This window comes from Mesocricetus auratus, unplaced genomic scaffold (genome assembly GCF_017639785.1).
Source record: "Mesocricetus auratus isolate SY011 unplaced genomic scaffold, BCM_Maur_2.0 Super-Scaffold_100707, whole genome shotgun sequence".
NCBI classification, from domain to species: Eukaryota; Metazoa; Chordata; class Mammalia; order Rodentia; family Cricetidae; genus Mesocricetus; species Mesocricetus auratus.
This window is the reverse complement of record NW_024429269.1, coordinates 7417785-7561963: the sequence shown is the minus strand read 5'-3', so window position 1 is coordinate 7561963 and position 144179 is coordinate 7417785. Positions and strand designations below refer to the sequence as shown.

General features: G+C 43.2%; 1 protein-coding gene and 1 non-coding gene across 6 annotated transcripts; both read right to left on the bottom strand.

Annotated features, from left to right (window-relative positions):
- Window positions 1-8975: 8975 nt before the first annotated feature.
- Window positions 8976-9079, bottom strand: LOC121137894. The gene has a single exon (XR_005875160.1). It is a non-coding gene; the product is annotated as a U6 spliceosomal RNA (small nuclear RNA).
- A 47597-nt stretch (window positions 9080-56676) lies between these two features.
- Window positions 56677-143012, bottom strand: Tnfrsf19 (TNF receptor superfamily member 19). 5 transcript variants are annotated; one of them, XM_040740580.1, is made up of 10 exons: window positions 142683-143012; window positions 124254-124346; window positions 120819-120929; window positions 99937-100115; window positions 93079-93164; window positions 65215-65379; window positions 64219-64344; window positions 63116-63218; window positions 61891-62275; window positions 56677-59252 (listed from the first exon to the last, which is right to left on the bottom strand). In XM_040740580.1, the coding sequence occupies exons 2-10, from the start codon at window positions 124329-124331 to the stop codon at window positions 59244-59246; spliced, it is 1242 nt and encodes a 413-aa protein (XP_040596514.1). In that variant the 5' UTR covers window positions 124332-124346; window positions 142683-143012; the 3' UTR covers window positions 56677-59243. The 5 variants fall into 5 exon arrangements, with proteins under 5 accessions (XP_040596514.1, XP_040596516.1, XP_040596512.1 ...); XM_040740582.1 differs by having other exon boundaries at window positions 142691-143012; XM_040740578.1 differs by having other exon boundaries at window positions 142687-143011.
- Window positions 143013-144179: the final 1167 nt, after the last annotated feature.

Below are 144179 nucleotides of genomic sequence, written 5' to 3'. Positions count from 1 at the left end.
CCTCCCCTCGTACCCTGAAAAGGAAGTTAGTGGTTTCTTCTTCGTGGAAGAGACTTTCTGAGACATTGTGGCCATAGTGTAGGGATGACATTCCTGAACCCTGCTTGTCCTGTGTCCTGTGACCTCCAGGACAAGAGACTAAACACTGGCTGCTCACTTGGAGTGTTGAGTTCTGGTGAAGGGCTACATGAGTCTTCTGATGTCAGTGTAGGTGACCAGGGTGTGACTCAGTGGCAGCTAGGCGAGGCTGGGCTCCCTCCCCAGCACCACAGTGATAGAGCATCCTCCCTATTTTCTTTGATGGCTAGTTTTGCCATCTTCCGGTGAAATATTTATGTAGAACTCATTTTTTTTTCTCCTGTCATAGTGCATTTTGTGAGCCTAACAATTAAACTCTGGCATTTGTTTTTTGTTTGTTCTTTGGCCGCAAGTAAACACATGCTTACGCAATAGCTCCCTTCTGCTATCAAGTTATGCAATCTAAACATACCAGAGGGCTTTAATTTTAGTTTTGCAGACTATGTAATTGCAAAATACTTTCGCATACAATGAAGAATGGTAATAGAATGGTAAGTGGGGGAAAAAGAAGTGTTTCTCATTGCACACCCCTCCTTGTGTCCTCAGCTGGCCTCCTGCCACCTGGTCCCACTCAAGTCAGAGGGAACTAACTCCTCCAGGTGCTCTGCACGCAGGACAGAAGTGACAGCCTGGAATCTAAAGAGTACAGTTGGCTCTAGGCCTCAAGGGGGACTGCTACAGCTACCTAGCACACAGGCACTTGAGTTCCTCTCTTAAAATATGGCAAAGTTTGCCTAGAAGCTATGTACAGTCTCCTGTATGCACAGAGAGTACCCAGCATGGTGTAAATGTGGTGCAGACACTCACAGTGTTGCATGTACACCTGCTCAGTGCAGAAATGGTTCTATGTGAATACTCTCTGTCCGCAGCTGGTTGGACCTGGGCAATGTGGGTCGCATGTGCAGACAGTCCGTACCTTTTCATGCTGTGCCAGGATAACGTGCAAAGCTCATAATCACTTGGGGAGGTAGGCACCATTTTGAGGGAGTTGCTTGTTTTTATGTATATGGGTGTTTTTCCTGCATGGATGTGTGAGTATGACACACATGCAGGGCCCACAAAGACCAGAACAGAGCATCGGATCACTTGGAACTGGAGTTGTGAGCCACCATGTGGGCACTGGGGACCAAACCCGGGTCTTCTGGAAGAGCAGCCAGTGTTCTTTACCACCAAGCCATCTATCCGGCTGGAGGTTCAGATTTTTGTTTTGTTTAGTTTTGCTTTTTGAGACAGGGTTTCTCTGTGTAGCTTTGTAGACCAGGCTGGCCTCAAACTCACAGATATCCACCTGCCTCCCTAGTGCAGGGACTAAAGACGTGCACCACCACCACCTGACTTGAGGAACAGATTTTTAATCCCATTTTATGGATTAGGTAACTGGGCCCCAGAGAAGTCAAGTGGCTTTTGAGGAGGAGGGACATACAGTTTCCAACTCAGTGTGGATCCAGGATCCGTGGATTTCACCCCCATGTTGAATTTCATGCCTAGAAATGCTGTGGCCTTCACCTTGCAGGCCCTTCCCCTACCTGCTTTCCTCTGCCTGCTCCTCCCTTCTGTTAACCTAACATTCACATCAGGGTGATGGGGTAAGTCCTTCTGTGTATATTGGTTGATGAGTAAAGCACTATTGGCAAATAGGGAAGCAAGAAAGGTGGGACTAGGAGAGATGGAGGATTCTGGGAAAGGGAGGCACAGTTAGTCACCACGTAGGATGTGAGAGGAATAAGAGGTCCAGACCCTTTCTCTGGTAAGAGAAGACCATGTGGAAATACTTAGATTAGCAGTTATGGGTTAGTAATTAAATCAGAGCTAGCCAACAAGAAACCACAGCAAATGGCCAACAACTTCATAATTAATATAGCATCCTGCGTGTTCATTTGGGACAGATGCAGCTCTGGGACCAGGCTGGAGGGAAGAATGCTTGTAACATCAGGGTTCTTGATTCCTTCTGGGATCAGAGACCTGGAAATTGACTCTCATTCTCATCACCACCCCATGGCCTGCTAAGTCAATGCTCAGGGAAGATGCTTACACAAAGGGACTCCATAGGACCAACCTAATGCCAGGCATATTCTTTTTTTTTTTTTTTTTTTTTTGGAGGCCACCTGTCGCTGCTGCACTGGGACTGATATTAACATGCCCTATGATGGTCACCTGGCCTCAGCCTGACTGCACGGGTGACCTCGGGACTATCTGTTGGGATTGAATGGCTCCTTTCCTCATCCCATCAGCCCACCTGTACCACTCTCCTCTATGAGCCTCCAGCTCGCTATTCTGCCTTCTGCTGCATCCTGCTCTTCTCTCCTGGGCAGGAAGTATGTCTCAGGAAGTCATAGGAAGAGCAGGTGAACCGAATGTTGACAGGAGAAATGGCCCTGATCCCGAAGTGTCTCCCAGAGGTAGGACCTCGGTGAGTGAGACTGGGAAGAGAACTGGGGTCTTTGCATTCCCACATAGTATCACAACAGTGACAGACAGTGAAGACTTGTCCCCTGATGTTGGCTGTTTTATTACTTTTTACTCTTTGGGGGGGTCCCACCACCCAACTCTCAAATAAAAACACATGGAGGTTTATTCTTTCTTATAAATGCTTGGCCTTAGCTTGGCTTGTTTCTAACCAGCTCTTCTTAACTTAAATTATCCTGTCCCTTTTTTGTCTCTGGACTTTTATCTTTCTCCATTTCTGCATATCTCTCTTTACTTCTTACCCAGTGGCTGGCCGTGTAGCTGGGTGGCTGGTGCCCGGAGTCCTCCTCCTTCTCCTCCCAGATTTCTCTTCCCATTTATTCTCTCTGCCTGCCAGTCCAGCTTTTCCTTTCTCCTGCCTCACAATTGACCATTCAGCTCTTTATTAGACCAATGAGGTGTTTTAGACAGGCACAGTAACACGGCTTCACAGAGTTAAAACAAATGCAACTTAAAACAATGTCACACATCTTTGCATCATCAAGACAAATGTTCCACCACATAAACAAATATAACACATCTTAAAATAATATTCTGCAACAGTCCCCTTCCCATGGAGCACACCTTGGGTCCCTGAGGATATTGTCACCTGTTGTGAGGAGCCATCACATGGACCTGAGGCTTCTGTGGTGTCTCCTGTGACTTTGCTGCCTTTTTTGTCCAGATCTGCAGGCCTCATTGTCATGTTCTCCTTTGCCCAAGGACTACCTCCCAGCCACCCACCGCTCACCACACCAGTCAGCTGTGTCTGAAGCCAGGTCCCCACGCCTGTCCCTCTGTGGTCACCCTTAGCAGTTCCCCCCAACTCTTCTGAGGGCCGCGGCTGAGGTCCCTGGGGCTCTTGGGGAGCACTCTAGCTGTCCTAGACTATGACTTGCTCTTTGAACTACATAATTCAGAATGCTTTGTGTTTCATGTGGCTGCTCCAGACAGATCGCATTGCATGCTCCTATGTAATTTCCTGGCCTTTCCTTAGCCCCTGGAGCCTCTCCATGTTTGCATGTCCAGTGCTTTATCTCCCTGGTGTCAATGACTATTTTGGGTTTGTGTCTTCCTTAGGGTAAATAGTTTGCATTCCTCCCCCCCCCCAACCTCCTCTGACTTTAATTCTTGCCTCTTTCTTCTAGTCTTCTCTTCTCTTTGAGTGGGAGACTGACCTAGTTTCTGTTTATGACCTGCTGTTCACCCCAGTCCTCCCAAGAGGGAGATGACTATACCAAAGATAATTAACTGGGATTGATGGCCTCCTGCTGTCTCTCTATATAAAGTGTCCAGCCTGGAGTATTTTGTTGTATCAACAGAAAATGGAGTAAGATAATCACTTCTAATTATATCCTGTAAAGAAGATAGGTTTTTTTCTAGGCTTGGAGATGGTTGCCTATACATAATGAGATAGCTTAGTGATGAGTCCCAAGTCTCCATACAATACCATAATGCTTTGTCAAGAACACAGGGAGGTCACTAGTCTCCGGAAGCACCCCCGAGTCACACGTCTCAGTTCTTCCAGCCTCAGCAGGTGGAACCTGGACCACTCGAACAAGCTCTCACCACCAGGAGACAGCAGGAGGCCAGCAGCAGCAAAGACAAGATTCTGGGGGTCCCTTGGTCAATCTGTGGAGGTTCCCTGTTTTCTATACCCTTCCAGTTTCTTCTCCTGCTGTCGCTCCACCGGCTCCCCTAGCTGGCCCTCAAGGTTTGTTGTTGTTTGTATGACACAGGAAGGACTCAGAGCCAAGGTGATCAAAAATCCATGTGTACCGAGATAGGTTCTGACCTGAGACCTAGCTATAGTGTGTTGTCAAGTTCTTCCAGCCCCAGGGTCTCTTCAGCAGTCCCAAAGCTGCTTCCTGCTGCCTTTGCTAAACTAGGATATCTGAATTCTTTGGACTAGGCAGCATCTATGATGAAAGACATGTTCCCCTTATTTTTGAAGTTATGGTGACCTGAGAAACTTGAAATTCCGTGAAGCCAGAGGGAGTACAGCACATTCCTGTCCCCTGGGCAGGAGCACATGAACTGGGGACAGGCTTTCCTATACATTTCTCCTAGTTACAGGCCAGGAGAATGCAGGAGACCAAGAGATAAGTAAGTGGGGGATAAAGCTCTCGTAATCCATCAGCAAGTGCCCTTTGGGTTGTGCATGTGTACATCAGAGGCTGCAGGGAGACACGGGTTATGTGCGTGTGTACATCAGAGGCTGCAGGGAGACACGGGTTGTGTGTGTGTACATCAGAGGTTGCAGGGAGACACGGGTTGTGTGTGTGTACATCAGAGGCTGCAGGGAGACACGGGTTGTGTGTGTGTACATCAGAGGTTGCTGGGAGACACGGGTTGTGCGTGTGTACATCAGAGGTTGCTGGGAGACACGGGTTGTGTGTGTGTACATCAGAGGCTGCAGGGAGACACGGGTTGTGCGTGTGAACATCAGAGGTTGCAGGGAGACACGGGTTGTGTGTGTGTACATCAGAGGTTGCAGGGAGACACGGGTTGTGCGTGTGTACATCAGAGGTTGCTGGGAGACACGGGTTGTGTGTGTGTACATCAGAGGTTGCTGGGAGACACGGGTTGTGCGTGTGAACATCAGAGGTTGCAGGGAGACACGGGTTGTGCGTGTGAACATCAGAGGTTGCAGGGAGACACGGGTTGTGTGTGTGTACATCAGAGGTTGCAGGGAGACACAGGTTGTGCATGTGTACATCAGAGGTTTCAGGGGACACGGGTTGCACCTTGCCACCCGTGCTTCCCTTCACCTTCCCCTTATCCTGGTGTGCTGGCTAGTTTCATGTCAACGTGGCACAAGCTAGAGTCATTTGGGAAGAGGGGCTGCCAATTAAGGAAATGCCTCCATAAGATCAGCCTGTAGACAAGTCTATAGTGCATTTTCTTGGTTAGTGGTTGATGTAGGAGAGCCCATCCCACTGTGGCCAGTACGCCTGGGCTGACGGTCCTGGATGGCATAAGAAAGCAGGCCGAGTAAGCCACAAGGAGCAGGCCAGTAAGCAGCACACACCCCCTCCATCCGCCCCCATGGTCTCTGCATCAGCTCCTGTCTTCAGGTTCCTGCTCTGTGCTAGATGCTTATCTGATTTCTTTCAGTGATCAACTGTCATCTGGAAGTGTAAACTAAATAAACCCTTTCCTCTCCAAGTTGCTTTTGGTCATGGTGTTTTATCATGGAATGGAAACTCTATCTAAGACACTTGGCATTCACCTAATCTTTAGTTTTTAAAAAGTGTGTGTGCTCAGGGAGTTTACTGTGAGACCGTGTCTCCTAGGGATGTGAGAAGCCACACCCATAACATCTCACCAAACCAACATGACGGCCTCAGCATGTGCTGAACAAGGACAACGGCAACACAACACGCTAGAGCAGAAGGGAAAGTACTGAAGGCCCGAACCCTACTCAAAGAGCAATGAAGGGATGCTGAGAGCAGGAGAAATACTCCTCCCCAGTAAGAGCACACCAACTGGTTAAGCAAACAGTCAAGTGTCATTATACCGTCTGAGCAGGCTGTATGCATCTGTATGTGCGTATGTGTATGTATGTATGAATGTGTGTATGTATATGTATGTGTATGTATGTGTGTAAAAGTATATATGAATGTATGTATGTATGTATGCATGTGTGTATGTGTGTAAATATATATACATGAATGTATGCATGTATGTGTATATGTTTGTATATGTACATATATGTATGTGTGTGTATATATGTGTATGTGTGTTTTAGGAAGTTTATGAGATAGTAGGTCTTTCAAAACATCCTTAATGTTAGTGATCCTTTTCCCCATCCTTCCTCTATTCTTCCCTCCTATCTTCCCACCCCCATCGTTTCTCTTCTCCCCTTCACTCTGGGCTTTTTGACCCCACCCCATAAGCACTACACAGGCAGAGAACACCGAAGCCAGTCCCAGCCCAGGCATCTTATCAGAACAGTCCTGGAAAGGCAGGCTCTCGTTTATCAGCACTTCCCAGGAACACTCGGGCTTTGTTCACTTGCTCCTTTGTGGTGAAGTTGGTCCTGCCTGCACCGAGCACCTTTGTGGGGTTCTCTTCTCCCCGGCAGGGCAGCAACTAGCTATGGCCTGCTCTCAGGGCCCTTTGTTGGGATGGTCACCTGCATGCTCTGTGTCTGGGATGGAATGTGCTGCAGGTAAAATCTAGACCACTGCAGAGGCAGAGAAGGAGGGCAGGCTAGCCCAGCCTGCTGCTTGAAGGTTCTTCACCAGAAGGATAAGAGAGGCACCTCTGCCTCCTCCTGCCCCTGCCCCCTGCCTCCTGCCCCCACCTCTTGCCCCTTGTTCCTGCCTGCCTGCCCCTGTCCCCTGCCTCCGGTCTCATGCTGTAGCAGATCAACCACCCCACTCAGTAGCTGACTAACTGGAAAGAAAGAACAATGCTGCATTTAACAACTTGCACAGGGCTGGGCCACCTGGGTCTTCCTGAACCCAGTTTTTTGGGGGCTCTCTGCAAGAAAAACTCCCAAGGTAGAGACTGTTGCTACTTTGGTCCCTGCTTGGATTGGAGAGCCCCGAAGCCAGTCTAACCTCTTGGCCCAGAGCCTGAGCTCTGCTAATGGCTTTGCTAATGTCAAGGAGGAGTGAAGATCAGCTAGCCTTGGCTGTTCTCCTTCCCAAGGGAAAATGCCAACACTGGCCAGCGCTGCACAGCAAGCATGGTCTCTCCAGCTCTGAGCTTTATAATCAATCTTACCAAGAACCAGACCAGCCAGTGATGCTTATACAGAATTCCAGATGTGCAGCAGCCTGGCAGCAGGGGCCAGACCACCCCCCATCCCTTTAATCCCCTCAGTGCCAGGTTAAGGTCACTCAGCAGCTGCTCTGCAGTAGGATGTCATGTTGCACATTACCTGGTTCCCATTCTGTTACTGAATGTTTCCTTGACCAGCCAGGTCCCACTGTCACTTCCACCCCAAATAAGCACACACAGACACATACTAATTTATAAACTGTTGGCTGATGTCCAGGGCTTCTTCTTGGCTAGCTCTGTCTTAATTATTAACCCATTTCTATTAATCTAAGTATTTCCACGTGGTCTTATATTACCGGAGAAGGGTCCAGACCTGTTACTCCTTCCTCTGTTACATGGTGTCTCTCTCCATGGCCTCTTTGCCTACCTTTCCCAGAATTCTCCTGTTCAACTAGTCCCACCTATCTTCCTGCCTCTATTGGTCAAACAGTGTTTTATTCATCAACCAATAAGAGAAACATATATACAGAAGGACATTCCCCATCACCATTCTCTGGTCATTTTTCCTTCTAAGCATCGGAAATGTTTAATGTATAGTGGAGACATTTAGCTAGCAAAAGGAAAGCAGGGGGTTAAACTCAGTGTTTTTCCAGAGTCACCTCATAGGCCTTCAATAAGTTCTCTTCGATGCTCCCCACCTTAATTCCAAGCTTTAAAGACCACCTGGGTGGGAGTGTAAGCAGTCCAGCTCAGGTCATCAGACTTGGCAGCAAATACCTTTACCAGCTGAGCCTTCTCGCCAGCCCCGAGATTTTATTCCTCAGACATAAGTACATCTACCGTTGTTGACAGATTTTTTTTTCGTTTCCTCATCAATCTTTAGGAAGCAAAGGTAGGAGAATCTCCAGTGTGAGGCTAGCCTGGGCTCCATAGTGAATGCTGTCTACTCAGGAGAAAAGGCAAGGGAACCAAGAGCTCAAAGTCTGAGCTGAGGAGATGGTTCGTGGGTAAAGTACACACATGAGGACCTGAACCCCAGCATCCATGTAAAAATCTGAGCATGTCAGTACATGCCTGTAACCCCAGAGAGGGAGACAGGGCACTTTGGTCAGCCAGTCTAGCCCAAATGGCAAGCAAACTAAGTGGAGATGGAGGAAGATGCCTGACACACCTAATTCACATATGCACACACATTCTCAATACACACACACACACACAGAGAGAGAGAGAGAGAGAGAGAGAGAGAGAGAGAGAGAGAGAGAGAGAGAGAGAGAGAGAGAGAGAAGTTCAAGACCATCTTTGTTACGATAGTTACTTTTCTTGAAACAAAATAATTGAGGAAAGTAACCCAGGGGAAGGTTTCTTTTAGTTTACAGCTGGGGTACAGACGTCATGGTGTGGAAGTGGGCAGCAGGAATCTGAGGCAGCTGGTCACACTGTGGTTAGAGTCAGGAAAGAGCTGAATGCTGGTTTTTGTCCAGTCCAGGGCCCTGTTCTGTGGAAGTGTGCTGACCACGTTCAAGGCTGTCTTCCTCGCTTGCTAACTGTTGTCTTCCTTCCTCTGTGAGGAAAACCCCTCACACACATGTGCAGAGAGGTATTTCATGGCTATCCTAAACACAGCCAGGTTGAAAATGAAGATTAATCATCGCACTTGGCTACATAGCCAGTTTGAGGCCAACGTGTCTACATCACACACACACACTCACACACACACAGCCATCTTTTTTCTCGTTTTTTATGAATTCCCTGTCATCTTTGCACAGGGGTCATGCTAATCTCTGTATCATTTCAGTTTTAGTATGTGTGCTGCTGAAGGGAGCACACAAAACCATCCTTTTTTGATCATATACTTTTCAAATATCTTTTCCTTGCCTGTAGTTTATTATATCAATTTATGATGACTTTTATGACAAATATAATTTAAATTTGACCATAGTCAAATTTGTCCACCTATTTTACATTTGTTTGTTTGTTTGGATGGGTATGTTGTTTTTTTGTTTTGTTTTTTTAGACAGAGTTTCTCTATGTAGCCCTGACTGTCCTGGAGCTTGTTCTATAGACCAGGCTGGCCTCAAACGCAGAGATTCACCTGTCTATGCCTCTTGACTGTTGGTATTAAAGACTACAGTTTGTTTTTAAATATCCATTGATAAAATATTTCTCTATCCATGGCCAAAAACAATAGTCTCTTTTTATTGAAAATGGTTTTTTTCAGCGCTTGGCAGGGAACACAGAACCTCACACTGCTAAGTAGCTTTCCCCCTCTGACCAATACCCCCAGCCCTTCCCTTTATCTTATTCTAACAGTTCCAACTTTGGCCTTGAATACTTAGGACTTTCACTCATGCAGAACTTAAGCTGGGCATGGTTAGGGAGACTTCTGATTTTAAAATGCTCATAAAGACACTGTCCTGGCCCTGATGCCTTCGTGCCCTCTTTCCCCTCATCTATTGGCTGTTCTCTAATGGTCTGGAGGAAGTGCAGTCTGTTGTTTGTGCTTTATGAACTTGCGCTTAAGATGTGGAGTTTAGATCAACTCCACAGCATCTGGCAGAGTCTAACCTTCTGGATGACTGAAAGGACTTGGAGAGGCGACTCTGGTCTAGTTTCCCATCTGTCATGGCATCACTCTGTGAAGCAGCCCTGATGATGTGTGATTGGGAATGACACTGACCTATCTAAAAGGTGACAGTGGATATATTTGCACATGTGCTCACATATGGGCACAGCCAAGATAGTGAGCCCGACTTTGCTTCCAAAGCCCTAGAGGCTAAAATGATCACAGTTACCTCAGCCATTCACACGGGCACACCACGTGTTCCATTTATTTGCTTTCTTTTGTTTTTCCCAGTTTACTCTTTTGTCCAAGTTAGTCTCTCTCTCTTTTTTTCTTGGATAAACAGAGGCTCCTCACAGTATCTCTGTGAATTGTATGTGCTATGCATTTCATCCTTTGACTTCTCATTTGAATAGAGCTCTATCTGGGTACAGAATTCTAGACCGTTTCTCAGCATTCCAAGAACACTGTGGTGTGGAATATTATTTTAACCAGACAAAGATGTGTTACATTTGTTTGTGCTGCAAAGTATTATTTTAACTGTGTAAGGTGTTTCCTTTTGTTAATGCTGCATTCGTTTAATTATGTAAAGATGTGTCACATTTGGTTCACCTTGTCTGCTTAAGCACCTGATTGGTCTAATAAAGAGCTGAACAGCCAATAGCTAGGCAGGAGAGGATAGGCAGGGCTAGCTGGCAGAGAGAATAAATAGGAGGAGAAATCTTGGCTCAAGAAGAATGAGAGGAAGAAGGAGTAGAGAATGAGGGAGGAGGAGAGGGACCTGCCTGGGACCAGAAGTCCAGCAGCCTCCAATCATGGAAACAGCAGAAAAGTCAGACATTCAGAAGGAAGGAGAGAAAGGTAGAAAGCTCTTAGGCAAAACATAGATGAAGAGAAACAGGTTAATTTAAGTTAAAGCAGAAAGAAAGCTAGCCAGAATCAGCATAAGCTAAGGCCGTGTATTCATACCTAATAAGTCTTTGTGTCGTGATTTGAGAGCTGGTTGGTGGCTTCAAAAGAAAAGGCCTTGTATACACTGTTCTGTGCAAGAGAATAAAATGGGAATGTTGTAAAGATATCAGCACTACCCTGGGCATTGCAGCACAATTCATAATACCCACGATGTAGGAATAATCTGTGTCCATCAGTGGATGAATAGGTTAAAAAATGGGACATACATACACAATAGAATACTGTTCAGACACAAAATATGTCACCGTGAAATACAGGTGATCCAGTATGATATTGTGTTACCTGATATGAGCTGCGCATGGAGAGGCACGTAATTTTACCTGTGGGAGGGAGGGCAGGGAGATGTTGGCCAAAGCACACCAAGTTTCAAGGATAAAACAGTAAGAAATCTATTGCATATCATGACAGCCATAATCAGTCATTTAGGCAGGGGTTCTCAACCTGTGGGCCATGCCCCTTTTGTGGGGTTTGAAGGACCCTTTCATAGGGGTCATCTAAGGCCATCCTCCATATCAGATATTTACATTGCAATTCATAACGGTAGCAAAATTGCAATTATGAAGTAGCAACAAAAATAATTTTATGGTTGGGGGTTGTCACAACATGAGGGACTGCAACCTGAGGAAGGTTGAGAACCACAGTGACATAGATGCTAAGGGTGGAAAGGGTAACTGAATGGGGTGATATGTATGGTGATTGGCTGGGCTTTGTAGATGGCAAGCAAACACATTACATCCCCAGAGCTACTCTGGTAGGTCTGTGCTAACTACACCATCCCTAAACAGATCAAGCTGGGTATGTGGCACACATCTGTACTGTACTTGGAAGGCAGAAGCAGGAGGACTGCTACAGGAGGAAGGCTATCCCCCAACCATAATGAGACAGAAGGTCTCAAAACAACAATGACATATTTAAAAAACAAGCCTAATAGCACCGGGAATGAAAGGGGGCAGTGAAGAGTTCTGTCTTCACTGACTGGTCATTGAAACCTGCTTCAGGAGACCACCTAAGGTGCAGAGGAAGAGTTGCTGTTGGAAAGTTTTATAAAGTCAAGTATTTTAGCAAGGCTAGTTTGAAAGCAGCCATCAATCACAAGGAATGCAATGCCAGCAGGGGGTTATGAAACTGCTGCTACCCAGCCGGCTCAAGCCTTGGAAGAGAAGCCCTGGGACCCTCCTGTGGCTAAGATGTCACCTAATGAGGTGAACTATATAAGGCCACGTGCCAGAACTTACTGAAATCTGGCAGGTCCAATAGAAGATTCTGGAAAGTCCTAGAACACTATAGAGTTTCAAGATGATTAATGTTATCAACTTGAACTTTACTTACAACCCTCACTGGGTTACAAATGAATCTAAAAAACATCAGACAGGACCTGCTGAAGCAAAAATGGAACAGGCGAACTGAGCTGTAGATCCCTTCACGGTGCTGGCAATGAAAGCAAGCAGCTGTTATTCTTTTGGAGCATGCCAGCTCTCCAGTGAGAACTTCATCATCTCACAGCTCCTTTTCTCAGGGAGCTGATGGATTTATGTTTTTCCCAGAAGGCAAGCCAGTCTCCTGATGGGAGGGAGTCTTCTGTACATATGTTTCTCTTATTGGTTGATGAATAAAACACTTTGGGTCAATAGGGAAGCAAGCTGGGTGGGACTAGGAGACAAGGAGAATTCTGGAAAGTGTAGTAAGAGAGAGGTTGCCATGTGATTCCAGGAGGAGAGGACTCATGAGTCTGGCATTCTTGGTAAGATAAGACCATGTAGAAATACATATGCTAGTAGTTAAGGGTTAATACTTAAGACAGAGCTAGCCTGTAAGAAATCCTAGTCACGAGAAAGAAATCAGAGAAACATCACCCTTTACAATAGCCAAAAACAGCATCAAATATCTGGGGATAATGTTAACCAAGGAAGTGAAAGACCTGTATATCAAGAACTTTGTGTCTTTAAAGAAAGAAATCAAAGAAGATACCAGAAAATGGAAAGATCTCCCATGCTCTTGGATTGGTAGGATCAACATAATAAAAATGGCAATCTTGCCAAAAGCAGTCTACAGATTCAATGCAATCCCTATCAAAATTCCATCACAATTCTTCAAGGACGTGGAAAGAACATTAATCAACTTTATATGGAAAAACAAAAGGCCCAGGATAGCCAAAACAACCCTATACAATAAAGGAACTTCAGGAGGCATCACCATACCTGACTTCAAGCTCTATTATCGAGCTATAGTCCTGAAAACAGCTTGGTATTGGCACAAAAATAGGCAGGTAGACCAATGGAACCGAATCGAAAGCCCTAATTTTAACCCACACACCTATGAACACTTGATTTTTGACAAAGAAGCTAAAACTGTACAATGGAAAAAAGAAAGCATCTTCAACAAATGGTGCTGGCATAACTGGGTACTGGTATGCAGAAGACTGCAGATAGATCCATGTTTATCGCCTTGTACAAAACTTAAGTCCAAATGGATCAAAGATCTCAACATAAATCCAGCCACACTGAAACTTTTAGAAGAGAAAGTGGGAGATACTCTTCAACGAGTTGGTACAGGAGACCACTTCCTAAATATAACACCAGGGGCATAGGCACTGAGATCGACAATTAACAAATGGGACCTTCTGAAACTAAAAAGCTTCTGTGAGGCAAAGGACACAGTCAGAAAGACAAAAAGGCAGGCCACAGAATGGGAAAAGATATTCACTAACCCTACATCTGACAGAGGGCTAATCTCCAAAATTTACAAAGAACTCAAGAAACAAGTCTCCAAAACACCAAAGGATCCAATTAAAAGGTGGGGTACAGAACTAAATAGAGAATCCTCAATAGAGGAGGCTAAAATGGCCAAGAGACACTTAAGAAAGTGCTCAACATCCTTAGCCATCAGGGAAATGCAAATCAAAACAACTCTGAGATACCATCTTACTCCTGTCAGAATGGCTAAAATCAAAAACACCGAAGACAATTTATGCTGGAGAGGATGTGGAGAGAGAGGAACACTCCTCCACTGCTGGTGGGAGTGCCGACTCATACAGCCTCTTTGGAAATCAGAATGGAGATTCCTCAGGAAAATGGGAATTAATCTACCATTAGACCCAGCAATTCCACTCTTAGGCATATATCCAAATGAGGCAAATTCATACAACAAGGGCATCTGCTCCACTATGTTCATAGCAGCATTATTTGTAATAGCCAGAACCTGGAAGCAACCTAGATGCCCCTCAACTGAAGAGTGGATAGAGAAAATGTGGTACATTTACACAATGGAGTATTACTCAGCAGAAAAAAACAATGGAATCTTGAAATTCGCAGGTAAATGGATAGCACTGGAAGAAACCATCCTGAGTGAGGTAACCCAGTTGCAAAAAGACAAACATGGTATGTACTCACTCATATATGGATTTTAGACATGGATCAGGATAGTGCCAGTCTGCACTTCCACGGATAGAGAGTCTGGGAAACAGGAAAGAGCCTAAAAGATATGCATATATGCATAGTACCCAAGAGAAGAGGATTGAGACAAGATCCTCTGAATGGATGGGGAACACGGCGAGGGGTGGGAGGGAGTGGGACCTGGGAAGAAGAGAGGGGGTGAAGAGGAAGAGAGTTGGTCATGGGGGAACAGGAAGTTGAGTGGGTGGGGGTAGAATAGGGGGAAGAGGGAATCATAGGATAGAAGACAGATCAGGCACCAGAGTGACCTCGAGTGATCTAAAGGGATAACACCAATTGGCAAGCTAAGCAATAGTGGAGAGACCACCTCGAATGCCCATTCCTGATAATGAACTTGATGTCTATAACCATCCAGGAGCCTTCATCCTGTGACTGATGGAAGCAGAGGCAAACACACAATTAATCACTGAACTGAACCCAAGGAACCCAGTGACAGAGAGAGAGGAGTGATGAGCAAATTGGCAAAGAATGGGCTGGCAAAACCAGCAGAGACAGCTGATCTGAACAGGGGAGAGCTCTTGGACCCCAGACCGACAGTGGGGAGGCCAGCATGGGACTGATCTGGACCCCCCAAATGTGAGTGTCAGCGAGAAGGCCTGGGTAATCTATGGGGCCCTGAGCTGTGGATCAGTGTCTATCCCTGGAATACAAACAGTCATCATGTGCCTATAGCACAAAGAGGGATGCTCTCTCAGCCTGGACTCTTAGGGGAGTGCCTGGATCATACCCAGAGTGAAATGACAGACTCTAGATATCCCCTATGTGGAAGGATTTGGCAATAGGGTGGGAGGGTGGGGGGGAAGGGGAGTGCGGGAGGAGGGGAGGGGAGGGAACTGGGATTGACATGTAAAACAAGCTATTTAAAATTAAAATAAAAAATGATAAAAAAAAGAAATCCTAGTCACCAGCCAACAGCTTATAATTAATAGTGTCTCGTGTGTTATTCGGGGGTGGACTGCAGGTTTGGGTGTTTTGAAGAAACCTTATTGTCCTTTCCCTATAGTGCCACTTCCTACTAGAGACACCTGCTAGCAATGCATGCTGCCACTATAAAATAAAGTCAAGGAAATGCAGGATCCTATCTCAAAATCTAGAAATGACCTAAGAGTTTAACTGGGGGGAAAGAAGAGATTAAAAAAGAAGAAAAGTGGGGCATGGGAGGGGAAAGGCACCCATGATTCGGTGCTGCTGTGTGCACGATCTGTCCATCTGGTCTCCAGCAGATCAAACCCACTGACTTCTAGGGGGAAAAAGAGCTATAAGGTTTTTTTTTAAGTTATTTTACTCTTGTATGATAAAATGTACATGTGCTAACGTCTTGATAGCCATGCATTTCAAGTTAATTTGGGCATTCCTCAGAAGTTGATACCCTGAGAAATAGCCAGACCAACACTCAGGATAAATGGTACGGGTAGACAGGGTTCTAACTGAAGGAGCTGGAATTTGGTGGCACTCACTATGACTTTATATGACATTCACAGTAACTTTGTGTGACACTCAGTGATTGTGTGTGTACTCACAATAACTTTGTGTTCTCACAATGATGTTCTGTGCTACAATGACTATGTGCATCTTACAATGACTTTGTGTACCCTCAAGATAACGTTTTGTATTCTTACAATGATTTTGTGTGGCATAATGACTGTGTGTCCTCAGAATGACTTTGTATGCATATATAACTATATCTTCAAATGACGGTGCATTATACCCACAATGATTTTTGTGCCCTTCAAAATGACTGTATGCCCTCACAATGACTTGTTGACCCTCACAATGACTCAGTGTGTCCTTACAATAACTTATGTGCCCTCATAATGACCCTGTGTGCCTTCACAATGACTGTGTGACCATCAAAATGATATTGTGTGCCCTCACAATGACTCTGTGTACCCTTATAATAAACTTTGTACCCTCATAATGATTGTGTATGTCCTCACACTGACTTTGTGTCCTACTGGAATGACAAAGTGTGTCTTCATAATGACTATGTGTGTCCTTCACAATGGCTGAATGCCTTCACAAAGACTCTGTGCCTTCACAATGATTGTGTAATCTCATAATGACTCTGTGTGACATTTACAATGATTTTGTGTGAGCATTACAATAACAATGTATAGTCTTTACAATGACATGTGTGTTATTATAACTGTGTGACCCCAATGACTTTATGTAACATCAAAACAACACTGTGTGACCTTCACAATGACTCTGTACACCCTTAGATTAACTTGTGTGCCCTCATAAGAACCTGGTGTCCCATCACAAAGCCTCAACGTAACTTTCCAAATGTTTGTGTTCCCACTCAATGACTCAGTGTGACCTCATAGTGACTCTGTGACCCTCATGAATCTATGTGCCCTCACGGAGACTTTGCATGCCATCACAATGATGACTCAGTATGCCATCACAATGATGACTCAGTGTGCCTTCACAGTCACTATGTGTGGCAATCACTATGACTGTGTGACCTGTATAATGAATGCAAGTCCTCACAATGACTTTGTGTGCCTTCACGATGACCACGTGCCCTCAAACAACGACTCTGTGACATTCTCAATGAATCTGTGGGCCCTTCACAATGGCTTCTGTGTGATATGACTCTGAGTGACCTTCACAATGACTTTATGAACCCTCACAATGACTCTGACTGGCTTGCACAATAACTTTGTGCAGTGACTTGTGGGCTCTCATAATGAATCTTTGTACCCTCACAAAGCCTCAGTGTAACCTTCATAATGACTTTGCATGTCCTTACAGGGTTCTATATGAACGTCACAACTATCCGTGTGCACTCTCTATGACTCTTTACCTTTATGACTTGGGTGCCCTCATATTGACCCCATGTGATCTTCAAAATGACTCTGTACATTCAGGATGTTTGTATGCTCTCCATGTGATCTTTATAATGACTTTCTGTGATCTTCAGAAAGAATAGTGCTCCCTCACAATGGCATTGTATGGCCTCTTAATGAGTTTGTGTGCCTTCACAATGACTCTTTGTGGCCTATGAAGACTGTGTGACCTCAGAATGATTTTATGTGCTCTTCACCATGACTGCTCACAGTGGTTTGCATGACCTTCACAAGCATGGCATGCGTTCACAATTTTCCGGACCCTCATTATGATGTTGCATACCCACGAAATGGCTCTGTGGACCTCATGGAGATGTTGTGTGACCTTCTCAATGACTTGTTATGTCTTCACAATGCCTATGTTAATTACTATCACATTGATTTTTGGGGACCTCAGAATGACTTTTATGACATCACAATGACTGCTGTGTGCCCTGTCAAATACTTTTAAAGTCATTCTTATTATGTTCACACAAACTTACTGTCATGCACACATTGATATGTTGTGCTTTCATAATGACTATGTGTGACCTCATATGAATATGAATGCACTCATGTTGACTCTGTGATCTTCACATGATTTTGAGTAAGCCTCACAATGAGATTATATGTCATGAAACTGACTATGTAGCTTTCACCATGACTCCTCGTGATCCTCATAATCACTGTGCCCACGAAATGACGTTGTATGACCTCACAATGACTTAGTGGCACTTAATGTGGATTTTTATTGCCCTCACAATAACGTTATGTTCCCTCAGCATCACTTTATGCCTTTCAGAATGATTCTAATGATTCTTTATGACCCTCACAATGAGTTAGTGTGCTCTCACAGTGACTTAGACTCTGATGCTCACAGTGATTTTGTGACCTTCACAATGGCATTTTATGAGCTTACAATAACCTCTGAGCCCTCATAATAAGTCTCTTTACCAACAAAAATGAATGTGTGACACCACAGTAATGCAGTGTGACTCTCACAGTGACTTCATGTCCCCTTACAATGATTGCATTGATGCATGTGCATGCATAGTGAGTTTGTGTTCCTTCACAAGAACTTCGTGGCTACCTACCATTGACTTATATGCCCTCACAATGACTGTCTTCCTTCACATTGATTCTGTATGGCCTTCACAATGATTCACTGTGATGTTTACAGGACTTGTTGCAAGGCTCACATAATTCTAAGTGTTGTTACAATGAGTATGTGTGACCTTTACTCTAACACTGTATAACTCTCACCATGACATTGTGTACCTTCACAGTGACTCAGTGTGACCCATGCGATGAGTCAGTGACTCTCACAATATGATTATATGCCCACAAAATGACTCTATGTGATCTTCATAATGACTCTCTTGACCCTCATAATGACTTGCATACCCTCAACATGATGTTGTATGACCTCAATTTACTTCGGGGCACATAACATTGACTCCTGGGCCTTCACAATGAATTTGTATTCCCCTCACAATGATTCTTCGTTGCCCTCACAGTGAGTCTGTGGTTATAACATTGCTTTATGTGCCATCACAATTACAAATTCTTCCACAGGACTTCATAATGACTCTGTGTGACTCACATAATGATACTGTGTACCCTTACAATACATTTGTATCCCCATACAGTGACTTTTTATGAACTATAGTACTCTGTTAAACATTTACAATGACCGTCTATGACCTTGACAATGACTGTGTGCCCTTTACAGTGACTGGTGTGTTCCAGTAATGTCTCTGAGTGCCCTCACAGTGACTCTGTGTGACATTCATAGTGACATTGTACATGCTCAAAATTAAGTGTAATCTTGACAGTGACTTTTAATATCCTCAGACTGACTTGTATGCCCTCAAGACAATTCTATGTAGCCTGCACAATGACTTCATATGCCCTCAAGATGACTCTTTCTAACCACCATAATGATGTGTGTGCCCTCACAATGATCTTGTGTGCCTTCACAATGCCTTTGTGACCATGTCCTCCTCAAGATATTTATGCCATTCCATTCACAATTTCTTTTTGTGTCCTCACAATCATTTTTGTACCCTTGAAATAATTCTGTGTGCCCTCACCATGATGTGTGACCATCACAATGACTTTTAAAAACCATCACAATATCTTCTATGGTGACTCTGTGTGACTTCACAATGTCTTTATACCCTCACAATTATTCTGTATTGCCTTTGCAATGACTACTTGTGATCTCACAAAGACTGTGTGCCCTGACAGTGATGTGTGTGCCCTCATAATGATGGTGTGTGCCCTGACAGTCATGGTGTGTGACCTCATAATGTGTGAACTCATAATGATGGTGTGTGCCCTGATAGTGATGGTGTGTGCCCTGATAGTGATGGTGTGTGAACTGATAGTGATGGTGTGTGCCCTGATAGTGATGGTGTGTGACCTCATAATGATGATGTGTGCCCTGATAGTGATGGTGTGTGCCCTGATAGTGACGTGTGTGCCCTCATAATGATGATGTGTGCCCTGATAGTGATGGTGTGTGCCCTGATAGTGATGGTGCCTGCCCTCATAATGATGGTTTATGCCCTCATAATAAACATATGTGCCCTCACAATGAGTCTCTGTACCATCACAATTACTCTTTGTGACCTTCAAAATGACTTTATATACTCCCACATTTTTGCCCTTATAATGATTCTGTATGAGCCTTATAATGACTCTGTTTGCCTTCACAATGATTGTGTGTATCTTTCCAATGACTTCATGTGACCCTCACAATGACTTTTTGAATCCTTAAAATGAGTCTCTGTGCCTTTACAAGCACATATGATGTTCACAATGACTTTTTTGAGACCTTTACAATGTCTCTTATATGCCCTCACAGTGACTCTTTGTGACCTTGATTATGACTATGTGACTTTCACAGTTAGTCTGTGTGACTGTCACAATGACTTACTGTGTCCTCAAATTGACTCTTTATGACCTCTCTCCAATGACTCTTTGTGACCATAATAATGACTTGTGTGTCCTCACAATGACTTTCAAATCTTTGTCACTCAGTGACTTTCTATGACCTTCAAAGTGACATCCTGCATACTAACAATAGCTTCTGTATTCTTATAATAACTATGTATGACACAAAATGACTCCATAGGATCTCACAGTGACTCTTTGGGGCCTTCATAATGACACATTTTGATGTTCACAATGACTTATGTGCCCTCATATTGACTCAGAGTGACTTTCACAAAGAGCATGGGTGCTTTCACTATGATATTGTGTGACATTCACAATGATTCTGTGTGACCCTCATGATGACATTGTGTGCACTCACAATGATGTGTACCTTTATGATTACACTGAATACTCTCACACAAGGGCTTGTAATGAATCTGTTTGCTCTCATAATGAATTTTGAGCCCTTGAGATGACTTGTGTGCCTTATAATGAATTTGTGTGACCCCCCTCAATGACTCTTTTGCTTTCATAATGGTTCTGTGTATTCTAGAATGACTTTTTGTCCTTACACCGAGGTTCTTTGCTCTCAAAATGTGTAACCTCACAAAGACTTTTATACTTTCACAATGACCTCATAATGACTGTGTGGTCTTTACAATGACTCTGTGTGACACCCTCAATGCGTTTGTATAACCTTCACAATGACTCTGTGTGAACCTCTGTGACTCTGTGTAACCATCACAATGATTGTGTGACCTTCCCAATGACTCTGTGTGCCATTTACAATGCCCTCACAATGACTCTGGGCACTCACACAATGTGTACCCTCACAGTGACTCACTGTTGTAAGCAGTTTTCCTGTTCCACAGCTGCTCTCAAATAATCACTCAGAGGCTTATATTAATTTCAAATGCTCAGTGAATAGCTCAGGCTTGTTACTAAGTAGCTCTTACAACTTAACCCATTTCTATTCATCTATGTGCTGGCCAGAGGCTTGTGGCTTTTACCTCTATCTCATTTTGTGTGTCAGACTCATTCTTTGTCTGACTGGAGACTCCCCTGACTCCACCCTTCCTCATCCCATCATTCTCAGTTTGGCTTTGCTGCCTAACTTTATCCTGCTCAGCTACTGGCTACTCAGCTTGTTTATTAAACCAATCATAATGATACATATTCACATAGTGTACAGAGGATTATTCCACAGTACTCCACTATCTTTATTGTGACTTTGAATATGCTCACAAATAATTCTGTGCCCCCAGAAATGACTCTATGTCCTTCACAATGACTCCCTGTGACCCTCAGAAGGACTTGTGTGCCCTCACAATGACGTTATATGACAGCATGGTTACTTTGTGGCCACCTAGTATCAACTTTTATTCTTTAATCGTGACTTTGTATGCTTCACAATGATTCCTTGTCCCTTTACAATGACTTGTGTGTCCTCAAAATTATGTGATGTGTTCTTTCCAATGACTCTTTGTGATGCTCACAATGACTTTCTGTGACCTTCACAATTATACCTTGTTCACTCACAATGACTTCTGTGCTCTCATACTGACTTTCTGTGCCCATAGACGTAACCTCACAGACACTCTGTGGTATCTTCACAATGACTTTATATACTTTCGTGATGACTTTCTGCCCTCATAAAGACTTGTGTGACACAGTTTCTCTGTGTGACCATCACAATAATTTTGTGTACTGCAATGATTTATTGTCACTCACATGGTAATTCTTTGTGCCCTCACAATAATTCTGTGAACTTTACAACAAATCTGAGTGGCCCTTAGAATGAGAATGTATGTCCTCAAATTGACTCTATGTGGTTTTCACAGTGATTCTCTGTGATTCCCATAATGACTTGTTTGTCCTTACAATGACATTGGATGATGATCTTGATGACTTTTGTTCCTGTATCATGACTTTGGTTACCTTTCACAATGACTCTTTGTGACCCTCTTAAAGGGTTTGTATGCTCTCCAAATGACTTTGTATGCCCTCAAAATGATTCATTTATTTTCCCAATGACTTAAGTGCATGCACAATGAGTGTGTGCCTTCACAATAACTTTGTGAACACCTTGAGATTACTCGTATACCCTCACAATGCCTTTGTCTTCCTGCACATTGACTGTGTACACCAGCTGCAATGAATCTTTGTGTGCACTCACTATAACTTCGTGTTCTTACCAGAGACTCCTTGTGCTACAATGACTTCATATGACTTACATGGTAACAATCTTTGTATTCACAATGACTTCTGTTCCCTTTAATGATTCTGTGTGCCCACACAATGACTCCGTGTGACTTTACAGTGACTCTTTGTCACACTAACTCTGTATACCTTCATAATAACTTCTCTGTTCTCATAATGACTATTTGTGGTAAATACAATGACTATGTTTGACCTTTACACAGACTCTGTGGGCCCCTAACAATGACTTCTGTGACAGAACAATTCTCTGTGACCTTTACAACGACTGTGTAGCCATCAGAATGATTTTTGATGCCTTACAATAACTTTTGAACCCAGGCCTGAATTGGTGATAGTCACAACACAGCCTGTCAGGGCCAGGGGATCCTAATCCTGGCCCACAGTGAAACTCTATTCAAGCCCCTACTTCAGGCCATGTGGCCAGGGTGGACAGAGCACAGCCAAACACACGAACCAGGAGTCCAGCATCTGTCAGTTGGGCCCTATAATGATCTCCTTGGATGAGGAAGCATGGCCCAGCCCAGCCTCAAGGCAACCTGAGTGAGACAGGGAGACCCACAGTCAAGCCTGGGGCTTCCCACCCTGGTCTCAGAAGAGAAAACGCGGGCCTACTTGGTACTTTGTAGCACCATCCAGAAGGCCACTAGTAGAGTGAGCAGAGGTACAGTATCAAGTCTTGAGAGGAGAGAGAGCGAGAGAAGGGGGTTCAGGTCCTATGGACAGAGGCAAATCTGAAGAGACAAGAGAGGAAGGTGAGTGGTGAGGGAACTGACCCCTTGACCAGTGACAACACAGGGGAAAGTGAGCCCTGTACTTTGTCCAGGCAGCATAGCAGAAATGACCCTGTTGATGAGAGCACAGGTGAGCTAACCCTGGGGACATGGGCATGGGAGAACTAGCCCCACCCCTCATCTTCCACATGAATGGGGAGAGATTCCTCCCTTTAGTGCCTGGGGCAGGTAGGAAAGCTGGCCCCATGGTTATAAGTATGGGAGAGCCATCCCTGACCTCCACCAGCTGCAACATTTGGGAGAGCAGGCCCAGCACATTGCCAGGGCAGCAGAATAGAGCCAACCCTGGTAGCTCAGGTGTAGGTGAGCCAGCTCGGAAATTGTGAGTATGGGAGAGCTGTCCCCATTACCCATCTCTCCTGTGGTGGTATTAATGGGAGAGAGCTTACCCCCACCCTGCACCTAACACATGGGGTAGGTGGGAAAGCTGGCCTAGTGATCATAAGAGCAGAAGAGCTGCCCTGACCCTCACCAGCTGCAACACTCAGGAGAGCAGGCCCTGCACCTTGCCAGAGCAACACAATTGAGCCAACACTGTTAGCACAGGTGTAGGTGAGCCAGCCCAGAAATTGTAACCATGGGAGAGCTGTCCTCATGTCCCATCTGGCAAACCAACCCTATAGCTGCCCAGTCCCAGCTCCATGGTTATGACTTGGCCTGCCCCAATATCTACCCCATCCATGATCTACTGGAGCATGTGAAGGAACCTGACCCACAGACTCAAAGCTGCAGGTTCTCCACAACATGGAGTGTCAGTAGGATGTCCAGGAGGACTCCTAGTGGGGACCCAACATCAAATGTGTAGTGAAGACTAGGGACCTCAAACCAGACCAATGACTTTTTGCTATGAACACTTGCAAGTAGAGATGTATGGACAAAGGGGTAAACGGTATGATTTGTTGGGTCAAACTGCAGCTTCCTTGACAAGATTTTTAATTCCTTCCCTTTTAAAATTTTTCTTATTTTTTTTCTTCATTTTTTTCTCTTGAATTTTGTTTTAGTTGGGAGTGCTTGCAGAGGTGCAGGAGTGGAGGGCAGATGAGAAGGGATGGGGAATGAATAGAATAAAGAAATATGATGTGAAAAACAGAATAAATAAATAAAATTTAAAAACAAAATGATGGCTTTTGACCCCCATATTGCCCCTGTGGGACTCATGATAACTCTTCTGTGTATTCTTCACAATGACATATTCTGACATTCAGAATGTTTCTACTTGCTCTCAGAGTGACTATGTGTCCTCATATAAGCATATCTCCTTCACAATGACTCATTTTGATGTTCACTATGACTTTTTTCCCTACAAATGACTCAGTATGACATTCATAATGAATATGTTAGCCATAACAATAACTCTGTGTGTTCTCACAATGAGGAAGTGTGCCCTTGCATTGACATTGTCTGACCTTCACAATGACTCAGTGTGACCCTCACAATTTCTTTGTGACCCCCTCACAATAATGTTGCATGTACTTGACAATTTCCTTTTCTACCCTGAAAACGACTAGTGTGCCCTCAGAATAAGGTTGAGTGCACACACATTAACAATGTGTGCCTACACAACTGTACCATCACATTGATTCAATGTGAACTTCGCAATGACTTCTTATGCCCTCATTATTATGGTTTGTCCTTACAATGACTCTGTGTGACCTTAAACATGATTCTGTGATACTCACTATGAAGTTCTGTGCCCTCAATACAGTTCTCAGTGACCTTCATAATCATAATGACTTTGTGTGTCCTGCCAATGATTTTGTGTTTCTTCACAATGACTTTTTATGCTCCCCACAGTGATTCTTTGTAACATACATTACAACTCTGTGTAATCTCACAATGATTTTATGTGTTCTTCTTAATGTCTCTTTGTGAGGCTCATAATAATTGTGTGACTTCATAAATTTTGATTGTGTATTCTGAGGTCTTAACATGTCTCTTTTTGCCAACATGATGAATGTGTGACCAACTGTGACCACAGTAACCATCTGTGACCTCACAATAATTTCCCCTGACTGTTGATATATTGTTTATGATTTATTATCATACCTGAGGGTTCAGAAAGGAAAGTCAGTCACAAACCACAGAAGCTAGGCACACACCTTTAATCCCAGCAGCCAGAAAATAGGAGGTGGTGGTATACATCTTGAATCCTTGGACTTAGGATTAAGAGATAGGTGAATCTCTGTGAGTCTAAGACCACTAAGATCTACACAAGAGTGAATCAGTCTAAAAGAGAATTATAGCTCATACCTTTAATCCCAACATTAGGGAAGTATCTAAGTCAGAAGCAAAGTCTCAGAGAGGCATTCATTCTCCATTCACAGTCTGAGGCTTAGTAAGAGTTCTTGGAGACAAGATCAGCCAGTTCAGCATGAGGTAGAGGTAAGAAGCTAGTGGCCAATTGCTTTGCTTTTTCTGATATTCAGCTTGAAGCTTAAACCCAAATATCAGTCTCTGGGTCTTTTATTTATTCGTGTTACAGTACTCTTCAGAATGACTTGACTGTATTCACAATGGGTTTCTGTTCTTTCACAATAAACTTTTTAACACCTAACAATGACTCATATACCCTCACAATGAGTTTTCCCTCACATTGACTATGTATGTCCTTCCAAATAAATCTTTGTGACTCTCACAGTGAGCTTGTATATGCTTTCAAATCACTTTGTGTTTTTCTGATGGTCACTCTTGACTATGATGTTCACAATTACTTTATCTGACCTTCTCAATGACATTGTGTGCAATCACAATTACTTTTGGACGCAATAATTAGTCTATGTGCCCATAGAATGACGATGTGTGACCCTCACATGGGTATTCTGTGCTTTCACAATGATTGTGTAACTGATACAATGGCTCTATGAGTCTAAGGACGCTGAGCTTCACAATGACTTCATATATTCTCACAATAACTTGTATGCCCTCACAATGATTCTGTGACACTTATGATGACTCTGTGTGACCTTTAACATTGATTCTGTATGATGTGCACAATGACATATTGTGAGGCTCAGAATATTTCTATTTGCCCTCAGAATGACTGTGTGTGTCCTCAAATGAGTATGCATCCCTCATAACAACTCTGTGTGACCTTCACAATTACTCATTAGATGTTCACAATGATTACATGTCTAAAAATTATTTAGTGTGACATTCATAATGACTATGTATGCCCTCACAATGACTCTTTGGGTCCTCACAATCAGGCTGCGTGTCCTCACATTGACCTTTTCTGTTATTCACAATGATTCTACATAGCCATCATAGTGACTTTGTGTTCCCTCATGGTGATATTTTCTGTGATTCATAGTAAGTGTGCACACACAAAGATTATTGTGCACCCAATAATGATGGATTACCTGCACAATGACAATGTGTTCCTACACAGTGACTCTGTTCCATCATAATGACTTCATGTGACCTTCATAATGACTCTTTACACCCTCAGCATAATTGTATAACTTTAAAAATGACTCTGTGGGCATTCAAAAGTCTCAGCGTGAACTTCATACTAGCGTAATGTGCTCACAATGACTCTGTGTGATCTTCACAATGATTTGCTGTGATATTTACAATGTCTTATTGTGATGCTCACAATAACTCTATTTGGCCTCATAATGACTCTTTGTGCCCACACAATGACTCTGCATGACCTTTCAGAGACTGTATGTGACTTTCATGACTTATCTATGTTCATAATGACTGTCTGACATTCATAATGACTCTGTGACCTTCACAATGATTCAGTGTGATGTTCACGATGACTTATTGTGATGCATTCAGTGATTCTATGTGTTCTCACAATGACTTGTGTAACCTTATATGAGAATGTGTTTACTCACAATGACTCTGAGTGGCCCTTCCAATAAAATCTAGTGCCCTAAAACTGGCTCTGTGTGGCCTTCACAATGATTCTTTGTGATTCCCATAATGACTTTCATGGCCTCACAATGATATTATATAACCTCACCATGACTTTCGGGTTCCTAACATTGATGTTTGTACCCTCACAATTACTTCATGCTTTCTTCACCATGATATTGTGATCCTCTCAATAACTAAATATGACTTTCATAATGGTATTTTTTGATTCAAGTAACTTCTGAGAACACAAAATGAGTTTTCCAGCCCATTGAATTGTGACCTCACAGTAACTCAGTGTGATGCTCAAAATAATTTTGTATGCCCTCACAGTGATTTCTTTGACTTTCATGTTGCTTGTTTGTGCTTCTGAAAATGACTTATATGCAATTACATAGAGTTTGTGTGCCTTCAAAATAAGTTTGTCATCTAACAATGACTTTATTTTCCTTCCTGTGTAATGAATTTTTGTGACCCTCGTAGTGAGTTTGTGTGTATTCACAATGACTTTATGTGTTCTTCTCAATGACTTTTTATGATGGTCATCAATGACTCTTGTGAATTTCAGAATGACATTGGGTCTACTCAAAGTGACTTCTGTATCCTCATAATGATTCTGTGTTACTTCAATGACTTGTGATTTTTACATTGACTTTGAATACCCTCACAATGACTTGTCCACCTTCATAATGACTATATTTGATGCTACAATGACTCTATGATGATTACACTGACACAATTATATGTCAGTGTGAACTTCATAATTATATGTCCTCCCATTGACTTCTTGGGCATTCATAAGAGTTCTGAGTGATGCTCACAATCAATGAGTAAGCATCACAGTGACTTTTAGTGCCCTCACATTGTTTTTTCAGCTAACACAATGCCTCTGTATGATACCCCAAAGACTCGGTGTGACTTTTACAATGACCTTGAGTATCCTCACCGTAATCCTGTGTACCTTCATAATGACTGTATGATGTTCATGATGACTCCATGTGACCTTCACAACGATTCTGTGTGATGTTCACAGTGACATTCAGAACATTTTTACTTGCCCTCAGAATGACTATATGTGATATCATGAGTATGTATATCCTAACAATGACTGTGCCTTCACATGATTTATGTGTCCTCCCAAAAAGTTTGTGTGTTCTCACATTGACTTTGTGTGACCTTCACAATGATTTTGTATGGCCATGAAAATGACTCTATGTGACCCTTGTATTACATCAAAATGGCTTTGAGGCCCCTCACAATGACTCTTTGTGGGGTTTTTTTGTGCTATGCAATGGCTTTTTGTACTTTCACATTGAATAGTGTGCACTTAGAAAGACACTGTGTGCCCCCACACTAACACAGTATGCCCATACAATGACTCTCTGCACCATCTCAATTACTCCATGTGACATTCACAATGATTTAATATACTTCACTGCGATTGTGCACCCTTATATTGACTCTGTGAGCCCTCAAAAAACCCCAGTGTGACTTTCATTCTGACTTTGTGTCCTCATAGTAATTCTCTGTGACCTGACAATGATTGTATGCTGTTTAATATGATTTATTTTGATGCTGATAATAAATGTATGTGTCCTCATAATGACTATGTGGGATCTTCAATCTAACTCTGTATGGATCTCACCATGACTTTGTGTGCCCTTAATCTCTGTGTGATCTACACAATGACACTCTGTGACCCTTGTATTGATTTGTGTGCTCTCAACAGTGACTTTTAGTTCTTTCACGACTTTGTAGTTCCTTCACAATGATTCTTTGAGACCCACACTATATCTTTGTATGACTTTCAATGACATCTTATGCACTCACAGTGCCTTGTGTCCTCATAGTGATTCTGTGTGACATACTACAACTCTGTGTTACCTAACAGAGACTCTATGTCACCTTCAAAATGACTTTGCTTACTGTCACAATGACTTATTTGCTCTCATATTACATGTGTGTAGCACTCACAATGTCTCTGTGGGACTGTCAGTATGATTGAGGGTGCAGTTCACAATTACTTTGTGCATTGGCACACATGCTATGATTTCATTTGCTGTCACAAAGCAATGTGTGATCTCATATGAGTATGTGTGCCCTCACAATGACTCTTTGTAACCTTCACAATGCCTTTATGTGACTCTAGTAATGACTTTCATCCCTTCACAATGACCTTCTACACCCTTACCAGGGCTTTTCGAATCCTTTACAATGACTCAGGGTTACCCTCACGGTGAGATTGTTGTGTATTGTTCTTTCACAGTGAACTTTTGTGCCCTTCACAATGATTCTCTATGACCCACACTGTAACTTTTCTGCTTTCACAATGCAATGTCATCTGTGCCCTCATCATGTCACTGTGTGCTCACACAATGACTCTGTATGACTGACTACACAGACTCTGCTTTCACACTGTAAGTCTGTGTGACCTCACAAAGATTCTGTGTGACCCTCATAATACCTTTGTATACCATCACAGTGACTTGTCTACCCTCATAACGACTGGGCGAACAATAGCAATGATGTTGTTTCTTCTTCATAATGACTCTCTGTGATGCTCACAATGACTTATTGCCATACACACTATGATTCTGCTTGCTTTCACAAAGACTTGTGTGATGTGCCCTCTCAATGACTCTGTGTGACCTTCACTATGAATCTGACTCTCATTGTTACTTGCAATGACATTGTGTCCTCAATGACATTGTATGATCACATAACCACTCTTTGGGCCCCTACTGTCTTTGTTAGGGTTTCTATTACTGTGATGAGACACCGTGGCCACAGCTACTTTTATAAAGGAAAAACATTAATTGGGGTGGCTTACATTTTCAGAGGTTCAGTCCATTATTATCATTGTAAGAAGACAGGCAGCATGCAGGCAGACATGGTGCAGGAGAGGTAGCTAAGAATTCTTCATCTTAACTCTCGGGCAACAGGAAGTAGTGTGTCACACTGAGTGAAGCTTGAGCAAAGGAGACCTCAAGGCTCACCACCACCTTGACACACTTCCTCCAACAAGGCCACACCTACTCCAACAAAGTCACATCTCCTAGTAGCGCCACTCCCTTGGGGCCATTTTCTTTCAAACCACCACACCTACCATAACTTTGTCTTCCCTTACCATAACTTTGTCTTCCCTTACCATAACTTTGTCTTCCCTCACCATGACTTTGTAAATCTTCCACAATGATACATTGTGACCCTTACGTTGAGTTTGTATGCATGCCCTCACAATGGCTTGGAGTTTGCTTGACCATGACACTGTGGTCATAATGGTTTGTGTGTGTGTGTGTGTGACTTTCACAGTGACATCCTATGTACTCACAATGATTTCTGTCCCCTCAAAATGACATTTTGTCCACACATTGAATTTGTGTCCTCAGGGTAACTCAGTTTAACCCTCAAAATGACTTTGTGTCCCCTCACAATGGTTTTGTTTGACTTTTCTATTGACTGATTGTGTTTCTCTTAGAGACTTGTGTGTACTCATAGTGAGTTTGTGTGCATTCACAATGACTTTGTGGGCACTTAATATTTACTCCTATGCCCTCAAAATGACTTTGTCTTTCTTCATGTTGGTTTTGTATACCATTCACAATAAATCTTTGTGACTCTTCTAGTGAGTTTGCATGTCCTCACAATGACTTTTTTTGACCTTTACCTTGACATTATGTACACTCAAAATTATTTCTGGGCCCTGATAATGACTCTGTTGCCCATACAATGACTCTGTGTGACTTCACAGTGACTATGATTTACACACTGACAAATCTGCCTACATAATGACAATATCTGACATTCACAATGATTCTATGTGACCTTCACAATGACTGTGTACTCACTCACAATGGCTTTTGTTGCCCTCACAATGTTTTTTACACCATCACAATGACTGAATTTCTGCTCAACAACTCTGTGTTACCTACATAATGACTTTACATATTCCTGCAATAACTTGTATGACCTCATAATGGCATTGTGATGCTTATCATAACCTTGTGTGACTTTCACAATTATTTGTATGATGTTCACAATGATCTTAGTGAAGCAGAGAATGTTTCTATTTCTCTCAGAATGACTGTGTGACCTAATAAGACTATGATTACCCTTAGAGCAATTTTTGTACCATAATAATTACTCAATGTGACATTTGCCAAGAATATGTTTGTCCTCAAATAACTCTTAGGACCCTAACAATGATTTGTGCATCTTCCAGTGATGTTGTGGGACCTCAGTCATATGCCCAGACATTGTCTGACCATTGTGTAACTATCACAGTGACTCTTTGTGACCCTCACAATTGTGATTCACAATGACATTTTGTAAACACCTGATATTTTTGCTCTTGGATTGTCTCTGTGAATCCTCAAAAATCCTCAGTTTGACCTTTACAATGACTTGGTGGACTCATAATGATTCTTTTTGAGCTCACAATATTTCTGTATTCACACTGACTTATTGTAATGCTCACAATGCTTTTATGTGTCCTCATAATTAATGCATGTGTCCTTCACTGTGACTCTGTATGACCCTCATGACATTGTGTGTATGCCTTCATAATGACTTTTTTGTGATAACTGCAATGACTCTGGATGACCCTAATTGATTGTGTGCCCTCAAAACAACTTTAAATGACCTCCACAATGAATCTCTGTGATACTCATATGTCATGTTTGCCCTCACAATGAATAGGTGTTTCTAATAAGGAGGTTTTTCTCTTTTGGTTCTTAACATTAACTTGTGTGCAATCTCAGTCTTTTACTTATTCACAATGACTTTGCCTTTCATAATGATTCTTGAGACTCTCTCTATGACTTTGTGTGAACACACAATGACATCTTGTTCAGTCACGATGTCTTTTGTGTTCTCATAATAACTCTCTGTGTCTACACAATAACTCTGTGGGACCTCCCAGAGACTCTGAATGACCTTCACAATGTTGTTTACCATCACATGACTGGTTTGTTCTTGTAATGACAGTATGTAACATTAATTTTGTATTATGTTTTCTGCCTACAAAATGACTCTTAATGACCTCATATCAAATTGTGTGCCCTCACAATGACTTTTTGTGTCCTCACCATGATGTGGTGTTTCTTCACAGTGACTTTGTACACCCTTCAACGATCCTTTTGACCCACAACGTAACTTTGTGTGTCCTCATAATGACTGTGCACTTCCCAATGACTGTGACTCTGTGTGACTGTTATGATCACAAATTGTGTACTCACAATGACTTCTTTGCCCTCATAAGGACGTGTTTGGCACTCACAAAGATCCCTCATAATGGCCACAGGACTCTGCATGGCCTCACAGAGACTCTGGATGACCTTCCCAATGACCTTTTCTACCCCCACAGTGACCTGTCTGTCCCCATAATAAGTATGTGTTACAATCACAGTGACTCTCTGTGACCTTCACAGTGGTTATGTTTGATGTTCAAGTTGACTTTTTGTCAGGCACACAGTGATCTTTGTGCACTTTCGATGACTTTGTGACCACCACTGTGACTCTGACTCAGCTTCACAATGTGATTTCATGCAATCAAATTGACTCTGTGTGGCTTCCACAATGACTACTCTCTGTGATCCTTGTAACTGGTATGCCCCCACAATGACACTGTATGACCTGACAATGATTTTGTGTATTCCCTACAATGACTCTTGTGATACTTACAATGAATTCATGAGATCTTCAAACAGCTGTGTGACACTGACAATGACTTACTCTCATCCTCAGAATGACTTTATGTGCCCACACAATGAATTTCTATGACATTACAATGAGTCTTTATCGAATCAAAATGATTTTTGTAACTTTGACAATAAATATGGGTGTGTATACAATAAATCTGTGTGAATTTCACATCAGCTGGTGACCTTCACAGACTCTTTGGCTCCTTTATCCTGACTTACAGTGGCTCTCACTGTGACATTGTGTGTCCTCACACTTACTCAGTGTGACCTTCACAATTACTCTGTATGAAACTCACTGAAAAGCTGTGTACTCTCAAAATGGCTCAAGACAAACTTCACAATGACTCTCAGTGACTCTTATAAAGAACTGTGTGCTCTCACAATGACTTTATTTTCCTTCACCTTGACTTTGTATGCCCTTCAAAATGACCCTTAATGACCATCGCATTGAGTTTGTATGCAGAATGACTGACTTTCTGTGTCCTATTCAGCAACTTTTTGTGATGCTAACAGTGACTTTCTGTGACTTAACAATGACACTGTGTGTACTCACAATAATGCCTGTCCCTCATAATGATCCTGAGTGCCCAGTTAAAGAGTCTGTTTGACCTCACAGTGATCTTTGTGATTTTCACAATGACTTTGTATGCCCTCATCATGGCTGTTTGTGACATCCACAATGACTCTATGTGACCTTTACACTGACACTGTGGACATTGTGTGACCATCACCATGGTATTGTGTGTCCTCACAATGGCATTTACAATGATTCTCTGTGACCTTTACAATGACTTTGTAACTATCACATGAATTTTGTTCCATCATAATGACTCTGTGTGCCGTACCAAAGACTCTGTGTCCTCCACTATTATTTTTGTATACCCTCATAATAAACTCATAATGACTCTGTGACATGCATGAAGACTCTGTGTGACCTTCACAATGATACTGTGTGATGTTAACAATGACATATTATGATGCTCACAATGATATATTGTGATGCTTACAATGACATATTTCTATTTGCCCTAAGAATGACTGTGTCTCATTTTGACATCCACAATGACTGATGTGCCCTAACATTGACTCAGTGTGACATTCACAATAAATGTCTTCTCTCACAATGATTTGTGGGTTCTCACAATGAGGCTGTGTGCCCTCGTAGTAACTTTTCTTGACTTTCACAATGACTGTTACCATCACAATGACTCCATTTGATCCTCACAATGAATTTGTGGGTCCTTCACAATGACCCTTTCTGCACCTCATAATGATGCTATATGTGTTTCACAACAACTCTTTGTGCAGTCAAATGAATACTGTGCCCTAACAATAACAATGTGTACCCATATTCTGGGTGCTGTCACAATGACTTTGTGTGTCCTTTTTAATGACTTTGTATGTATTCATCATGATTGTGTGTCATTAAAATAACTCTGTGAACCCTCAAAAAGACTTAGTGTGACCTTTACAATTGCTTTGTGTGTCCTTGCAATGATTCAGTGTCATATTCACAATGGATTATCATATTGCTCACAATAATTGTATGTGCTGTCACAATGGCTATGTGTGACCTTCACTGACACTGTATGACCCTCACCATGGCATTGTGTGTCCTCACAGTGACTCGGTGTGATGCTTACAGTGAGATATTTCCTTCAAAATAACTATGTATGTAATTTCCAATACTTATCTGTGTCCCTCATAATGACTTCTTGGTGACTTTACATGCCCTCAGAATTGTTTGGTATATTCTTCACAATGATGCCTATGATATTCACAATGACCTTGTGTGGCCTTAAAATGGCTGTATGATGACGACAATGTGTCCTCAGGAGGAATCTGTGCATTTCATGATGACTATGACCCCACAATAACTCTGTGTGACCTTCATAATGATGATGCTTTTTGCTCTTCTCGACTACATTGTAAACCCTCACAATGACTGTTACCTTACAATGATTGTCTGTGTCCCCACTATGATGCTGTCTGACCATCAAATTGACTTTGCATACCCTCACAATGACTTCATGTGCCCTTGTAATGGTGTGTGCCACTCACAGTGCCTACATTTGCTCCTCACAATGATTTGTGTTCTTTCACAATGACTTCCTGTGTCCCACCCAATGATGTGTGCACTTCACAGTGACTTCTTGTGCCCTCACAAAGCCTCATTGTAACCTTCACAATGACTTCATATACCCTCACGATGACCCTGTCTGACCTTCACAATGATTTCTTGTGAACCTTAAAATGACTTTTGTCTTCTCACCATGACTGTGTGCCTTCACAGTGACTTTCCATGCCCTTTACAATGATGCATTGAGTCCTTCACAATGGCTTTGTGTGCCATTTACAATGTATGTGATCCTCAGAATGACATTGTCCAACCACAATGACTACTTCATATTCTTTAACAAAAACTTTTATTGAAAAAAATTTCATACACTGTATTCTTTTCTTTTTCCTCTTTTTTTTAGACATGGTTTCCCTATATAATTGTGGTTGTTCTAGAACTAGCTCTATAGTCCAGGCTGTCCTTGAACTCAGAGATCTGCTTGCCTCTGCCTCCCTAGTGCACACCCACCATACCCAGCTAAATGATCATGTTTTCCTCCCAATGCTCCCCGAATCTTTCCAAGCTTCTACACACACACTCTACATCCTTTCTTTTTCTCTATTTAGAAAACAAACAAGAGAAAGAGAAACCCAACAAGATATATACAATTAGATACACATTCACAAAACAACAAAGCTCATAAAAACACAAACTCAAAAGCCATAACATATCAGCAAATGAACAGTAAGACAAATGAATGCCCAAACAAAGCATATGAGACAGAAAGGTCTACAAAAATATCATTGAATATGTTTGGTGTTGGCCATCAACTGGGCATGGGACCTCCCTTTGAGCATGGATACATACTCAGTGAGACTCCATTGGAAAAAAACTAATTTTTCCTTTGCAAGGAGATAGTTTCTTGGTTAGTGATGGGAGCCCATGTCCATTTCTCTCTCTCTCAGCTCTGGGACCCCATCTAGCTTGAACATGTGTAGACCTAGGCCCATGGCCTATCCAGACTTAGTTCTTCACCACTCAAGCAACAGTACCCAAGCATCACCATCTTGTGGAGTGGGCCTTACATAAAAGCAGAGAGTGGTTGATTACTCCCACAATGTAGCACATCGGGGCCAGCAGGTAAACATTGTAGATCTCAGTCATTTGCTAGAATCCAGAGTACTTTTTCATGAACACCACTCAGTAAGTGTAAAGGCTCTACTTAGGCACCAGCTCAAATTCTCCATATGAGATATGTAAGTGCAGTCTTCAATAATAGGGTCTTACCATCAGGTTGTGGAGAGTGACCAATAACCTTGGCAATAGCTTGCAGTATTCAGAGCTTTCCATAAGGACCCTTTGGCCAATGACTCAACTAAATGCAACCCATTCCTAGCTCTAAGGTTTTACTTCGGTGGAAAAATGATGTCTAGTAGGGGCATTATTTCCTCTGTTATTTAGTGACTCTATTTGTATTTATTTTATATATATGAAGCCTATACAACAGTAAGTTTCCATGTGACCCCTCAAACAACCCTTAGTGCTAGTTGTCTCTCCCTGTATTTCCTTCCTTAGCCCATCCCCCACCCTTCTGCTTCACTCTTCCCACCACCCATCTCTCCATAATGATCTATTCTATTTCCCGTTGAGAGATTCTTACTTAACCTTTGTAGCTATACCAATTATAGCACACATGTCAAACATCCACATATAAGAGAATATGTGCACATTTTGGTGCCTGGGGTATCTCATGCAGGATGATTTTTTTCAAGCTCCATACATTTACCTGAAATTCTCATTTTTAAGAGTTGAATAATATTCCATTGCATAAATGTACCACTTTTTTATTGTTCATTCATTAATTGACGAAAATCTAGGCTGTTTCCAATTTCTAGCCAATATAAATATAGCAGCAATGAACATGGATAAGCAAGTATTTCTGCAGTAGCATGTAGAGGCCTTTGCCTAAGACTGGTACAGCTAGATCTTGTAGATCTATTTCTAGTTTCCCGAGGAACTTTCACACTAATTTCGATAGTGACTGTACGAATTTTCACTCCTACCAGCCATGGGTAAGTGCTCCTCTTTCCCCATATCCTTGAAACCAAGAGCTGTCATTTGTTTTACTGATCTTGGCCATTCAGCCTGGTGAATGATGAAAACTCAAACTAGTTTTGATTTCTAGTTCCATGATGACTAAGGATGTGGAACATTTCTTTCTGAGTCATTTGGGTTTCATCTTTTAAGAACTTTCTGAGTTTGGTATCCCAATTTTTAATCGGACTATTTGTTTATTTGTTGATATCCTGCTTTTTTTAGTTCTTTTTTCCTTTTTTATCTATTCAGTTTATTAAATTTATTTTCTTGAGATTTTCTTCTTTTAATTTAAATTAGAAACAAGCTTGTTATACATGTTGTTGAACATAAGAAAGGCTCAGATGTGAGGCCCAGTGTAAGCTCCTGAGCCTGACTTGAGTTTAGGGCTCAGACGTGAAGCCCCGTGTAACCTCCTGAGCCTGGCTAGAGTTTAGCGACCTGTCTCTGACCTGTAACCTCCACATGGGGGTGACTCAGCCAGATCTGATGCAAGATTGCCCCTGCCTAGCTACCTGCCTGCTTGGTGGAATACTATTGTCTTCCTCCTCACCTCACCCTATCCTATGTTTCCCATCCCCTACCTTAGCCCTATATAAGTTCCTGTCTGTTGGAGTAAATCGAGATCCTGCTTCGACAGACTCCCAATTCGGTGTGTATTTTTTCTCCCTGTAACTAATGGGGCGAGGGTCTGAATCGTCGACACTCACCATCCTGCTCAGCCCCAGGAAGAGACAGATGGACTGGCCCTTTCCCCACTCTACTTGCCGGGAAGACCCTGCAACATGTCAATCCCAGACCCTTCTCCCTCCCCTCCTTCTCTGCCCTCCACCAACCCCCTATCCCACCCCCTGTCTGTTCCCCAGGGAGGGTGAAACCTTCTATGGGGAATCTTCAAAGTCTGTCATATCATTTGGAGCAGGGCCTAGATCCTCCCCCATGTGTCTTGGCTGAGAGAGTAACCTCTATGTGGAGTGGACTCCCAAAGTCCATTCGTGTACTACGGATAAATACTGATCCACTATCAGAGGCCTCATAGATTGACTAGGCCTCCTCACTGATACCCACATTCAGGAGGTCTGGGTCAGTCCGATGCTGGTTTTCCAGTTATCAGTCTGGGGTCCATGAGCTCCCCCCTGTTCAGGTCAGCTGTTTCTGTGGGTTTCTCCAGCCTGGTCTTGATCCCTTTGTTCATCACTCCTCCCTCTCTGCAACTGGATTCCAGGAGTTCAGCCCAGTATTTAGCTGTGGGTGTCTGCTTCTGCTTCCATCAGCTACTGGATGAAGGCTCTAGGATGGCATATAAGGTAGCCATCAATCTCATTATCTGGGAAAGGCATTTAAGATAGCCTCTCCACTATTGCCTAGATTGTTGGTGTTATCCTTGTAGATCTGTGGACATTTCCCTAGTGCTAGATTTCTCTTTAATCCTATAATGGCTCCCTCTATTATGGTATCTCTTTCCTTGTTCTCCTCTATTCTTCCCTGACTCAATTTTCCTGCTCCTTCATGTCCTCCTCTCCCTTCCTCTTCTCCCCTTCTCTTTCTCCTAACTCCCTATCCACTCCCCCCCCATGCTCTCAATTAGCTCAGGAGATCTTGTCCCTTTCCCCTTTTCCTGGGGAACTTGTATGTCTCTCTTAGGGTCGTCTTTGTTTCCTAGATTCTCTGGCAGTGTGGATTGTAGGCTGGTAATCCTTTGCTCTGTGTCTAAAATCCATATGAGAGAGTACATACCATGTTTGTCTTTTTGTGACTGGGTTACCTGGTTCAGGATGGTTTCTTCTAGTTCCAGCCACTTGCCTGCAAATCCAATATTCCATTTTTTTCCCACTGAGTAAATGTACCACATTTTCTTTATCCATTCTTCAGTTGAGGAGCATCTAGGTTGCTTCCAGTTCTGGATATTACAAATAATGCTGCTATGAACATAGTTGAACAGATGTCCTTATTGTATGAATGTGCATCCTTTGGGTATATGCCTAGGAGTGGCTGAATCTTAGGGTAGACTGATCCCTATTTTTCTGAGGACCTGCCATACTGATTTCCAAAGTGGCTGTACAAGTTTGCACTCCCACCAGCAGTGGAGGAATGTTCCCCTTTCTCCACATTCTCTCCAGCATAAACTGTCATTGGTGTTTTTGATTTTAGCAAGATGGTATCTCAGAGTTGGTTTGATTTGCATTTCTCTGATGGCTAAGGATATTGAGCACTTTCTTATGTGTCTTTCAACCATTTTAGATTCATCTATTTAGATCTGTACCCTAATTTTTAATTGGATTATTTGGTGTTTTGGAGACTAGCTTCTTGAGTTCTTCGTATATTAGGAAATCAACCCTCTGTCAGATGTGGGGTTAGTGAATATCTTTTCCCATTCTGTGGGCTGCTGTTTTGTCTTGCTGACTGTGTTCTTTGTTTTACAGAAGCTTCTCAGATTCAGGAGGTCCCATTTATAAATTGTCAATCTTAGTGTCTGTACTATTGGTGTTATGTTCAGAAGTGGTCTCCTGTACCAATTCGTTCAAGGGTACCTCCTACTTTCTCTTCTAAGAGGTTCAGTGTGGCTGGATTTATTTTGAGGTCTTTGACCCATTTGGACTTAAGTTTTGTGCATGGCAATAGACATGAATCTATCTGCAGTCTTCTACATGCCAATATCCAGTTATTCCAGCACCATTTGTTGAAGATGCTTTCTTTTTTTCCATATAATTTTAGCTTCTTTGTCAAAAATCAGGTATTCATAGGTGTGTGGGTTCATATGGGGGTTTTCAATTTGATTCCATTGGTCTATCTGTCTATTTTTATGCCAATACCAAGCTGTTTTCAGGACGATAGCCCTACAATAGAACTTGAAGTCAGGGTTTGGTGATGCCTCCGGAAGTTCCTTTATTGAATAGGGTTGTTTTGGCTATCCTGGGTTTTTTGTTTTTCCATATAAAGTTGAGTATTGTTTTTTCAAGGTCTGTAAGGAATTGTGCTGGTATTTTAATGGGGATTACATTGAATCTGTAGATTGCTTTAGGCAAGATTGCCATTTTTACTACATTGATCCTACCTATCCAAGAGCATGGGAGATCTTTCCATTTTCTGGTAGCTTCTTTAATTTATTTCTTTAAAGACTCAAAGTTCTTGTTATACAGGTTTTTCACTTGTTTGGCTAGCATTACCCTAAAGTATTTTGTAATGTTTATGGTAATTATAAAGGCTGATATTTCTCTGATTTCTCTCTCAGCTCATTTATCATGTGTATGTAGTAGGGCTATTGATTTTTTTGAGTTAATTTTGTATCCTACCACTTTGATGAAGGTGTTTATCTGCTGTAGGAGTTCCCTGGTAGAGTTTTTCAGGTCACTTGTGTAAACTATCTCATCATCTGTAAATAGTGAAAGTTTGACTTCTTTTCCAATTTGTATCCCCTTGATCTCCTTTTGTTGTCTTATTGCTCTAGCTAGAACTTCAAGTACAATATTGAAGAGGTATGAAGAGAGTGCACAGTCTTGTCTTGTTTCTGATTTTAGAGGACTCAAGCTGAGTTTCTGTCTATTTAGTTTGATGTTGGCTGTTGGTTTGCTGTATGTTGCTTTTATTATGTTAGGTATGTTCCTGTTATCCCTGATCTCTCCAAGAGCTTTATGGTGAAGGAGTGATGGACTTTGTCAAAGGCTTTTTCAGCATCTAGTGAGATCATCATGTGATTTTTCTTTTTCAGTTTATTTATATGGGAGATTACATTGATAGATTTTCATGTATTGAACTATCCCTGCACCCCTCAGATGAAGCCTTTTTGATCATGGTGGATGAGTTTTCTGATGTGTTCTTGAATCTGATTTGCCAGTATTTTATTGAGTATTTTTGCATTAATGTTCATGAGGGATATTGGTCTGAAGTTCTCTTTCTTAGTTGTATCTTTGTGCGCCTTGGTACCAAGGTTATTGAAGCTTCAGAAAAAGAGTTCGGCAATGACCCTTCTGCTTCTATTGTGTGGAATGTTTTGAGGAGAATTGGTATTAGCTGTTCTTTGAAATGCTGATTGAATGTTGCACTGAAACCATCTGACCCTGAAATTTTTTGGTTTGGGAGACTTTTGATGACTGCTTCTATTTCATTAGAGGTTAGAGGTGTTTTTAAATTGCTTGTCTGTTCTTGAATTAATTTTGGCAAGTCATATCTATATAGAAAATTGTCCATTTCTTTAGATTATTTATTTTTGTGGAGTATGACCCTGATGATTCTCTGAATTTCCTCAGTGTCCGTTGTTATACCCCATTTTTCATTTCTGATTTTGTTAATTTGCATGCTCACTCTCTGCTTTTTGGTAAGTTTGGATAAACATTTGTCTATCTTGTTGATTTTCTTGAATAACCAACCATTCGTTACATTGATTCTTTGTATTGTTTTCCTAGTTTCTACTTTATTGATTTCAGCCCTCAATTTGATTATTTCCTGGCATCTTCTCCTTCGGGGTGAGTTTGCTTCTTTTTGTTCTAGAGCTTTCAGTTGTGCTATTAGTTCTCTAGTGTGATTATTCCCCACTTTCTTTATGTGGGCACTTAGTACTATGAACTTTCATTTTAGCACTGCTTTCAAAGTGTCCCATAAAGTTTGTGTATGTTGTGTCTTCATTCTCATTGAATTCTAGGAAGTCTTTAACTTCCTTTTTTATTTCTCCTTTGACCAAAGAATGGTGCAATTGCACATTGTTCGATTTCCATGAATTTGTAGATTTTCTGCAATTTGTGTTGTAAATTCTAACTTTAAGCCATGGTGGTCTGATAAGATACAAGGGGCTATTCCAGGGTTTTTTTGTGCTTATTGAAGTATGCTATGTTGCCAAGTATTTGATCAATTTTAGAGAACATTCCATTTTGTGCTGAGAAGAAGGTACATTTTGTGTTTGGATGTAATGTTCAATAGTTGTCTATTACTCCCAATTGGATCATAACTTCTATAAGTTCCTTTGTTTCTTTTTTAAGTTTCTCTCTGGTGCTCCTATCTAGTGGTGAGAGTTGGGTATTGAAGTCTCCCACTATAAGTGTGTGAGGCTTTATGTGTGATTTGAGTTTTAGTAATGTTTCTTTAAGTAATGTGGGTGCCTATGTATTTGGGGCATAGATGGTCAGAACTAAGTCGTCTTTCTGATGGATTTCTCCTGTGATGAATATGAAATGACCTCATTCATCTCTTTTGATTGCTTTTAGTTTAAAGTCTAATTTGTTAGATACTAGGATTGCTATACCCACTTGTTTCTTGGGTTCACTTGAGTGGAAAAATCTACTGTCTGTCTTTGAAGTTGATGTGTATTTCTTGTATGCAGCAGAAGTATGGATTCTGTGTTCGTATACATTCATTATGTTAGCCTGTGTCTTTTTATAGGTGAGTTAAGACTATTAATATTAAGGGATATTAATTACCATTGATTGTTCATTTTTATTTGTTTTTGATTTGCTGTTGGTGGTGGTATTGTGTATGGATTCCCACCCCTTTTTTCTTTTAGCTGTTGGTAAAGTGGGATTATCTGTTGCCTATGTTTTTGAGGGTGTAGTTACCTTCCTTGGGTTGGAGTTTTCCTTCCTGAACTTTCTGTAGGGCTGGATTAGTGAATATGTATTGTCTATATCTGGTTTTGTCATGGAATATCTTGTTTTCTCCATCTACAGTGATTTAAAGCTTTGCTGGGTATAGTAGTCTGGGCTGGCATCCATGGTCTCTTAGTGTTGGTAGAATATCTATCCAGGACCTTCTGGCTTTCAGAGTTTCCATGGAGAAGTCAGGTGTAATTCTAATAGGTTTTCCTTTATATGTTACTTGGCCTTTTTTCTTAGCTGCTCTTAATATTCTTTCTTTATTCTGTATGTTTGGGGTCTTGATTATTATGTGGTGAGGGGACTTTTTTTGTGGTCCACTCTATTTGGTGTTCTTCATTGGCATGTCTTTCTTTAGGTTGGGAAAGTTTTCTTCTATGATTTTGTTTAGTGTGTTTTCTGCACCTTTGAGATGGGTTTCTTCACCTTCTTCTATACCTATTATTCTTAGGTTTGGTCTTTTCACTGTGTCCCATATTTCCTGGATATTTTGTGGTAGGGATTTGTTGGACTTAAGATTTTCTTTGGTTCATGAATCTATTTCTCCTAGTATATATTCAATGCCTGAGATTCTCTCTCCCATCTCTTGTATTCTGTTTTTTATGCTTGTATCTGTAGTTCCTGATCGTTTACCCAGCTTTTCTATTTCCATCATTCCCTCAGTTTGTGTTTTCTTTATTGTCTCTATTTCAATTTTCAGATCTTGAAGTATTCTCTTCATCTGTTTGATTGTTTTTTTTTGGCTTCCTTTAAGAGATTTGTTGATTTCTTGTATTTTTTGTTTTTTTTTTCTTCAAGTTTTTAAAGGGATTTTCTTATATTCTCTTTGAGGGCCTCTATCATTTTTATGAAGTTGTTTTTAATGTCATTCTATTCTGCTTCATCTGTGTTCGTATGTTCAGGTCTTGTTGGTGTAGAGTCCCTAGACTCTGGTGGTGTCATATTGGTTTTTCTGTTGTTGAATATGTTTTATATTGTCTTCTTCCCATACTTTCTCTCAGTGGGTGCAGGTGGAATTTCTTCCTCTGCTGTTGGGTATGGGGTCCATGGTTCCCTTCCAGTGAGTGCAAGCAGGTCCAATACACTGATGACTCTCCTCTTCCCATGGGTGGAGGCGGATCTAGTATTGGGACATTGGCAAACACTGAATGGGCTGTTCTGCCAGGACAGGTTCCCCTGTGTGCAGGCCCCAAGCCTCAGGAGTCTCTGAGTACCAGAAGGCAGGATGGAAAATTACCCAAGGTTACCTCCTCCTCTAGATGCAGGTGGGACCAGGATGCTGGCAGTTACTGGGTGGGCTGGACTGCCAGGATGGGTTCCCCAGTGTGCAGTCCCCAGGCCTCAGGAGGATCCAAGCAGGACACAGGAAGGCCCTTTTTTAGTTGCTTATATATTTCAGGTATTAAATCTTTAATGGAATTGTAATTTTTAAAGATCTTTTCCTATTCTTTTGTTTGTTTGTTTGTTTGAGACAGGGTTTCTCTGTATTGCTTTGGAGCCTGTTCTGGGAACTAGCTCTTATAGACCAGGCTGGCCTCGAACTCACAGAGATTAACTTGCCTCTGCCTACTGAGTGCTGGGATTAAAGGTGTGTGCCGCCAATGCCCAGCTTTTTTTTCCTATTCTTTAGGCTACTGCTCTGCACTAATGATGGTGACCTCTGCTATACAAAGCGTTTCATTTCAATAAGATGACATTTATATATTTTTAGTCTTGGTGCCTGAGCTGTCGGTGTCCACAGAACTTTTCTCTTATGTTAAATTCTGATTGTCTGGACTTATACTGGGGTCCTTGGTCCATTTGGAGTTGAGTTTTACACAGGGCAACAAATAATGTGTCTATTCGCATTCTTCTACATGCAGACATCCAGTTTGACCAACATCATTTGTTGAAAATCTTGTCTTCATTCCATTTTTGTTTTATTTTGTTTTTTTCGAGACAGGGTTTCTCTGTATCATTTTGGAGGATTCCCTGGAACTCGCTCTGTAGACCAGGCTGGTCTAGAACTCACAGAGATCCACCTGCCTCTGCCCGAGTTCTGGGATTAAAGGCATGTGCCACCAACTCCCGTCTAAATCTTGTCTTCTTTTCTAGAGTATATTTCTACCTTCTCTGTCAAAAATGAAATGTCCACAGCTGTATGGACTTATGTCTGGGTCTTCAACTTGACATAAGAACAGACAAGATCAATTTAATCAAATTGAAGACTCAGACACAAAATAACTCTGTGTGATTTCACAATGACTCTCTGTGACCTGCACAATGACATCATATGCCCTCACAATTACTGGTCTGTGCTCATAATGATTGTATGCTCAGGATGACTTAATGTGATCCTCAAAATGTTTTTATGTTTTTATGTGTGTTTATAATGACTATGTCGGACTTCATATGAGTATGTGTGCCCTCATAATGACTCTGTTTGGTGTAACCTTCACAATGACTTTGCATGACCTTCATAATGACTAGTATGGCAGCACAATGACTCTACGTGACCTTCACAAAATCTCTTTGTGACCCTTCAAATGACTTCTGTGCCTTCACAATTACTATTTGTGACCTTCACAATGATTTTTTTATGCCCTCACAATGACTCCGTGTGCCCTCAAATCCTCAAAGGACCATTTGTGCCTTTTCAAGGATTGTTTTACTCACTGTGATTTTGTCTGCCTTTACAATATGTTGGGAGTTCTCTTTACACACCTTTACACACTCTCATGCTTAGTCTGTGGGTTCTCAAAATCACTATAGATCTTTCACAATTATTTTTGTTTCTTCACAATTATTCTATATGCTCTCACAATGACAATGTGTGCACTCAGAATGTCTGGTGTGCCCTCACAATGATGTTATTTGAATTCACAGTGACTTGTGTCACCTTCAGGTGGTTTTTTGAACTATCAGAATGATTCTGTGACTTTCAGAGCAAATCTGTGTGATCTTCACAGTGACTTTTTATAAGCCTCACAATGACTCATGTGCCATGATAATGACCCTATACGATGTTCACAATGGCTCTGTGTGATAGTCAGAATTCTGATGCTCACAATGATACATGTGCCTTGACAATGACTTTCTTCTGAGGGGGACCCTGCAGATGGTCATAGCAGGCAGAGAATTGAACCATGAAGAGGTGAGGATGAAAACTTGGTTGAGATTGACTTTGTCAGCCTCACAATGACTTGTGTACCCTAACAATTACTGTATGTGACTTTCACTGTGATCATCGTGTATCCTAACAATAAACTTGTCACCTTTACAATTTCTTGTGTGTCCTCTCATTTACTCTTTGTGTCCTTACCACCCTAGTTGTGTCCTTCACAATAGCTTTGTGTGTACTACAATGACACTGTGTGCCCTCATAATGATAATGTATGCACTCAGAATAACTTGTGTGCCCTCATAATTGTCCACTGAACCTTCAAAATGACCATGTGCCTTCCTAAGGACTCCACTTGGCCTCTACAATTACCCTAGCTTTCACAATGACTTGTGTGTGTCCTCATGGTGACTTCATAGTGACTCAGTGTACCTTCACAGTGATATTTTGGGAAACTCATAATGAATCTGTGCCCTCATCATAACTTGTGTGTGCCCATAATGACACTGTGTGCCTCCACAAAGCCTTGTGTAACCTCAACAATGGTTTTGTGTCCCTTCACAATGACTCTTTGTGATCATCAGTGACTTAGTATATGATCTTCACAATGACATCTGTGCCTTCACAATATACCATCATAATGCCTCTGTGTGCTCACATAATGGCTTTGTGTACTCTCACAGAGACACTGTGTGACCTTCACAATGACTCTTTGTGACTCTCACAATGACTAGTCTGCCTTACTACCAAGTCTTTGTAACATTCACATTGGTTCCATGTGACCATAACAATGACTGATGCTCAGAAAGATGTTGTGTGCCTTCACAATGACTTTGTGTAACCTCCAATGAGTATGTGTGGCCTCACAATAACCTTGTGACTTTCATAATTACAGTGTACACTCTCACAATGACTTCTGTACCCTCACAGTAATGCTGTGTGCCCTCATAATAATTATTTGATCTTCACAATAACTATGAATAACTTTCATATTCATTTTGTGTACTCTAACAGTGATTCTCTGTGCTCTCACAATGACCTTCAAAATACTGTGTGATACATTAACAATGGTGACCCTCACAATGACTTTTTGTGCTGTTGCATTAGTGTGATGTGCATTCACAATGACTTTTGGAGGCTCACAATGACTTTAGGTGACCTAAACAACTATGTAGAACCTTCATGGTGGATTTGTGTGCTCACACTATGACTCTCTGTGTTCTCATAAGACTCTGTGACCTTCACAATGATGGTTTGCAATCTTCACAATGATTGACATTCATGATGACTAATAACCTTCACAGTGACCCTCTTGAATCTTTACACCAACTATCTGATCTCCACAATGACTTTCTTTGTATACCCTCACAAATACTTGTTGCCCTCAGACTGACTATGTAATCATCACAGTTTCTCTCTGTGGTCCTCAAAATGCCTTGTGTGCAATCAAAATGGCTCTTTGTGAACCTAACAATGATGTTGTATTCCATTCACAATGACTTTTAAAGTCTTCACAATGACTTGTGTACCCTCAGGCAACTGTGTCTTTTATAGAGATTCTGTGTGACCATTGCATGTTTGTGCATGCTCACAATGTACCCTCAAAATGATTCTGTGTGACATTTACAATGACTTCTTGTGACATCACAATCACATCTGTGCCATTATGCCTCTGTGTGGCTAAGCAATGATTCTGTGTGCCTTAAAACTGACTATGTGACCTTCACAGTGACTTCAATACCCTCATAATGACTCTGTGTGATGTTAACAGCTTACTATAATGCTTGCAATGATTTTATATACCCTCATAATGACTTTACCTTATAATGTTTATGTGTGCCCTCACAATGACTCTAGGATATTCACAAGGACTCAGTTTGATGCTCACAATGACTCTGTATTTCTCACAAAAATTTTGTGTACCTTCACAATGACTATGTGAAATGAACAATGAATCACTTTGATACTTACAATGACTTTGTGTGCCCTCACAACAATAACTGTTTATAGTATTCACGGTGACCTTTCTTCCCTTATAAAGAGCCTCTGTGCTCTCTCATTGAATCTGTGTGCTCTTACAAAGACTTTCTTACCTTAACCATGACTTTGTATTCCCTGACAATGACTCTCTGTGACCTCACAACGGTTGTCCTATCTTCACAATAACTCTGTGTGACTCTCACAACTCTGTATGATCCTAAAAATGACTTTGTTAGACCTTAAAATGTCTCTGTTCATTTCTAATGACTCACCATGACATTTTATTTTTAAATTTAAATTTAAATTAGAAACAAGGTTGCTTCACATGTCAATCCCAGGTCCCTCTCCCTTTCCCTCCCCTCCTCTCACACCCTCCCACCAACCCTCCACCCGGTATCCCCTCATTTTCCAGGGAGGGTGAGGCCCTCCATGGGGTGTCTATAGTCTGTCATTTCACCCAGAGGAAGGCCTAGACCCTGCCTCAAGAGTCCAGGATGAGAGTGCAACTCTCATTGTGGGATGTGGACCCAAAGTCCATTTGTATGCTAGGGATAAATACTGATCCACTGCCCAAGGCCCAATAGATTGCCTAGGACTCCTCACTGATGCCCACATTCAAGGGGTGTTGATCAGTCCCATGCTAGATGCCCAGCCATCAGTCTGAGATTCAAGAGGTAACCCTTGTCAGGCAGCTGTTTCTGGGGGTTAAACTAGCCCAGTCTTAACCCCTTTGCTCATCAGTCCTCCCTCTCTGTCACTGGGTTCCTTGAGTTCAGCTCAGTGTTTAGCTGTAGGAGTCTGCCTCTGCTTCCATCAGTCATTGAATGAAGTTTCTGTTTCCCAGACTCTCTGGCAGTGGGATTGTAGGCTGGCACTCCCCAGATCTATGTCTAAAATCCATAAATGAGAGAGTACATATCATGTTTGTCTTTTTGTGACTGTGTTACCTCACTCAGGATGGTTTCTTCTAGTGCCATCCATTTGCCTGCAAATTTAAGGATTCCATTGTTTTTTCTGCTGAATAGTACTCCACTGTGTAAATGTACTACATTTTTTCTATCCACTCTTTAGTTGAGGGGCATCTAGGTTGCTTCCAGGTTCTGGCTATTACAAATAATGCTGCTATGAACATAGTGGAACAGATGTCCTTGTTGTATGAATGTGCATCTTTTGGGTATATGCCTAAGAGTGGAATTGCTGGGTCTTGTGGTAGGCTGATTCCCATTTTCCTGAGGAATCTCCATACTGATTTCCAAAGTGGCTGTACAAGTTGGCACTCCCATCAGGAATGGAGGAGTATTCCCTTTTCTTCACAACCTCTCTAGCATAAACTGTCATTGATGTTTTTGATTTTAGCTATTCTGACAGGAGTAAGATGGTATCTCAGAGTTGTTTTGATTTGCATTTCCCTGATGGCTAGGGATGTTGAGCGCTTTCTCAGGTGCCTTTTAGCCATTTTAGACTCCTCTATTGACAACTCTCTATTTAGTTCTGTAGCTCACTTTTTAATTGGGTCCTTTGGTGTTTTAGAGACTTGCTTCTTGAGTTCTTTGTAAATTTTGGAGATCAGATGTGGGGTTAGTGAATATCTTTTCCCATTCTCTGGGCTGACTTTTTGTCTTGTTGACTGTGTCCTTTGCCTTACAGAAGCTTCTCAGTTTCAGGAGGTCCCATGTATTAATTGTTGACCTCACTGTCTGTGCTACTGGTGTAATGTTCAGGAAGCAATCTCCTGTACCATTTTGTTCAAGGGTACCACCCACTTTCTCTTCTAAGAGGTTCAGTGTGGCTGGATTTATGTTGAGGTCTTTGATCCATTTGGACTTAAGTTTTGTGCATGGCAATAGACATGGAGCTATTCACATTCTTCTACATGCCAGCATCCAGTTATGCCAGCACCATTTGTTGAAGATGCTTTCTTTTTTCCATTGTATATTTTTAGCTTCTTTGTGGAAGGTCAGAGGCTCATAAATGTGTGGGTTAATATCAGGGTGTTCAGTTCGATTCCATTGAACACCCTGATATTGAACACCCTGTCTATTTTTGTGCCAATACCAAACTGTTTTCAGGACTACAGCACTATAATAGAGCTTGAAGTCAGGGATGGTGATGCCTCCAGATGTTGCTTTGTTGAATAAGGTTGTTTTGGCTATCCTGGGTCTTTTGTTTTTCCATACAAAATTGATTATTGTTCTTTCAAGGTCTGTAAAGAATTTTGCTGGTATTTTAATGGGGATTGCATTGAATGTGTAGATTGCTTTTGGCAGGATTGCCATTTTTACTACATTGATCCTACCTATCCAAGAGCATGGGAGATCTTTCCATTTCTGGGGTCTTCTTTAAAGACTCAAAGTTCTTGCAACACAGGTCTTTCATTTGTTTAGTTAGCGTTACCCCAAGGTATTTTGTGTTGTTTGTGGCAATTGTAAAGGGTGATGTTTCTCTGATTTCTTTATCAGCCCTTTTATCGTCTGTATATAGTAGGGCTACTGATTTTCTTGAGTTGATCTTGTATCCTGCCACTTTGCTGGAAGTATTTATCAGCTGCAGGAGTTCCCTGGTAGAGTTTTTTGGATCACTTATGTAAACTATCATATCATCTGCAAATAGTAAAAGTTTTACCTCTTCCTTTCCAATTTGAATCCCCTTGATCTCCTTTTGTTGTCGTATTGCTCTAGCTAGAACTTCAAGTACAATATTGAAAAGGAACGGAGAGAGTGAACAGCCTTGTCTTGTTCCCGATTTTAGTGGAATCATCTTTAGTTTCTGTCCATTTAGTTTGATGTTGGCTGTTGGATAGCTTTTATTATGTTTAGGTATGTTCCTGTTGTCCCAGATCTCTCCAAGACCTTTATAATGAAGAGGTGTTGGATTTTGTCAAAGGCTTTTTCAGTGTCTAGTGAGATGATCATGTGATTTTTGTTTCTCAGCTTGTTTATATGGTGGATTACGTTGATGGGTTTTCATATGTTGAGCCATCCCTGCATCCCTGGGATGAAGCCTACTTGACAGTGGTGAATGATTGTTTTATGTGTTCTTGTATCCGATTTGCCAATATTTTATTGAGTATTTTTGCGTCAGTGTTCATGAGGGATATTGGTCTGAAGTTCTCTTTCTTAGTTGTGTCCTTGTTTGGCTTGGATATCAGGGTTATTGAGGCCTTGTAGAAAGAGTTTGGCAAAGACCCTTCTGCTTCTATTGCCTAGAATACTTTGAGAAGAATTGGTATAAGCTGTTCTTTGAATTTCTGGTAGAATTATGCACTGAGGCCACCTGGACCTGGTCTTTTTTTGGTTGGGAGACTTTTGATTTCCATAGGGGTTATAGGTCGATTTAAATTGCTTATCTGTACTTGACTTAATTTTGGCAAGTGATAGCTATCCAGAAAATTGTTCATTTCTTTTAAATTTTTAATTTTGTGGAGTACAGGTTTTCATTAAAAAATAAAAAATAACCCATTGTTTTGTCCCCCTTTTTGTTTCTGATTTTGTTAATTTTCATGTTCACACTCTCCCGTTTGGTAAGTGTGGACTATGTTGTTGATTTTTTCAGAGAACCAACTCTTCGTTGCATTGATTCTTTGTATTGTTTTCCTCGTTTCTACTTTGATTTCAGCCCTCAGTTTGATTATTTTCTGGAGTCTACTCCTCCTGGGTGAGTTTGCTTCTTTGTGTTCTAGAACTTTCAGCTGTGCTGTTAATTCTCTAGTGTAACTATTCTCCAGTTTCTTCATGTGGGCAACTAGTGCTATGAACTTCCCTCTTAGCACTGCTTTCAAAGTGTCCCATAGGTTTGGGTATGTTGTGTCTTCAGTCTCATTGCATTCTAGGAAACCTTTAATTTCTTTTTTTTATTTCTTCTTAGACCCAGGAGTAGTACAATTGTGCATTACTCAATTTCCATGAGTTTGCAGGGTTTTTGAGATTTGTGTTATTGTTAAATTCTAACTTTAAGGTTTGGTGGTCTGATAAGATACATGGAGTTATTCCAATTTTCTTTTTACCCCTTGAGGTTTGCTATGTTGCCAAGTATGTGATTTTTGAGAAGGTTCTGTGTGGAGCTGAGAAGAAGGTATATTCTTTTGTGTTTGGATGGAATGTTCTATAGATGTCTGTTAATCCCAATTGGGTCATAACTTCGATTAGGTCCTTCATATCCTTGTTAAGTTTCTGTCTTGTGGTCCTGTCTAGTGGGGACAGTGGGGTGTTGAAGTCTCCCACTATAAGTGTGTGAGGTTTTATATGTGCTTTGAGTTTAAGTAATGCTTCTTTTAAGAACGTGGATGGCTTTGTATTTGGGGCACAGATGTTCAGAATAGAGACTTCATCTTGGTTGATTTCTCCTGTGATGAGTATGAAGTGACCTCCTTCATCTCTTTTGATTAATTTTAGTTTAAAGTCTAATTTGTTAGATATTAGGATTGCTATCCCTGCTCGTTTCTTGGGTCCATTTGATTGGAAAATCTTTTCCCAACCTTTAACTCTGAGGTAATATCTGTCTTTGAGGCTGAGATGTGTTTCTTGTATGCAGCAGAAGGATGGGTTCTGTCTTCGAATCCATTCTGTTAGCCTGTGCCTTTTTATGGGTGAGTTAAATCCATTAATATTGAGGGATATTAATGACCATTGATTGCTCATTCTTCTTTGATTTGGAATGGTTGTTGTTGGTGGAATTATGTGTGGAATCCCGCCCCTTTTTTCTTTTGGCTGTTGGTAAAGTGGGATTATCTGTTGCCTGTGTTTTTCTGGTTGTAGTTAACTTCCTTGGTTTGGAGTTTTCCTTCCAGAATTTTCTGTAGGGCTGGATTAGTGGATATGTATTGCTTTAATCTAGTTTTGTCCATCTATAGTGATTGAGAGCTTTGACAGTTATAGTAGTCTGGGCTGGCATCCATGGTCTCTTAGTGTTGGTAGAATATCTATCCAGGACCTTCTGGCTTTCAGAGTTTCCATGGAGAAGTCAGGTGTAATTCTGATAGGTTTTCCTTTTTTTACTTGGCCTTTTTCCTTAGCTGCTCTTAATATTATTTCTTTATTCTGTATATTTGGGGTCTTAATTATTATGTGGTGAGGGGACTTTTTTTGTGGTCCACTCTATTTGGTATTCTGTTGGCTTCTTGTACCTTCATTGGCATGTCTTTCTTTAGGTTGCAAAAGTTTTCTTCTATGATTTTCTTCTATGAAAACCCCTTTGAGGTGGGTTTCTTCACCTTCTTCTATAACTATTATTCTTAGGTTTGGTCTTTTCACTGTGTCCCATATTTCCTGGATGTTCTGTGTTAGGGATTTGTTGGATTTAAAATTTTCTTTGGTCCATGAATCAATTTTTCCTAGTGTATATTCAACTCCTGAGATTCTCTCTTCCATCTCTTGTATTCTGTTGGTTATGCTTGCATCTGTAGTACCTGACCGTTTGTTTGCCTAGCTTTTCCATTTCCAGCCTTCTTTCAGATTGTGTTTTTTTATTGTCTCTATTTCAGTTTTCAACCGTTGCACTGTTTGAATTGTTTCTTGTAGTTTTTGCTTTGTCTTTTCATCCATTTAATGCATTTTTTGAATTTTTTTGGCTTGTTTTTTCTTCCATTTGTTGCATTTTTTGGTTTGCCTTTTCTTCCATGTCTTTCAGTTTTTGCTTTGCTTTTTCTACAATTTCTTGCATTTTTTGGTTTGTTTTTCTTCCATTTCTTTGAGGGATTTTCCTATATCCTTCTTTAGGGCCTCTATCATTTTCATGGAGTTGTTTTTAAGGTCATTCTCTTCTGCTTCATTTTCACTGGAATCTTGGAGTCTTGCTGCTGTGGAGTCTCTAGAATCTGGCGGTGTCATATTTGTTTTTCTGTTGCTGAGTGTGTTTTTTTTATTGTCTCTTTCCCATCTCTTCTTCTAGTGGGTGCAGAAAGAGCCCCTTACTGGTCTGGTGGTTAGGGGAACAGAGTTCCCTTTTGGTGGGTGCAAGCAAGTCCAATACTCTGGTAGTTCTCTTCCTGGTCCCTAGTCCTGGTCCCGTGGTTGGAGAAAAAGACCCGGAATCTGGGATGGGTAGGCTCCCACTGGCAGTCTGCAGGCACTGGTCCTCTGGTCCTGTTGGAGGAAGAGAAGACCAGGAATCTGGGGTGCATGGCTCCCGCCGGGAGGGGAGGCTCTGTAGCAGTCCCCAGACCGTCCCTAGGCACTGAAAGGCAAGCCTGGATACAGGGCCTAGTTTACCTGGTCCCCTGGTCCCATTGGTGGGGAGAAGGCCAGGTATTTGGGGGGGTGTCTCCCATTAGGAGGGGAGGATCTGTAGCAGTCCCCAGGCACTACAAGGAAGGCACAGTTACAGGGCCTGGTTTTCTTGGTCCCCTGGTTCCGTTGGTAGAAGAGAAGGCCAGGTATCTGGGGTGCATGGCTCCCACCAGGAGGAGAGGCTCAGTCTCCCGTGACTTTTTGTAGTTACTTACTTGTGTACTTTGACCATGACTTTAAGTGACCTCACAATGACTTTGTAGGCTCTTCACAGTGACTCTTTTTGACCTTTACAATGACATTACATACCCTTCCCATTTTTTGTGTGTCATCATATTGACTTCTGTGCCCTGATAATGACTGTGCCATCACAATCTCTATGACTTTCAGAATGACACTGTGCTCTCTCCCCCAAATGGCTTTGTTTACACTAAGAATAATTTGTGTGCATCCATGATATTTCTGTGTGACCTCCACAATAACTTTGTGTGCCCTCACAGTGTGTGAGCCATCACAATAACTCTATGTGATATTCAATGACACTTTGTGATCTTAGGAATGACTTATGTGTCCTCATAATGACTTTATGGGCTCCTGACAATGAACTCTTTGTGATCCTGACAATGATGTTGTGAGTCATTTGCAATGACTTTCTGTGATATCACAATGAATTATGTATCTTGAACATGATTGTATGTGCCCTCACAAAGACTTTGTATGTCCTCACAATGATTATATGTGACATCATAATGACACTTTGTGATCCATACAATGACTTTTGTGCCCCAACTATGATTGTGTGAAACCTTCACAGTAATTTTTGTGTGCATTCACAATGAATTTGTGTCCTTCATGAGTTCTTGAGTGATTTCACAATGAGTTAGTTCATGTCCCCTTACAAAGATTCTATGACTGTGTAACGTTATAATTACTGTGTGTGTCTTCACAATGACTGTGTGCCCTCATACTTACTGTTATGCTCACAATTACTCTATAAGCATTTCATCCACTTGTGTGCCCTCACAGTAACTTTGTGTGTCCTCACAATGACTCATAGTGCCCTCACTGTGAGTTTGTATTGACTTCACAACGAATGTTTTGTGTGCCCTCATGACTCTTTGTGCTTTCACAGAACCTCAGTGTGACCATCACAATGACTCTGTATGCCATCACAATGACTATGCAACTTTCACAATGACTCTTTGTGATACTCAATGACATCATATGAACTTCAAATGACTTGTATGCCCTCCAGAATGACTATATGTGCTACTCACAATGATACTGTATGACCTTTACAATGATATCATGTACCCTCACAATGACTTGTGTCCTCATACTGGTTCTGTGTTCCCGCACAAGGACTTTGTGTGGTCTCACAGTGACTCCGTGTGACCTTACTGACACTGTTATCCCCTTACAATGAGATATATCTTCATAACTCTGTGTAATGCACATGCATTCTGTATGACCTTAACAATGACTTTGTGTGAGATGCATAGTAACTCATGCAATAATTTTATGTACCCTTACAATGACTATGTGTGACTTCACAATTGTGTGTGCCCTTACAATGACTCCATATGATTCACAAAATTACATTGTGTTCTTTCTCAAAGACACTGTTATCTTCACAATGGCTTTGTTCAACATTACAATGACAATGTGTGATATTCACAATGAGTATGTATGACTTCGCAACGATTTAAGTGTCCTCAAATGAATCTCTGATTTTTATCATGACATTATACCCTCACAATAAAATTTGACTGTGACTCTGACAAGGGCTCTGTTTGACTTTAGTGACTTGTATGTCCTCACAATGACTTGTGTGCCCTCACAATGAGTTCATGTGCCCTCACAATGATTATGTCTGACTTTCACAATGAGTGTGTAACTATCACAATGCTTCTTTATATGACCTTGACAATGACTCTGTGTGATCCAAGCAATGACTTTGTGCATCTTCACAATAACTTTGGGTGTCCTCACAATGACTCTCTGTGACATTCACAATGACTCTATGACCTCTACAATGACTCTGTGATCTTAACAACTCTCTGTATGATTCAAGTAATGACTTTGTGTGACCTCACAATGAAGCTGTGTAATCTTCACAAAACTCTTTGTGACCATCACCATGACTTGTGCGCCCTCAGAAATAACAACCTTTCAATGATTCTTTGTTCCCTCACAATGGCTTTGTACTCCTTCATAATGACTGTGTGACCTAAACAATGACTTTGAGAACTTACAATCACTTGAATGTCCTCACAAATGACCTTGTGTACTATCACAATCCATGTGACCATCACAATTATTTTTATGCCCTACAATGTGTGACCTTCACAATGACATTGTATATCCTCTCAATGACTTTTGAGCCCTTATAATAACTATATGTGATGTCACAATGACTTTGTACTCATAATTACTATTTGGTTTTCATTATGAATATTTATGACTCTGTGCCCTCACTTTTACAATAACTGTATGTATCTTTATAATGACTTTGTGGATGACTTTTTTTGGCCTCTCAATGACTTTGTGTGCCCTCACAATCCTTTGTGTTCCCTCCAAATGACTTTGTGTGTCCTCATAGTAACTGTACTTCACAATGACTGTGTGCCTTCCAACATGACTGCTTAATCTTCACAATGACTTTTTGTGATCTTGTAATGACTTTGAGTGCCCTCCCAAATGACACTGTATGCTTTTTACAATGACTCCTTTTAATGCTCACAATGACTTTATGTGACCCTCACAATAACTTTGTGTATACCTACAAAGAGTTCTGTGCCTTTGCAATTATTCTGTGTGAACCCCAGCAACTCTTTTTACCTTGACAATGACTGTGTGCTATCTTCACAATGACTGTGTGACCTTCACAGTGATTTATGTGCTCTCACAATGACTCTGTGTCCTCTGCAATGGCTCTGTGTACCCTCACTGTGACTTGTGTGTCACTTTCCATGATTTATGACATTCAGGTGAATTTTTGAAGCAAGTAAAATATAACCACAATCACAAAATTATTTTTACTTGACAAGTAACTAAGAATAACAAGTATCAATTTTATTCACAATTTTTAAAAAGCATTAAAAAAAAGGTTTGTATTGGAAAGAGATAGCTTACAATTTATAAATTCCAGTATGTAAAACAGTTGTGATGATATCTAAGCTGATACAAACTATCTTAAAAGCAATGAGTGTTTCTTTTTCCTTTTCTGTTCCTTTTCTTCTGACACAGACAGCAGTGCTCATTCTAAGTAACAGCAGCAGTAACTCTTTAAAGTAGAAAACCCTGCAATTCAAAATATATTCCATATATTCAAAATAGAAAACACATGACTTGCCCTGACTGTTCTGAAAAACCTTGTCTCCATCTTGTCCTTGTTTCTGCCATGTGAAAGGTGTTGCTGGTGCCCCCATGCCTAGATGCCTCTCCAGTGTCTGACATCAGCCCTCCAGCTCCCATGTAAACAGCCTTGTAAGATGTTCCAATAACGAGAGTGCAGGCTGCAGTTTTCCCCTTTTGTTTAGAGCATAAAATGTAAAACACTATTGCATGTTTCTAGAGTGGCCAGTAGGAGGAGTCGGCCTTTCTGATGATAATCCAGGATTTTCCAAATGCAGTATCAGATGAAATCAATTTTTAACCCTCAGCATTTCTCTTCTGATTGAAAGTGAGGTTTCGGAATTCGGGGCCAAAGTCTCGCTTTCAATCCTGTGTCTATCTTTGAAGTCCATCAGGGCTCGGCATGTGGAAAATATATTCAGGTTACACAAAGGAACACAACCCTTCTGGCTTTGATCATCCCTCTGTCATAACACAGATGATTGGGTTGCAAACAATGGCATACACATGTGCATTATGAGGAGGCCATTCAGGGGAGCTCAGCTTGCATCCTTGTGGATGCAAGCTAGTTAAATCCTAAATATTTTATGACTTTCCTAAAGACAAATTCTCATAAGGGTTGGGGACACACAAACAAAATGCCAATAGGTTATGACTGGGCACCACGTGGACATGAAAGCAGATATGGACTACCATGGAACACTCTGGCAGTGTTCTTCCTACATCTGGTAAAAGAACAGATGTCATGAGAAGCAATACATACAGACAACTCACACATCAAAAGCTATAATAATGAATAGAGAGGTCACAGGAAGGGGCTCATTAAATTCTACTCATATCTTACAAAGAAAGAAAACCATGGTGGGAAACAGAAGATAAAAGAGTCTAGGAAAATAGCATCTCGATGTTTGGTTTCAGGGTTGGGTAAAAGAGCCCGATTTAAGCAGGGCATCGTCAAAACTAGTGAATTCTATCACCCTGATGCTCATAGACCTAGCTTTTTAAAGGATAAAAGTAACAGAGCAACAGACAAGGGTTGAAAGGCAGAGGCCAAATCAGATGACATAAATTCAAACCAAGCAAATCCTGCTCAAGGAAGCCATAGGGTAAAGATGGAGAGAAAAACTAGTCGTAGTTCTTTCTTAGTTTTAGAGACTGTTCTGGGAGGCAAACACCATCATGGAAGAAGATGGAACACCTTACAGAACACCCCCCACATAAGAACACCATGAGTGTTACAAAGCCTTGGTTAGACACATGGCACCAGGGAGCCTGTTCTCCCAAACTGTCTGCCAACCACACTTTTCCACATCTGGTTCTAATATGCACTGGGTTCTCATGAAGGACCCGTCAGTAGCACACTGGATGTGCTGAAGCCTTTAATATAAGCTCATGTGCAGATCACAGATTACTATGTTTATAAATATCTCCTTTCCATATGAGAAATCCGGGCCTCGTAAACAGACCTAATACATTTCCACAGTCACCAGTCCTAGTACGCACAGCCAGGCTTCAGGATACGCATAGTAGGTGGTTTGGATAGTAGAGTAATGCCCTTTCCTTTTCTTCCCCTTGTGCCATATTTCTAGCCACACCACAGCCACATTCTATAACCCAGGCCTCCTCTCCTGTCAGCTCTGTCACACACTTGGGGCGCGGGGGGAGGCCAAAAGAGCTGCTCATAATGGATAGGCTAGTCAAATTCACCAAACCACAATTTAGGCAGGGCTACAAAGTCCCTTCAACCCACTGATGTGTGCCACTCTGCTGATGAGAAAGTCACTTTCTCTCAATAGAAATCCCCAGAGTTCTACCTAAAATTTAAGAGAGGAATCTGCCACAGCTTTTCCATAGGGTAATGGGTCGTTTCTGAAAGAGAACATCTATGAAAGTTTATACTCTGGGACTTGTGAAACCACATTCACCATGAACGTAAGGAGGAGCCAGGCTGGGTCCTGCCATGCCCACAATTTCGCAGGCAGCACATTCCACCCATCGGTCCTTCAGATTGCCCTCAGCTAAAGTTCTTGATGGCGGAAGAAGTGCGGGTCCTGAGGACGCCTACGGTCTCTCCTTGTTTCTCGCTGGGGTTTCAGCTTACAGCTGGTCTGGCTCAGAAGCAACTGGTTGAAAGGCTGGAAATGCTGCCAGCTTGGTTCAGATTATTATTGCTTCCAGAAGCCGTAGAAGGTCAGGACTGCTCAGTCTGTAAGCCTCAACACAGGCGTGTCCACAGCCATACCTCCACTTCAGGAAGATGGCCTTCAGGCGTCCTAAAACACCAATAGAGAAAAGGCTTGGAAAATGGCATCTTCTAATTAAAGCTGCTGTGTGATCATTCTAAAACTGTGCGTAGTAGCTACTAAGAGTAGTATCACATACTCAAGCATCCATTACTGTGTCTTCTGAGAAAGCAGTAACAGTTTTGTAACAACACGATGACCAGTATGTGCTGAGTACTTGAAAGGTGATACCGTAAGCTATAAGAATCACAACTTAAAAGCCATTTCTTTTGGTCATCAACCTCACCCAAATATTTGAAGGCACCCCTTCAATATGGAGCTTCCTAAAACATTTGTAGCTAAGTCATTCATGGTCTCCAGAAATGAGGGTGGCCTGTGAACACTGCTACCCTATCTGTTACCTCAGTCACAGAACCTCAGGCTTCCATTCCTGTCAGATGTTTGCAAAGACAGAGAGACTAGGATGGCTCTTAATGGTCTCCCTGGAATAGACACAGTCTTCTTACAATGATAACCCTCAACAAAGGGTTGTATCACAGAAAGTGTGGCCTCCCTTCAAAAAGAGACCAGGCATCTGCCAGCTCAATCCTTCTGGAAGGGGCTAGAACCTTGTTTTCATGCACTGTCACTTGGCAATGTGTTCATTACTAATTTGCAATGGTAACATAGGTAAACCTAAGGAAAGCATTTCTAGGTAAAGAGGTTATCTAGAAACCAGTCTGTTTGAATACTGGGAAACACTCATACCAAATATGTTGGCCAACTGATGCTATAGTAACAAACTGCAGGAAGCAAGCCATCCTCATTTTATCATATTCAGAAGGCAGATAGACAGATTGGAAAACTGGGTGGTCCTCTCAGAGCTTCTCTAACTTTCTGTTTCTTCCTGTTGAGTTGCTTGTTTCTTGTTTATTGCTTTGAGTGTGTGTTGGGGGCGAATGCTTGTGCCATTGGTGCCTATGAAGGTCAGAGAACGATTGGCAGGTGTCAGTTCTCTCCTTCCGCCATGTAGATTCCAAGGATCAAGCTCAGGTCATCAGGTTCTGCGGCAAGCACCTTTACTTGCTAAGTAATCTCCCTGATATCAACATCACTGTTGACATTAACAGATAATACCAAGAAGGCCAGCAACATGGCTCATGGGTAAAGCACTTGCCATGCATGGAGTTCAATCCCCAGAATCTATAAGGACTCCTGCAAATTGTCGCCAGATATCCACCCATGCTTCTCTGCTCCAATAACAAAAATAAAATAAAATTGCAAAGCCATCAAGAAAGCTTTTCTTTCAAGGAAACAGGTTAGCTTCCTTCTCTCAAATATTTCAACAACCGCCACCCCACAACCCTTAGCTCTGCTCCCCTCTGCACAAATGTGTTCAAACAGGGAGACACACACATGGAGGCTAAAAGTGGCTCTCACACATATATACTCATTCTGAAGGGGGACCATCATCATCAGACTCTGGGTGGTCTTAAAGCCTCCATAAGAACACTAATATGTAAAGATTCTTCATGCTTAGGAAACCATAGCCTCCCACTGGGTAAAGACCACAGTGCTGTATGGCTGGGGCTGCTTCCCAGAAAGTAAGATCCTCTCTGAATTCCAAATGAGCCCATGCTATGGAATCAAGTCAATGAGTAATGAACTTCAGGAATGAACAGGATCATCCAGATGCTTTTGTTCCTAATGGTAAGGTGCTGAAATCAAATATTTTTGTTTGATTTTATTGACTTAAAAAAAACTTGTACAAATTATAGGATGGCTCAAAATAAGACCAGTAAGTCATCACTCCTGGCTACAAAGAACTCACACTGTCTTTTTTTTTTTTTTTTTTTTTTTTTTTTTTGGTTTTTTGAGACAGGGTTTCTCTGTGACTTTGGAGGCTGTCCTGGAACTCGTTTGGTAGTCCAGGCTGGTCTCGAACTCACAGAGATCCGCCTGCCTCTGCCTCCCGAGTGCTGGGATTAAAAGCGTGCGCCACCAACGCCCAGCCTCACACTGTCATTTAAGGACATGTTGATAAGCATGGAGGCAAAATTAGCCCAGGTTATACCCTCACCCAGAGAATGCAAAGATAGGGCCAGATTTCCTAAGAACTTCCCTGCCTTGTGGCTCAGGAAGGCCCCACATCTACTCTCCTCTGCTCCCAACCACCCCCGACCCTGAACCTGATTTGAGCTGTCTGTGCAGGGAGATCTTTCCATGCACTCTGTCCCAGGTCACCACCACCAGTCTAACCAGACTGGATAACGAGCCAACACCATCAAGAAGGTGACAGTGGCTCTGCGCATAGGAGGGAAAGAGGAGTCAGAGACTTCATTTCTGTCTAAGCTGATGATGCACAAATGCCCGGAAATGCCAAGCCTTGACAACAGCAAAGATGTGGGTTGATGGCATTCCACCATGAGCCTCCTCTTTGAGAGGATGCACTCCATACATAGCAGTCAGACTTCAGAAGACAAGAGAGGGAGTGCCCTCTGGGCTCTTATAACATGGTTCTGTTTGTTAGGGAAAACCAGAAATTTACTTTAAAACAGTCTTCTGTAGCATATGAGAAATAACAAAATACAGCTATCCCTCATCTGCCTCCCCAGATTTCACAGTGGGGGCAGAGTTTGGATCCCTCTGGGGTAGCACGGGCTCTCTCTGACACCCATCACTGTCTTACCTGGAAGGGCGTAGATGAGGCTAGGTTCAAGTTGCCACTGCCTTCCCAACCTCCTTGGCTTGGAGTCCTCTGGGCACCCTGAGCTAGGGTCTGCTCCCAGACTTTGTCACCATATCTAAGTGAGTCAGTAGCTTCTGTGAAATTTCCAGAGTCTGGAGCAGCCAGATCCTGACCACCACTGGAATCCAGAGATGTTGAGCTTTTGTTTTCTGGATTGAGGGAGTTGATATCTTCTCCACTGAGTTCAGGATATGAGTCACAAAGAGAGATGTCGTCGCCCATAGGATTCCGCATCAGAGGCCAGCCATCAGAAAACTCACCGCAGATGGACCGGGAGACAGACCCGAAGAAAGCTGGCATGGTTTCCTCCACTGAAGCAGCATTTCTGAACGTACATCAGAAGGTTTGTAAGTATTGTGCAGTGACAGAAATCACTATTATAGAACAGCATTGCAGTTATAATTTTAACTCTATGGCTGCAATATCAACAATAGTGAGAATTCCAGTGCTATTGTTTTAAATTTGCCTCAGTGTGGCAACTGCAGCTACTCCATTGAACTTAAAAGTGCTTCTTACACATATTTCTAATTAGTATAAGTGCATCCAATGTCTAATGCCTACATTTTCTTAGGTCTCAACTGAGTTTTCTGGATTGTTGTTCTAGAACAGTATGCCATCAGAGTGTGACAAGTGAGACATTACTTTGACATGACAGGAATGTCAGGAATAGAGGCTGGAGAGAGGACTGTGCAGCTGAGCACATGTGCACACTGCTCCTGAGGACCTGAGCTCCGTTCCCAGCACCCACACTGGGAGGCTCTCAGCCACCTGTAACTCCAGCTCCAGGGGGAGGGGATGCTGTTGGCCTCTGAGGGCACCTGTACTCCATGTACATACTTACACACAGAAACATACACACACACACACACACACACACACACACACACACACACACACACATTTTAAAATAAGATCTCGTGAAAATGGAGAGATGTCATGAATGTAAGACACAAATGAAATGGGTGGGGAGAAAAGTACCAGAAGATAGTACTGGTTATCAGCAACCCCAGTCCCTGCAATTCCTGCAGGGGAGTCTCTCCCCTCAGGTTCCCGGAAGTTGCTGATAATCTAGATGCAGATCTCTACAGTTTAACGCAAAGCTGTTCCATCAGGAGAATACACATTTGCAAACAGGAGTGTGGCATTGTTGACTGAGACCAGTTACCTCTCCTGAAGGGTAGCCGTAGAATGCAGCCCACAGCCAAGGGCAGAGTGGGCAGAGCTGCGGGCCTCCTCACAGCACAAGGACGGAATCAGGTGAATGGGTCCTGAGAGAGGTAGAAAAGCGTGAGACCCAGGGCTTTTCTCCTGAACTTTCTTGTTCGTGTCAGCTAAGCCTTGGTCCCTTTGGAAAGGTAGCAGATCCCCTTTGAGTGAGTATTTAGCAGAATAAGGAATGAAAATGTCAGATACAGAGAGACAGTTGAACACCAGTGTCAAGACTGAGGTCAGCCTGGGTTGTACAAGGAGACCTGTCAGGAAGGAGGGAGCGGGGATAAAGGTAAGACAGTCTCTTTTCATTCTGTGTGTGACACACAGGACTGAGATGGTCCATCCTGCAACATTACCAAGAGACACTGGGTGATTCCAAGAGGCCACTCCAACCAGCCTGGAATATGAGTAGCTAGAAGCAGATAATAGTGTCCAAGAGATGACTCGGTACTGTCATAAGCACTACACCCAGACAAACCAGAAACTCAGGACAATAGAGAGGGCTACTGGGTCAGACTGATGCCAGAAGTACTGTTAACCACGAGGGATTTATGTGTAGGAGGTCACCTGCTGAGACCTGGGGTTGGACATGCAGTAGAAACCTCTGGTCAGTGCCGATGAGATGGGGGTAGAGGAAGTCATGTCACCTCTGCCTGGCTGGGTCAGAGACACATTTCCACCTGTGTCAACTCTCCTTAATGACTATTTCCAGCAATGGATCAAGAGGCAGGCATGGCTGGACCCTGGACCTCCTTCTTCTCTCTTCATGACAGAAGTCATCGAAATCAGTCACACTAGTGTTCAGTTTGAATTGGCCAGGTAATCAAGGTGTACTGGTTAGTTTTGTCAACTTGACACAAGCTAGTCATGAGAGGAGAAAATGTCTCCAGAAGATGGGGCTGTAGGCAAGCCTGTAGGGCATTTGCTTAATTAGTGATTGATGGGGGGGGGGCAGCCCATTGTGGGTGGGGCCATCCCTGGGCTGCACAAGCTATGAGGAGAAAGCCAGTCCACTCTACACTCCTGGTTCCTCAGGCCCTTCATGACCCAACTCACCATATGTCTGGGCCGAGTCCCGGTGACACTGACAGCATGCTCTGTGGGCGCAGTGGCGGAGCCGAGGCTGGTCAAAACATGACAGCTCAGAGCCATTGTACTGAATGTCCTGTGACCGCAGGGACCCTAGGGGAAAGGAGAGACCCACGGTCAACACTTCTCCATAAGAAGCCTGGCATTTTGTATTTGTAATGAGTCCACACCATTATTCTATATACCCCCTGCTCACCCCAAGACGGTCACTGTACAATGAAGACACTATATGCCAATCTTCCAAACATTAGTGCTTAGTCTAGAAAAACTTCTGCTAGTCTACAGTGAGCAAAATCAATCAATACAAAGCCTATGTCATCATACAGCCCCACACATGCACACACATACATGTAAAAATATCTCTTATTATTTTATGTGTAAGGGTATTTTGCCTACATGAATATCCTGAACGCATGCCTGGTGCCCGTGGAGGCGAGAAGAGGTCATCAGACGCCCTGGGGCCGGATGTACAGACACTTTGTGAGCTGCCGTGTGGATTAAACCCCAGGGCCTTGCACATGTTAGGCAAGTGCTCTACACCAAGCTACAGCCCAGCCTGTTTCATAACTGGGCCCACGTAATTTACTGCAAATGGGCTGAAAGCAGGAAGCAGAGCGTCCGATATGCTGTCTGACCATCATGACATTGAAAACTTGTTAGGCTGAGTGATGGCAAGTTGAGGACTGCCTACCCCTTCTTATACAGACACACACACAGCTTAAAATAACCTGTTAAGAATGTGGGGTATAGACAATTTTCACTTTTTGCCTTGTAGCCTTGGGACATCACAGCCTTGCCAGCATCCCTATGAGGCCCCGAAATCCCTGCAGAAGCCTGCTTTCCTATGCCTTGAATCCTAAATAGCTGCTGACATGTGTCTTAGCTAGGTCTCTTGTGAACCCTTGCATGGCAATGCTAACAAGCTTACATTACAGTAAGATGGCGGGGGGGGGACACACTTACAGCTGGGCTTCTTCTCCATGAACTGCCTCTTGCAGTAGATGACACACAGGATGAGCAGGGCTAGCAGCACAGTGGCCAGAGCGCTGCAGATGACGGCAGCCAGGGCCGTGTCTCGAGGGCTGGAGGCTGTGGACGAGATCTTCACGAGGTTCACCTTGCTGGTACCTGAAAGTGACAGGAAGGGACAGGTCAGCACACCTCTGGGCTCGAAATGCTTCCAGAACATCCACCCTTATCTCATTGTGACACGGTGTTGTCAACCATCAGGTTACATTCCAGAACCATGTAATCTAGTTACTAAGCAAGTTTATGGATTTTTTTTATGGACCCCATTCATTGTTATTCTTGGCTATGCCCATCCTGTGGGTTACAGGCTGGACATAACACACTGAAGCTAGTGGAAATCACCAGCAATTGCTTTCACAGGATAAAAATAAAAGTGAAGAAACCAACTTGAGAGGTGTTAAAGTACTCCGTCCTCTTTCTTGTTATGCCTGAACCTTGCACACCCAAATGCCCCTGTATGCCACCCTCTGCCTCCACAACACTGAGGGCACACTGCCCTCAACACATGCTTTGGTTTGTAAACCTGCCCTTTGCCTCGTGGAGCAGAAAGCTGCATGGTCATCTTGACCACTGAAGGTCCCAGGGCTTGGCACACCACAGTATTGCAGTGAGTGGATTTTCCTTCTGTCTGTCCATCTGTGGGAGGTTTGCTGCCATGAGCTGACAATGCACGGATTAAAAGGAGAAAAAGGCACACATATGTATTTGCATGCGCAGGGAATTGAGGTAGGTAACTCAGGAGATTGATATGCCTAGAGATGCTGACCTTTTTCAGTCCTAATGATGGAACCTTGGGGACAGAGAAGAGTTCTCTGTCATTAAGCTACATCCCATCCCCAGCTCCAAACATCCCCAGCCTTGGGGATGTGTCCCACCTCTCTCTCTTGTGTGTGTGTGTGTGTGTGTGTGTGTGTGTGTGTGTGTGTGTGAGAGAGAGAGAGAGAGAGAGAGAGAGAGAGAGAGAGAGAGAGAGAGAGAGAGAGAACCCTCTGCCCTCATCTGTCCTTTAAATGGATGGTTCCAACTCCAGACCCTGTGCTTGTGCAGAAATACTCTGACCACCAAGCCATCTCCCCAGAACCTTGGGATATCTTTAACTTTTTATTTAAATATACAAAGTTACCCAGGCAGGTCTTGAACCTTCTACTCTCCTGCCCTCAGCCTCCCAACTGCATGGTTACAGGTTTACACCACCAAACCCAGCTTCTGCCCATCTTTGTAAGGACACAAAGAAGAGGACAGGTTTCTATTTTTCTTTTCCCTTTTCTTTTCTTAAAGGGGTGGATGATCACTGAAGGGAGGGAATGGACCCAGAGGCCAGTGGTTTGAGTGATACACCTGGGGAACTGCATGGGACTACCATGTGACCAAGAGTATATATACTACCTGGTGACGAAGTCAGCTCACTGCAGTAACACCCTTGCCTCCTATCTGGCATGCATTTTAATCTCTGGGGAGAAGTTAAGTCAACTGTGTTCCTGTTAGATGCATCTACAACAGCGAACCCCATGTCTTTAACTGAAATGACCAGCACACCAGGGTGGTTAGCCAGAGGGCTGTCAGTTGGGGTGGCATTCTCTGAACCCCTTCAGTTGGTATACAATATTTTAAAATTTAATTGGAATTAGAATATCTGCAGTTTAAAGCAGACTGAGCTCAAGTTTGTTTCAGGGGATGACGTCAGGGGAAAGGAGTGGCCCTGGTCTCTGAGGCAGTAATCGTGGTTAAGGCATTTCCTGGGGAACACCCATGTGACTGTGGCTGTGTGGGGAGGCAGGTGAGACACACTATGGAAGTCAGGGCATGATGTCACCTGAGATCCATCCCTGGGCTGTGGTCACACAGGGTCCTGGCGCTTCATGGTCTGCACCTGCCTCTCATGTGGGATCCAGACATGGTTCTACCATCAAAGCCAGACATATTCTATGATAGGAGCTGATGTGTTCATGGTTTCTAGATGGTTAACTATTAAGTTAAGCTCATCACCTGATACTATATGGGATATTCAGAAGTCCAAAGATTTGGGTTAAAGAGCCCCTGTGGCCTGGCACTGTTCTTTTTTTCTCAAACCAGCATGGAATGGGACTATATACTGGAATGGAAATACTTGCCTTTAGTTTACTATTTTGAGCATATGGGTATTAGCCTGCATGTACATCTGTGCACCATGAGCATGCAGCACCTTTGGAGGCCAAAGAGGGAGTTGGGTAGCCTGGAGACGGTCATGAGCCACCATGTGACTGCTGGGGATTAAACCCAGTTCCTCTGGAACAGCAACCGGTGCTCTGTTTCCACTAAGTCACTGCTCTAGGCCCTGGTGCCATTGGTTTTAAAAAGTCATTTCCAAAGAAGTGGGGTGGTTTGGTGCATAACTGTAATCTCAGGACTTGGGAGGCTGAGTTAGGAAAATATCAAGTTCAAGGCCAGCCCGGGATTCCTGGAGAGACTAAGCCTAAAAATAAATAAACAAACAAAAAACAAACAAATAAGCAAGCAAGCTACAAAGAGTGTTAGTTAACTCAGTTGCCTTAACATAAAATGAACTATATCTAACTTACAAATAGGTTAAAAAGGTCCCTAGAAGGTTCTATTTTTTTATTTAGTAGTTTTCAATTTAGGATTTATTTTCTCTAAACACAGAGGTCTCAGTGAGAGGCAGATTTCAAGGCAAGGCCCTACCTATACCACTGTGATGGCAGTGACATCAATTTACCACAGGACCACCAATTTTAACGACAAGTGCAGTCAACACGCCCCTTCTGTATTTTCCCAGGCAACTAGAGGTGAAGAAGCAACACGCAAGCACGCCAGCACTCACAGAATCAGTATTTGTCCATCTTGAACATGTTGGGAGGTGAGGCACCTATGTGATTCGAGTCACTTTTGAGTCCTCACTGGACCTTGTTCTCCATTCCAGTTTGTATGGACTTATCTAAGGTGACACTCATAGCAAGCCATCCCTTCTGTGGGAATGCTATCGTCGAGGGCGTCCCTCATTTTACCCAGCAGTACTGACCCAGTCTAGAGACTACAGAAGCCATGGAAGCCAGTACTCACTATCAACTAGTCCTCAGGACAGCCCCCAAGCGCCTTCATACAAGTTCCTGCTTTAAAAAGTCCATTTACTTACAATTCTTTTTACTTTAAAGTCCAAGGGGGAGGGCATGGAGGAGGCTTCATTAGCCATATGAAAGGATTCTTCTCTTAAACTGTGGCTGAGATGTGGCCAAGGATTCCTCAAAGGACCGATCGAGTACAAACCAGCCAAAGTACTGCCCTACTGCCTGGGGGGGGGGCATCGATGGCTGTCAAAAAAAGATGTGCTCTGTTCCCCAGCAACATGCCCCACCCTAAGAGTACCTAACAAATGAATGACTGCAAGGAATTAGACACATTAGTAGGTAAAATTAGATGAAATGGAGCCTGTGTCTATTTATGCAAAGGCCTGCTCTCTTCTGTTGAGAGAAACAGCCAAGGGCAGGATCCCAAGACTTGGGCAAACCAGCCCACTCCTCACAAGAACTGGTTTCACATAAGCAGCTCAGCCAATCAGCTGAAGGGAAGGAGGACCTTGGAATCGGCAAAGTAGCCTCTAAGAATGGGGAATGACGGGTGTGGAGGTCATGGGACACCAAACAACGCTTGCGTGTCACCAAGGAAGGAAAAGAAGGTGACTTTTCAGGCTAGAGATGACTGGGCCTGAAAAGGGCTCAGTGAGAAGGAGGGATGGCCACAGACATGCAGAGCCAGCTGTTGGGAGAGCCAAGCTCACACCTGGACCCAGCCTGGGCTTCCCAGCCTCCAGCGCTCTCCTTTCTCTGCACTTCCTGCCTGTACCTCTTCTGCTTCCTTATACTTCATCTTTAAAAACAAAAGTTCCTTCCTTCAGTCCAGAGAACTTTCCAAACAAAGGGCCTTTCCCAGACAGGGCTGGCTGGGAAAGGAGGGAACTGGAATCAAAAATACGGGGAATGCCTCCACTTTGCACTCTGGCATTGACAAACCTTTTTCTTTCCTGAGTATGTTTCCTCCAGGGTGGATAAGAGTAGCTTATTCTGCAGACCCTGAAACCCTGTGAAGCTGAGGCTTTACACTATAGACCAAGCTGAAGCAGTTCACTGAACCCCATGGCTGTCTGACTTCTGGGCTGCTTTTTCTGAGCTCCAGGTTCACATGGACCGTGGTTGCTAGCTGTCTCCATGGGTCTGAGGTACATTAGAGCTCAACAGACCCAGATGGGCTCCTCATTGCAACCACGGCAATCTCTCCCAAAGAAAAATCCATTTCTCTCATGTGATGGCTAATTTGGACTGTCATCTTGTTTCTGAATTAAGAAACATGTAGGGCATTAGTGAGGTACAACCATGGGTTTGCCTGTGAGGGTATCTGAAGAGAAGACTGAGGAAGACCCACCCCGATTGTGGGCAGTATCATTCCATGTGCTGGGGACTAAAAGGGTAAAGGAGAGAGTCAGTTGAGCACCAGTATCCCTTTCTCTTCCTGATTCACTGAGATGTGAACAAACAGCCTCATGTTGCCGCTGACAGGAGCTGGTCCCACTGCCACGCCTTCTGCACCATGATGGACTGTATCCTCTGACACAAACCCCAATAAACACTGCCACCCTTAAGCTGCATTTTGTGAGGTACTGGGTCTTAGCAATGAGTGAAGTGACTACCCAAATCTTTCCTATCTGTCATCGCCCCTGTCTGCTCTTCCCACATGGCCATGCAGTTCACTCCCTCAGCTGTCATTTGCTGGGTGATGCTGTTGACTGAACTAAAGCTGCACTAGCAATCCCGAGGGGTTCACCCTTCCCCCTGCTTTATCTTCCTCCACAACAGTACTGTCTCGCAACATTCTATACATTTCCCTTTGGCTCATTGTTATTCTCCCGACTGCGGTTAGGCTGGGCTGGAAAGAGGTCATGCTTCCAGCCTCCTTTGCAGCTAGGCATGGCAATGTCTAGGGTCAAGTTACCGGGGAGGTGGATGGATAGAGATGTGTGGATCATCTCAATTCACGGACAAATCATTCTCCAGACTTCCCAACTACTGTGACCTGTGAACTGGAAGTAGGGAAAGCAAGAGACCCAACAGTGAGGTAAGGTAATACCAGTAAGGCTGGCCCAGCACCAGGGTGAGAAGCTGTCCTCTGAACTCACCCAGCAGAAACACTCCCTGGCCCAGCTGGCTGGACTGGCACAAAGCTTCTGTATTACTTTGGCAGAAATAGTTTTGAGTTTTTCAGTACAGTGGGTTGGCCTCTTCCCTAGCTAGTTACATCCCTTACACAAGGCACAGGCTCTTTGTTAAACTTGTTTACTATTTATTCGTATTGCCTTCAAGGGATTCTGGCACACCCTTGCATCTTGATGAACAGTGGAGTAAAGAAGTATTTGCTGAAGAAACCCCAGCCCCTGAGTACCTCAAAGCATTGATTCTATGAGGCCTTACAGGTCAACGAGATGAGGCTGGTTACTGTGCACCTCCTGTCTGGTGGCAATGCAAATGGAAATAGCTTGAGCAAACAGCAGCTTCGTTTACAGCCTTTGCTGTGTTTACAAAGAACAGAGACATTACCGCCGTCACAGTCTTACTGTGAACACACACACACACACACACACAGAGAGAGAGAGAGAGAGAGAGAGAGAGAGAGAGAGAGAGAGAGAGAGAGAGAGAGAGAGAGCGAGCGAGGACTGCTTGGCTTGATCAGTATGCAAACCCTGAAGATCATGACCCAAGGAAAGCTTAACCTCCCCTTGTAATGACAACTCATGAAGCCATCCCGGGGAGATGCCAAATTTGATCTTAACTAACTCCTCACAGAAAATGATAGCTGATCTACAAGAAATGCCCAGAAGTCATGTCTTCCATCCAGCCAAAGCTAATCTGGTGCCAAGATAATTATTAAGGGAACCAATAAGCATTCACACCATCTTATTCAAATTAGGCATATTAACACCTAATTATCCCGACCCCATCACACTAGGCCAGGGGGAGGGAAGAAATGTTGAGATCAGCTAGAGAGCTGCTAACAAGAGCCCACATTCATCTTCTGCAAAGCATTCCCCAAGTTCTCATCAAGACCATTACAGCTGGCAGCATTTGCTCAACCCCCGACCTCTCACTTTCAACGTGTTATCATAATGCTTCCTGGTAAGGTTTCACAAGGAAATATGTACAAACGCCTTTTTCATGTAAATAATAAGTTGGGGAAATATTTAATCCTAGGTTTGCCAGATTCTTAAGCTTAAACCTTTTTCTTCCTTTTCCATGAGAGCATGGTATGTACGCATGTGTGTGTGCATGTATGTGTGTGTGTATGTATGTATATATATGTGTGTGTGTGTGTGTGTTCACACATATATATATATATATATATACATGAGAATGCTTATATGTGCATGTGCATCCATGTGAGTTCTTAGGAAGTCTTCCTGGATTGCTCTCCACCTTGCTCATCGAGGCAAAGTCTCTCAGAGCTCATCCATACGGCCAGTCCATCTAGCCAGCTTGTTCCAGGGATCCCTTGTCTCTCCCTTTCCAGTAGGAAGCGACTGATAGTCTGCCCTGTCCACCCAGTGTCTATGTGGTTCTGGGGAGCTAAACTCTGAGCCTCAAGTCTGCTGCTTTTATAGACCACATTTTAAATGGTGATTCATCTCCCCAGGCCCAACCAATGCTAGTGTTTTTACATTAAGATAGATTCTTTGCAACTACTCAGAATAAAACATGTATGCCAGATGGAGTGTAAGGGATGATTGGCTTGGGTTTTGTACAGGAAGATAAATTCTAGTTAATCAGCTGGCATATACATTGGGTTTTGACCTAATATCAAGCACAAATATGGCTTGTCAAGTTCAACTCACTTTATCCCTAAAAATAAAGAGGCTCCTGAATCTTACTACAAATGAGAAACAACACATGGCTTCTAGCATCAGTCCTAAAATGCTACTTTTAATACATATTACATAATTAGACCAATACTGTGCGAAGGAACAAGTAATGAATGGATGCTTTGGGTTTAGACTATTGTCTTTAGGACCTCACTAATGCCTCGTATGTTCTTTAGAGTGGTAGGACACCAAGACACTAATCTGGATTTGCACTTTGTGAGATATCCCTCTGCAAACCGTAACACATAGAAAGCATCAGTAGTCTTCCTTGCTGATGACCATATTTTGGCACAGGCAAATAATTCTATTCATTATTCTGGAATAAGTGCAATTCAGACATCTTACAATATTTCTCAATAGAATATTTTATCTGTTTTACTTTTAGGTGTTTTTCGAGTAAACTACAATTCATTCCACTGCTTTTTGTGATTTCCACCATTAACAACAACCAATATCCAAACTGAATAAAGGGTTAGCACAATGAGAACCTGATGAATTATTTCTAGCCTTGCTCTTTAATGATCACAAAGACTATTAAAAAAAGAATCCTTGCTGTTTTAGCGAGGCAAGAGCACAGCCCCAGAGCAAAGGCTTTATCTTGTTCAACCAAACTGGTGAAAAAATAGAAAATCTATGATAACATTCAGCATATGAAGTCCAGATGTGCCACAGTTTGCCAATGAACAAAACAGTTGTTTTTCACCCACTTCATACCAAGCATTCTGATGATGGATGACATTTTATTCATTCCAGACTTTGATCTTTATCATTTTAATAACAGGTAGAAACATTATTTCAAAATAAGATTTTTATGTTTGTTTTTCTATCCATAGCTATACTTATATTTTAGAAATAGATTTTTTTCTGGAGGGAGGAAAGGGAAGGAGGAAAGTGATATAATTCTATTTTAATTGAAACGGTGTAAACATTTATATTCTTTGATTTAGTTTTTTGTGCCTTTACTTATCGTATTGCTTCTTGTGTGCATTGTGTCCGAGCATGAGTGTCATGTCATGCATGTGGGTCATGGGGAGGAAACTCAGAACTCTGGTCTCCAAGCTTGGCGGCAAGCTCCTTTTCCCACTGAGACATCTCACCGACCCTTATTTTCTCACTGTAACAACATACGAACAAGGTTCTGTGGCAAAGACACTGAGTATATTCACTGTCTTGTGTGGAGATCGTGGATAATTCTAGAACATGTTCATCACCAACACATCCCCACACACTGTCCCCTAAACAATCACTTCCTCACCCAGACCTTGGAAAGCATTAAGCTGCTTTCTGTTGCTATGAAATCAACTGCTCCATGTGTTTGCACATAAATGGAGTTACATAATAGTACATGGCCATTGTGTCTGGCTTTTGTTACTTAATATTTTCAAGGTTCATCTACAGGGTTAGATATGTCAGAATTCACTCCTTAATGGCTGAATAATATTTCACTGAACCATTGCACCATATTTGGTTTGTTTGCCCGTCTGATGATCTTTGTTGTGAACCCTCGTAGCTATTTTAGGTAATGTGCCATGAGCGCTCATATACAAGCTTTTTCAACATATTTTAACTTTCCACAAACACACATTGCCATTGCTGCACATCCTCTCCAAACGTTCATTACCAAAGTTACATTAATTAAACTTATCTGAACAAATCAGTCAAAAATAGTTCCTGAACAATGGTGAGACCAGGGGTTGAAGCAAACCATGTCACAGCTGCCAGGCAGAGCTAGCTCATGTGGGAATTTACTAACTTCTGTGAGGAATTTGGGCTGTACTATAAGGAGAATGGAAAGCACTTGACAATACTGGGATCAGCAGGCTCCAGCACGTACGGGACAGTCACAAAGGGGTGTCAACAAATCTGAAACGCCTGAAACCGTGCAAAATACCTTCCAAACACAGAAGAAAGAAATTGGAAAAGTTTGCAAATATTTGGTATGCTAACAACATATTTGTAAATAATAGACAAACCATGGAAGAAATGGCAAGGGAATTAGAAAACAATTTGAGATGAGTCAAAATACAATGTACCAAAATTTGTAGGATGTGACAAAAGCTGTACTATTTATAGCAATAAGTGACTGAGTTTAAAAAAAGAGAAAAATTAATTCATAATTTAAGCTTCCATTCTAAAACCTTATAAAGTAAGAATAGAGCTGAGAGTAATGAACTATAGTAGAAAAAACCAAATTATTATCAATTAAACAAAGGGTTTTTTTATCTTCAAAATTAACAATCTTTGGATTAGCTAGGGAAAGAAGAGAGCAGGCTAAAACTGTTAAGAGCAGGAAATGAAACAAAAAGTTTTTACAAGAGCACTATGAACAACTGCAGTCTCCAGACTAGACAACTAAGAGGGATTTGTTCCAAGAAGGCAATGGTTAATCACAGACATCAATTAGCTGACCAATTAATCAATTACCTAGTGAATCAATCAATATAAGAATTCAATGGAGAAAAAGACTACAGGATAATCTCAACAAAGCTTCCCTCCTACCCCCCCCCCACCAAAATCACTTGACCAAATGCAGCCTCTTTTCCTGATTAAAAACACAGAAGCAACAGGCTCCTCCTCAAGATGCTAGAAACCACTCAGGGCATTGCACAGCTGACATCTTATGTGGGAAGGAAACTGAGTGCTTTGAAAATTAAGCAGCCAAGGGGTGTCTATTAGCATTTCTAACCAGCATAGTATTTGGAGACCTGGCCAGAGGAATTGCCCAAGAAAAACAAAACTAACTAACTAACAGATAGCTAACTAACTAACAACTAACTAGCATCCAGACTATAAGGAAGGATTAAAACCATCTCTGTTTGCAAATGACATGGTCATATACGCAGAAAACCATGAGCATTACTAAAAATGACGAGAAAGTCCAAAAAATTCAACGGATTTGCAAGGTACAGATAAATATGCAAAGACAGCTATATTTTACATAGTGTTGGCAATGAGCCAAAAAAGAAAATGCAGGTCGAGTGTGGTGGTGCTTGCCTTTCTTGAATCCCAGTACCCGGGAGGCAGGGACGGTAGATGTCTGCATTCGAGACCAGTCTCTTAGGCACAGAGTGTTCCCGCTTAAAAACAAAATGAACAGAAAGCAAGAAAGAAAAAGGGAAAGAACAATTCTGTTTGCAAAGTCATCAAAAAGACTACTAAAGCACTTAGAAACCCAGAACCACACTGCTCCTTCCATGCTTTAGACACTGGGGACCCGAAGTAGAGCCTTGATGGCGCCAATATTTGCCACAGTGAAAACTATAAAATTCCATTGAAAAACACTTAAAGCACAAAGTACACAGGAAGACATCCAGTGTTTGGAGATTGGGAGACTTGCTATTGCTCAGAGGACTAGATAACTCAGTGATGCCTGATTTGATTGCAATCTCTACCAAATGGCAACCCAGGGGGTTAACTTGGTGCACCTGAGCACAGGGAACCAACATGTAATTTGGAAACTTGTTTTACAAAACTTATGTGGAAATTTTTAATAGTTATTAGCATCCATATCTGTGAAGCCAGTTAAACAAAAAAAAAAAAAGATAATTTTTCAAGTGAATGACAACGAAAGGGTTATAGAAGGGTCACAGAAGAATTTGCATGTTTTCCCTAAGAAATCATTCTGCTGTCTGTCTGTCTGTCTGTCTGTGTTTTGTGTATGTGTGTGTGTTTGCTGACATTGCTTCTTACCAGCAACTGAGATGGGGAGCCCTGGCCAGCCATGCTTCTAACATCTGTACCCAGGACAGACTGCTGCGTGCATGAAGTAGAAGCAAATTTTACTCCATCAGACCACTGTTGTTAAACAATCTCTGGGCTGTTTCCAGTCTGGGCCCAGCACTTTTCACTCAGCTTTGCTTTTGAACCGAGCGCACACCAAAAGTAGAAACGTCACACCAGAGCATCTCCTATGGGGAGGAATGCAGTGTTCACAAACACGAACTCCAGAGCCTGCTTGTCCACCCCAGTTCCTCTGGTCGGTAGTGCTGTCCTTACAGGTCCCTTTCATGCCTTAGATGCCGGAGGCAGAGCCCCGATGGCTCCAAGCTGCCTTGGAGTGACTGATTCTTCAGTATTTTATTTTGAGCAGGACTCTCCACCAAGTACAGCTTTGCATCTGCATTTCCCAGCTGGGTTTCTGCATTATGTGTAAAGGCAAAAACAGTGCAGGTGAGGTCACTGGCAGAGCCTGGACCAAACAGAATCCATCACAGTTCAAAGACACTGGTGGGTCCTCTCAACTGCACTGCTATGAGATGGAGGTTATTTAAGTTTCTATTTTTAAGTTATTTTTATTATTTTTTTGGAGGGTGCGTGCATGTCATCCCGCACTCATGGAGGTCAGAGAACAGCTTGTGGGAGCTGGCTTTCTCCCTCTACTAGGAGTTCTGGGAATCGAACTTAAGTTTTCAAACTTGGCAGCATGTGTCTTTACCCACTGAGCCATCTTGCAGGCCCTTCCTTTTATTTTTATTTGGTGAAAAAAATAAAGAGTTATACACATTTATTGACAATAGACTCAACTTTCTCCTAAATAACATCATAAGAGATATGCCTACAGTGGAAGTTCACAGATGATTTCCCTTATCACTTTTCTGTCCTCTCGATTCTAGAAGTGGGGGTCCAAGCCTTGCAATTACGTGCATCAGAGTATGTTGCTGCTTCTCTTACAGCAGGAGGTTGTTATGAGAAAAGCTTCCCTGACTGCAGTTTCCCCTAGCATTTCCAACCGGTGCCTTAGCTCTGCACTCAAATCTTTGCTAGAGCACAGTGAGAAATAAGGTGTGGAGCTGATGCTGAACTAGCCAGGACATTGCCAGGAAGCAAAGGATTAAAGGAAAGATGTTAGTATTTAATTACAAAGAGACTTGTTTTAATTAGAACCAACAATAAAGTGCTACCAGTGACTTTCTAGATAAATTCGTATAATTTATCTAGAATGAGCAGGTTGGATGGAGAAAAATACTTCCTACAAACTCACCTTAAAGCTGTGCTTAGCACACTTGATTTTACTAATGAAGAAAACCAGCAAACAAGCACACCCCCCAGAGGCTGATATGATATCCGCTGGGCTCCGGGGGGCAGATTTTGTGAAAATGTGAAGGGCTGTTTGTTAATCAAACTGAGCATTTGCTCCTGGGAAAACAGGGAATTTTCTGTAAGATTTACAAGGCTGCAACAGACACAAGTCAAAACACCCATTATGAGTTGGACAAAGATTAAAGGGATTTATCTGGAAGCCACGCTGCATTGGGCCACACGAGACATCAGGTGGCCATTACTCCTCTAGCTTTCCCATGCTGTCTGCCTTTAAATATTCCTGGCATGTGCTTTACATTTTAAAGGTTAAGGGCTTCACAACGAAGTCCATATTTGAACCTTAATGTTGCTATTTTTCTACCTGTGTTATCATCAGAAAATGATTACCTCCTGCCTCAGTTTCTTTATTAATGAGATCAAGAAGGATCAGTGGCTAGTAGGATTTTTGTGAGCATCTAGAATCTAGATTCTACAGGAACATTGCTCTCAAGGGATCAGCATGGTTCCCAATACAAAGCATATCTCCATAAGTTCACCAAGCATTCTCCTCAGTATTTGGAACTGCACATTGTAGTTATTATGTTGTTGGGTGCCTGTGGTCCCTTCAAACTCAACTGAAACTGCCTACATAAGGAACACAACTCACGTAGAGAGCGAGATTATATGAAGCAGGACCATTGACTACACCTTGGAATTGATAGAATGAGCTGAGGTTTCTTTTCTGCCTGCCAGATCCAGAATAGCCACTCAGAGGCTTAATATTACTTAATTTGTTTGGCCAATGGCTCAGGCTTATTATTAGCTAGCTCTTTAAATTAACCCATATATATATATTTTTTTAAATCTATGCTTTGCCATGTGGTTCGTGGCTTGTTACCTCATTTTCTACATGTCTTCCTTCTTCGGTGGCTGGTGGGCATCTCCCAGAGTCCATGCTTCTTCTCTTGTCTCTATGCTTGGATTTCCCACCTGGCCCTATCTCTCTCATATTGCCATAAGCCAAAGCAGCTTTATTTAGCAACCAGTGAGAGCAACACATATTCACAGCATACAGAAAGACATCGCACAGCAAATTAGGAAGCAAAACTAATGGAAGAATCAAAGTCAAAGTGTTTGCTCTGAAGGTTGAGTTTCCTTTTCTGTGAACAACATGGACACTACAAAGAACTTTACCAAAGTTATCCAGTGACATTAGCAATACTTTATAACAATTAGCAGAATAATTAATCTTTAAGGATTATTTCAATGGAAATGATAAAGCCACAACTAATAAAATGCTTTGGGGAAAGTTCTTTGACAGGCTAACAAGAACATTTAATTTGTCAGTTACAGAGCTAGTTCAGACACGCTCAGTGAGGGCCACCTGTTAAAACTTTAGGGGAGCCCTGATAGGGAACACTCTCATTCAAGGGAGTCAAGCTAAGGACTCTTACTGTGAAGGCTAATCTTCACTGTCACCTTGACAGGATGGAGAGTCACCTGGGACATGTACTCTAGGCGCACATCTATTAGGATGTTTCAAGAGAGGTTAAATGGAGGTGGAAAAACCCACTCTGAATGTGGCCATGGCATTCCATAGGCCAGGATCTTAGACTTAAAGAGAGGATGGAGAGTTGAGGAGCAGAATTCATCTGTCTATTTCCTGATGGCAGACACAATGTGACCAGTGTCTCATGAACCTGTCACCATGCCTTCCCCAGTCTGATGGGAGTGGACTTCCTGCCACCATGCCTTCCCACTCTGATGGACAGGGGCTTTCCCTTAATTTAGTTCCTTTTCCCAGGTATTTTGCTACAACAACAAAGTGGCCGATGTACTTACTTTTCCTGAAACACAGAGAATTCAGTGTGAATGACAGTATTACATATGGGTATAATTTCTGTATGAGATTTCTGACTCTTTCCCAAAGTATAGAGATGTACTCAATAAACAGAACAAACTAGAAGAGGAAGGCAGAGAAGAAATCTGTTTCCCTCAAACAAGTATCTGCCCAGGTCTACGCCACTGTTCAAATGTGCAGAGGTGGCAGTAAAAAGGAGCATGTGACAATTCTCTATGGACAAGTCAATTAGGTCACAAGTGGGGACCGAGCATGGTTAGCCATGCATCCCTGATATGCTGGGTTAGTGACATGTGGAGAGAAACTCTTGAACTTGGGAGGGAAAGGGAAAAAAAACACACGGAGAAAGGTCTGAACAATTCCCTGGCTAACAGAAGCACATACAACTTCAAAGACGGATAACTCGTGAAAATTACATTCAGTAGTGAGGATATTTTACCCAATGCTTTCCCTTTCTCCCGGACTTTACCTTTTAATTTTAGCTGGAGAGGCTCAAGCTGTCAATCAAGGCTGGGGACATTATAGTAATCAAGGAAGTGTTGAGAATAAGCTCAGAGGGGCTCAAGTCTCCCTGAGGGCATTTGGCTAGGGCTCCAGCACATTGAGGTTCAGCTGAGCGGTTCACCACATGAGCTTTATTGTAATCTCCTTTGATGCAACTCTTCAAATAACTAAAGCTTTTATGACTAAGTCACCCAGTCACTTGACAGACAGCTGACCCTTCCCTCGCACACAGTGCCCTGAACTGGGGAGCTGTCAATCAAACAGCCACTTCTTTGACCCTTGGTGACTGGACAATGGCTTGAACACTTCCTGGATGTTTTGGGGAAAACCGTGCTAGCTGCAGAAACCTCTGTGGCTACTGCTGAGCCATGGAGCTGCTCCGGAGGCCTTGTCCCACTCATGACTGCTCCAGACAGCCTGTAGCAGCTACATAGAGACTTCATTTTAGCTGTGATACGCCTCAATGACCTTTTGATGACCCATTCATCTAAGCTTGTGTCCAGGGCAGAGAACTTGCCTGATGCCTCAGGTTAACAAAAATTTGACTTGAAGCACATCTGAAGCTCAAAATGGGTGGAATTAGGAAGCTGTGCACAGTATGTTATGTGCCCTTTTCTATTCCTGTGTTGATTCTCAGTCTGGAGGCCTCTCCTCTGTGAGTGACTATACCCTGGTGTCTTAGGCAGGAGACCAAGGCAACTCTCCTAAAAGGAGACGTTTAATTGGGGGCTGGCTTACTGTGTCAGAGCTTAGTCCATTATCACCATGGTGGGAAAGGATGGCATCAGGCAGGAATGGTGCTGGAGAAGCAGCTGAGATCGTTACATCCTCAGGCAGCAGGCAGAGACAGACAGACAGACAGACAGACTGACTGACTGACTGACTGGGTCTAGCATGGGCTTTTGAAACCTCAAAGCCCACCCCCAACAGCATACTTCCTCCAACAAGGTCATAACTACTCCAACAAGGTCACATCCTCTGGCCCTTCTAATCCTTTCAAATAGTTCTACTCCCTGATGACCAAGTATTCAAATACACCACCACACCAGGTGTTGTGACATTGGCCTCAATATGGTTCTAAGTGGACTATGGTCTTTCATTTGCCTACGTGTGCTTATCACTGGTAGAGTGAAAGAGCCAATTTCAATCTGAGCAATGACAGTGGCCATGAGTGCTCTTCAGCAACAGAAAAACTCCAGAGAGACGTCTGAAGCAGGAAACTGGAGAGCCTAGGGATGCAGCAGGCTGTGACATTGAGATGGTGAACGCTGCAGGCCTTGATCCCTGGAAGAGTTGAAGAGAACCACCACGGTTAAACTCTGGGGCCCTGACATCCGAAGCTTGGGAACCTACAACATTAACTGGGTGCTACCAACTGACACTCACAGCCCAGAGCAATAAGCCTCTGGCCTCAGCATCAGTACCAATGCTTAAATCTCTGGGTTTGAAAAGCTTGGAACAGTAAGCTTGTGGTCTTGGGGCACAAAGTCATAAGCCTCTGGCTCTGAGAGCCCAGAGTTTGCACTGAGCTGAGCACCTAGAATGTAAGTATCTGGCTTTTAAAGCTGGGAACTGTAAGGCTCCAGTTCTTAGGGCTTTGTTCTGTGGGCCGTGGGGTCTGAAAGCACAGCCCATGAGCTTCTGTCACTAATGTGGTCCAGACTGCCGACACGGAGGGACTGATCCTGCTAAGTCACTGTTCCCACCCGAACAGAGTGAACTGACCCACAGCCGCTGTCTGCAACGACACATGTGTCAGTAAACTGGGGTGTGCTGTTAAGTAGAAATGTAGACGTTTCTAGTTAGCCTTGTCAGCACAGCTAGCTGTGTTTTCTGACTTCCAAAAACTCTGTTTGGTGAGTGTAGACACGGGCGTGTTTTGTTGGCGAATGTAGACACAGGTGTGTTTCTCTGTCCAACCAAAACCATTCTCCATGCAGACCCACCCCCTCTAGCTACATAACTGGCCTCTCAGGGCAGGTTTTAATAGTCTCGGGCAGCCAAACTCCTTCTGGAGACAGCAGCGCCCTGATTACTCCTCACTGGCACACAAGTGATTCACCGAGTGTAAACACAACCGACCCCATAAAGTCAGCTGGCAGGATTAACAGCCTGAGCATGAAGCGCTGTGCTCTGGCCAATCCCGTTTTATCCTCTTTCCTAAGCCAAAAATAAAAAATTAAAAGTCTCATCGTTTATTATGACTGAGGTAGTAAGCAGTTTACATCTCAGTTGCTAAGAAAATAAATAAAGCTCTTTAGCATACCCCTTAAACCAAACTACTAAACCTTAAGAGTCTCCTTCGTCCCTCCTGGCCTTGGTTCCCTGCTTTACTCTCTCCTCTCTACAGGAGCTGGTTTAGTTCACAGCAAACTTTACTGGTTCAGAAGCCACCTGGGAAATAGACAGAAAGTATGGCTTCTGAGGACCATTCCTCACAACGGTGGGCCAGAGGGGAGGAGATGGAAGTATGACATGAGTGTCCTTCCCCACAAGACCTGTGGTCTGTCACTCAAAAGCACCCAGCCCAGGCTATCTGGTTACAAATCACCACTGGCTCTATTGTCAGCGGTTAGTAGTCAAGAGTTCTAAACTTCTCATCAAACTCAACTGTGGATTTATTGGCACAGAATGTGATGGCTTCTCCCTAGGAAACAGACACCGAGTCAGCTGTCAGGTTCTTATGTCTTCTCAAGCTGACACAAGAAAGTTATAGATGGACAAGATAAAGCCATGTTCTCTGCTCTTCAAGATATGTGCATCATACAGTCCACTTGTAGAGATGCTAACAAGATAAAGCTAGACAGAAAGAGTAGCCAGCGGCAGGGCAAGGCAGAGCAGGGAAGGCATGATGGCCAGAGGTTAGGGTTATTGACAGGGGCTGGGGTGATGCAAAAGGTATTTGGCTGACAGCATCCAGGAAGGCTTGGCAGGCACTGAGAGAGAGATGAGAGCCTGAGGTGTAAGTGAGAGACAGACACATAACCACAGGAGAGGCCCGAGGCAGGGATGGTGCTACTTGGAAGACTGAAGCCTGGAAATTTACAGACTGAGTTTCCACAGTTCTACTGGCTTATAGACCCTTTGACCTAGGAATATATTTCCCACCAGGATTAGACAAGTCAAACATTATTGTACGTGTCTCTGAGGAGAAATGGAAGACTAAGAGGAAGTCAGGAAGAGCTAACCACACTGCAGGAGAGTGGCTGGAAAGGCAGGGAGGTTTTTGTGACCCAGCAATGACGACATCCACTGAGGCAATCTGAGGAGACTGTCTTGTGCCTTCATAGGAAGCCTATCCCAAAGGACAATTCTTTCTTTTACATTCTTCTTAAGCACTCGCTGGCTTCCATGTGGGACCTTAATTAGCATAAATACTATAATTAACACTGAAAAATTGTAAGCCAGCAAAGAGCAGCTGATCGTCTGTAGAATTTCTTTGCAAACACAATAAAGTTAAAGGAATTTTTCCTGCTTTCAAGGATGTTTTGTTCTTTTTATTACCCGCCCACCTAAAAGTCTCTCAGTGTTTATTTGCCTGGAGAAACAATGAAGCTTTTAAACGCTACACCAAGAAACAGAAAGACACCATAAAAGAGAGACACATTATGATGGCTTTGAACATCTGTGGTGAGGGACAGGAAACTCAAATAGGACCTCAAAGGGGCGGGGGCAGGACCGCCATCTGGAACTGAAACAAGGGAAACCTGGGCCCTGCCCTCCCAGTCTAAGTGTGCACTTTTCCTTAACCCCTGGACTGCCGTGTGCCACCATGGCCCTTAGAAAGCAGGGCTCTACTGGGGGTGGGGTGTCATGTGGAGACAGTCACATTGAAGTCCCAGAAATCTTCCTGGGATCCCGAATTAGTGAGGTGGTTAAGAAGCAAACTGTGGGATTGGCCCCATTGGATGATACTTAAATTATCTATGCCCATTCCCCAAAATAGGAGCTTGTGCATAATTTAAAACTACTGACTGGATCTAGAGGAAAAGAAAGATCTAGACTTATACACACTGTTTCCTGCAGCCTCCTTTTCTAATAGAGTGAAGAGGAAAAAGCAAAGAGGTTTGCAGTTAGTTGGAAAGAACACTCTTTTGAGTCTTAGTCATGAGATGAATTTGAAACTCCAACCCATGTTTTGTTATGACTAGTAGCTATCAGACCTCCACCTGGTAAAACAGGGGCACAAAGATGGGATTGCCTGTTAGGTGTCAGGGCCAAGACTTTTTCACAAGTGTGGAATGGGGCCATCTGAGAAAGACATCAAGCAGGCCCGTTCTGCATCAGTCTTAGGACGAACAAATGGTGCGCATGTCTGAAAAGGCAGGCTGCAGCATCTATAGCGCTCTGCTCTTGACTGCGGGTGTAACACAATTGGCTGTTTCAATAACCTGTCCCCAGGGCTTCCCCAGAGTGCTGTGAGACAAAGAAATCCATTTCAATGGAAAGGACAAAGAACGATATTTGATTTTGATTTTTCTAAATTCTGGGTGTTTTGTTTCCTCTGTGTGGTGGTTTGGGGGTGGGAAGTTAACCCTGAGTATCGTTGGGGACTCTGCTTCAGGACTTATTTTGTCTCTGGATTCCAAAATCCATGATGTTCAAGACTCTTATAAAATAAGTAACATTTCATAAAGCTACACACATCCTCCTGGACCATACATGCATCCTCTACATGATTTGGAATGCCCAATGCAGTGCAAAGGCCGGTGGATAGCTCCACAGTGCTATGACAAAATAAAAATGCCTGCTCATGCTTTGTGCAAAAGCAAGTCTTTAGGATGTTTTGGACACACCAATTGACTGGAACTCAAATGTGAAATCCATAGATACGGAGGGCCGGCTATATAACTAAAATTATTATGTTCTTAGAGTAATTAAGCTGCCAAATGGCATTTGTTTAAGCTAAATTAGTTAAATTGAATTAATTATCAGTTCTTGAGAGAGGAGCAGAAAGTCTGTTCCTCAAAGTACAAGTGTTTACTGTACCAGCTGGACACATTCTGCTGAATTAGGATACTAAAGCCCAGCTTCTCAATACTGGCCATTGCTGTGGCTGACACTGCCCTGTCCACAGGAGTCTTCTCATCCTGACCAACCTCCTAATCTACACTGTCACTCACACTGACATCCAGCCTCTGAAGGGTGGGTTCTGCCTGTTGCAGGTAGGACTCTGTCCCCAGGTCTCTGTAGTTGGCCTCACCTCAACACTTTGTCATCTTTATAAACTACTTTGCATCCTGGCATTCAAAAGGCATCCTGTAACATGCAGCCTGGGTTAAGCAGCTGACCTTAAAGAAAAGCACTGCTGGAAAGCTGTCCCAGAGTTATTCATTCTGTGTTTATGTGCATGTATGTAGGTGTGTTTGGAGATACCTGCCATGAGTCACAGTATAGATAAAACCCCTCTTATGAGTTCTTAAAATATATTCTCTGTGATGCTCAAAATAAACAACACAGTTAGGATAATGCTTTAAAGACTCAGAGGGAGATACTTTTAAACTGAATTAATTCCTACTTGAAATTCAGCTTCAAGCTTCTAATTTTAAAGGGGAGTGGCTGGGCCTGTGTTCAGGGTCTCCTGAGTGCCACATTCACAGACACAGGCTGCCAGGCCTGGGCCAGCTCTGGATGCCTAGTACCCTTTTCAGTCTGGGGGGTATTTTGACCTAGTATTTTTCGGCAGTGACTCAATCACACTGCTGAAGTGTTAAGTTCAGAATCTGAAGAGCTACTGCGTCTGTACTGAACATGTGCCAGCTTCTTCTCCTTGTTATTATTCCCAAAATAGGTTCAGTAGCGCCATGCAAGTTGATACAAATCCAGAGCTGATTTAAATTATGTACCTGGGTCTTATATGAACTCTGAACTGTTTGGTACAAGAGACTCGAGCATCCAAGGTCACTGGCATCTAGGGCTGGGAGTCTCACCCTAGACTATTTCAATTCCCTGGGGACACCAAGGCATGACTGTGTATTTATTTTTATGTTTACAGTTCTGGGAATGGAACCCAGGCCTGGAGCATGCTAGGCAAGCACTGTACCACGAAGCCACATGCCCAGTCGCACTGTGATTTATAATTTCTTAATCTTGGCATCTGGGAGTTCACTTGAGAAGCAGTGCTGCATTTCCAATAGACCCCAGCCGATCCCCTCTCTTCTTCCACATGACTAGGAACACACAGAGCAGGCTAAGAAGTGTCAGTAAGGGTTCTGGTGCCTTCTTGAAACAAAGAGGGATCTGCTCTGCTGCACTCTCCTGGTATTTTCTTCATTCCATTCTCAAAACTTGTTAGGTTAAACCCCCCTCCTAGGGAGGTTGGAAGCAGCTAGACACCAAGTTTAAAGGACAACTAACCCGGTCCCCAGCATGCACCGACAACCGCCTGAGAATACACAGTCTGGATGAAAAGCTGACTTCTGGGTCCCATCTGCAGGGCCTCTGACTCTGCGGCTGCACTGACTGCTCCCGCCAATGGCTTTGCTTCTCCATCCTCTCCCACTCACTCTTTCCAGTGCTTTCTGGGCACTTGAGGATCACACAGGCTCTTCATTTATTAAAAAACAAAACAAAACTCCACAGCTTAGTGAAATGGGCCTGATAGATCTCTATTTTTAAAATAAACTGAACTTAATGTAAAATGTGTTCAATTTAGCATCCTTTAACCAGATGTAGCTTTTTTTCCCGTAAATGAATATTTAATACAGCCCATGGGCTTTATGTCCAGCAGGGACGGAGGGTAAGAGCTGAGAAGGCAGACGTGCTGGGGACTGGCTAAGAACCGCCTGCCCATTTCTCCATCGGATAGTTCCCTTCCCCAGACTCGGGCAGACAAACACCCACAAAAGAAGCTCCAGGCTCAAGGGATGGCGTGATCTATTCAAAATGAAAAACGTTCTGCTCCTTCTTCCACTGGTAATAAACAAAATTGATGGTTTGTATTTAGAAATTTCTGCTGGGAGAAAAGAATGGCTACAGAACACGTGAGTTTGGAACAAGACTTTTAGAAGAATTTGATTCCTACAGCGGAAGAAACCACTGCCAAGGAGCCATTTAGGGGCATCAGTCTGAGACGGAGCATAGGGCGGTTGCACGGCAGTTCTCTAAGGAGGCCAGGACCTGTGGCCTGAGCTGTAACAGTACCAAGCTTCCATGGAAATGCTACAGTGAGGGGGTGTTGCTCAGGTACAGCGCTTACCCAGGGTCCCAAGCATGACCAAGACCAAAAATCAGCAAACAAAGAAGGCATAGTGGCTCACATCTGTGGCCCCAGCTGATGAAGGATTGGCACAACTTCCAGAATAGTCTAGGTCAGTGGTCCTCACCCTGTGGGCTGCAACCCTTTGGGGGTCGAATATCAGATATCCTGCATAGCAGATATTTACATCAGGATCCTTAACAGTAGAAAAATTATGGTTATAATTTTATGGTTGGGTCACCACAATATGAAGAACTGTATTAAAGTGTTGCAGCATTAGGAAGAATGAGAACCGCTGTCTAGGTTATAGAGTGAGACTCTCAAAAAACAACAAAATAAAACAGAAGAAAAGGACTCACACGAATGTCATTTGATCACCACCTGCCTCCCCTTTGAACATCTTGAAAAAACAAGATCTTAATTACGTACTCCATGCCAAACGAGGAAAACCTCAGGGGTCAGTCATGAGGATGACTAGGTCTGCTTGCTTTGCATTAAATGTCACAAAATGACAGTGTGGTCTGGGTTCCTGTGCCTGCTCTGGGATCAACAGTCCTTGTTTGATGATGGCTTAATGATGGATGATCTGTCCCTGCCTCCTGGCTGCATCCAGTTCTTGACCTCTCTGCCTCCTGAGCCTTCTCTCTCACACTTTGATGATTCTTACAGCAAAAGATAAGCACACAGCTAAGTGTGGTAGCACAGGGCTGGAATCTCAGTGCTCTAGAGGCAAGGGTGACAGGATGTCAAGTTAAAAACCAGCTAAGGCTATATTGGAAAACAGCGTTTTGAAACACTAAGACTTGGGAACATAGCTCAGTGGTATGGCACTTGCCTGTCATGTGCAAGGCCCTGGGTTCGATCCCTAGTGTAGAAAGGAAAATAGATTTCAAGGTAGGCCTTTGAATGGTGTCCTCTGCAGAGAGGGCTGAAATGAAGGGGACTATGTAGGTGTACCGGTTTGTTTTTGAGTTGCCATCTCCATTTATATATTTTCAACTACGCAACCTTTGAGAACTGCTGCTTACTTTCAAATAAATTAACAGAATCGTGTAATAGCAGCAGAAAGAAAGAAGATAACTAGAGACAAGTACCATGTGGACAGTTGCACCTTAAACCAACCAGTGGAGAGGAAGAAGCGTGGTGTCTCCCCTTAGATCAGGACAGGAGGCTAATACTCTAAGCTGTCTCCCCATGCCAGGGCTGTGCTGCCTCTGCTGTTTCTGATCCAGCATCCTTATCTTCCCTGTCTTGCAGGTTGTTTAGCAGGAGAGAGCTAAATTCAGACATCTCTGTGAGCAGCTTCCTCTATGGATTACTGAAGGAATTTGTTGAAAGCACACAGCCATACTCAGCTGTTCCCCCACAATACCACAGTGAGCCTCCACGAACAGCCTCCTTTCCAGCAGTGACCTGGCTGGACACCAGCGCGTCTTGGTCTAGGGACCAGAGACAACTTCACAACCCCCAGTAAGTTGAGCCCTTCATTAGGGCATACTGGTTTTTTAGATCATAACACAGAAGTTCCAGTAAGCATCCTGGAAAATCTGGCCTGAGTAGTGGCAAACTCACCAAAAAATTACTGCAGAAACAAAGCTCCCACATATACACATAGCAAGTGTGGAGGACCTTACACCATGGACGTGTCTCCTGCATCCATACACTGCCATAGTGTGGAGGACCTTACACCATGGGCGTGTCTCCTGCATCCATACACTGCCATAGTGTGGAGGACCTTACACCATGGACGTGTCTCCTGCATCCATACACTGCCGTAGTGTGCAGGACCTTACACCATAGGTGGGCGTGTCTCCTGCATCCACACACTGCCATAGTGTGGAGGACCTTACACCATGGGCGTGTCTCCTGCATCCATACACTGCCGTAGTGTGGAGGACCTTACACTGTGGGCATCACTCCTGCATCTGCATGTTGCCATTTTTCTCTGATCAATATGCATATGTTTGATCGGCGGGCTGAGACAAGAGAATTGCTTGAGATGAATTCAAGACTAGCTTGGGCAACATAGTGAGACTGCAGCCAAAGTAAGTGTCAGCACTGCCCAACATCACAAGGCTAGGTGGCAGCGTAGCAAAATACAACAATAAATAGGTACTATCTACATAGACATTTCTTTACAGGGAAAGCCTGTGCCCTGCCCAAAGTGATTTAAACACAAGAAAGAAGTGCCTGTCCCCTATTGCCATTGTTACTTTTTCCATTGTCATGACAAAACACCCTGATAAAAGCAGTTTAAGGGTTTATTTCGTGTCACACTTTGAGGATTCAGTCCACGACGGTGAGAAAGACAACATGGCAGGAGCCTGAGGCAGCTGGACACACTTAGCACATAGGCTGGTGACCACTGGTGTTCAGCTGGGTCTCCCTCAACTCAATGAACCAGATCAAGATAACGCTTCACAGGCATGGTCAGATGCTAACCTAACTAAGTAATCTCTCCCAAGTGAGCCTAGAGGCTTACGGCCTAGGCGATCCCTGAGCCTGCCAGTTGGCCATTGACACTGACATCACGCCTATCATTTTCTGTAAACCTTAACAAGTTTGGAAGATGTGTTGTCATGAGAGTATGGAGTAGACCCCAGCTTTGACTGGCTGGCAGCGTTTTGTCCTTTGGCTGTGGCTCTGCCTTGTGATGTGACCTGGGCAGTCACTCTCCTCTTTGACTCTTTGACAATAGGAATAATAATAGCTAGGTAGTCATTTTGGGATATAACTAAGTGAACTCATGTCCAGTATGGTGCCTTAAGACCCTGATATAACTCAGAATCCTCCATCTCTGTGCTGGTCTGTCTTGTCCAGGCTATAATTTCACCTGCCTTCTGCCTTTAGCTCCTCCTGGCACGAGTGTGCATTTAGGGAATATGGTAGTCCAGGAGCTGGCTCCTCCTAGGACAGCCTGGATACATGTATATATTTGATACAGGTAACCAGCAAAGGACAGTACAAAGGGACAGTTGACTCTCTGATATGCTGATAGCTGAGGGGCCTTTCGGTTTGTTTGCTTTTTCCTTTCCCATTCCCAATCCCTACCAGATGCATGCTGGGGGCCCCCATAACAATGTAGTCTATGAGAGTGACGCTTCCATGCACCCACAGCTCCTCTGCCAGGTCGTTCATAGCATTAATTGGTGGTAGTGCTTGGCTGATCTTGGATCATGAGGTTGACCGTGGCATTGCTGACAAAGGCACTTAAGGTAAAATTTCTAACTGCAGGTTTTGTTCTTACTGTATCAAATGTGCACACATTTGGGACAGTGAAGGGAGAGAAGAAAACACCCAAGATGTTTTAGAGCTAAATCCTGCCTTGGGTCTGGTGAGAAATGAAGACTTTGTGGGATTTGTTTGGTGTGTGTGTAATGTTTATTCGATTTGGAATGCCTCTGTGGCTGCAGTAAGTGGTTTTTAAATGATTCAAAGTGGCTTTTACCAGAGTACAACTGTATTTAAAGTGTGTTTAAACTAGATGTTTGCTTTGTTCTCGAGGGCTTTGTATAACAGGCCACGTGAATCTAAAGTCATACCCATAAGATAAATCTCTGCGTGTGGGAGAAAGAAAAGCAGGCGCTGCGATGACCTGTGGTGTTGGCCGCTGCGCAGGGCTCAGCACTCCCGAAAGTTCCCACGTCCCCGTATCAATGTGTAATAACCCACACTGTTAAACAGGGACTATTTTCCAGTGCGAATGGGAATGGCCTTCTTATATAATGAATCAAAGTCATTTCAAAATGAACTTTAAAAAGACATTTGAACTTACTGAACATTTTTGTTTTTGCTTAAGGGGGAAAAATAGAGGGAAACACCAATAGTCCCCCGAACAACACATTTCTAGCATCAGAGCTTTATAAAACTCAGTAAGCAAAACACAGCATTCTGAACTCTTTTCAGTCTGTTTCCTATCTGTGTGGGTTTTCAAAAAGATAGATGTAGGGGCTGGAGGCAGAGTTCGTTGGAAGAGTAGGTGTACGTTGGGTTCTGTTCCCAACAGGATAGGTGACTGCTCTGCATACTACTTGTATCTTCACCGCTTCAGATATGGCTTTTTCTATGAATAATTTCATAAGCTTTGTTGATCAGCACGTCACAGAAACATGTGGAGCAAGGCTGTCTCTGCTAGCCATGCTGCTGTTCTCATACACAGGTGAGCCAGAGGCCTTGCCATTGTGGAGAGACTGACACACCCAACTGCTTCTGAGTGCCTGTGTGTCCAAAGATACCAAGACTTGTTTTGATTTTGCTTTTTGGTTGGTTCCTTTAGACAAGGTATTCCTTTATATTCCAGGCTTGCCTCAAACTCAAGGTCATCCTCCGACTCTGCCTCCTGAGTACTGAGACTACAAGTGAGTCACCATGCCTGAGTTGATTCTAAGACTTTCATCTCTTTAAATGCAGTGCTAAGCAATCTGATAGTCAGGTGCCTGGAAAGCATTCTTTTAAAGAAAGAAAATCAAATTTAAAAGGAAATGAACTGATACTCTTAAGAAATCAATAGCAGTTTGAGTTCAGGTTTTGTTCTGTTTTGAAGGAGAGAAGGGAAGTTCCTGAAACCCTCCTCGAATCTAGTACCCAGGGTCCTCGGGACCACAACTCTATGTGAGTCTGGAAGCCCCAGCTGAGTCTGTTTCCACTCATCGTGCCCTTAAAACAAACCCCACTGCTTGAGGCAGCCTGAAGGACGCCTACTTCCCACAGCCAGGATGCTCAGGGGCACAGGAACCCCTCAGGGGGCTGAAGAAGAAGCTCTTTGTGGATACACTGAAAAGCCCTGAGGAGAGATGAAAACATGAGGCGCCATGCATAATTTCCCCCCAAAGACTTCCAGATCTCCTTTGAGGAGATTAGTCGAGCTCTGGACAGCTTCCCAAGGAGGGTGCCAAAGATAGCAAACTTCTGTGACAGAGAAGAAGCTCACAAGACCCCGGGCTCTCTCCATCATGATGTGAAGTCCTCAACTGGGCCCGCTATGCTTCCAACTTCACAAATAGTTTTCTTTGTAGAAAGTTTGACACATCGAGAAATGTATATTTCTATATGTTAGACTAATGAATGATCTTTTCCAAAGGTTTCATAAGGCATGAGAGCTGCACGTGAGTTCTGTGTTCAAAGGCCCTTTCATGTTATCTAAGTTTAGCTAAAATCATAAAGGCAAGATGCTCTAAAACCTCCGGATTACAGTACATCAAACCTGGTACTTTAAGTGGGGCGGGGAGGGGAAGAACCTTACACTTCCCAGCTCTAACCTGGGCTGTATTGATGCCATCAGTTTAATAACAAGTAGTGACAGATGAGCTTTTCAGCTAAAACAAACGGTTGAGCAGGACTGGGTCCTTGAGCTTTAATTGTCAAGAGGACATGTCATGTGTAGATGCACAAAGAGGATCCATCGGTATCTCTTATCTGGTCTGTTTTGTTGATGTTTGCTTGTTTTGCGTTTCTGTCACTTCAAATGGAGACTACAGAGTAATGTATTTTCGTAAAGGAAGTAAGAACATACACTGCAGAGGTTGCATGGCCCTCCCCAGACCTTATCAAACGATGCAGACATTTGCAATTTGTTTGGAAGGAAGTTTTGTTACAGAAAGAGGCAAGAGGGCAGACACCATGGATTGGAAAGTTATCCAGCAACGATCCTGGCAACAGGGTGCCAACAGATGCCAGGCAGAACAGGCACCTCTACCCTCCTGCCTGGACATAGCTTTTCCTGTGTACTGAAGCCCAGCTGGGACAGCAGACCCCGCCTCACCCCTGGCTGGCTGACCCTTGCCTGTGGTGTTCGTTAGCCAGCTTTGCTTAGCATTAAGACAGTGAGCAGTCACCATGTGCTGAGAACACAATAAACCCTCTTGTTTCCAAGGGGGAAGGAAAAGAACCCTAATGGTCCAAAAGACTAATGTTAACACAAAGACTCAAGTGTCTCCTGGACTGCTGCTCCCACCCTGGATGAGGGCCATGAGTGATCTCTCCTCATGGCTTTCAAAGGTGAGAAAAACAAAAGAATGCATGAGCAGGAAGTGCAAGGATGTATTATGGAGGGCAAGGGTGTCCCAGAAGGAACTGTGTGATCCTATCAGGATCAGAGTGTTACATCCGGGGATTAGCACCTGGGCAGCCCAGGGGAGCCAGGTCTCCGGCCCTGAGCACCTGGGAGGAAGGGTGCAAAGGAACAGGGGACAGCAATGTGGTGCCACTGCTTCCCCGGGATGCACTTCAAAGGTCACTGCTGACTGAGCACACCCTAGGAGTCCCATGGTAGAGACAGGTTTTTTATAAAGGCCTGCTGCCACTTGGCACATCACTCACAGTGTGGTTCGTAGGGAGGAGGTGGGTCTCCGCAGGGCACACACTCCATGTCTTGAAAACCAACAAGTTTAGTCTTCCGGTAAAATCTAGAAGAGGAAGGAGAGTCCCGGTTATTGGTGTCATCTAAGATCACTGTTGCAGCCGAGCATCACATGATCGGTCACCAGCAACCTCTGGTGAAGACAGAGGCTGAGGAGATGGTGGACACTGCACAGATTTGGTTCTCTACATAAAACTTCCTGACCTGGGTGGGATGCTGGAGAGGGAATAGAAGCCAGTGTGCTCTGGCAGTTCTGTTGTAACCTAAACCCCAAACACCTTTCAAATAAAGTATTAGATTTAGCATTTGAAATTTAGGAGCCCAGATATGTTCTCATTAGAAATGTTTGGAGGGATGTTAATACAAATTTTAATTATGGTTGCTTATAGATGGCAGGAATTCAAGTCATTCAAGACTCTATCAATAAGTTAATAAATTAAATTTATTTAAAAGAAAATATTAAGCATCAACAACATAGCTAATGAGCAACATCAAATTAAAAATTACTATGAATACACTACTGCCTGTAAATTAAATTATAAGGACAAACTTAAAACCATTACTGTGAAAGTGATGCTACAACTGGAAATAAAGAATTTGTTCTCCAGACACCATTATTCATAATTAAACCAAAGTCTTCATGTCCTATCTTTAAAACTCTAGTTTCTGAATCTCGGCACTTGATTGGTAATTTAATGATTACCCTGTGTGTTAGAGTCTGATGTTATGTCTACTGTGTATTGTGAGCAGGTTGGTAATCCTGGAAACTTCACAGCAGTTTGAAAGGTTTTAGCTGAGCATGCTATGTGGTAGCATGCCTGTAAACCCAGGAGGACTGAGACCAGCCAGAGCTACGCAGGGAGACTCCTCAAAACAAAACAGGACCCAAAATTCTTAGATTCTTTCGGTGAAACAGCAGCGGACCAAGCTCTGGGCATTTTTACTAACTGCCTAATAGCGCTGGTGACTCCTCTGGCCCTGCCTGTGAATTGTGTCCATGCAGCCCCTTTCTGGCTAGTGCTTCCCTCAGTATATCGAGGTCATTCCAACATGGCAGGATTTCTTCACCTCACAAGCACGCTGGTTTTCAAACACATGATCTATTGTAAAAAATTATTTTTGCAACTAGACTTTTTGTTTGTTGGTTTGTTGGGGAAAGCACAGATATCAAAACAGTCTTACCCGAAGGGGAATTTCTTGTTTTTAAAATATTAAATAATATCTACATTCAATTCCCATACTTGATGTATCTCCTTTTTAAGCGGTTTTAGAACATGTATTTTTGTGCTGTGTCTGCTGTTGAAAGTGTTGTATATTAACTTTTCATTTTATTTTTTACACAATAAGTTTTTCTGTACTAAAGAAACTATTAAATATTAAATTAAATTATATTTGGTAATTTCCTGGATGGAAGTATATAAAAATCAACATGTATTACAATATTTATTTGTTTGTTTGTTTGTTTATGTTTTTTGAGACAGGGTTTCTCTGTGTAGCCAAGGCTGTTCTGGAACTCAGAGACCCACCTGCCTCTGCCTCCCGAGTGGTGAGATTAAAGGTGTGAGCCATCACACTCAGATATACATAGTACAGTATTTAACAAGACACATTTTAAATAAGGAATCTCCCCTCACCATTGTTTGTTTTGTTTTGAGACAGGGTCCCACTAGGCAGACCAGCCTGGTCTCAAACTCATCAAGACCATCTCGTCTCTGCCTCCTAGCTGTTGAAATGGAAGGCGTGTGCCACCACATTTGGCACCTATTGCCTTTATTTAACATTTTTTATGTGCATTTTTCTGTTGTGGCAAAAAGGCACACCAGTAACTTTCCCGTTATAAGCAGTTTTAGGTGTGCATTTGAACAGCACTGCCGGCGTGTGCTTGTAAAACAGAGCCCCAGACTTCCTAAGCTTCCCAGGCTGAAGCTCCGGGCCTGTTAGCCCCTACTTTATGCTCAGTAGCTCCCTAGTTGCCCTTCCTTCTGTTTCTGTATATGTGACGACTCCACACACCTCCTCTAAATGGCAGCCACAGCATTACCTGCTTGTGACTGACCTACATGTCATTCATGTTGGAGCATGTGACAGGACTAATGTCTTTCATAGGGTCAAGCAACCTCCTGTCCTGTCCCCTGGAAAAATGGGTGCATTGTATGTGGTTCTTATCCACTTGTCTGTGGACAATTGTGCTTCTTCATCCTTTTGGGAGACCATGAACAGTGTCCTAATGGACATGAGTGTATGGATATCACTCCAGGTTCCTAATGGACATGAGTGTGTAGATACTGCTCCAGGCTCCTCCTCTGGGAGACTGAATAGTGCTGTAATGGACATGAGTGTATAGATATCACTTTAGGTTCCTAATGAACATGAGTGTGTTGATATCACTCCAGGTTCCTCCTCTTGGAGACTGTGAAGAGTGCTATAATGGACATGAGTGTGTTGATATCACTCCAGGTTCCTCCTCTTGGAGACTGTGAAGAGTGCTATAATGGACATGAGTGTGTTGATATCACTCCAGGTTCCTCCCCTTGGAGACTGTGAAGAGTGCTATAATGGACATGAGTGTGTAGATATTGCTCCAGGTTCCTCCTTTTGGAGACTGTGAAGAATGCTATAATGGACATGAGTGTGTTGATATCGCTCCAGGTTCCTCCTTTTGGAGACTGTGAAGAGTGCTATAATGGACATGAGTGTGTAGGTATCACTTTAGGTTCCTAATGAACATGAGTGTGTAGATATTGCTCCAGGTTCCTCCTTTTGGAGACTGTGAAGAGTGCTATAATGGACATGAGTGTATAGATATTGCTTCGGGACTCTGCTTTAAATTCTATCAGGTACATACCCAGTTCTATTAATATCTTAAAGATGGCTACTGTGGTTCCTCAGCAGGGCAGAGCAGATAGTCCTTGACCCCCCACAACACTCTTATTTTCCTTAGCTCTGTTTTGTTTTGTAGTCATCTCGATGTGCATGAAGTGACAAATCAGTGTGATTCGATTTGACTGGCAGCTCCCTGAAGACTGATGATATCAACATCTTATAATTAACAAAAATATTTAATGGTTTGTTTTTTTTTTAACTTTTGTACCCCTGTGTGCACATGTGTGAAGGAGGCCAGAGGTGAGCCTCGAGTGTCATCCTTCAGGTGTCTTCCACCTTCGTTTGTTTTTCTGTTGTTGTTGCTTTGTTTTGTTTTTGAGAAGGGTCCCTCACTGGGCTAGAGCTAGCCAATTAGGCTGGGTTGACCAAACAGTGAGCCCCAGGACCCACTTCCCAGCACTAGGATTATAAGCATGTGCCACTACTCCTGATGGCTGCTGCTGCTTCTTCTTCTTCTTCTTCTTCTTCTTCTTCTTCTTCTTCTTCTTCTTCTTCTTCTTCTTCTTCTTCTCCTCCTCCTCCTCCTCCTCCTCCTCCTCCTCCTCCTCCTCCTCCTCCTCCTCCTCCTCCTCCTCCTCCTCCTCCTCCTCCTCCTCCTCCTCCTCCTCCTCCTCCTCCTCCTCCTCCTCCTCCTCCTCCTCCTCCTCCTCCTCTTCTTCTTCTTCTTTTAAACACAGGTTCTGGGACTCAAACTCAGGGCCTTACACTTAAAGACAAGGACTTCACCAACTGAGGTTCCTCAGCCCATTGCATAGAGATGCTTTCTTTCATCCCACAGGTTGTCTGTTAACTGCTGATTCGTGGATTATATGGTGGCCCTATCTCGTTGCACAAGAGATCCTGAGTGTTATATGTCATCTTCACTTTTGGTGCCTATGTTTTGGTGTCACTTCCAGAGTCTCTCTCCAAATCCAGTGTCATGAAGTTTTCCCTGTGTTTTCTTCTTGTATTACTCTTAGGTCTTTAATCCATTTGAGGTTGAATTTTGTGTAGGGAGTAAACTAAGAGTCCAGATTCACTGCTTCCTTGTGGGTGCCTCATTTTCTCAATTCCACGCTTGGCACCAGTGTCAAAACTCCACATATGCAAGGACTGATTTCCAGGTTCCCCTTTGTACTCCTTTGGGTTGTGTAATCTGTCTTTGTGCCAAAACACCCTTTTGGTTATTGTAGCTTCGTGATGCACTTTAAAAAGAGGGGGTATGAGTTCTCCGTTGCTCTTTTTAAATTTTATATGCTCTTAAATGAGTAATTTGATTAAAATCTGATCTGGTAGGAAATCAGTATATCAGATATTGCTTTAACATATTTTCATAGCCAAATCAAAGTAGAAGTTTGACCGATCACTGATGCAGTTGGGATTTGGTCTAATTTATCCAATTTATATTTGTTCCCATTATAAGTAGCATAGCTTCCTACTGCATTATCCATTATGCTACTGAGGTCAAGGGTCAACCTCCAGTGCTGTTCCTTCCACTGTTTTTTTGGAGACAATTTTTCTCACTGGCCTGGAATACATCACACAGGCCACACTGAGCTAGGATTACACGCACACACCAGACCTGCCTACAGGCCAATCTAATGGAGGCATCTTCTCAGTTAAGGTTCCTCTTCCCAAATAACACACTAGCTTGTGTCAAACTGAGAAAAAAAAACAAAACAACAAACAAAAACAAAAAACCAGGACACAGCCATGCAAAACCTTCCTGGTTACAAGGCCACTAATGGGCAACCTATCTAGAATCTATTTGGTATTTACAATGGACTGGAACTCCCCTAGGAATTTTATGCTTTACATTTTTATTCCTCCAACAGTACGGCAGGATGCTAATGTTCTCAGACGACAGCTTGTGAGTTACTGGTAAAGACAATGAGCATATCCGGAAGCCAAGGAACCTGTCTTTGTCATTATTTAGCTTACGGGCATTGAAGCCAGCTAAGTACACACACACACACACACACACACTCATTCACGAATGTGCACGCATACACACACACAGGAGGAGGTCAGATGGTTCCTGCGAGTGTCAGCACTGCACTAGCTGTGCTCATGGAAGCAGTGAGGTTGAGGTGGCTGGGGTGGCACCAGAAGTGACAATGGCCACCTCAGCATGATTTTGACAGCACTGGCTTTGAAGTAAGAAATATTTCCTTTTGCTTTAGTTTATCTGTCTGCAAGACAGGTTTCAGCTATTTGCCTTCTCCATAGAAAGCTAGTTAAACTTCAGGAGTACTTTTAAAATACTACAGACTTGACTGGGCAGTGGTTGGAGCACGCCTTTAATCCCAGCACTCAGGAGGCAGAGGCAGGTGGATCTCTGTGAATTCAAGGCCAGTATCTAAGCATCTTCTTAAAGAATGAATTAACACTGTGGGAAGTAGGGGGTCTGATCAAGTGCCAATCAATGAGCTTACACACAAGGAACAGAATTAGTAAGATGACTGGGGGCCCTGACACGCACACTGTGCACATGTGCACACTCCCGTGAGTTTTTGGTATAAGCCCAGGAGGCTGTTTTGAAAAACCAAGTCCCCAGGTCCTGCCTTCCTGCCATTCTCTCCACTGCTACCTAGCCTAGGTTTGCATCCCTGGGGCCTCAATCCCCAGATGAGGAGACCAGACACACACAGACATGTTTCCATCACAGAATTGTGGATCATGGGCTACAGAAGCATGTCAGATGCTCCAGGCACGTTCTTCAATTAGGCTTGCATAAGATTAAAACTCTATCAATAGCTGGGCATGCTGGTGCGTGCCTGCCATCCAGTATGGGGAGAGAGGCAGGAGAATGGGGAGTTCACGGTTACCCCAAGCTACACTGCAAGATCCTGCCTCAAAGCAACGCAAAAGAACAGGCCCTGTAGTACCGCTATCCACACTCATTACTTGGAGTTCTGAAACTATGGTGCTTTTTGTTAGCTCAATTTTTAAATAGCAGATTTGATGAGGTATAATTCACATACCATACAAGTCACCCACTGAAAGGGTTGCATGCCAGTGGTGTTATTAGAGTCATGGAGTTGGGTAACTGTCTCTACAATTGATGTTAGAACCCTTTGTCACCCCTGGAACAATCCTACTAACCACTACCACCACCCCATCCTTCACTGTGCTCCCCAGCCCTCAGCCCACACAGCCTGGGTTGGTTTTCCTTTATTATGGAGCTGCAGTTCTGGGCATGTGACTAAGGTAACTACCAGGTGTGCAGCCTTTAGGACAGCCCTCTCTCATTGAACACAGTATTTTCCAGGCTCATGTATGTTTGCAGGTGTCAGCATTTCCTTCCTTTTTATTGCTGAGTAATATTTCATTGTTCAGATCTACCCTATGTTTATTCACTCATCAGTTGATGGTTATTTGGATTTGTCGGAAGTCCTGTGAGATGGTATTTTTCAAACATTTATTGGAGGGTGGCATGCATGCAAGAGGACAACTTTCAGGGAGTTAGTTTTCTCCTTCCATTAGGAGGGTCCTAGGGTTCCAGCTTGGTGGCAAGCATTCTTACCTGTTGAATGACTCTGCTGGCCCAGATTAAGCCTTAAAAAAAAACTAGTACAACGCAATCTCCACATGGTCAGGAATCTCTGCTACCTTTTCCTCTGACCTATTCCAGGGACTGAGGGAATGCCCATAGCTGCAGCTCACAGGGCTCCTCTGGGGGGAGAGGGGCTGCCTGTCAATCCCTTTGTCCATTTGTCTAAGTGCTGCTTCTGTTCTTCTGTTCACTTTATAAGAGTGACTGCTCTTCTGCTTTGTCACAAGAGCCTAGAACAGAGTCAGCTCAGCAGCTGTGGAAGGAATGAGATAGAAGTTCCAAATGTTGCCCAAACATCTTCACGTTCTTATCCCCGTGTGTTGACGTTGGGGGGGGGGGGGGGTCAGGAAATGCCTTGGGAAGCATTTATTTAAATAGCAGAAGAAATGGCCCAACTCACCCGGGCAAGCAGTCCCCACAGACGGCGTCACTGGTGTGGGAGCAGTTGGCCCTCTGAAAGCGATTCACTAGCGCACAGTCCACACATGGCTTGCACTTCTGGAAGCCCCAGTCCTCCTTGAACCTGTGCGGCCTGCAAGGCACACACTGTGCATCTTCTCCATAGCCGAAGCCACATTCCTGCAGGGATTAGTGGGTAAAAGACAGCTATTCATACTCTGCAAGCTTGAGAAAGCTACTGGGATAAAGAAGACCCACCGAGGCCCACCTTCCCAGGCACAAAGGCAGCCCTTTCGGCAAGTTCAAATGTGTCTTCCCTGGCTAATAATCTCTCTTGTGGCCTGCACAAGTGTCCTTAGTCATCCACTTTACTTCAGAGGTGGTGAGCATGTGCATAAGAAAAGGTCTCCCGGATTCCCACTGGGGCATTAGGGCAGAATTATAGCACTTTCTTCTCCCCTAATTAAGCCAGCCATGTGACTGCTCAGAAGCCGAAGCCAGTGGGAAGTTCAGACACTTGTTCACTCATCAAGGCAGAAACTAAGCACATCACTATTAGCAGCGCAACTTCAGAAGATAAAGGCAGCTGTGTGAGAGATTTCACAAGCCTTAAAACACAGACCGGCTGAACGTTTTCTGTGACCAGAAGGGTTGTTATCTATCTGTTCAAAGAGAACTAAAGTGGTACTAAGGGTCACAAGCTAGAGCCTGGACTGTGGCTCAGAGGGAGAGAGCCCGCCTCGCATGCAGGAGGCCCTGGGTTCAATCCTTAGTGCTGCAAGGGGAACAAAACACCAAAAGGCCTTGAGCCTCGGGTGTGATGCAGATTGGAATACTGTGCTGGCTTTACCGGGGTGAACGAAGTAAAAGACTCTTTGGCACTCAGAAGATAACTTCCACAGGTTCAAGAGCAAAATAAGCTACAGCAATCACATGATGTGTGTAATGCAGCATAAAAGCCAGGTTTAAGCTGTGTGTTCATGACTAGTTGTTCAATACATGAGGCTGATGTCTCAGCTGGTCTTCAGCACGCATCAGAACCCTGAAGAAGTAGGCTCTAATGCCAATGAAAGAATGGACTTGCCAGCCAGAGCAAAAACAAGCAGGCAAAGAACAAAAACTTCCTTCTTCCGTGTCGTTATATGGGCTACCAGCAGAAGGTGTGGCCCAGATTAAAGGTGTGTCTTCCCATTTCAAATGGTCTGGATTAGAAGTGGGTCTTCCCATTTCAAATTATCTAATAAGAAAAAAAATCCTTCTCAGGTGTACTCAGTCTCTTGGGTTTTGGTTAATTCCAGATGTAGTGGAGTTGACAACAAAGAATAGCCATCACAAGTCCACCCTTATCAACTTCACACAGTCTTATCTCCTTATGACCTGCATAATTTCCAAATGAAAACAATAACCAGGTCATAATTACACCTAACATAATGTAACTATCCCACATACAACCACAAACACATTCTATATTTAATCAGGTCACAATTACACTTAATATGATGCAACTGTCCCTCATAAACCACAAACACACAGTAAATTTTAGAATAGTTGGAAATGTCCCTTGAGGGACATTCTTTTGGCCATGTGGCCTTCCTTAGCTGGTATTTATAACTACTTTCTTCTATTACCCCATCTGTATTTCCTCCACCATCAGCAAGTACCACAGCAGGGCTTGGTGACCCACACCTTCATTCCTGATGGGTCTGTGCCCTTTGTCATTCTTCCTGGATTGGTTGTTGTAGTTTCCCATTGACTTTCATCACAGAACACAGTAACACCAAGAAATACCCTACAGGATCTCCTAAACTCCAGACATAATCTTACCTCCACTGTAGAGAAGCAATACAATTTGCACCTGGTAATCTGAATCCATCACTCCTCCTAACAATGTTATTTTTTTCTTGGCTGTTGGTTTAAGGGCAACAGAAGCCCAACATAGCCAGGGAGAGTCTGAGCTTATATAGTTCAATGGGATGTTTATTGTGCCTACTTGAAGAATGGGTCCCTCCTCTGGAACCAAAACTTCTAAGCCAGCGGAATTTAAGATTGTGGAAACACGAAGCACTTTCCTGGTGGTTCACTGGGGTGATAGTGAGTAGAACTATTCCTTTTTCTACAGCTTGATTCCTGGACCCATGGATCCTGGCTATGAGAGAAACCATATCATGTATTAGATACTGATCCAAAGCATATAACACCTTCTGGAGGATCCTGCCCCAGCCCTCCAGGATGGTGCCATCTAATTGACATTGTAACTGTCTTCAAAAGGCCATTCCATCATTCTACCAGGCTGGCTGCTTCAGAATAGTGGGGAACATGGTAAGACCAGTGGATCCTATGATCGTGGGCCCACCGTCATGTTTCTCTGGCTGTGAAGTGAGTTCCTTGGTCAGAAGCAATACTGTGTGGAATACCATGACAGTAGATAAGGCATTCTCTTTCTCAGTCAACAAATCATTGGGCACACTCCATGAGGCTATAGGTGCATTTTGGGCATAGACAACATTATAATGGGAGTAGAAACCATTGGCATTTAGGCAACTTGTTTATGTAACTTGTTTGTGCCTTCAGGACCTGTTCAGGCCTGATCACATATATACCACTTCTATTTGATAATAAATTGTGTTACATGTTCTACTTGTTGGCTTTTTGAGTGAGATAATACCCAGTGCATGATGGGCAGCTTAGGTTGCAAGTTAACTTGGTGGCCCATTGTCAAATGTTTCCACTAAGGCCCAATAGCAGGCCAGGAGCTATCTCTCAAATGAAGACTAGTTGTCTGCAGATGATGGCAGAGCCTTGCTCCAAAATTCCAAAGGCCTCTTCTGTGATCCACCTATGAGGGCCTGCCAAAGGCTCCAAACATCATCCCTATTTGCCACTAACCATCAAGTCTGCATCTTTCAAGTCCTTGATGGTGGCACTGACTACTGCAGTTCCTTCAGGGGTGTGATGCTGTTTTTGATTCACTAGTTTCTAAGGCAGAGACTACTCCAAAGGCTTTTCAACCATAATAGCCTTCACTCCATAGATCAGGAGACCAATGTGAGAATTCTGCCAATTTCTAAGTGTATTTTTCCCAATTATTCATTCTGGGATAGAAGAAATAACCATGGGATGAGTTCGAGGACCACTGGACCTACTATGAGTCAGAATTCAGTCAAAACTCCACTAATCTTAGCCGAGCATGATGGCCATGCTTTTGATCCCAGAAAGTCTGATTGTTTCCTTACTTAACCACGTGTACAGTTATCCTTGTAAAAGTCCATAGGTTCCTTTGGGGAAGGCTGGAGAAAGGTTACCAGTAAACTTTTAGGTATTTTATCAAGGTCCTTTCTCAGGAGGACCTGGCTGCTCCTTCAATGAAGTAGTTCTGTGTCTGCAAACTGACTCAAGTCTGGAAACTGGTTACAGGCTGATGCTCCCTTTTCCCACGATCCAATGTGGCCTTTCTTTCATTTATTTGAGAATGTTTTCCACTTATGCAGATTAAACAGAAATTCAGTAAACTTCTTATCTATTTCATGCCTGGAAACACTGTGGCCGATTAGCCAGCACCACTCATGGGTCAGGCCATTATAGCCATTTCTTTGCCTATGCTGCCCATTACAATAATTATGATAACCTTGCCTTTGACAATTCAGTGCTGCCACTTGGTCCCTGATAACTTTGGGACCCAATTAAACCCATTGCATTGAATTCATCCAACTGAGCAGCAGCATCTCCAACTCTAAGGCTTGGTACAAGGAACAGGGTGATGACAAAGGTGTGCTGGTGCCCCTTCTTACCATTCTTCATCTTATAGGATTAGTGAGGCCATGTCTTCTGGGTCTTCCCATTGTGGAGGACTAGATTTTACACAGCGTACCCACGCTAGCATCACAATTTCCCTGAGGCTTAAATCCTTCATCAACACTAAGCCAAGGGATAGCAAGCATCTCCAACAGTGGCCATCCCTTTTGATAAACACTCCAGCCAACCATTCAACAAACTCTTGACATCTTTTTTAATTGTAAGCTTCCATATTAAACATAGAATCTCCACTTAGTGGGCCCATATCAATAAATTCAGCCAGATCCAGTTATGTGTTCCTTCTACCTTTATCAACACACCCTTAAAATCCATTCCCACACATATTCCCCAGACTTCTGCTTGAATGAATTAGCAAACTCACTAAGCTCTTTGGCGTGCCTCCTTGTGGACGACACTTTCTATCTCCTCTCTAGGAGCCTGCTTAGACTTATGTCTGGAGGTTACGAGTGGTGGGCTTGGGGGACATCAGTATTGTCTTGCCCGGCATTTCCTTTAGGGAAAGCCACTGTTGGTTTAACAGACAAGAAAGGGTTAATTTACTCAGTCAGAAGTGGAAAAGGCAATATTTCAGCAGGTGGGGGTGGGCGTAATCTTCTGCTGAGGGTGGAGAGACTGCATCCTGTGTCCTCTGGTGAGATAAACCCTTGAGAATCTGGGCCTCAGTAGGATCCTCCCCTTCATCTCCACCCCACATCCCAGGGTCCTGTTCTCTACCAGTTAATGCCCTGACTGTAAGCACTGAGACTTCCAAGGCTGAGATTTGAATTTTCACTGTCTTTCAGCCAACCTTGTAATGAGGGCTTCTGTCTGATTTTTTGCAGCTTGAGAAGATTCTCTCCAGCCTAAACACACTCAGACCATGAATGAGCACCTGGAGCTGGTCAGCGTTATCACTGAGCTCATTGATGTCCTTTATCGTATTCTGAGAAGCTTGAAATTGATTAATTTTATCACTGAATTCACTCTTTCCCTTTGCCAATTTCTCTAGAAATACTAGGAGCAACCAACCAGCATCACCATTTTTTCCACACATTGTTAAAAGTTTTATAAACAGAGTCACCAAATCCGTTGCCTCTCACCATTAGTGAATTCAGATAATTAAATACATTTGTCTCCTTAAATTTTTAAAATAGTTCACAGCGTGGGCTTCCAATACTCTCTAAGCTCATAGGAGAGGCTTCAGGAACTGCAGGTGTTGGCAAATTGGAAAGTTTACACTAGATACTAAAAAGAAATCATGTGTATATTTCTGTCGCTTTAGAACCACTTCTGGTACCAAAATCTGTATTAGTCAGGTTTCTCTAGAGGAATAGAACTTGAGAGAAAGAGAGAGAGAGAGACAGAGACAGAGACAGAGTGTAGATTTATTAGAATGGCTTCCACTGGTTGTCTACCAACAGAAGATCCAAGAATCCAGTAGTTAGTTAGCTGTCCAGTTCATGAAGCTGAATGTTTCAGCTGGTTGTCAGTATACACCAGAGTCCTAAAGAAGTAGGTTCTAATGCCAGTGAAGGAATGGACTTCACAGCAAGAGTGAGAACAAGCAGACAGAGAGTGAAAACTCCCTTCTTCCAAGTCCTTTGTACAGACTGCCAGCACACGATATGGCCCAGATAAAAGGTGGGTTTTCCCATCTGGATTAAAAGTGGGTCTTTCCACTTCAAATGATCTAATAATTAAGGGAAAAAAACCTCACAGGTGTGCCCAGCTGCTGGGGTTTTAGTTAATTCCAGATGATGTCAAGTTGACAACCAAGAATAGCCACCAGTCAGTATGACAGGACTAGACCTGCGACCCCACAGAGCACATCACCAACCCACTTGCCACATTGTTTCTCATAGTAGAAATGCTTCCAAAGGCCTGGCCACATATGCATGGACACTGTAACATCTGTGGTTCTCAAAGTCCAGTTCTCCTGATACTTTTGTTGATATGCTGCAAAAGGTTGAAAATCAGGGGATGAGTTTCCAGGTAAGAATCGAGCTTTCAGCCTGTCAGCAATTTGAAACACACGAATCCTTGATAACCCCTTAAGGAAAAATGGCCTTTGAATATGAAGCCAGAAAATGACTAGAGTGCCTTAAAAAGAAGCACAATTCATGGGCTTTTAGATTTTCATCACATCTGTTAAGAACTGTGTCCAATCTAAAGTGTCCGCACAGATTCTCAAGCAACCAGTAAACTCTTAATTAGGAAGGGGAAAGTCCTAGCTCTCCTGGGTGCTTACTCCCTGAGAGCTTTATAAAGTACAAAGTCACACGCACTCCTCCAATGTACACATCCTGCACACACTTCAAAGCTATTTGGAGAGGGAAAGGTTAGAACGTCCATTGGTCTCTCTTCCCAGGGTTGGAGATGGAACCCAGGACCACTATAAGGGAGCAAACACTTATCACTGAGCTATGTCTCCAACCCTATGATTAGTTTAAGCATCTCACTAGGCACTCCAGGCTGCCCTTGAACTCACTCTGTCTCCTTGTAGTCACCCATCACTTCGCCTCTTGCAATCTTTCTACCTCCTCTTCCAAGATGATCCCTGCGCCTTGAAAGAAGGGGGAAGTTTTAGACGTCCCATTTAGGGCTAAGCACTCCACAACTTCTCGTTCTCTGTATGTTAACCAGTTGTGGGTCTCTGTGTTACCTTTCTTCTACAGCATGAAGAAACTTCTCTGATGAGAGTTTGACGATGCACTGGTTTTGTGGACAGAGCGATGCTTCTAGTTGTCTTAATACTATGTTCATTTATTATAATTTTTTTATAATTCTACCATTTACAGTTCAGTGCTCACAAAAGCATCTCTCCCTCTTGAAATCAGGACAATCATAAAGATAGGCATTCCGAAGGAATTTCTTTGGACTGTGAGGGGTCTTGCAGGAGGCCATTGTCGAGGCTTCCATGCTCTGTGTGGGGCTTGTGGCTGTGCTGTGGACAGACTCCTGTTTTTGCTGAGCACTTCTGTTGCTCAGAGCACCAGGAGCTTGCAAAGGCTCTCTCAGTACAGAGAGGCCTCCCCCACACCGTCTCCAGGGATCAAAGCGCTGTACACGTGACACTCGGGGGCGGGTGCCACATTGTTCACATGAGAAGCTTCTAGTCAAAGGCTCCAGCCAGAGCAGAGTGTTTCAAAGTCAGGCTTTGATCCTTGCAGCCAGGACTGTCAGAGACCCGGGTACAAGTTAGAACACAGCAAAAAGGAGAGGAGCTGGGAGAGAGGCGGAGAGAGAGGAAAGGAAAGGAAGGAGAAAGTGTGTGAACTGGAAAGAAATGGGGCTTGCTTTTGCTTTTCAAGCCAGCATTGAAGAAGCAAAAAGGATGCATTTTCCTACATTGGCTCCAAAATTGCAAGGGTTGTGTGCCAACTCTGTCACTTGTTGGCTATGATATTCTGGGAGCTCTGGTCCTCAGTCTCGTCATCAGTGAGATGGGAATAGCAATATCTGCCCTACGGGTTGTTTTGAAGAATAAATGGGAAAACACATAAAACTTACATCAAGAACAGTGGGCTCCCATTAAATGACTTACACCGTTGGCTGTTATTATTTTGGATTTCCTACAAACCGATAAACCAACTTTCCTGATTAAAGTTTAATAACATATTTGGATGGTGAAGGCAAGTAAGGTTGTGAGCTCAGGCCAGCCTTGGCAGGACAGTGAGATTCTGTCTTGTAAACGGCTTGCCAAACATGTGCACCACCCTGCGCTCAATCCCCGGGACTGAAAAAAGGGGGTAAAAACAACAATGCTCCATTGAGAAATATGGTTACGCTATCTAACCCCAACTTTTTCTAGTTCCACCTAACCCAGCTTGTGGGGGAAAAATGATCCTAAAATGCATTACAGGTTTTCTACATTGAACAAAGGAAAACCTCAGCCATCATTCAGTGCAACTGGAATTCACCTGCTGAGTCACCTGCAGTGCTGTTCCCAGTGCTGTCTACACTGGCAGCTGCGCAGGCTTCAGGCCCTGCCAGGCAGCCCACTGTCACTCCTGGCCCCTGCTGAGATCACTTCCTCCACATTCTACCTCCGTCCACCATGAAGAACCAGGCAAATAACCCAACTGGATTTACAGGTCAGTAAGAGAGTTGCCATAGTAGCATGTGCCTGTAATCCCAGCACTCAAGAGATTAAGGAATCAGGATGGGCAGGGCTACATATTAAGACTCTACCTCAGAAGACAAAACGGTAACTAAAAATGAATAGGAGCTTTGAGGGTCTCATCTTTTAAAAAAAAGAATGGTATTCCAACACAGGGAGATCATTTACACTTTTTTATTCTGACTTCCTAGAGTTTGTACCACATAAGCACCATTTTGACCAATGTGTTCATGTCATAGTTTCCTGTGTCATTCATACCCACTGTAGTTTATAGAATGAGCTTGAATGTGCTTGTACATGCATGTGTGTGTGCATGCATGTGTATGCATGTGCACATGTGTATGCAAGTGTGTATGTGTATGCATATGTATATTCCATCTTACACCAACCTTAATCATGCAAAAAGGAGCAACCAGGCTCCAGTGTTTGAACTTACAGATTCAGGTGACATCAAGAGCCATTTTCACTGTGTTGAATTTAGGGGAATGAAAACCTACATCCATGTCAGCTGGTGTAGTTCACACCTTAAGTCCCAGCACTTGGGAGGCAGAGGCCAGAGGATCTCTGGGAGTTGGAGGCAGCCTCATTTACATATCATGTTCCAGGGCAGCCAGGCTTGAATAGAAAAACCCTGTCTCTCTCTTTTACACACACACACAAAGAAATGAGAGAAAACCTACATCCAATATAATTAATAACATTCATGAAATATATATCATTTAGTCTCCTGGGAACTCTGCCAACTTATTGGGGAGAATTTTATTTAAAATATATTTTCTCTGAGACTTTTTATTTTTAAAAACTAATCTTGCCTAATACTATTGTTAAATTCACAAAAAATAGCCACAGTTCATGACAAGCTAATAAAATAATGGTGTTAGCTCAGTGTATAATTCTACACATTGAATTAAGTAAAAACTTTGAATTAACTAGAAATCCCAAGAACCTGTTTCCAAGGAACAAATCAGCATCTGCTGTGGCAACATGGCTGATCAGTCACCGTGCAAAGCACCATAAATACAGAGCCCTGTAATTACTCATAATCCAGGCTGCACGTAAACAGCACATAAACATAAATTACCCCAGTATGCACGTCTGCTTTGGTGTTTTTATTTCATTCAGCGAAACCAGGTGCTGAAAATGCCTCGAGGCCTTCTCCACAAAGGCCAAGACATAGCGCCCGAGTGGACACAGGTGAACAGTTAGCTGACACACAGCCTCCAAGCATCACAGTCCTGGCAGGTACATGCCCGTATCTTTGTGCAGTCGTGCCCCTCCCTGGCTTGGGAGCATGTCTTTTCTTTTGCATACTGAAACCTACTACAAATAACGTCTTAAAACACTTAAGCAATGCGCCTTCTTCTATCTCGGTCCCTAAAATCCCATCCCTGCCACACAGGGAAACACTGGTAATGGTTTGGGGATGATCTCTCCAAAGTGCCTCTTCCTGTGGCTGCTACACCCCTCCGCAGCTCTTCGCTGCTACACACTTGCCATGTCTAGGGGAGAGTCCAACTGCATGGATGCGGTGGGATGGGCCCGGCTGCTCTTCACCCACACGGCACCCACATGCTGGGCACGGAAGGAATTCCCACGTGGCTAGCTGCCTGTACACTGATCAGATCACCTTACTGTGCATCGAATGAAAACGACTTCAAATCTTATTCCCCACAATGCTTCACAGAAAGGGAATCCTTTCTCCAGCTATACTCTGTTCTGCAGCAGGCAGATAGTAAGGGCTCAAGCTGTGTTCATGCTTAGCTTTTTGACAAGGTTCCTCCAGGTCAAATGCTCGGCAGGCTCCTCGGAGTAGTCCCCTTGATAGGCTGTGTCTACAAGAGCTCAGCTGTCTAAGGAACCTATGGAGTCTGTTTAATCCAGACCTCTCCACCATATCTGTTCAGGTCCCCCATCCTATGTCACTCCTGGGGTGGCTCCTGTTCATTCTGGTCTTAAGAAAAAATCCTGCTTGGTCAGCTTAACCAAAAGCCCCACGGTCATTGTCTATCCTTTTCCACCCTTTGACCCCTGCCTTACTTGCTCCTTGCACAGGCTACGTTCAGGACAAACCCCTCCCTCCTTCCCTGCTCCCCAATTCCGCACTGAGGCCTTCCTTACCGTGGCAGCCCTGCATGACGTCTACTCTAGACTTCTGCTGTCCAGCCCTGCCTGTTCTCTGGCATGTTCCAGGGCAGGAGGGTAGAAAAGAGGGTACAGGGTTAGTGAGGGAAGGAGGGAAGGGGGGTGAGCACATCACCTGCCTGGACTTAGAATTGGATTTCTTTTCCTTCTTTAGGGGAGGTTCTACCATAAATACCAAGGTTCAAAATTTATCTTTTAGCTCCAAAATACCCTACCAACTTTATTTTTTAAATAACGAGGTGGTGTTGTAAAAGCTCGAAGGAAGTTCCTGGCACTTCCTTAGATACGCCAGCAGACTGTTTTATCAATAAACTTTTGAAGTGAGAAAGTACAGACATAGGTAAGATAGCAATGCGGTGGGGAAAGGTATCACCGCATCGGATTCTTTCTTTCCCTCTATTCCTTACAGCAAGCCGTCCTTAACACCAGCTCTTATCAACTCTTGCACACACACACACCCCCACAGCAGTGCAGGGAGGCAGACGGCAATGCTGCAGAACAGACACGGACGAGCAAACCCTGTTCAAAGCGGCATTTCCTGAAGACCCTCCTTTAAAAGAAATTCTCACGAGCAAAGCCTGTAAAGGCTGCAGCCACTGCTCCCCAGTCAGCCAGGAGTCTTCTTGGGTAACGTGGGTGCGTGAAGGCAGGGTGGGGTGTCGGGTGGGATGAACCTGGAGACTTCCTTTCCAGGTTCTGGATCAAGCCCAGCTGCTTCTACCCCAGCGGGCAGCTCTCTGCCTAAGAGTCTCAAGCCACACTTGGTGACTATCCAGTAGCAAGACAGTTGACAGTCACTAAATCCCTTCTCTTTTTTCTGCCTTTGCAAAGCCTGCACTGAACAAAACACAGGCTGGTGCCACCTACAGAGGAAAGGCAGGTCCCCAGACCGCAGGGGGCCTCCTAGACCCTCCAGGTCCAGGAATGGCTCCCAGTGCCTCTGGGCCTAACAGCACTCACTATTTATTTGTACAGCCAGTAAGTTATTTGCTTTGGTTCTTTGAACTTTAAAAGTTTAAATGTTAAATTCCAGATTTAAACGGGGGAAAAAAAGCTATTCGTGGAGAAAGTCAAGGGCATGAAAAATGGGAATGTCAAATTAGGTTTCTACGGCTCGTGCTTGGACATCAGCTCTTTAATTTCCTTTAGTAAAAAAAACACCAAAGAGCTACAGAAATCTGTACTTGGGGCTTTTAAGGAAAATTCACATGAGGGAACTTGCTGCTATCTGCTCGACATACGGGCTCACCCGTGCAACTAAAGAAAACAATGAGCAACTTAAAAGATAGACGAGTCCTCCTGAAATATATAATTGAAAATTATATTACTTTTTGGTTACTTTATTCACAGGGATGAGAAGCACTTTCAAAAATTAGACATCTTTTTAAAAGCCAAAGCTGGACACTCGCCCTGTGGGGAAAGTGGGTTGTTTACAAGAGTTCCTTTTTTTACATTGACGAAAGTCATCCAATAATTGGTTAGAAAAGCTTACTTTGAAAATCATGCCAGAGGCTTGAAGCCTGCTTCAAGTGGTTCATGCAAAAACTAGTTTCCTGATTTACTGCTGTGAGGCGATCATGTTAAAAGCACATTGTTGGCATTCATTCTCTGGGAGGAGGAGGGGCCAGGGCTGGTGAATTCTAGGCAGTAGGAATTCAAAACTCCAGTGTGGTTACTTTCAGCAAACAAAAATCCCCCTCTCCCCCGTATCTCAGAAAGTCTAAAGGGTGTTGAGAACAAGTGGCACTCATACAGCCCCATGTGTCTGGCAGGTGCCACCCGAGGGGCTGTGTGAACAGTCTTGGTTTTGACTCTGATAGGGAGAAGACATTCTCAACCATGTTAGAAACTTTCAAAAGAGAAATCTATAAGGGTGTGTGTGTGTGTGTGTGTGTGTGTGTGTGTGTGTGTGTGTGTGTGTACAGCTCAGACTTAAGCTCCCCCAACAGACTCCAAATGACTCAGTTATCTGTCATATATTCTTTCCAAAAATACAGTTACAGGGACTTTACTACAGGCCACCAGAAGGAGCTGAGGGATTTGGGACTTTAAGGAGAGCAGCGTGGGAACCACACAGAACTAATGCAGTGAGACTGCTCAGCAAGGCGTTGGGAACATCATCTGGTGTGGGGAATGGAAGGGGTTAAAGGCTGCAAGGGGGGGTCTCATCTGCGAGGTGGGGGCAAGGACAAGGGCATTTGTGGAGAGGAAAGCTGGGAGCAGGTAGCTGGCAAGGCGGCTCCACCTCTGTGTCACACATGAGTGTGTGAACTTCTGGAAGACATCTTACGATTTCTCAGCTGTACCTTGTAGTTCATAAGCCAGAGTCTCAAAGGGCTTCACTTAAATTTTAAAAATGTTCAAATGAGATAAAACTAAATGTCTATTTTCTCAGTAGCACTAGCTAAACACATTTCAAATGTCCAACAGCCAAAGTGGCTAGTAGGTGCCAAACCTACGAGACAGCAACCCTCTGGAGCAGCATCAGAATGAAGAAGGTCTGAACTCCAGGTAGCTGCACCATTCCTGACCCTGGCATATAGTGGACTAGCCACAACAATGACAAATCAATCAACTTCTGGGTGGCCATTGTCCACCACTAAGATGGGAACAATCACAGTCCTTACTTAGGAGATGCAGTATGAAGATTCTATTATTTAGTACCCAAAAGTCACATGATAACATTTGCCGGCCTATTTTGGTCACATCATCTGTCATCACAACTGCATAAGATCTACTATAGGATAACAAAACTAGGCTGGAGAGATAGCTCAGTGGTTAAGAACACTGACTGAAGTTCCAGAGGACCCAGGTTCAATTCCCAGCACACGCATGGCAGCTCACAACCATCTGTAACTCCAGTTCCCTGGGATCCAACAATCTCTTGTGAATTCCATGGGCACCAGGCATACTCATGGTTCACAGACATACATACAGGCAAAGCACAAAAATAAGCAAATATAAAAACATACAGCTAAAAATAAGCAAATAAAAGAACAAAATGCAACCTCAGTTCTCTAGGTTTCATGGCACGCTCAGATAGCTAAGGTACAGTGGACAGAAGGGAAGCATATTGTCAGAGCAGGGTTCTCTAAGCAGACCCCTTATCTAATGATTGACAGGAGGTGAAGGAGGCCGGTCCCATCTGACAAGTGCACCAAGGCATCGCCAGGACACTGCTCCAGCTGCTACCAGCAAGCCCCAATTACATATTATAGACAGTGGAAACCTAACCAGCAGTAGGTAAGCCTAGACACCTTAAGGAAAAACAGTTGAATGTCTTACAAAGAAAATAATAACTAGGGGTAGTAAAACCACAGATGGAAAATGTACTTATGCCTACCTACCCAAAGTTTCTCTAACTCTAGTTTGAAAACACAGATACATTCTTGCAGTGGAAAACACATTATGACCCTGGAGTATGATGCTTCAAACAGACACCTCATCTTGGAGAAAGGACGGTTTGGATATGCGCAATAGTGGAGGGCTTGCCTAGGATGTGCAAGGTGCTGAGTCTAATACACAGCATCACACACACACACACTCACACACTCACACAGTGGACCTAAGTATTAAGCTATATTTGACACAGTGAAATGAGTAAACTAAAATAATGTTACCCAGAGGCTCTTATATCTTAGGGAGAATGAACTTTGTTTTACTCTTTAAATAAAAGTTTGTCATTTATTTTTACTTTTATTCACTGACCAAAAACCAAGAGTAAAGACTTTATAAAATATATTGCTTATATACTAATTCATGAATGGTCCTACTGTTAGACAGTAAGTATCTTTAAAAAAATATACCCACGGTGGATGGATTCATTCAACCTCTGAGCAAATGTACTGAGCTGGGGGCCTGGGTGGGCTGGACAGCAAGGCAACCAAGCTATACTGACTGGAGTTGCCACTCTCAAGGGAACAGCACAGGCCATGTGCTAACATGTCTGTGTCTTAATGTATCTATGAAGCACCATAAACACGGGAACACTGTGGGTGCTGCTCCCAGGGCATTGTGGGTATAGCATGGCTGGGTGGCTGCTTCGATGCTTAGGGAAATCTGCTACCTAGGTGTCTTAGTCACTTTTCCTTTGCTGTGACAAAACACCATGATGAAGGCAACTTATAAAAAGCATTTAATTGGGCTTACAGCTTCAGCGGGTTAGAGTCCATGATGGCAGAGCAAAAGCGTGGTAGCAGGAGCAGCTGAAAGTTCACAAACAGGAGGCAGGGAAAGCAGTGGTGACGGCACCAGTCTTTTGAAACCTCAGAGTCATCTCCAGTGACACACCTCCTCCAACAAGGCCACGACTCCTAATCCTTCCCAAACAATTCTACCAACTAGGGACCAAGCATTCAAACATGAGTCTATGGTGCCGTTCTCCTTCAAATCACCACATTGCGGAAACAGATTCCATAGGAATCTGAAATACAGAAATTCCCTTTTTGTTGCTGTTTCTTTTTTTCTTTTTATTTGATTTTTTTAATAGGTGGGGACTGGACTCAGAACCTTGTGTATACTAGGCAAGCACTCTTCTACTGAGACAGATCCTCAGCCCATTTGCTTCTTTAACTTTGGGGTTGTAGGATCTACATATCAATTTTCACTGCAGGTGAAACCATCTACAAAAGTGTGTATGTTACTGAAAGACACATCTCTAACAGGCCGAGCACACCTATCGAGTCCAGTGAATACAAAGAGAGTTTTACATAGGGAAAAACAGAGGCTGTGAAGGGTCCAGATCTGGATCTGTAGTGAAGGATCATATGAGCCAGGTGGGGAAATGGGGGTCAGGGTAGGGTTCTTGAGGAAGAACAAGGCAGAAGGATGGGAAGGGGGTAGTTTTGGACAGTCAGAGGAACCTTGCTCATTGTTTTGAAAGTCTAGGAAAATGGAAGGATGCTATATGCTTATTCACTCATTCATTGAAGCCAAATACTCTTGTATCTTTCATTGTGGCCATTCTATCAGATAACAGTCTCAAAAAATTGATTGGTGATCATTTTATAAAGACTCCACACTTCTCTTGTTTGTTTGTTCTTATTTGATGCTGTTTTTGAAACAGGAATCTGTCACCCAGGCTAGCCTCCAATTCACGATTCTCCTCCCTCAGCCTCTTAAGTAGGTGGTATTATAGGCATATGCCACCACACTCAACTAGGACTTCACTTTGTTAGTATTTTAAAACAATGTTGTATACATGCTCAAGAGTGAGAAATGTGCATGTGTGTGCAGAGGCCAGAAGTCAATTCAGTACATCCTCTTCATACACTCAGAAACTTTGAGACAGGGTCTCCATACTAAACCCGGAGCTCCCAATTTAGCTAGACTAGAGACCAGCTGACTCCAGGGATCCTCCTGTCCCTATAACCCTAGTGATGGAATTAAAGGTGCCCACCACCATGCCAGGAGTTTCTTTCTTTAATGTGATGTCTGAGAGATCAAACTCAGGCCCTGATGCTTGTACTCAATACACTTTACCAACTGTGTCATCTCCTCATCCCTCAAGACTTCATTGTTTAAAGACCAGTTTTAGGCTTACAGTAAAACAGAGAGGAATATCCAGAGACATCAGCTGTATCCACACCCCCATCCCCAGCATAGCGTCTTCCATTATCAATGTCTTGTGTCTGAAAGATGCATTTGTTTCAATCCACTCACTCTGTGACCGCTGTCTATGACCAGAAGCCTCTACTTACTTCTCTTGAGGTTCAGTCCTGATACTGCACATATTACAGGTGTGGACAACTACATACTGGCATGCTCTATTCTATCCATTTAACCCCCACTTCCCTGACTTAGAGCAAACACCAACCTTTTTGCTATCTCCAAACTGTCATAAAGTATGCATTTGAGGGTCTCCATGTCTTCTTGTTGGTGGCTATCAGTTTTTGGTGCAGGATAATATCTCATTGACTGGATGGTCTTGTCTCTCACTCACCTATCATAGGATGACAGCATTACTCGCAGGTCTTGGTGATCATGAGTAAAGCTGCTTCTATAATCAACCCTGTACAGATTTTGTGTAGATACAAGTTTTTAACTCCTCTGAATAATTACTAATTATAGGTCTTCCAGGGGGTTATTCTTTATCAGGTTAAGTAAATTCCCCCTCCATTCCTACTTTACTGGGAGTTTTCATTTTGAATGGGTATTGAATGGTTTTCAAATGGTTACTGATATGACACATGATTTTTCTTCCTTGGTGTGTTGATGTGATGGGTTACACTCATTGAATTTCAAATGGTCAACCAGGCTTGCATGGCAGGACAAATCCCACACAGTCCTGATATTACACTGCCTGGTGAACAATCATCAGAACACAGTGGAATATTCTTGGCATGAACTTGAGTTTTTGCTGAAGATTTTCATGTCTATGTTCATGAGAGTTATTGTTCTATAGCTTTGTCTCTTTTCTGTATTATTTTTTTTGTCTGATGTTGATAGTGGGTGCTGTTAGCCTAACACTCACTGCATGTATTTGTGTTCTCTGCTTTTGTATTACAGGAGAGACTGAAGCACCCTCTTCTTAACTGGTGAACTCCTTCTGGCTTGGTGCTTCTGCTTGGCAGTTTACTATCAATGATGGAGTGAATCTCCTCAGTAGGTAAAGGTCTCCAGAGAACGTTTTCTCTAGAATGTTTTGGTAGATTGTCTTTTACAAACTTTTATCTGTGAGAGTTCAGATCTCAAATTTTTCAGTCCATGATCTGCAATGACACTCTCCTTCACCTGTGATATTTGTAGTATGTTTCTTATTCCCTAGTTCCTCACTCCCTGGTTAGAGGACTACCTTTTTTTTTTTCAATCTTTCTAAAGAACAGATTTTTTTTTTTGCTTTTGTTAATTTTCCCTTTTGATTTCCTGTTTCCATTCTCTCTCTCTCTCTCTCTCTCTCTCTCTCTCTCTCTCTCTCTCTCTCTCTCTCTCTCTCTCTCCCTCCCTCTCTCCCTCTCTCTCTCTCTCTCTCCCTCCCTCCCTCCCTCTCTCCCTCTCTCTCTCTCTCTCTCTCCATCCCTCCTTCCTTCTCCCCCTCTGTTATTATCTATTTTCTTCTCAGTTAGAATTTGATTTGTTCTTTTAGTTTGCTAATACAGAAACTTAGTTAGGTGGCTTTAGATCTTTCTTTTCTCATAAATACATTAATTCCACACACTTATTCTAAGTACTATTTCATTTCATCTTATAAGCTTTTATAAGCCTACTGCCATTTTCTTAGGAAAAGTAAACTTCTCCTGTTTTCTAGTTTGTTAGTTATTCAGAGGGTGGCTTTTAAATCTAATAGCACTTGAGGACTGTCTAACTATCTTCCTGTCCCTGGTTTCTGTTGTCCTTTGTCTGTTGAAGGGGAGATCACATTTACACTTCAAATGTCCTTTAAAATGTATTGGGAAGGACTTATCAACCTGACATGTGGTCCAGGTTGCTAAATCTTTCATGAAAGCTTGAGAAGGTATATTCTGCTGACGCTGCACGCAGGTGCCTCTAAATGTCAATGACATCCAGTTTGATTGATGGTGGTGTTGTCATTAGCTATGTATGACCTTGCTAAGAGTCTGCATGTAGCTCTGCTGGTTTCTAATAGAGAGATGTTGAAGTCCCCGCTCTATGGGAGGATTCGCTGCTGCTTACACTTTACTCAGTCTCTGTTTCTCTCCCACTCACTCAGCACCACTGTCCCTTCCTTCCTTCCTTCCTTCCTTCCTTCCTTCTTTCCTCCCTCCCTTCCTTCCTTCCTTCCTTCCTTCCTTCCTTCTTTCCTCCCTCCCTTCCTTCCCCCTCCTCCCTTCCTTCTCTCCCTCCCTCCCTTCCTTCCTTCCTCCGCCCCTCCCCCCATGCAGTGCAAGTTGGCTTTAAACTCAGGATCTTACTGCCTCAGCCTTTCAAGCTCTAGGATCACACAGCAGGGCCACTGTGCTCTCAATCTCCTTCACACCGCACAGGATTCCGGGTTGTTGGGTTTTCTCTTAACACTTTAAAACATTCCCTCTATGTTCCTCTTGTTTGCATGCTCTCTGAGGTCATAGTCTGAGGTCGTTCTTATCTCGGCTCCCTTGTAGAGAAGGTGCTTTTTCATCTCACAGTCTATGACTTCCCCCTTTCATCTTTATTCTGTAGCTTAAAAATGGTTGCCCAAGTTTGTGTGTGTGTGTGTGTGTGTATGTGTGTGTGTGTGTGTGTGTGTGTAGAGAGAGAGGGGGGAGGCAGGGAGAGAGAGGGAGGGAGGGAGAGAGAGAACTTCTGTATGTACAGGGTTTAGTGTCTAACATTAATTAAAGTTCTAAGTCATTATTGTTTCAAAATATTTCTGCTGCTCCTTCTTGTATTCTCACTCTGCAAGTTTATATGTTTTGTACTTATCCCACAATCCTCAGATATTCTATTCTGCTGTTGTTTTCTTTCAATACTTCTTCCCTATCTATGGTTTTTGGTTTAGAGGTGTTCACTGAAAAGTCTTCAAGCTCCAAGATCTTTCTTTAGTGGGATCCAGTCTGACAATGGCCCAGTAGAAGCATTCATCATTATTTATTTACCTGTAGATTTAATCAGGTCTTTTCAAGCATTTCCATCCTTCCGCTCACCCTGCCCATCTATCTCCAATAACACCATTTTATATTCTACAGCACACCAGCCACAGCTATTTCAAATCCTCTTTATGAGAATACCAGTCCTTCCGCCATGTTTCCTGTGCTTGCTCTGTCTCTTCAAACTGAATTTTTGCTTTTTGGTATGCTTTTCCTTGTGCTTTATAGTTTTTTGTTACAAATCATACCTGATAAGTGGGTAAAAAGGATTATCCTATATATCCCTTTAGTAGTGTGGGAAAGCTGTGAGGTCTGGGAAGCAGGTCCTGACTCTTTCATTATGTCTGTCTGTCTGTGAGCCTGTGCCCCTGAATGACCTTCAAGGTACTCATACATGCATACATACATACATACTTACATACATACATACATACTCTCTCCCTCCTCACCCTCACCTCTCCCTCACCCTCTCTCCCCATTGCTTCTAAGATAGGACAGCCAGAGTGAGTTGGCACTGGTCTTTCCATCTCCCTGTCACTTAGGCTATGGTAATATTCCTCCAGTTTCCTTCCATTCCCCCTCCCACCCCCCAAGGGTGGATTTTCTCAGGAGTACATTGCTCTGGCCTCTTTCAAAAGAGCACCAGCATCCGCCACCTTGTTGGAGGAGAGGAATGTTCTTTAACATGCATCATGAGAATCTCTTTGATCCCCTGGAGGTAAAATGGAGCGAGGCCACACTACACAGGGCTCAGGGGCTCTGCATTCTCCTACTTCTCCATACCAAGGCTTTGGCAATTTGCCAACGATAGTTCCGGCTTCCTGCCCAGCGGGAGGTTGTGAGCAGTGAGTGTCTTGTGACTCTTTGTATCTGCCTGAGTTCCAGGGGCTCACTTCTCTCACAGATCTCAGAACCCCCGCTGATCCTTGAGTTTATTCAGCTGCAGACAAAATCCTGGTTAGTGCAAACAGAGACTGTGCAATGATTTCTCTTTTCATTTAAAAAACTTACAGCTGACTGAACCTTCACCTTCTGGTCCGATTCTCTAGATATTTATTTTATATTCTCTACAGTTCAAGGACGAAGATAAGAGAATAAACTTTCAGCAATGATTTACTAATCTGAGAATCTGTGAAGTTCCTCTCATCTTTTCATGGTTTTAGGCAAAAGCTCTCGGGGGGGGGGGATGGAAGACTTATCTCTTTTTCTTCCTGGGGGTCTCGGCTCTTGGCTTTGTTTGCTGTCCCTGGGCAAGAGAACCTGCTATCTACCCAATATGGCAGAACCTATATCTGAAATAAACATTGGTACAGTCAAGAGGGATCAAAACCTTCCTGATGAGATCTAGTAATTAACTAGCTGTCAGAGGGCTAGAAGGCATTGCAATCAAGATATAAAGTCAGAACCCTGAAAGCCACCACTTATTTAACACAGCAACCAGAAAGGAAAGGCCCCATAAGGATGGGACTTGCAGAATAGGTATCGCTTTATTTCCTGATGCTTGTAGATCATTGGTCAACAATCTATGACCCATAAGAGCACCCTGCAGGGAAGAGGGCTTTCCTTTTAAAAGTCACTTTCAATAAAAACAAAACTCCATTGTCTCTTTCCTAATGGATGCCTTTGATGTTTATTGAGAACAAAACATTGCACCGATTTCCCCACAACTAGTAACATCTTCAAAAGACCAAAAAATAAAACAAATAGGTGTTTAGCTTCAAAGAGGCCAGGAGGAGAAACTGTGGAATAGGAACAGCTGTGAGGAGGATTTCTTAATGAGTAGGATTTCAAATGCACACTGGGAAGTGCTCTGGGGAGTGATGGACACTTACACTGGTAAGATTATAATGCTTACTTCCTTCAATATCCTTGCCTGCCTCATCACGTCCCTACTCAGAACATGACTGACCAGCAATATAACATTCATTTTAAGAAAAAGAAGCCTCAGGAAATGGTGGTATTTCTATTTTCCCTATTTCACCCTTAGTTATTTGTGTTTTAACTTTTAAGCTTTAGGTAGAATACTGGTTCTTTACAATTAACCCCTAAAATATTCTATCAGTGAAATACTAAGTTATATATACCAATAGTATTTGTAGAATTCTAGTTGTTAGACTCTACTTATCTCAAAAAGATACAGGGATTAGAAGTATAAAGGGGAATTCTATAATATCTTCCTAAAGTGGCATAATGAGCCAAGAATTCTGTCCTGTTACCCAAAGTGTTGCTAGCAATCAACTAAAAGAATTTGGTTTGAAAGAATGTTTTGTCATACGTAAATACAAGCATGTACTTGGTATGTACCTTGGACAACTCCATGCCAGGTCCGCACTGTTTGCAGAGGACACAATTTCCAGACTGATCCTTGAATTCTTGCTGTCTGCAGTCTCCAGTTTCACAAATCACTTTACGTGACTGGAAAAGAAAAATGGTTCCCAAAATGTTATCTTCACTCCACTCCTCAGGCTGTTTGCAAGAAAGGAATGACAGAGTAAAAAGCTGCCTCAGCATGGCATTGATTTAAGAAGAACTGCTGCTTTCTGAATGAGTCTGGGGGACAAGTAAGTCTGTAACAAATCCTTCTTAGCCTGGAGAATGTCCATTCATCCCATAACCAGGGCCCCTTGTTCTAGACTTAACTATAACCCCCATCCATTACTCTGATGATGATGATGATGATGAAGGAGTAGGCCTGCAGGGAACCCAGGACTTTTGCTACCTGAAACCATGTGAATTAAAACCAACCAACCTTTTATGATCTTAGAAGAGTATGAACATAGTCAGCTCTAACAATGCATATGCAGGTGAGTTGGAGTCACACCACCACAGGAACTTGTGATTCTCCTATAGATATCTCTGTACTTAAATTTTTAAAAAGTTGTTGCTGTTGTTCATTTATTTGGTTTTGCTTGCTTACTTGCTTGCTTACATTTATTTATTTATATATCTGTGTGTGTGTATGTAGTACATAGTCAACAACACTCGTGTGGAGGTCAGAGAACAATTTGTGGGAGTCGGTTCTCTCTCTCCACCATGTGGGCCCCAGGCATCAAACTGAAGTCACCAGGCTTGGTGGCAAGTGCTCCTATCCACTGAGCCATCTCACTGGCCCTTACTTACTTATTGACAGCAATGTTCTGTTAAAAAGCTAGTATTGGGCTGGGAATGTAGCTCATTTGGTAGAGCGCTTGCCTAGCATGAATGAGTTCAATCCCCAGCCCTGTATAACCCTATGTGGTGGGGTGAATGCCTGCAATGGCAGTATTGGAGAGGTGTAAGGAAGAGGATCAGAAGTTCAAGGTCATCCTTGGCTAGAGAGTTGGAGACCAACTTGAGCTACATAATGTTGCCTTTCATAGTAACATAAAATCATGTGTCTGTATAAGAAATGAAAATAGAAGTGAAGTTGTTTAGAGTAATAAGGGGGACAAATGGAAAGGAGAGAGGTAAGGAGGGGGAAGGCAGAGTGGAGGTGTCTTCAACATATAATAACCTGTACAAAAATTGAAAAAAATTTTAGATAAAAATTTTTAAAATACATTTATAAGGTTTTCTCAAACTGAGAACTTGGCTCAAATGGTAGAGTGCTTGCTTAGCATTCATGAACCCCTAAGTTTGATCCCCAGCACCACGCAATATGAGTGTGGCAGTCTGTGCTTGCAACCCAAGCACTCAGGCAGGGAGAGCAGTTTAAGGCCATTCTCAGCTGTGTAGCATGTTCAAGGCCATCACAAGCAACTGGAGGCCCTATCTAAGAATAACAAAAACAACAGTTACCTACTGAGATGTAAGAAGGCCAGAAATGTCTTGTTTTTACTGTTTATTTACTTACAAGTTCTAAGGATGAAAACTTGTGAAATAATAAATAGAGCAGCATTGTTAATGGTCTCAGAAGAAAGGAATCGGCTCAACCCTTTACTCTAAGCAGGGACACCTGCATTAACTTCATTGATAACCATTTTGCTGTTCTAAATTAAAGCTGAAAATCTTTAGAGATCCTGTGAGGACAGCCACTGTTACATCTATGTGTCACATACATATAATGGCACACCACAGACCGATCTTCCCTCAGGAAGCAAGGGTTCTCATCATGTCTACCAGGACTTTCAAACAGTCAAAGCCTCCACCTCCAGGACCAGTGGGAAAGAGAATCCAGGGAGGGAAGGAGAATCCAGGGCGGGAAGGAGAATCCAGGGTAGAAGGAGAATCCAGGGAGGGAAGGAGAATCCAGGGTGGGGAGGAGAATCCAGGGTGGGAGGAGAATCCAGGGTAGAAGGAGAATCCAGGGAGGGAAGGAGAATCCAGGGAGGGGAGGAGAATCCAGGAAGGGGAGGAGAATCCAGGGTAGGAAAGAGAATCCAGGGCGGGAAGGAGAATCCAGGGTGGGGAGGAGAATCCAGGGAGGGAAGGAGAATCCAGGGTGGGAAGGAGAATCCAGGGAGGGGAGGAGAATCCAGGGCGGGAAGGAGAATCCAGGGCGGGAAAGAGAATCCAGGGTAGAAAGGAGAATCCAGGGAGGGAAGGAGAATCCAGGGTCAGCTCAGAACTAGAAAGTCCTCTGGGGCTAGAGGTCTAACAGGCCCTTTCCCTACTTTCCATAGCTCCAGATAGAAGTTTCCCTTTGGCCCCAAATCAATGTAATCTTGAGGAAGAAATTCTATCTCTGTCCCAGGCCATTTACTCGGTGTTTGATCACTGTAAGGCCAGAAAGGAGGCTTTCCTCATAGCTACATAGCTTTTTCCTCATAGCTTCCTCAAGGATGCAGACTCCAGGCTGACTTAACTTCCACTGACCTCACCTTCCAAGACTTCGGGTACTGTCTCGAGAGTTAATAACTCTGTAGTTGTAGGTCCGTATTATGTCTCCAGATGAAATAGATGTCAATTCTACTGGGTACCTCCAAGGCCTTTTATCACACTTTCAAAAACATTAAAAATTCTCCGTCTTTACCACTTTTTTAACTCAAGACAGATACAAAAAGTCTATCTTATCTAGTGATGTAGTTTAGTGATATAACATTTGCCTAGTGTGCACAAGGCCCTTAATTCAATCTCACAAAACAACTTAGAATTTATGGTCTTCTTAGACTCTAAGCCAGTGTTTCTCAACCCACAGGTCAAGACCCTGTTGGGGGTGGGAGGTGTCGAACAATCTTTTCACTGGGATCACATTATCAGATACTATACATATCAGATATTTATATTACTATTCATAACAGTAGTAAAATGAAAGTAAAGAAGTAGCAACAAGATAGTTTTATGGTTGGGGTCACCACAACAAAGGAACTGTATTAAAGAGTCTCAGCATTAGGAAGATTTAGAACCACTGCTCTAGGGTGTATTATGATAGAAATATGCCCATAAACCCAAAATAATGCCATTAACCTAACATAACACTAAGGGTAACATGGCGACAAGATTTATGACTTTACCTAGATTTACATGAAATAATTTCAACACCTGTGGCAAGCAGCACTACCTAATACAAAAGAGAGCAGGCATAATGTGAAAGAGATTTTAAAAAATAATGATTTCATAAATAGAAAATAGTCTTGGTAGTATTTGTTTTTGTTTGTCCTGAGAAAGGAGCTTGCTACACAGCCCAGGCTAGTCTTGAACTTGCAATCTTCTTGCCTCAGCCTAGAGTGATGGGATTACAGCACTCATAATCCTGAGACCACTATATGAATTCTTTCTCCATATTCATAGGAAAGAAAGACGAGTGGAGAGTATACTTACCAAACAGCCTAGGAAAAGCATGGTGATGAGGGGCGCTCTCCCTCCCTCAAGCAGGACCTTTAAAGCCATGGCTCTCATCAGACGTGTTTATCCCTGAAAAGTACAAGTCAGAGATAAGAAGGAAGACACAGTTAACAGTCAAAGTCTTAGGGACCACTCTCTACTTACTATACAGTGATGTGACCACCACTTTCTGTACACACAAGGCACCGAGTGTTACTTATCTTTTAAGAGAACCATTTTACTTCATTTTATTTGTGTGTGTGTGTGTGTGTGTGTGTGTGTGTGTGTGTGTGTGTGTGTGTGGTTTTCCTGCATGGATGGGACCAACAGGGTAATATATGCTAATTTGCTTACTCCAGAGACTTCTAGAGCAGTGGTTCTCTACCTTCCTAATTCTGTGACCCTTTAATATAGTTCCTCATGTCATGGTGACCTCCACAAGCATAAAATTATTTCGTTGCTACTTCATAAGTGCAATTCTCTACTGTTATGAATCTGTGTAATGTAAATATCTGTGTTTTCCCTGTGAAAGGATCACTCAATGTGGTTCAGCCCTCAAAGAGGTCAAGACCTACAGGTTGAGAACCACGGCGCTATACCCTCAATACTATCATTATTTAGAGATGGGGAAACTTAGCATCAGAAACGGCTAAGTAACCTGTTCCAGGTAACACTGCAGTTAGATCCAGATCGGATGCAAAGCCCAAGTGGGGCAGTTCTAGGGCAACACAAAGCCCTGTAGGAATGCAAACCCTGCACAGATCTGGGATCGTGGCCTCCTCCCAGGAATAGATGCTAAATATGAGGCTGGGCTTGAGTGAATCCTCCCCAACACTGCACAACACAGAGTGAGGCTGGTGACCGATAAGCTTTCATTTGAGGGCATCTAAATGTCACTTAAAAAGGGATGCAATGAGAGGCAAGGACCTGACCTTTCAATAAAACATAAACCCGGCCTCTTGATTTTCGCCAGGAATGATTTTTTCCTTTAAATGTAGAAACAAAGCTATTTTTGCTTGTTTGCTTGTTTGTTTGTTTCTCAGATGTTCAAAAGGTCAGGAGAGGAGATCTGTGGGGATGGGCTTTTTTGTTTTGTTTTGTTTTGTTTTTATTTTAAGCAAAGCCTCCCCAGGTGACTCCATCCACCAGGAAGGGAAACAGCAGTTTGGTGTATTTGAAAATGGAATCTTCCATAGGTAATGGGGATAGGATATGATGCCAACTACTAGTTAGAACCAGAGCAGAGAATGGGAACAGGGTCACAAAGCTCGATCAAAACAGTGGAAAGACCAGTGCAGGGAGTCAGAGCTGAGACCCAGGCCAGAGGTCCCCGAGTGCTGGGACCCAGATGTGTCACTCCAGCTGCCCCCTGTGACAGGCACACAGTCGGGAAAGACATTGTTGCGAGTGCTCTGAATAAACACCCATTGTGGGTGAATTCAAACCTTTTACCTTCTTGGTCACGTCTTTCCCCAACATACCTCAGACTTACCCATTGGCGCTGCTGCCTCTACAGAGGGAGGGATGAGGGTGGGGAGGTGGGGCAGTGGGGGGCAGTGGCTAAGGAGATGAATTGCATTCCTTGAAGTATATACCACAGGTTGTTGCTTGACATGGTTCTGAGATGTGAAAAATGTGTGATCACGATCAACAGAAGGCTCTCTGGGGACCCCTGGGACGTGCTGTGGAACGCTGACATAGTGCAGAGACCCAGGGCTGCTGAGGTGGCTCAGCCAGCAGGTCCGTTTTTGAGACTGGCTGGGCAGCAAGACCCAGAGCGCCTCCTGCGTCTGCCACCCAGCACTGGTATGATCATAGGCACAGTTTTGCCTGGCTCTGTATGTGGGAGTACTCACTCACTAACCCCTACCTTCCTAAGAGGATTTTGTTTTCTATCTACTTTGAGATAAGGCTGTGCAAAATTACCCCAGGCATGACTTAAACTCATCTCCTCAGTCTCCCAAACAGTTGGGATTAGAGGTCTGCTTCAACCAAACCCAGGAGAATAAATTTCCATCAGTGACAGGCAGAGCTCCATGACCCACTGCTAGCAGGGACAACAGCAAAACAGCTCTGTGAACAAGAACAAGCCCCTTAGCCTGTGGGGAACAAGCCAAACGTCCCTGCAGGATAGGGAGTCCTCCAGCACAGTGGGAGAGGTCACTGATACAGGGTGTTTCTGGAACATGGAAACTACTATAAAGTATTAGCAACTGCTGTCCATCATGTTACTGTGTTTAAAAAACTTTTTAATTCTTTAAGACTTTCATAAATGCACACAATGCATTTCAATCATATTTCTACCTCACTCCTTCTCTTAACTCCTCTCAGACCTACTTCTGCTCTCTTCCTCTCCCAACTTTGTGTCTTTTTAAAGCTAAAAGTAATCTACTGAATCTAATTTGTGCTGCCCACGTACCAATGGGTGAGAGGCCATCCACTGGATTAAAGAAAACCAACTCTTCCTCCCCAAGAAGTCATTAACTGTCACTAGTCCTCAGTTAGGGTGATGGCCTATGGTGCCTTCCCCGTGCTAGAGTGCTGAATGGCTTGACTTTGCACAGGCTAGTACAGCTGCTGCGAATTCATTACTATCGTAGTCCTGTCATTTCCAGAAGACAATTTTTTCACCTCAGTCCCCACCTCTGGCTCTTACAACATTGCCACTCTGTCTTCCTTGATGGTCTCTGAGCCTGGTGGGATTGTATATGATACAAATGCGGCTGAAACCCCCATAGTTATTGTCTGTACTATGGCCAGAGAATTAACTATTTCTGTGTTAACTGCCATCTATTTGTACAAAGAAACTTCTCCAATGAGGTCTGAGAGCTGAACTGATCTATAGATGAAGAGATGGATTTGTAGGGCCATTTGCTACTATGTCCTTTAGACTACGAATAGTAATACATTTTGCCTTTGGAGCCCATGAACTTGCCAACCATGGGTTTGGGTCCATATTTGCAATACTAAGCATGCATTTCATATTATGGAACAGGCCTTACATATATTTTGATAATTGCTGGTTACCCCCATATCATGGCATACTATACCTACAGGCATATCTTGTCACATCAATTGTTACTGGAGTTCACTGGGCTCCCAATTAGGTAAGACAGTTGATAACTTTCACCTCAGCAATCCCCATAGCACCTTCCCATACTATGAAAGCCAGTCAACAGGAAGGAAGATTCCTGGACAGTATCTAGTTGATTTTTCCATGTACTGTGACTAAATTGTATGGTATCTTCATCATTTGTATCTTTACACCAAGTTCTGGTGGGCAGCTAAGAGCAATGGCCATAGCCAGTTTTGTTTGAAGGTCTCTAGGACGCCAGCAACCAACAACTCAAAGGAGATACCCTACACCAGCCAATGAGCTTTTCATTCAGCAACCTACAGCTTCTAGGAGGCACATTATCCCCATGTAGGCTAACTCCAATTAAACGTGTGTGTGTGTGTGTGTGTGTGTGTGTGTGTGTGTGTGTGTGTGTAGAAGGCTTACAAAATAGTAGGCTTCCATATGGCTTTTTCAAACATCCTTAGTGATAGTCATCTCTCACCCAACTCCCTCCTCTGCCCAACCTTCCCACCCCTCTCTCCATTTAAACATCCTTCCCCATTACTTTCCCTTTCCTCTTCACATTACTTATTCCCCTCCCTTATGTTATGACATTTTTATTGAGCATCAAATTACTTTGCATGGGACAATTGTCCTTGAAGATTCATCCCCTGCCAGACCACTGTGGGAATCAGAGTTTGGCCTGGGGAGAGCAAGAACTAGTTGCTTACCATTTAAGTTCGCAAAAAGCCAAGTCCTGTGTTTATAAAAGGCATGCTGCTCATCCTTACTTTTAAGGAGAATGGAAGAGAAAGCAAAACGTCGAAAGTCAAAACTACTAGAACCAAAGGAGGTCAAATTAAATTCCTGTCCGGTGACCCCACACAGGGTCTTCCATATGCTGTCATGTCCCTGCAGACCTGAGCCTTGTATAACTGCATTGTTGAGGAAAGCAGAATTGCTTCAACAAAGCAGCTGACAAGTAAGAAAACAGCACATTTAATCATTTTTCTACTTGTTCAACCCGGTTTGAGTGAAGAGTCACGGGGTGCCTTGGGTGGGAATGCTGCTAACGCGGTACATCTGGAAGCAGCTCACAGCTCAGTAGGCATCACTTTCTTCTACATGCCATTTATACCCAGGCCAACGAGCACTTTAGAGACCAACAGTTTCACTGGTGGAGTGTTATGAGTGTGACCTTGAATTTCCTAGAATAAAATGAGATTCCTTATGAAATTGTTTGGTATTCATTAAAGAAAAGGGAAAACATAATGACATAACTAATGTTAATAATATCTAAAATAAAATCAAGGCAATTAAAAAGGCTATTTGTGAAATTGTTTTAAAACTCTAGCACTCTGGGTTCTGCTCAAAGACAGATAATAATGCATTTATGTTTCAGGGAATCTATGTATCTGACATCAACTCTTCAAGCCCCAGAAACACACATTACTGACAGCCTGTAAGTCTGAAGATTCTGTAGTTTCTCAAAATGTCCATGCTGGAAACACCTTCCAACCTCCCAGCATCCGCATCTACAGAACAGATACAGAGAAACTGCTCTGGCTGCCACTTCAGAAGCAGCGCTCCTGCCTGAATGCCTGCCTGCGGCCACACCCAGCAGCCTGATGGTGTCAGAAGTAGGCCAGAGCATGAAGGTAGGGGAGTCTGGAGTGCAGGGCTGGCACACATCGCGCCGGCTGCAATGAAGAGACTCTTACACACCAAGTGGCTCGGCTCCCTCACTCAAGTGAATGGGCACTAATGCAGATGTGTCCCAACTGGCCTCGCTTGGCAGGGGCAGAAATATAACAGGTGCTGTAGATGCACACCCCTGGCACTTGTTGGAAAACAAAACAAAAAACAAAGAAACCAAGCCTGTGCCACGTGCACATGGGCAAAGGGGCCTTAAGGCAGCAGCTCAAGAAAGCAATGCCCAGGAGACTCTAAGTCTGTCTGTCAAACTGGGCTCAGATTTTGGCAAATTTCCAATTCTGCATTTCTGGGCCAGGGATGATGAACCTCATTTAGCAACTGTCTCTAAGAAGGAAAAGCTGATATTTATCATCCTAGCTTAAACAATAAGTAATATTTCTGAGAGCCATCTTTATACTGAACCCGGTAAACTATCAAAGCACTCGAATCTAGGGATGCTTAGGATAGCCTTCATAATCTTTTACAGGATAAATCATTTCGTTTTCTTTTTCTTCCGTCTGTTTTATTTTATTTTTACTTTTGGTTTTTGAAATCGAGTGTCACTATGTAGGGCAACTCATAGCAAACCTACTGCCTCATCCACTCTGTTGCAGAACGTATAAGCACAAGCCACCACATAAGCAATAAGATGAAAATTAAAGAAATGGGATAACATTAAAGCAAACCCACAAGCTTGCTGCTTATAAAAATCTCCAGGGACATAAAGCCAATGTGATAAATGCAAATGCTCACATTGTGACAGGGGAGCAGTGGCTTAGAAACACTACTAGTCCCACACGCTAGCAGAAGAGCGGAAATTTAAGACACTGTTTTCCAAAAGGACATCAAGCCTCAGCCTGTGGCTATTCTGAATCGCACCCTAACTTCACTGTATTCAGAAAATCCTTATTCACGCAAGGGAGCTGGCATCCCTGGCAGCTTAGGTAGCTTGCAGAGGTATGTTAAGGTTGAGAGGAATGTGCACACTGGAAGGGAAATGAAGAGGGGTTTCTCTTCCAAATAACAATACATTTGCGACTAAAAACTTTACAAGCGCTAAGATTTCCTGCTGCCAAACACAACAAAGTTCAAAATCAACAAGGGCCACTGTCAGGCTTCTAGTTAGTTCCGTTTGCTTTGTTTTAACAGGATTTAACCTACAGTAGGGTTTCGCAGATGAATTCTTATTTCTTGGGTTGTGAACTCAATCATGTTTGCTCTAGGGGGATGTCAGAATTCTCAAAATGTTCACTCACCAAATACACCATTAATAAGCCATTTACTTTTTCTGAAGTCTATTGAATGTTTATCAACACGGCATCATTGGCAACAACAGCTCACACACATTTGCTCTCGGAACTGTGCACAGCCATCCCTACGCCACAGCTGTTTAAATTTTTATTTTGGAAGGAAGCCTGAGCGGATTCCAAAAGGTCTTTATACCATTTGGAGTATCCTCCTTCATAGGCTGTCTCTGCTCATTTAGAATTCCCTCATGAGACCCATCTAAGTTTTTTTTTCTTCTTCTTTTTTTGAAGAGACGCTCAATAATCGAAGCCTCATATAACTGCTGATGGATGACTCTTTTCTTTCTAAACCCTGGGTTTTAATCCCATAGTTTAAAACGTATAAGCTTTGTGATGTGTGGACTAGAAGATAACCCAGTTCTGTTTAAACATCTTACTTTCAAATGTAAACACTTTCAACAAATAAAGTATGATGAATGGACTCCATGCTTAGCCTGCTAACAGAGACAATTCTGTTCATACTGCCTTCTTTGTCTTTTTCTTCAGCTGGAGTTTCCTTCACAAAGCCTGTGGACACCCACTAGTCACCTGCTGTGGGACACATGTACTTAACTGTTCTGTAGCCTCTGCCCACTCTGTGGCAGCTGGTGACTCACTCCTTTGGCGTGCACACTTATTCTAGGAGGACATTCTTAGTCAGCTGGATTTGGCCCTGGTAGAACTTGATGGTTTTGTCTAGAATTTTAAACGCTTGATTTTTAATACTTATTTGTCAGATTTAAAACAATTTGGAATTTTGTGACTGCAGATACATGGAGCTTTCTGACTGTGCTGTGGTTACGACTTTTGGGGTGGAACTGGTCAGGAGGACTGAACTAAAGGAAGCCTGGGTTTGGAGTTTTAAATAAGCAAAGGAGAAGGAAGTTCTCATGAGTGTTAGCTCAATTCCTCCATGCGTTTTTAAAGTCTCAAACATGCTTTAAGTTCCCTAAGTTCTGTGACTAGTAAATTACATTAATGTACTAAGGAGAATATGCAAAATCACATGCCAATCAAAAGCCATTCATTGTTTTTGCTTGCATAATTCATTTGAAATTCTGAAATATACATGAGTTAAGTTCTGAATCATTTCATCATCTCTACTAATTTTCTGGACTTTTTTTCTTTTCTTTTTTTCTTTTTGAGGAGCTAAAAACTCTTTTTAGGGGCTGGAGAGATGGCTCAGTAGTGGTTAAGAACACATAAGAGCACTGGCTGCTCTTCTAGAGGACCAGGGATAAATCCCCAGCACCCATATGGCAGTTCTCAACCATCTGTAACTCCGGTCCCAGGGAATCCAATGCCATTTCGTGGCCTCTGCAGGTACTATATGCACATGTTACCCAGACACACATGCAAGCAAAATATCCATACATAAAATAAAAATGTTTAAATTTTTAAATAGGAGTCTGGGAGATAGCTCAGTAGGTGAGAATGTTTGCTCTGCAAGCATGAGGACCCAAGTTCAGATTCCTAACACCCACATAAAAAACAAAAACAAAAAACAAGGTGTGTCAAGGAGATGATGGGACAGACTTAGTAGACTTCCTAGGGGAGGCCTTACTCTCTCTGAGGAGCAGATGGGAGTAGGGGTTAGTAGGGGGAGTGGGAGAAGAGGAAGGAGGGGGAACTGGGATTGGAATGTAAAAAATAAATTAATAAAAAAAACTAAGGTGTGGTCACAAGTTCCTATAACCCAGTGTGGGGAATGGAGGCTGGTGGGCCACGGCTCTCTGGTGGTTTACCTGAAAGAACAATCTTCAGGTTCAATGAGAGGTCATGTCTCAAAGGAGTAAGGCAATTGGTAATAAAGATATTCAATTGTCCTCTGGCCTCCACACATCTACACACACACACACACACACACACACACACACACCCTTGCATATTAGCAATGTCCCTCATTCAAGTCTTTTACTGGGAAAGGCATTATACACTGTAGTTACTGCCATTTCCAATGCATAAGAGTTCATATCTGTTGGCTTCAGATTAGAATCTAGCTGGAACTCATCATTAGTCACTCCCACCAAAGAAATAATTTCTACAATTGTACCAGAAAATACTAGCATACCTAATCTCAAGAATTAATATCTACTATGGAAAAGAAAATTCTAAAGTCAATAAAGCCATGAAGCAATGGTAATAAAGTAGATGTCTTAAGACACTTTCATTGATTAAAAATAACTTACAGAGCTTATGGTAATGCTTCATGCACTAATGCTAAGGCAATATTTTCACAACACATTTTTAAAAATATTTCGTATTCCTTTCACACCACTCAACATGCAAAGAAAAATTCATTTTTGCTATCCATACCTCTGAATACTTCAAAACTGTCTTCTACATTAGTACTTAATTCTTCACCCCTCTAGATATACAGAAAATATCCCAAGTAAATCCTAAACTAATGTAATGTACTCTTCCCTGCGCATATAAAAAGCTGATCATGAAATGGCAACACAAAAATAAATTCTTCAGTTTACATAAGCCATGTCTAATAATACCCATTTCTTGAGTGTATAAACTGCCTTGTCAAAGGACAAAAACAAAAAACCACACACATCTTCATAAATAAATTGAATTAAACTGTTTCACTTAAAGAAAGACCCAATAGTGTTTATAGTTTTGTTTACCAATTGAGTCCTATTATTGTAGGCTTAGTTGTTAGTTTATTATAAAACTGATCACAGGTTTCAAATGCCGCCACACTTGAGATCCAAGAATACATCCAGTAATCCCAGTACTCAGAAGGCTGAGGCAGGGGGATTCTGTTCAAGGCCAGCCTGAGCAACAGCTGTTTAGGGGCCAGCCTAAGCTACATGAAGAGACACCCCCCCCCGAAATAACAGAATAGAATAATGAGATAACGTAACTAAACTCTAGTTCAAGAAATGGCAAGGGGGCGCTGACAAGCCCGTGAGAGCTGGCTCTTCTCCTTCAATCCATGACATGCACTGCTCATATGTACTAGCAACTCTGGCACTCAAGAATCCTTTTTGCACGCAATGAGAATGATTCTGGATTACAGATGGGTCTTCTAAATGTTTCCCTTTGGCCATCTCCGCCGCAGTTGCGCAGCAGGGCGTGGGCGCCAGCTGGGGGCTCTGGGGCTCGCCCTGGGACTCTGGACAAGCGAAAGAGTGGATGGGCTAGGCGGGATCTGCACACGCACATGTGCCTTACAAACACATCCTTCACGGACTAGACCCTAGCTAAGTCCTGTCACTCACGCTGTCGCCCCCCCCCCACCTCACCCCCTCCCCTGCGCGCCCCAAGTGACTTGGTTGTCCAGGGCGCTTTTCCCCGCACGTGCGCCTCGGCTGAGAGCCCTCCTGCCTCAGGCATCCACCTCCCCTCGGCTCGGATCCTCCAGGCCAGCTGGGCCCCGCAGCACTGCAGTCAAGTTACAGAGACACCTACCTTCCTCTTGTCCTGTCCAGCAGCGCCCGAATGCAGTGCGAGGCTCCGGTGGCGTGGGGTGCGAGCGCTGGGCTGCACCGGGATCCAGAGCAGCCCTGCCGCCACTCGGCTCTGTAGCCCGGCAACCGCCACGGCCGGAACCCGCCCGGCCCCTGCTCGCCGGGAGCCCCGCCCCCACCACGCTCTCCTCTTAGACTCTCACCACGCCTCTCGTTAGTCCCTGTGGGGTTAGGAGCTTAATCCAGGTACCTCACCACGCTTCCAGACCAAATTTAGCTACTCCCACTGACGGCTCCAGTCTCTAATCTGTCACCATGCCCCTACCCAGGCCCTGATGCCCTTTGGGTCTCACCTGCCCCACATCTATGGCCCGGCATGACCTGGCTCTCCCAATCCCTGCCCTGAGCTGTAGTTATGGGTCCATCCGTTGTCGTCCTATCTGCTACCCCGCCCCCCCCATCCGCCCCCCCCCGTCCCCCGCCCGCATCAGGCTGCTTAGGGACAGTGGATGCAGGGTGAGCAGAGGAGGAAGACCCCCCCAGGTTTCCTTGGGAGCAGGAAGGGAAGTTTCCTTTCCCCTCCAGGCATATTTCCCTAGGATCACACCCCACCCTGAGCCTTTTCCTTCACAAGGAGAGGCTACAGAAGAAGGAGACCCGTAGTTGTGACCCCTCAGCTTGGGTCACTGAAGACTGTGAGAACTCAGCTCACAAACAAGACCAGCTCACTGCATGATACCTCCCGGGTGGGGCCAAGGGTGCCAGACTACCAAGGCTTATTCCTCCTTGTTCAGGAGCCAGGCCCAGGGGCTAGCATCACCATTAAACCTGAACCACTGGCCATGGGAAGGAGACATTAGAAGAAGGCAGGTTCAGGCCCACTGACAGGCAACATTTGTAATTCCGAGCCTCAGTCTGAGCATTTAGGAAGAGGGGGTGAAAAGTACCCACTTTGTATTAAGATAGGTCTGTGCTGAGCTATAGGAATGAAAGCCATCACTGCCCTGCTGTTCAGTGATTGGTTCAGTGCCTAAGGTCCTCAAATCCAAGAAACTGCCTGACTCTGACGCAGAGGCATATCGCTGTTTTCTTTGTTGATACGACCTTCCTCAAGTCAACTGTGTTTCTCTTCCCATGGAATTTGCTTCTTGGGATAGCTTGTTGAGCAAATCTAAAAGTGAGTGACTTTTATCATCAGTCTCCCAAAACACAGTTTATGACCCGACACCCACCGCAAACAACACTTGGAAGTGCTAGGCACCTGTGAAGAAAACCTTACCCCTCCTACACATCCACTTTAAAGGTGGAGACTTTGAGTGTAACACATCTGGAATGTAAATCACAGGAATGATTTGTTTGTTAGGTGGCTTACAGTGAATGTGCTTGAGTTTACTGGAACGTCAAGGCAAGGGGGCTTGTCACTGACCTCTTGAGCACCTGGCTAATGGAGGTGAAGCAATCCCTATATCGTTTCTTTCCCCACCGCGCCCCCATCCCTTGAAGGTGTGTCTTACTTTCTTGATAGCCCAGAGCCTCCCAGAGTAGTAGTCCTTCCTCTTTACCAAAGTAAACCTCAGCTTCCTCCTTTGTAAGATCTCTGGCACTCACTATTCTTGTTCATTTTCCTCCTGCCCACCACCTCCTCCACAGTATAGTGTCTCCCCACCCCCACCCCCACCCCCCCAGAATGAGGAGCAAAGCCCCTCAGCCTGTGGTCTGTCTTCCCGAACTGCCACTGTTGGGAGAGGGCATGTCTATACTCCTTGGATTAGCATGTAAAGATTTCCACATTGAGCTCCACCTACACTTGCAGCCTTATCTTCCTCTAGACCTCTTGCTTTATATTCTGACCAAACTGGTCTGCTTGCCTGGCCTCAATTGTGTCCTGAGTTTGCCCTTTCTGAGTTCTGGAAGCTTCCTCATGCTCATGCATCTTGCTTCCCTCCCTGACTCTTTTCTCGTATTTCAGGAAGTCTTGGATCCCACATTTCCCCCTAATCCTCAACTCTATTCCCTCCCTCCCAAGGTCTGTGATAATTTGGCACTTGTCACAATCCTTGTGGCCAGAGGACCTGTGGACTTAGTGTTCTTCCTCAAGGAGTTAAAACGCTTCCAGAGAAGAGGCAGATTTTCTCCAACTTGTGCCTCCGATAGCATCAACCATTCGAACAGATGCTAGCTCAATGGTTTTGGGTGGAATTTAATCTGCTGACCAGGAACTAAGCTTCTCTGACTTCAGCCAAGTGCTGCTGTCCTGTGTGACCTCCTTTTGTACTCTGAGACACCAACCCATTATTCAGCTCATTAGTTCTTGGATCCTTTCATGTGTTCGATTGATCTTGCCAGTTAGCTTGTTAGCTCACTGTGCAGAGAGACCCAACTGTGAACACACAGGCTTCAGGATCAAACAATCTGGTCTCAATGGCAACTTGGCACCCAATAGTTGTATGACCTTGGAGTAGTTAACCACTGGATATTTCCCTTCATCTGGAGGTTGATAAAGAACACCAAGTATTAAAACTCCTAAGCTAGTACTTGGCAGAGTCCATACTTAGTAAATGGCACCACTCACGGGCAGGACGTTGGTCAATAAATGACAGTAAATTACTAAAATAACAACTGATAATAGGAAAAGGGACACTGAGCCTCTGCATTCTAGGCCTTAGATGCCCATGAAGTTAAACAGCATCCCCCTTTGCTTCGCTTGAGTGTTTGTATGACCCAGTAACAGCACTGTGTATTCACTAAGGCTCACAATTGAGCACCCATGGCCCTCGCAAAAGATTCACAAGATTTAGCTAAATGTGGGGTCACGGTGGACTGAGGCAGGGAGGTTGTAAGCTCAAAGCCAGCCTGGGCCACACAGTGAGACCCTGTCAAAATCAGAGAGAAAGAGAAGAGATTGCTAGGCTCCTTCAAAATGAAGGTTGTGCGTTGGATTAGGGCTGGGAACATTTTCCTCTCCTTAAGTATTGGATCTTGTCAATAAATAGCCGAGATTTTAAGTGGAAATGCCAAGTTGCTGTGGGGATCTTGAAAGAGGTACTGTTTTAAATATTTGTTTGTTTGGTTGGTTTTGGTTTCTCGAGACAGGATTGCTCCATGTAACAACCCTAGCTGTCCTGATACTAGCTTTGTAGACCAGGCTAGCCCTTGAACTCACAGATATCCACCTGCCTTTGCCTCCTGAGTGCTGGCATTAAAGGCTTGTGCCATCACTGCCCGGCCTACAGATTAGTTTTAAGGAAAGTTTTATTGTTATTATTTGATATAGGGTCCAGTTATGTCATTGCATAGCACTGACTGGTTTAGAATCCACTATGTATCCTTGAGTCTGCAGCATCACTGCCCGGCCTAAAGATTAGTTTTAAGGAAGGTTTTATTGCTATTATTTGATATAGGGTCCTGTTATGTCATTGCATAGCACTGACTGGTTTAGAATCCACTATGTATCCTTGAGTCTGCAGCATCTCTCAACCCTGACTCTGGAGCACTGGGTTTACTAGCATACACCCCCATAGCCAGATTCTATGCTTGGCTGCTACATCTAGGTTTGACAATGTCCAAGTGTCATAGAACACTCTTGTTTAGGATCTTTTCACCCAAAATGGAAATAGTATTGAAGTAACATGTCTTGGGGGAAAGTTTCAGGGGTGACCGTTCCCTGAGACGGGGCTGGCTCACTAGAATTATTCATTGCTCATGGAAAGCTGCCTGACTTCTGGGGTTTCCACCATAAAACATGACTCCATGGGAAAATGGACTAGAATGCTAGTTACACGAGAACAGTAGATTTTTATCAGGTTAGTTCACAGCATGTGGTATAATGTAGACATTTATTGAAAATCAGTTGAATGAATGGCATGAAGAGTCTTAGCTACCAAGTTGCAGCCCAGGGACTCACATGGTAGGAGGACAGGGCCGACTCAAGCAAGCTGTCCTCTGGTCACCACACACATGTTGTGGCACGTGCTTACCACCACCACTCTGCAGCATACACATGTACACAAGATAAATAAATAAAATGTATTTCAAATAATGTTGGATTAATTAATTTCGAAGGGCAATTCTCAAATGATAAACAAGTTTGTAAATACAGGCAATAAAATAGGGGTGGCACTCCAAACAAGTACTTTTTATTCATTATGTATAAAGTGTTCTGGCTACATGTCTGCCTCCATGCCAGAAAAGGGCACCAGATCTCATTACAGATGGTTGTGAGCCACCATGTGATTGCTGGGAATTGAACTCAGGACCTCTGGAAGAACAACCAATGCTCTTAACCTCTGAGACATCTCTTCAGGACCCCAAACAAGTACTTATAACAACCATTGCTACCAATTAGACTGGGAAGTTGAGTGGACTGAAGCCTAGAGGTGGAAGTCATTTTCAAAGTCACACAGTAAGTTAATAATCAAGCCAAGATCAAATTCTGGGCTCCCCAATCCTAAAATAATCTTTACCATACCATTAAAACATCTACACAAAGGGGAAAGAGGCTGTTTGGTCAACCTTGTAACATTCACAGGCAAACTTGTTTCAAGTTGGAGCCCTTGAACTGATACCCATGAGTTCATGACATCTAATTCCCAAGTAGATGACCAGCCACTTGCTCTCCACACAAGGCTAGATTAAAGGACAGGCTGGCTGGGCCACAGCCCATGGCGCAAGGCTGTTGGGTTACTGGTCTACTGGGACAGCTAACAGGATGGAAGCAAGCATATTATTGTTGGAAGAAAAAGCTTCTTAAAGTCACTTGACCTCCCCTTGGCCTCTCCTTCCCTTCTCATCAAAGACTGAAGTCACCTCGAGTGACAATAGTAAGCACCTTCTCAGTCTAGGCTGTGAGCCTTGGACAAGCCAACTCCACACTGAACGGGTATGAGGGAGACGGCACAGGAGACTCCAGGGAGGCTCCTGCTTTCCTCTCTTCATCTGTCTTATCCATTCCTCTAAACCAAACACAAGTTAAAGAATCCCTCCTGAGAGGAGCACAGAACCCTAAGTTTTCCCAGAGTGGCCTGGAGTGCCACTGCCATTGCAGGGGCGGTGTCAGCCTGCCAGTGGCAGTGGGAACCTGAGTTCAGCCCACTCTTAAAGGAAAGATTTTGAGTCCCTTTGCGACTTGAGAGTCTAGGCCCGCTAATTCTTAGGAAATATATCCAAAGAAAGACAAAAATAGGACCCATTTTGTTCTGTTTGTTTTGGCCAAAATTTTAGGTACAGTGTTTGCTCACAGTGGAGTTCAGCTTTATGTAACTGGCAGAACAGCCTAGATTGAGAACAAAGGATGTAAGATTTGAAGTTAGATAGACACTTGCTCTTTACTGAATTAATCTTGTGACCCTGAACTTGTAACTCAACTCCTCTCAGACTCACTTTTCCTCTGCATATAATGGGGGAAATCGCAATTCTATTAGTTGTTAATATAAATGATAAAAGTTTTAGAAATATATTATCCATGTGGCTAGAATGCTGGATATTATTACATCAATAATTAGTGAATTAAATAGTGAAATAATAAATGGAAGTAACAACCCATAAAGATTTACATGAAATTTTCTAAGATTGAAAGAGTACAACAGGGGCTGGACAGTGTTCTTCCAGGGAACTCAAACTTAGATCCCAGAGCTTAGGTCACATTGGCTGCCCCATAACCACCTCTAAACCCAGCTCCATGGGATCCAGTGCCCTCTTCTGGCGAGAAACACACACACACACACACACACACACACACACACACACAAATAAATCTTAAAAAAAAGAAATAATACAAAGGACAGCTAGCTACTTGGTTTTGAAAGCAATAGACAGGTAAAAGTTATAGCCAAAATAAAAAAAAATTATGAGAAAGCAGAAGAGTTCATGAGGATGAGTGTCATGATTTTCAATACACTTAAGTGGGACAGGCTGTATGGAATTTACAAACAGAACTTCCATAAAATTCCACGGCAAATCCCCATTTAGAAGCAATATTTTTTAATTTGCTATTAAACTTTTCATGGATCTTATTGACACCCCCTAAGAAAATACCACTTTTTAAATACATAAAGATGCATTTATATAATACCAACTTCTGTATATACCCTTCCTCTCCCCCATCTCCTTGCCTCTAACATGCACACATTTTCCATATATCACTGACATATGAGAATTATTTTAAATGTTAAGGACAGGCATGGTAGAAAATGCCTGTGATCCCAACATTTCAGAAGTAGAGGCAGAAGGCCACCCTCAAAAAAAAAACATAAAAACTAAACATGTATATATATGTATATATATATACATACATACATACATACATACATATATCAAGGTAAAAGGTAAAGGGAAATGACCGCTGCAAGTCTTTTGACAACTCAGAAATACTTAGAAAACCAGAAGGAGAGGAAGAGTTGGGAAGTGTTCCAACAGATCCAGTTGACATATTTCTCATGGGAACAAAGGAAGGGATTATAGTAGGAAGTAGCTATTTCTTTCAAACCTACATTGTTCTCTGGCCAGCCCCACAGTGAATTTGTTTAAGCAACTGGAAAGTAGACCATGAGGGCTCAGAAAGTCAGCCATGGTCTTAGGTAAGATAGAGAGCACTTTCTGGTCTCAGTTTCGCCATATGTGATTCCAGTGGTCCTCGATCCAGGAAAAGAAAATGATTCTGTCAAGCCCCTCACTTTACACAGTGTGCAGGCTCTCGTAAGGTCACAGAGCTAATTAGTGGCAGCATCAGGACCAGAAGAGTCCTTTGAAGACTTGGCCTTTTTGCAGGAACAAAGCAGTCATTGAAGCAAGAGATAGGAAATGCTTTGTAAAAAAAAAAATGGAATATTGTAAGGGAGAACCATCTCGGACATATCTACTAAATCCCCAGCAGGGGCATTTGTGGCCATTAATTAAGAAAGGCTCTTTGAAGCACCCCTGTGCCATAGGAACAGTCTTCTCTTTAAAACCAAATGCACTAGGTTTCAGTTCCCAACAAAGACACAAGGAGTAAACAATTAACTGAATTAATTCAGGCACTGAAGTGGATTTTCAAGGACTTGACTTGCCCAAGCTAGTTTTCTACAAAGCCTAAATAAATCAGATAATTGCTAATTCTCCCTTTTGTTTTGAGCTGAGGACAGTCTGTCTGTTAAAATGAACCTAGCAGCAGAATAAACAGTCATTAGAACATTCTCAGAGCTCCACAACTGAACCAAGACAGCACATTCCAAGCACACTACCTCTGCTATTACTTTTAAAATACTGCTTTCATTATTATTATTTGGAGAGAACCTTTTAACCAAATGTTTAAAAATCAGGCTGTTGTAAGCATGATTGGCAGCACCCCCTTCCAAAAGAAAAAAAAGGGAACTAAACACAAGTTAGTAACTCTGCCATGATTGATTCTAAACAGTCTCCACTCCATAGCTATTAAGGTTTTAAAATTAACCCAAACATGCAAAGTGTCCTACTGTCAACATGAAAGTTGTGAAAATAATTTAATTAATTGGATCAGAAAAATGAATCCCGAGTCTCTAGACTTTTCACCAAAACTTCAGAATCCAGATTAACTTTTCTTATCATTTACATTCCTTTGTTGCCCAGCTAACATAAAACAGACCATTATGACAATAATAAGGCATTTCACTAACTAAACCCAGGGCTGAAACGTTAGAATAGGCTAATGTGGGTACAAGAACTCTGGCTCCCACCTTCCTGAGAGCCTTCAGTCCAGTATAAAAATGTGTGCATGTGTGCCTCTGTCTCTCTCTGTGTGTCTGTGTGTGTGTGTGTGTGTGTGTGTGCCTGTCTTTGCCTCTTTTTCTCTGTGTGTCTGCCTCTGTCTCTGTGTCTCTGTCTGTGTGTGTGTGTGTGTGTGTGTGTGTGTGATGAATTCACAACTTGCAGTTAATTGGCAAGCTCAGTGCCTTGTATAATTTAGTTTTGCAGGGCACTAATTGAAGTGAAAATGTGGCTAAAATACTTCATGTAACATAATAACTGTTGATTGCCAGATAGTTTTGGTAAACAGTTGGCAAATTTTAACTCCCAACAGCTGTCACTATATATTTAGAGTAAATGTTAATTTAAGAATATTAACCTCGTGAATGTTTCTGTAAACAAAGCTCCAGCTATTTTCAAAGGTTACAGAGACTGCGTATTTTTAGCCAGACCTAGGGCAGCTTGGCCCTCACTGTTTCTGAATTCTTCCACTTTACACTTGAAAGGCTTCAATCTCAAATGCCTTGCCGAGGTTCCCTTGGGAATGCAAATGGCAAGGACGCACGTGTGTATTTGGAGGCCAGAGAATAAACTGATAGTATTGCTAGAGATGAGTTTTGCTCAGAGACGGAGGGAGGGGGGAAGAGGGGGAGGGAAGGAGGGGGGTAGAAAGAGAAAGAGAGGGGGGAGGGAGAGAGAGAGAGAGAGTTTTCATCCAAGTCCCACCGTTTGCTAAATAAAGTCGTTTTCAGCCCAGTTCCAGTCTGAACCCCCTACTTCCAACAATCTTTGACGCAGCTGTTTTTGTCCTGTTTGAACTACTCATTTCCAAGTAAGATTTGCATGACAGATCGCAAACTCTTGTGCAAACAGCGAAACAATTGCATCAAGAATCAAACTGAGTCTCACTTGCACGCAGCCTGGTGCAGGACTTGGCTACAGGCATGCTTGCCGGGAGTTGATAGAAAGCCATTTTTATTTTGAACACGCGAGAAAAACTCAGCGAAAGTTCCAACCACACACAAACGCCTACCTGCTACCCGCCTGTGCTCCAGTCCCACTCTTTCGGCAGCGTGGTAGCAGTTCCGCGCCAAACGCGCTTCTACCTTCCCAAAAATGTGTGTGGGCGCAAGCCCGGACGAAACTTCAAATCCAGGAAAATGGATTACCCGCGCAGATCAAAGGCAGGCGAGCTGGGAGATGGAGTGCCTGTAATCTGATCGCAGATCAGTTGCTGCGCATCAAAGCCAAGGATGAATGAACTTACTTACTCACTATGCACGCAGATCTAGAAAGTTCGCTACCCTCGGGTTTTTAGCCGGGCTTCCGTCTCCCAGGCCACACGTTCTTTTGTTAAACGTGGGCCACGTTGTTCTGCCTCGGCTCTGGAGAGCAGGCTTTCCCCCGCCTGGGCTGAGCCGCTGGATCCGCAGCTTTCTCTCGCGGTGCCCCAGCCCGGCTGCCTAGTGCCAGCGGACTGTGCCGCATCCCTTTCATCTCGCTGAGTGGCAGCTCCCATGACATCATGCCGTGCCGTGGGGCTGGTCGGGAAAAGCCAGCCAGACTGATTTCTAGTCGCGTTGGTCTGTGCCTCGCCCGCAACAGCCCTGCACTGTGTCTTTTGGCAGGGAGGGACACATTAGGACTACTACCGCTGTGCTCCTGGGACGCAAGGTCCTGGACCGGTGCGAGTTCCTGAAGATAGCATCGGACTGCTGCCTGTCACAAAAGGCACGAAGTCCCACCAGTGCAGGGTGTCCGAAACTGTTCAGAGCTCCACAGCAGTGTTTAATTAGGCCGTTTCTTCGAACACCTGCCTTACACAGCCAGGGTCGCAGGCAAACGTTTTAAAAGCTTGATCCCCAACCCCCACACGCCCATCCCCCCACCACACACACACACACACACACACACACACACACACACACACACACACACACACACACACACACACACACTGTGACGGTCTTTAAGAACTTTCCTGGTGAAATGAATTATTACAGATGGCATCAGTCAAGTAGTAGCTTTTATTAAATAGAGAAAGCGCAAGCTACAATTTATCAGGAGACCACCGCAAGCTCACCAGACGCCTGGGTCAGAAGCCTCTTTATTTTATTTTATTTTATTTATTTCATTTATTTATTTTTTTCGAGACAGGGTTTCTCTGCATTACTTTGGAGGCTGTCCTGGAGCTCGATCTGGAGACCAAGGTGGCCTTGAACTCACAGAGATCTGCCTGCCTCTGCCTCTTGAGTGCCGGGCCAGAAACCTTTTATTCTAAATTTGGGATCCTTAAAAAACAAAACACATTCGTTTTAAGGATGCTTCCTTCTTAGACATAATTCACACACAGCTCTTGGGCACTGGAAAACTCACAAAACAGTTAGAGGAAAGAATTTGCTTGCAATCACTGCACATCTTCTCAGTCAAGGCCCACAGTTTGGACCTGGCTAAGAAATTGCAACCAGATTCATCTTTGATACAAGTTCTACCGGAGACCTACAGGGTTCATATATTATCTATCTATCTATCTATCTATCTATCTATCTATCTATCTATCTATCTATCTATCTATCTTAGACAGGGTCTGGCCTGAAACTTTCTGTTTAGTCAAAGATGGCTTTGAACTCTTGATTGTCCTAAATGAAGGGATTATTGATATGCACTTACACAAAGTTGATGTGGTTATGGGCACTGAACCTAGGGCTTCATGCATATTAGACAGGCACTCTACCAATTGAACCACATACCTGGCCCCACACCC

Excerpts from the sequence above, each read along its gene's own strand:
- Tnfrsf19 (XM_040740580.1), bottom strand. The coding sequence starts at position 124,331 with ATGAGAGCCATGGCTTTAAAGGTCCTGCTTGAGGGAGGGAGAGCGCCC. Across the intron at positions 120,930-124,253 it reads TGCTTTTCCTAGGCTGTTTG|TCACGTAAAGTGATTTGTGA; the intron begins GTAAGTATACTC and ends TTTCTTTTCCAG. Across the intron at positions 64,345-65,214 it reads CATGGAGAAGAAGCCCAGCT|GGTCCCTGCGGTCACAGGAC; the intron begins GTAAGTGTGTCC and ends CCTTTCCCCTAG.